Below are 125675 nucleotides of genomic sequence, written 5' to 3'. Positions count from 1 at the left end.
GAATATCTAAAAACCTAAACACACGTAATATATTGAGAAAAATAAACTAAAGTTGAAATTAGAAAAACTAAACATTTTAAGTTGGTTTGAATAGTTTTTTTTGGGTTAACTTCCAAAAGATTAAACTTATTTATTTTTATAAATAATAGTTTACATCTTAATAAGAAAATAGTAGAACTTTTAGTTTAACTTTTTTTTAAAACCACTTTTTGAAGTTTTCAATTTTAAATTTAGTTTAGATAACATTTTGAAACGAGGTTTTTTTCTTTAAATGGAGAAAATTGAGAAACTATTTATAAATCTAATAATAAAATGACAAAATTCAGATTAAATAAAATGTTCTAATTTTTATAATTTTCTTTGAAAAAAGTGGTAAATTGTGTAATATATGGACCTAAGATATTTAAAGAAAAAGAGAAATTGTCAATACCATTTTTACCCTCTGGTTTCTTCATTTCCAGTTCTCGCGAACTTCCCCCTTCATCAATCTCTCTCCTCGAAATCCGCTTCTCTTCTGTTCCTTCCACTTTCTCCGATCAATCCCTTCCCCCAATTTTCTTTTGCTTCGCTGCTTCAAGGTTTGTTCGTGATTTTCTTTTCCTTTGAAATTCTATTTTGTTAGAATTGCGGTGATCACAAATAGATGTTCGTTTTTGTATTATTAATCCCTATCTCTCTCTCACGGTTCCCCGAAATGTTGTTCAATTGCAACATGCCATAGAGTAACTAGCATTGGAGGATGTTATCGTTCTTTCAGCATGATCATCTAATGAACATTTGATTGTTAATTGTCACATTTATGAAAACCTGGTGTTTATCACTCTATTCTTGGTTGAATCTGGTGGATTTAGCTAATGGAGTCTGGTGGATATATATTATTAGGGTTTAGCAGGTTATTTTTTCTTTTCATTCTTCAAGTTCACGCCGCCTCCCACGCCCAGACCACAAATTCACGCCTCACCTCATGACTCTCAGTCTCTCGCTCTCTCTCATTTTCGATCGTCTCCGGCCACACCAGTCATAGATTTGGTTTTCTCCACTCCGGCCACGCCATTATCTCTACCGTGAGCGCAAAACCGTGAAACCGAACCTGACCATACCGTGAACGCCCCTACGTGTGGCCTAAGTTCTAATTTTGTGATGATTATGGCTTATGAGTAACGTTTGTGGTATTTTGAGTTTTGAGGGAGAGGTTGACATTGATTTGTTTTGGATCTTTAATAACGTAGATATGGCTTGGTTTGTGAATGTCAATTACCGTAAACCTGAATCCATTTTTTCATTTCTGCTATGGTTAGATGGTGCTGAACCGGTTCTCAGTAACTTCAGCACCAACACTGAATCAAAATTGTGGTCTAAGTTGATTCTCCAATACTTATAGGGCTTTGATTTTGCTATAGAGATAGACAGAAAATGACACTGAATTTGTGGTACCATTTAAGATAGAAATTACAATACTGTATCCCAAGCACTTCATGAGGCTTGGACTCTCCCATAGGCTTTTTACAGACTTTGGCATGGATTCTTTTTTGGTTTATAACAAAATGTGCTACTTACTTGAAGTGTCAATTTATTACACTAAAATGGTTTGGTTTGTGCTATGCAACAAAATGGAATTTCATAGGTATTATCATATCTATGGTGATTTTGTTTCGACTCCACTTGGCCTAGAGAGTTCATTGAGGTTGCTGTCCACACACACAGACCAGATCCTAAGTAAATCACTTGGCATTGTCCCTTTGAGCGCCAAAGGAAACCTTTAAATATCCGGCTGACCTATGCAGTGGTGCAAAAATGACCATGAGGTTGGTAGGAAAATATCTTAACCTGTCGTCAATTCATAAGAATTTTCTGACCTGCAGTAAAATTGGTTTCCACCCTCGAGTTTTGCATAATGGCCCTGACACTGTAGAAGAACTCTTAGACAGACATGTGGTTAAGAAAGAAAAGTTCTTTGATGATGAAGATGATAAATTGATAACACAGCGACGTCTCACCACCACTCGACGTGAGGCTCTAAGCCTCTATAGAGATATTCTACGGGCAACTCGATTCTTTATGTGGCCAGATTCTAGAGGTGTCTTGTGGCGAGATGTTCTCAGGGAGAATGCACGGAAGGAGTTTGAGGATGCACGCTTGGAGTCTGATCCAGAAATGGTGACCCGACTTCTGATTGGTGGGCGCGATGCAGTGCAGTCGGCTCTTGACAAGCTTGCTGAGAAACAGAGGGAGGAGATTGATAAGAAGCAAGGTGGTCGAGATCAACTCTGATTTATAATATGGTAAATTCTTATCTCATCTGCTATTGCAATTGAAAATGAAGTTTGGGCTAACACTTTGTTTTGCTGTATTTGGTTCTAATTCAGTAAGAGAGTCTTTTAGATTTAAAATTATATTGAATTTGTGATTATTTTCCAGGATGACGATTGGGCTACATCAAAAAGGAATTGGATCAGTTGCTAACATATGAAGGTAAAAAGGAACGGCAATAATTGAATTAATTTTTTTCTTTTATTGGGTTGCTTGAAGTCTTTTAGACACCTGGATATTGAGTGTGCTTCACTAGACTTCACTCACAATGCTAGGGGTTAGGGGTTGATAAGATATAAAATTGATGTTTACTTAACCGTGAGATTCACAAATACGTTGGGTCAAACAATGTAAGTAGTAAGGACATGATTACAACTGCAGTCATATTTATTTGGGGATCTGTCTATTGTTTGAAAATTCATCAGCTTGATGCTTGTATTTTGTTGGAAATTGTGTTCCTACCACCCATCTTCTTTTCACCATCGCAAGAGCAAGAGGGAGAGCTAAATCTTGAAGAAGACAAAAGTGATCATAATAACAACAAAAAGTTTAGGAGCTTAAAAGATTAGAGAGCAAATAGTCAAAAGTGAACAAAATGTATATGATGGGAAACTTGTAACTAAGAAATTGTAAGTAAGTAGACCAAGGCGGTGGAAGTTGCGAATTTCTACCAATTTCTGGTACACACACCTTTGTACTTTTTTTTAGTTCACAAAACTCAGAGAATCTACTTTACCTACTAATTTTCGGCATAGTATCACAAATTTTACAAAATGAAGTTTGTAAATATCTCCTATCATGAAATTGGAGAGGATTTTGACGTAGGAAAATGCTAATTTAAATATTGAAGAATGTGATGTTTGTTTGACCTTCCAATTAAGAAAATTTTATCACACCTTAACTGTAATTCTTGACTAATATTTTTGGGTAAAAGCTAAAACCTAATTTTTTTTCTTGAAAGGTTTTTTAACTTGAATTTGAAAAGATCTTTTTAAGTATTTGGAGATGAAGGATTGAATCCAAACTTCATACCATATTTTTCAATTTGTTTTATCAAAACGCAAATGGTTTCAAATTGTATTTTAATTCAACTTTGATTAAGACATTTTCAAACCCTCACACAAAAGTTAAATAAATCAAAAAAATACATAAAATAATAATGTTATTTTAAGTAACGATGTAATTTTCATAACCAAGTTGAGATCATTTCTGTGTAATTATTTTAATATTTTAAAAATAATAGCGAAAACATAAACAAAGTCGTTCTCATATGGCCGTTCATCAACTTTACCTTTGTCGAAAAAGTTAAACATGAAAATTGTGAATATAAACATTAATCGCTAATTTCTTATTAGAGGTTCTTTGAGTGATGTGACATCAATCATAAATTAAATCTAAAAGTATACTTAGACAGTCATCAGTATCGATTCAAAGGTGGTGATCCAGAAGGACGCCGTAGATGCATGGTACACTAGCCTAATAGTTAAAACCTAACATGAACATAACATGGAAACATCATCCAACAAATTTCATAATTACATTATTTCAATCAACACAGTTTCAGTCAAACTCTCACATAATCCAGTCAATCCATTTAGTAAAAATGAATCTAAAAAAATCAATCAAATTCAAATTCAATCCATTTTAATCCAATCAATCAATCAAATTCATAATCCTATCAATGGCTTTTCGAAAAAGAAGAGCTTGTCAGACTTCTTCACCATCATAAACTTGTAATGTCCCAAACTCCCAACTTGAACTCACTCAAGGGAGTTTCTACTGCAATCGAATGTTTAATTGCAATGGTGGCTTACCATCAATATTAAGTTGAATATGAGGCTCCATTGCACATGGGGAGTAGGCATATGTTTCACACAAGCAACTAACGATAAGGTAGACTTAAGGTCCGGGTATTAGTATTGTATTAGTAAGGGCATAAGTGTAGTTAGCTAGGAAATTAGCATATAGTTGGTTACAAATAGGAGGAGAATAGGGGAATTGAGGGAAAGTATGCACCCCTCCCTCTATTTATAACCAACTACGCAAACTTCTAACTAACCCTTACAAATACCATACTATTACTAATATCCCTAACTAGATACCTTACATGATGGTTTGGATAGAAGAAACACCCCTCCTGACCTTATGCTATTGTTGCATGCTGCTCCATCTCAATTTCAATATCGAGTTATTGGGCAATCGGAGCATTTCCTGTGTATATTATTGTAAGCAAATTTAGAGAGTTGAATTTTCAAAGGAAAGTCACAGAGCAAAACACACCAACCCAAACATCAACATATTCTTATTATGAATTGAAGCGAAAAGAAGGGGAAAGGTCGCTGAAGTTGGAAATGAAATAAAAGGAGCGGTGGCAAGAAGAAAAATTCAACTATGTCTCTTCGTCTAAATTTTAAGAAATGTATTAGAATTAAGTGTACATAGTTAACTACCTAGTAACTACCCGTATATACAATATTGATTCTAAATGGTTTCAATAATCGAAGTTAATGGCAGAGATTAACAATACGTGGAATTCAACGTCTGGGAATGTGTGACAAAATACTTTAAATTTCAACAATTAAATGAATCTAATAAACAAGATATGTAAGTTACCCAGAACTTAAATTTGTGCTTCAGACATCACAACTTAAATGGCTGTATGTCCTAATGTACCTTCTTGATATCTCATTTTCGAGTCATTTGACGAGTCTACTTGCCAGATACTGGAGGCTCCCAGCTAAGATTTGGTAACCTGCCACTTTTATGACAACACTCTATTATAGGTTAACTGGGGCACCGTAAAAACCACATCTCACCTAGATTCTATGGTAGTAACCATTGTTCAACATCTAATATATTTTGTGAAGCTCAAAATTATTTCAAATTTGCCCTATCTACCATCAGACCGGCATAAGATTAATCCACAAGATATGATGCGAAATTTCCACATGATATAGAGTTCAAAATTGTTCAGGGAATTTATCCCCATTATGTCATTTGTATAGATAGAACAAACGTCCCTATTCGTTACTATTTATAAGAGAAGCAAGTAAAAGGAGAGCTTCTATGCTTGTTTGTCTGCTATTTAGTTATTATGTTATATCTATCATGTCTCCAATGTTTTCATGTATAAAACCATCGTTTAAATAATAAGAAAATATATTTTATGTATTGCTAAATTTTCACCCATCATTAAACAACTTATTTTTGTGTTAAGTTTAGTAGAATAAGTTAGCGATGAAGTACAAAAGGAAACTAAACCAACAAATAGTCACTCCAAACACAAGAACCAGGTGAAAAATAGCTAGTAAATAGAGAAGACCCGGTATTAGCTATAACATGGCAAGGGGGCGCCCAGAAAATAGGCATAAAGGTGACACGTATTAACTACCTAGGTTGCTACGAATGAGGTTGGTTGTGTCAATTGTATCCCTCGGGACATTTTTTATATTGTTCTTCATGATGATGGATGGATATTAAATCTGTAAAATAACCGATTACCAAGCAAAAAGCTTGGCTCAACTTATAAAATGAAAGAAATCAAAATAAGGGATACCTTTTGTGTGCCAATTTCGCGAAGCTGACTCAAAATTTCAGTAAAATCTGTTGGGGGTGGGCATGAAAAACGTATGTTCTTCCCTGTGTGAGGATGTACAAACCTACAAAATATTCAGTGATCTTGAATTAGTTGTTTACGGAAGGAATGAACAAGTAAAGATTCATTAGTCTCTTTTATTGTAAAAAGTGAAAACATGTTTCTATACCATTTCTTGCTTTTCTCCATTTTTATTAAAAAAGAACAAAAATGTGGTTAGCAGTTGTTATCATTTATTTTTCTCTACAACGTTTCTTTTTCAAAAAGTGGAAATTTAAACGAAAAATTGGAATTGAATAGTCAAATTAATGTTTTGATATTTTGCATACAATTATTATTAGAGGAAAATAATACAAATATAAATTCCATTTAGTTTCAAAACATTAGAAATAAGAGATGAAAGTTATAAACTATTTTAGAAAAGAATAAATAAAATAAAATAAAGAAGAAAGGTCAAAATCACATATTTCTCAAAAAATGGATAGTAAATGAAATAAGAACGGACTAAATGAGCTCTTAAAGATTTGTTTTCTAACCCAAGAGTCAGAGCATGAAGACAGGGCCTCTCTAATGAAGAAACAAGCTGCATGAGCTGGCCGTGACAATTAGATGATGCTCTAGTTCGAAGCAGCGACATGGCCATGCTCTTGGTACCTCCATAGACCTCGTCTCCAAGTAATGGTATTCCCATATACTTCGCGTGTGCACGTATCTACTTCACAAATATTCAATCCTAAGACCGAGTAAAATAAAACTGCATTTCAATTTTTTTTAAAAAAAGATAAGAACTGAAATTGCAGTGGATGTGGAATGGTAAATGTGGCTGCTTGTATGCTCGAGGTGCAACTCTGACTCGTTATATTGAAATTTTATTTTACATATGCACATATGAAGACTGGAAAACAGTAGCAGTATCATAGAGAAATCTTTTACAAACAAAAGAAATGTATGTCTTTGCACATATGCGTGGTGTTAGGGAATATAATTTATGTTCTAAACTGACTATTGATAGATTGTAATATAATTTTTTTTTTGGTCATTTGAAACAGCCTAAGGAGAAAGACATTTAGACTACGCACCTGATGTGTGCGGCCTGTTTCTAATCTCCACTCAACCAATGAAGAACCTCCTTGGGCTAAAATTTCCATAACATTGTATCTGCGAAACATTCGGTGTTTCAACTTTGCGTTAGGAACGCCCAAAATCAGTGATATTTAAATATTTTCTATCACTGAAAAATAATTATGTACATAAATAAAATAAAAGATGCAGAAAAACTAATTACCTACTAGCAGCGTACTTTGCATGTGGATTGTTTTTTGTTCCATCTATTGCAGTCATGCGGATACGATTGTTTGGATCACGGCAAATTGGCATCTCAATACGCCCAGCAGTTGAAGGTGGAACTCCACATGTGAGACTAATATAAACTCTCTCAATAGAATGTTGCTTAAATTGAGCAGATAAGTGAGCATGGGAATGTTCATCCTGTAGTTCCAATGAAAAAAACTTAGAAGTTAAACATGATATTACAAGTGTTTGAGTAGCAAACTTTTGAAGCACCAAACTTGAATTGTCTGCTTTAATCTTCAGATGAGCAGTAACAAGGAAGCTTAAAAAGGGAGAGCAAATCACCTTGGCAACAACAAGCAATCCACTAGTTCCTTTATCTAACCTATGCACAATACCAGGACGAATAGGCGCCTCAGAAACTCTAGAAAAAACTCCAATTGAACTGAACTCATCATCGGAAACATCTGAATCCGACTCATTTTCCCCAGTTGATGTTGCAACCATCGGGAGACTGCAGTGGTTAAGAATGGCATTTACTAGTGTTCCTGTCGCATTTCCAGGTGCTGGATGAACAACCTGAATCATGAAGAAAACCGCTAACACAGATACGTGCAAATTTCAATCTTACTAAAAACTTCAGGCGTGGGAGGGGAGAGCGTTTAATTTTATCCACAAGTATCGATATCTTGCATCCACAAATAACTTCAAATAGTATTGATAATAACAATATTAAACTTTTTTGAATCATTACCATGTGAGCAGGTTTGTTTACGACTAAAACATGTTCATCTTCATAAACTATATCCAAATCAATATCTTCAGGTTCAGCTCTCAATGGTTGCAACTCGGATATGGTACAATTGATCACATCCCCAGCTTTTACATTGTGAGAAACCTGCTTGAGTATTTAAAAAATATATAGAAGTTGCAAATGAACACACAAATTAAGAACTCAAATATGGAACAAAAACAGTAAATATAGGCTGAACATAATTCACCACTCCGATTACAGACCACTAGATAATCATACTAAAATAGCTGAAAGAAGCTAAATAGAAAGAAAAAAAAAAAGGTTAGCAAATGTAGCTTCTCTATGGAAAATGACGCTACCTTATCGATAACTCGGCCATTAACTGAAACTAATCCCGCTCTAATACTGGACTGAACTCGAGCCCTACTGATGCCGTTAATGCGGCAAGAAATCCAAGAATCGAGACGAACTTTACCGGGATTGACGTCCACGGTCTCTTCCAGTCTGGTTCCGGCGTAATTGGCTATCCGTTCGGATTGAGCTTCACTATATTCATCGTAATCGGAGGAGCATCTAGTGGAGAAATTGGAGGAAATTCGAAGAACATTCGAACCGATTCTTCTACGATTTGGAGGGAAAAAGAAGTGAATAGGAGAAGGTGAAGCTTGAATTGTTCTAGCGGAGCAAACGGAAATCATTCTCCCGTCTTCGATAGTTTCGTTTCTGGGTTTTCACTAATCGGCTGTCTGTTTTCTTACCGGGAAAATTGGGTTTTTCTTTTGTTTTTCATTTTTATTTATTTTTAAATAAATTTAAACAACCAGTATGGAGAATTGCAATAACAACCTCCAATTTTTACTATATTTGACCATGTCATCACAACAAATTACGATAATTATAAATTGATTGACTTTCGATAATTAAGTTTTATCGTACATTAACTCATATCCTAAATATAAAAAAGGTTTTTAACTCATATAACCTAAAATTAGACCTTAAATTTTTAAATTTTTCATTCATAAATGTCCTAAATTGACTAATATTTTATGCAAATATAAGCCCAAATGACTAATTTATTCATATTCATTGTTAATGATATATTAAAAAAAGAAAAAATAAAAGAAAAATAAAAGTAGACTACGATAAATATTTGTATTTATTAGATATTCTATGTAAATATTGTTAAATCAATAATTCTATTATAATAAAAAAATTCCTTAATTATTTTTATTTTGGTTATTTTGTTCCAATAATCTTCCGTACATCTCTCATTTTCTAATTTTTCACTCCGTCCATTCTTTATTTCATTTTGCATTGTTTTTCATATATTCCACCTAAGTATACTGTAAATACGGTGTATATTTTATAAATGAAAGGTTCTTATATCAATTTGTTTATAGAAGGTGAACCAGCAAGAAGAGCAAACAATGATGTAGGTTACGGTTTAAAAGCTAAAAGTTTCATTTTTCGAATACATTGAATATTGATTCCATTTTCTTTATAAAAGACGTTGAATAATAGAAGATTGGTGATTATTAACGGTGAATAAGAAGAACATCGGTGGCTGACTAGTACAATGATCTTTCGAAAAAATTTGTCAAAAATTTAAGAGCAGTAAGAATTTATATTTCATATTCGAAATACATTAAGATATATTGAGTATATTGAAAATAACATCATTTATGTATTATTGAATATATGAAGTAGTATATATGTAACAAATCACATAAAATAATAGTATATACGTAAAAAAATCACAAAACATAAATGAATTATTCAGTAGCATATGTGTAATAAATAAAAAAAAATACTTAATGGATATATAATATGTGTATATATAATATGTGTATATATATACGCAATAAGAAAAAATCACAAAACATAACAAAGAACATGTGTATGTATTATTAAATATATACAGTAGTATATATGTGACAAATCACTAAACCGATATTTCTAAGATTCTTAATAAGGTGATGAAAATAGTTATATAAGTTTATGTTTAATTATGACATTATTCCATATTAGAAAAGGTTTTATTTTATGTTAAAAATAAACTATTTTCAAAATAAAATCATACATTAATTAGTAGCCTAAATAAAGAAATTATCATTTATTTAATAAATTTGTGCTTAACATTAATAAGGAAATAATTTGAAATTGATTTCGAAAATCATATATAATATATAATGAAAATAAGGTTAAAATTGTCCTAAAAATATACGAAATCCTGATTAAGAAAATAAAATTTAGTTTATGACATTCGTGAAATTTCGTATTAATTTTATGTATTTTTTTCTAACTCTTTCATATAAAAATTGTACCAAAAGGATGGGCTTGAATTCAAATCCAACAAACATATAGACCCGAGTCTAAGCCTAATAATCAAATGGACACAAGCCAAAATCCACCAAACAAATAGGTTTAAGCACAAACACACCAAATAAATAGGTCTAAGCTCAAGTACAACAAGCAATGGATTCAAACATGGGAAATCAAAATGCCCTTACCTAATATTTTTAAATTGGTGTAATATAAAAACAGGAAAATTTGAAAAATAAATAAATAAATAAAACAATATCTCAAAATGTCCTTATCCAATATGAAAAATACAATTGTTCACCTAAAATCTCAAATATTCTGTAATTAAAGAAGATATGTTACATACAATTAAAACTTATGAAAAAATATTTTTTCCTAAAAACATAAAAATTAGAACAATTGCTATTAATGGGAAGCTCCAAATCTTGCAACATTTTAAATCTATGCAAATGGTCATTTTTTTCTTGGATTTCGGCTGCTTAGTACCCTTCTTTCCTTCGAAACCCTAACGAAAGTTTGAAACCATATGTTCATCTTCCTCGACTGTTCCAAATCTCTCCCTCTTCTTTAGCCACTTTACTTTTGCACCGTGGACTATTAAGTATAATTGGTATAATTAAATAATTTTTTCAAAAAAGAAATCACCCTATTATCATTGTTTTCATGAGATTAGAGACGTGCTGGGTAAATAGGGATTCGAGAAAGAACATTACAATGAATGGTATGTCAATACATGTATGGCTTGCACATGAACCCTTCAATCGATGTAGCACTTTTTTTGTTCCTGAACCTGAGTAGTTGCTGTAATCTTCCTATTCGTTTTAATAATTTGAGAGAATTGATACATGATTATTCATAGTTCATCTTTATTGGCGATGATTGCATAATACAAACTGTTTAACTCTAAGAATTACAAATTGTCGTACATGTATTGTCGTAGGCTGTTTTGTTCTAAGGACTAGGAACAACCCAAGAAGTTGTTCAATTTGCAGTGGCCATTTGGTTGGACGTTCTTCTTCTCCTTGATCTCTTTCTCCTCTTCTTAGGAACTTCATTTTCATTATCAGATTTGAAGAGGGACCACCATGAGTGGGGTAGTAAAATGAATAGAGAATTGGAGAGTGAGCTGGGTATGTTTTTGGTATGTGTATTCTAGAGAGAAAGAGTAGCAGTATGTTTTTGTTTGCTGTGTTTGCCTAATATAGTCCTCATGGTCTTCTCTTTTCATTTCATGGAATCAAGTGTTGAAGTTCTTGTTTGTGTTCTGTATTTTGTTGAGACGTTGATTTAGTTATTCATTGACTGTACGTATGTGTTATGGATTCTTTGTAGGTTCAACTGGAGTCGACAAGTTCATGAGTTTTGTTTCAAATATCATTTCCAGAAACGAACATTCTCGGTTGGTCCAGTCAAATATATTCGAATGCTATTTAAGATATTTTTTGATTAAGGGTTAGTATTTCGTACATGTGGATTACTGAAACTTGTATTAAGATGTACAAATATTATAAATCGTATTATAGTGTATATATATTAAAGTGTTGGCTATTTTCTTGTACATTGGTGTGAAACTTGTATAATTTCAAATTTGTCATTCTCAGCTACATTATTGTCATTCTAATGGTTCGTGTAATGGTGGAGCTGCATGGAGAACATGATAAAACTATAGGAAATTGAGAAATGTGATAGTTATTAGTTGTTGTAAATTGGAGAACGATGACAGTTATTTAACAAAATAAATTGTCACGATTGCTCTATATGTGACAGGAATAACATGTCGTCAATAGGTAAACAATGACAATTTTTTTTCAAAAAAATCTGTCACGATTGCAATATATTTGACTGCAAAAAAATGTCGTCAATGGCAAAACAATGACATTTAATGTTATCGAAAAACTGTCACGATTGCACAATCGTTGACTGGAAAAAAATGTCGTCAATACCTAAACAATGACATTTTTACAAAAAAAAAAACTGTCGCGAATAACATATTCATGACAATTAATACATGTCACAATAAATGAATTCGTGACATTTATTTAACTGTCGTTAATAAAGAAATGATGATAGTTATTGAATGTCATAAAATAAATTATGACAGTTATTGAATGTCGTTGAATGTTGATTAACGACATTTATTTCATGTCATAAAATAACCTATTGCGACAGTTTTCAAAAATTGTCGTCGAAGGCCTTTCCATGACTCCCGCTTCTATGACTGAAAATAATTGTCGCGAAATCCGTTCGCGACAGTAAATAACTGTCGTCGTAGACCACTTTTGTACTAGTGATTACTTAATACCCACTCTAATTGCTTTATGCATTCAACAGGTTTAGGATCATCATGAATGAGATCAACTTCTTTCATTGCACATAAAGCTCCAGTTTCTCTAGAAAGTATGAAAATAACTACGAGGAAGACTTCATTAAACACCTAATTAAGATATAAAAGTAATGCTAAGCTTGGATGTCATTCATACCTGTTGGTTTCAAGATAAACACTTCCAAACGTAGTTTTCCTTTTTTCCACACCTTTCATCGACGAAATATATGGCTTCTCAATAACATGATGAACATTTGACGGAATAGACTATGTAAACGTTTGTGAATAGGCCATTAGCATAACTTTTTTCCACTGACCTTTCATAGAGTTAATACGTTGAAATAAGAAAGGTAGTGTTTGAGTGTATATTTGAAAGATGGATTTACTCAACAAAAATTGCAAGAAATAAAAATAATAATAAACTTCTCAGAAAATGTGCAACACTGTTGAAATAAGTAGAGTTTAGTTATTTAATACCAATTGTAGCTACTTAATTTTATCTTATATCTTTTTATTATTTTCTTTTAAAAAAAGAATATTGATATAACTCAGATTTTTTTCTTATAACATACACATACATACGTGTATACTCATTTTAGGAACACAAAATTTAATTAGTTTTAAATAAAATATTTGTCTGACTTATTTATAGTCAGTTCTAGGAAAATAAAATTAATAAAAAATTTTAACTTATTTCTACTTTTTTTTAAACATATTTTTATTTATTTTATTAAAAAAATTATTTTATTTTTTACAAAATTTCATAATATCTCATTTCTACTATTTTAGAAAAAAATAAAATCTATTTGATTATAATATTCAATTTTAATTTTGTTCTCATTAACTTTTTCTTATAATATACTTTGGATTTAGGACATTTATCATTTTAAAAAGGATAAAGTTTCTTAAAGAAGAAAAAAATTAGAGAAAGTTTGTAGAGAAAAAAAAAATTATTGTTATTATACTTATATTTATGCTTATTTTTGTATAACTGTTTTTTTTCTCCTTTTTCTTAACTTATTATTATTACTGTATTTATTATTTCTATTAATATTTTTTATATTACTGTTTCTTTTCTCTTTTTTAACTTATTATTATTATTACTTTTTTATATTACTGTTTCTTATCACTTTCAATTTTTTTTATTACTTTACATATATATATATATATATTTAAAACTTATCATTATTAATCTGGTCTTTTTTTTTTCTTTTCTCGTTTTTTCCTTTCTTTCTTCTTTCCTATTTTTTTTGTCTACTGTTTTTATATTTTGTTTCTTTTCGTTATTTTAACTTATTTTTCTCACAAACATAATAATTATTATAATGTGATCTTAAATTTATGAATACAATTTCTTTTACATTTTGCATTGGATTTATCTTAACAACATTATCATGTTATTTAATATTAGTTAATTTATTAATTTTTTTCCTTACATCATACTTATCTTTCTTAAAAAACTCCAAGATGAAATTAAATATTTAATGTATATGATTTCCTTTTTATTTTAAGGTTTTATTTCCAATATTTTTATAAATGTTTTAATATTTAAGTTGAGATGTTAAATTTGTCAAATTTGGAAATAAAAGCATAAATTTAGAGTTGAAAAATATTTAAAAACATTAATTGAAATTTTTTTCCTCCATGAGAAACCCATTCCACGAATTTTGTGTGAGAAATCTCAGCCTCCATCCCACGAAAAGTTTCGCCAAGATGGGAAATAAAGTAAGGGGCAAGAATGGGGACGGAAAACCTGAACCTCCCTCCCAATTGTGAACATCTCATAAGTTATACTCAACCACAACGAGTTCAATAGTTCAATAATAGATTTCTTTTAATGGAGGGAAAAATAACTGTGAAAGTGTGAAAATCTTTTTAAAATATTGATCTAATTCCATCAATTTAAATTTATGATTCTGTCTATCCAAAGCCGTGTAAATTAATATTTCAGCTAAATTAAACTTTTAAAATTATATTAGTCAATCAGTTTAGAAAATCTACTTCAGTTATCTATAAAAACAATCAATCTAGTACTTCTTGTATAGTCTTTTTTAATTGTCGATTTTACAACACGAACAATCATAAGTCAGTTTTTTCTTTCATACAAAATGTAATAGATGTTATAATTGATACATTTACAAAAGTTGTTTAAGTTGGTACGATTATTAATTCATGATTTAAATTGACACAACTCATAAAACAATGATAATTGTAATTTTATTCTCCAACTTTTAACTAATTGTAACTGTTGGTTTGTTAAAGTTTTGGTATTCAATTTCATTTAATTACATCTGGAGAGAAAAAAATATTCATTATTTCAATATTTTGACAAAAGAAAAAACTTAATTAAAGTTGGAATTCTTTTAAATTTAACGACGGTGTAAAATGGATAAAGCGAATTTAGTTAAAGACGGATAATAATCTAATTTAGATGGGACAGCTAATTTGTAATATATAACATCATATAATCAACACATTAATTACAATTTAAAAAGTTAATGATTATTCCATCTCCACTCCATTTATTATGGAATTTAATAGGATAATAACATGGATTTCTCTTTGATTTTATCACCATTTATTTCTTTTTAATCAACTTATAACCCAATCATATTTTGAACTTAGCATGTGTTTAATTTTATTTTCTATAAACTTTGGAAAAATAATCTTAAGGGTTATAGCGTTATCAAATTCTTTCTTTCTTTTTTTAGCTTTTCTTCTTAAAATAACACACATGTATAGATCACTAACATAAATGACGCAAAATAAAAAATAAAAAAAATCATCATCTACAACAACCATTAATTTACAAGCTTTTTCTCTAATTTCTTAAATTAAAAGTTATCACATATAACAGCCTACTAGTTAAGTTGTTATCATTGATAGCTACTATAAGTTATAACTTTATATATTTTTCGTCGTTTCACAAGTGCTTTTCGTTGGTTTTCTCAACTTGAAAGCTATTATTGGTTGCAGTAATCAATATAACAATCGATAGTTATTATAAGTTGTTAATGTTATCAATAATAACTTTCTGTATGAAAAATATGCTATTAGTGATATTGGTTATGTAGCTTATCAATGATAGTCATTGAAGTTCAAACTTGACATTATAAAAAGAAATTACCAGTTCAACATTTGCTATTTTTACAAATATCGTTGTGGTATGAGTCTAAAATTAGGCGAATCATTATTTAAGTAGAGAAAATGAATGTACTCTTGCTTTTTTATTGTAAATCTATCTCCATAGGTCATTTCAAGCCCTGGCTATATAGTTTTATCAAATAATTTTGAGTAGCTCTCAATTCATCCACATGGCAGGTGACATTATCATTGGGTCACATCAATTTTCTGCCCATTATTTACCAAAAAAGTTATACTTAATAAATAAAGCCAATCTTGAGCCTATTATTATTACATTAATTAACTTCAAATTAATGTGTTAGTGTTTCATCGCCGGTTACGTACCATTTTTAGTGTTTATTACTTTGGATATCAATTCCAATTACTTCCGGTAATGTTTTTTCAAAAGTGTTGAATATATATCCATAGTTATGCGTACCATGCATTTTAAGAAACAAAAACTGATTAGGGTTTAGATTGTTAATACTTCCATTTTTACACTGTTTTAAAGAGGTTGTTAAGTATTTGATCTTCTTGTTTCCCATCTACAAAATTTATGCTTTTAACTAAACAATTAATCTCATCATTCTACTGGCTGTATATTTATAAGTTATGTTATCCACTTTTGACTAATTTATAGGCTTTAATTTGTAATTGTTTTATATTTTTAGTTTATAAACTTTTGTTATTTGATTCACTTTTTTTTTTGCCCATATTATATTACAAAGTTAATATTAATAAATTTAATTTTTTAAAGGAAATTTTAAAAAGTAGTAAAATGAACAAATTATTTAAACTAAAGTCAAGTGTAATAAATTTTTGTTTTTTAGGGATTTTTTTTGTCTAACTATTTGTATTTTTTTATTATTCTTGAAAAAACCTTATTTTTTAAATTAACTCGTTGAGTTTCAAGTTAGTAAAAAGATAAAGAAATGCATTTTTTTTTAAAAAAAAGATTAAGCACTTTTATAACTATTTGTTTTTGGGTTTTTAGTTTTTAAACATCAAGATATATATTATACAACCCGATATTGGCTATAAATTATTCTCCTTTATTATCTACTTTTCAATATTTTAAAAAATAAAGTCCATTTTTAATAAATAATAATTTGTATTAAAATTAGGTGTCAACCTATATTTAATTTAATTTTAATTTAATGATGCTATTCATACTGTTTTTAAGCCAAAACAAAACATGAGGTTTCTCTTTAACACGATGTCATAAAGTGAGTACAATTGAAAATAGGAAATAGTTAGAAATAATAATGCAAAACACTAATCATAATAAGAGAAACTATTTAAATTATCGTAACATTGTTTAAAATATTATAGAATCTGAAATTTTACTGGATTCTGTAAATATATTTGAAATTTTACCTCATCTTTTTAATTTTTTAAAAGTTTTTTACAATAAAAAATTATTTATCTTAATTATTTCTTATTTATTTCATTGCTTTCTTTTTTACTCAAGCATTTGTTTTTTGTCTTATTAACTTAAAGGGTTGTCACCTTAATTCTTTAAAATTTTCTGTTGTTCATTCAATTAGTTTAAAATGATAGAATATGTTATTTGTGTACTTTCCTAACGAGAATATATAATACTTCACTCGCTTTTAAAAACACGATAGTTTATTTAACCTAACTCAATTAGAAGTTTGAATTTTTACTTTCATTTAAATCATATTTATATTTAAATATGAGTATTCAAAATATATGAAATCAATTGTATCATATAGATGAACTCAATTATGTATCACAAAATGGATGAAATTGATTTTTACTCATGTAAATATGAGTAGTCAAAATATATAAAATCAATTGTATCACAAAATGGATGTCAACTTGATCACAGTTCAATTAGATGTTAAGATCGAAAAGTTAGACACTTTGTTGAATTTAGAAAGACAATTAATAAGGATAAGTATACTTGGACAATTTTGGGCTGTATATTTATGGTCATTCAATGTGGTGGTTGATATAGCAAAATATTGTTTGGACTTTGGAGCAGAACAAAAATTTATATAACTTAATAGAATATATAGATGATACAATACGATATAAATTATACAATAATGAACTTGAATGTAACACAAATCTCCCCAACCTACTCTTTCAATGAAGATCAAAAATAATTTAACGTTAATTTACCATCCATATTAAACTGAGATCAAAGTGTATGTTTAACGATCTAACGTAATAGATGAACTATGCCAATCAGAGCAATATACTAGGTGGTGTTTTGATAATAAAGTATTTAATCTATAATGATCAATGACATAAAGTATGATGATAGTTCTAACTACACCCTCAAACTTATATAAGTGAACATAAACATAAAAGTCGACTTCCTAAATTTTTAGTGTTAGAATTCGACCATGAAGTTTATTATAATAACCGTAGAAATGGGACCCATAAATGATAAAAATGAACCATCAAACTTATAGAAATGTTATAATTTAATTATATAATTGTGTAAGTTTTATAGTCCAATTTAACCCAAACTTACCACTTATACTAGTTTGAAGGTTGATTTTTTAAATTTAAAAGTTTAATGGTATAATTACGACCTTTATCCTACTTTAAAAATGATTTTTTCAATTTGATAATTAATTGAATGTATGGTATTAAATGTATAATATATATGAGGTTCTTTTTTCTATAAGTTTTTATTTTTTTATCATTATATATATTTTAAAATTAATATTATTTTTATAAATTAAAAGTTGTTTGGATATATTATTGACAATTCAATAGTTTGTTAATAAACTAATGGATTGATTGAAAATATTAGTATATATAATAATATTTTTAAAGAATTGTAAATATAAAAAAAATATGTAAAAATATATTAACGATATAAGTTTATAATTGATAAACTATGTTACAAACACATTGATTTATCAGTAATGAAAGTCTATCGTAGATAAACGTTTTGCTATATTTGTAATTTTAGAAAAATGTTGTCATATACTTAATTATTATTCTTAAAATTGTCCATTTTAACTATAACTATATAAATATTGATAACACACTTCTAAAATTATAGCTTTTTATCATCTATTTTTTACAAATGCTTCAAAAATTTACATAAAATGAAAACAGGAAAGTGTGGTTTAAAAAAAATGTGTTAAGCTAACTTTGCCATTTGATTAATAATTCATCTGGAGTACTTACAAAACATGCAAAACATTATAATAAATTAAGAATAAGTAAATTAAATTATGAATAAATATTATATTAATCGAAACAATAAATGACAAATACATTTAGTTTTTCTTTTAAAAAAAACATTTTTCTCTATGTAACTAATGTGTTAGTTATCAAACAAGGTTTCTTTAATTTTATGGAAACGTCAATGAATATTTTTGAAAGAAGATTATGAAAAATAAATTCAAATTAGTAAATAAAGTTTTAAAACAAGTTAACTAGCTTGTATACTATTTATATTTTATTCATACTATATATGTTTTGTGAATTTTTTTTAGTATAATAGAAATATGGAATGAATCCTTACGTGTCAATATATCCAACTTTGAAAACGTAGAAATATCAAATGAAAACATTGAGATGGACGAATGAAATTTAATACAAAAATTTTAGCATTGTGTAGTTATCTCTCTGTCGCAACACAAATAGAAGCAGTAGGGCCTCCAAAAGGAACCCTCCTTCTGCCCCCATGAGAGTGCCACCCGGCACCGGCTCTTCACTGTCTGCATTTAATTTGAAGCACCAAACTCAAAACCCACAAATCCTCTTTCGACATATCTACAGATATAAATACCATCACAAATTAATACAATCTCACACATATAATTTAACATCAAACTAATTTACAATGTCTTTACTCCATCTGACAAAACCTCCTCCTCCTCCTTCTTCACTGAAAGTACTCAAGCTCATTTTTCAATGTCTCCTTCTAATTCCTTTGCTTCTCCAACCTCTTCGTGCTGCTACAGACATTATCCCTCCCGGTTACTCCGTCCCTGCTGTTTTTATATTCGGGGATTCAATTGTCGATACTGGCAACAACAACAATCTCATTACTCAAGCTAAATGCAACTATCCCCCTTACGGTCGGGATTTCCCTGACGGACGCCCAACCGGCCGATTTTCCAACGGCAGGGTCCCCTCCGATCTAGTAGGTATATAAATCATGATAATTTTTTTAAAACTGAAGATATATATATTACACCTTTTAATTGTAAAAGACTCAAAACTTTTTTGTTTTTATTTTATTTTAGTTGATGTGCTTGGTATCAAACCACTCTTGCCACCGTATGCTGACCCGAATCTTCAACTTGAGGACCTACTCACCGGTGTCAACTTTGCTTCTGGTGGAGCTGGATTCGATCCTCTAACCTCTAAAACAGCGGTATATAACTACACTCTTTCTTTTCATCTTATAATTACTATGAAGTCGTTGGGAGTACCTCCTAACTTTAAGTAGGTGTAGCACACTCCATATATTTGAAATGCTAGCTCTAAACCAACGTGTTATAGATAAATTTCAAAGTCTATTTGTCTATTATAATCAAGGTCACAATCATCATAACTTTTTTTGTCTGTCTAACAATTATTTAACTAATTGAGGACAAATTTTAATTTTTTTTATTACTGTCTCAAAACCAATTTTTGTTAGGTGTTAAAAATAACTCTAATAAGATCCAACGTCCATTTGGGTTTCATGAATTTAATTTAATGTCATATTAGATAATATATATAGTTTCATCCTAAAGTCAATTGATTATAATTATATAATTAAAAAAAAAAACAAGTAGTATATCCATTTTTTCAACTAATCAAATTGTACAAATTTTGAGTTTTACAGCCAGCAATATCACTTGATGCTCAATTAGCAATGTTTAGAGAATACAGAAAGAAGATAGAAGGACTAGTAGGAGAAGAAAAGGCAAAATTCATAATAGACAATAGTCTTTTCTTGGTGGTGGCTGGAAGCAATGACATTGGAAATACATTTTATCTAGCACGATTTAGACAAGGTCAATACAACATCGATACCTACACCGATTTTATGATCCAACATGCTTCGGCTTACGTCAAGGTATCCAACTTTAATTTAATAAATACCCGTTTAAAATGATAAGTTTCATCTCTAAACTTTTATGTTTTATATATAGGACTTGTATGCAGCCGGTGCACGGAGGATCGGGTTTTTCGCGACTCCACCGCTCGGATGCTTGCCGTCGCAAAGAACTTTGGCAGGAGGGATTGAAAGGGGATGTGTGAATGAGTATAACAACGCTGCAAAGCTTTTCAATGGGAAGTTGCAAACCACCTTGGGTTACCTTCAAACTATACTGCCTGATAGTAGAGTGGTTTATGTGGATATTTACAACCCTCTACTTGATGTCATCCAAAACTATGCCAAATATGGTATTTATTTCTCTCTTTCTCTCCTTTTCATTCACATGCTTTGGTCGGATTAAATTATTTTTACACTATTTTTTTCTAAAATAACTATAGGTTACACGTTTCGAAATGTCATTCATATAGTCACATGATGAACATTTTTTTTATTAAAGGGAATGAGACTGAAAATTACTCATATATATACCCTATTGTATGATTATAATAACTTAATTATTTCTTGTCTCAAGACGTCTTCTGGTAGTTTTTTTATGTGACCATTTCTTTGGTTCTTTTTCTTGAAATGGTTAGAGTTTTTGTGTCGTAAAATACATCGTGATATGTTTAAAAATGGAAATAATTTGCAGGATTTGAAGTAGTAGATAAAGGATGTTGTGGAACGGGAACGATTGAGGTGACATTTCTTTGTAATAAATTTGTGAAGACTTGCCCTGATACCACAAAATATGTGTTTTGGGACAGTTTTCATCCTTCGGAAGCTACTTACAACTTGCTTGTTTCTCCAATCATCAAAAGATACATTTCTAGCTTCCTATAGTTTTCCATTTATTCCTCAAACTCTTAATTTCCTTAAAGTGTAAACATAAATCACCTTTCATATTTCCAATCTCAGCCATTCATATGTCACACTTCATTTCAGTAAAATAAGACTCTATTTATATCTAAAATATTATTCGGTTGAATTATATGTTTAGTAGGTCTTTCAACGTTTTCATGTTTGTCTCAAGAGTCTATACTTTCAATTTTATATACACAATATGTTTATTATATATGTTCTTATAATTTTTAAAAAGTAAAACGTTACATTATATATAAAATTAAATTTTATATTTAATTAATAAAACACTAAACTTTCAACCTTATGTTCGGTGGATTTGTGATTTTTGTAAAGTGTCGAATAGGCAACACTTTTTTATAATAATAATCATGTGTAACAACATTTAAAAAAATTATAATATAACAAAATCTACTCGTTATTGGCTTTTCCGTTGATACACTTATGAACAATAAGTAATATAAAGTGATATAGTCTATAATTAATATACTTTAAGAGCTGAATTTAAATTTTGATATATTAGTAAATTTTTTTTACGATGGTGTTATATCCTACTTATATTTTGGATTTGATTTCTATATTTTCACATGTTTCAAATTGATCCAAAATATAATTAATTGGATACAAATTTAAAATTGTTTTGAAAATCATATTAGATAATTTTAAAGTTCAATAACGATCGAATATAAACCTAAATTTGAAATTTTAAAGACCTAACTACCAAATGGATAAAAACCAAGACGTAAATGGTTGAAATTTAATATGTTTTATATCAATATTTTTAATTAAGTAAAATTATTATACTGTTAGAAATATTTACAAAATATAGTCAAATTTAAACTAATAGTCTATCCATTTTTGACGTAAATCACTATCGTAACTATCCTCCAAACACACCATATAAATGAAGGAACATTATTGAAGATTACTTTTTTTAGGAAGCTTTGATATTTTAAAAGTTTGTTATTTCATGGACTTCAAAACTATAGTGTATTAAATACACATATTTAAATAATTTATTTTTACCTAAAACCTTCTGCTTTCAACTATAATAATAATTATTAATGAGGAAGTACTTTTCTACTTTTTTTCTTCTTCTTATAATTCAAAAAGCACTTATAAATGGTGTCAAAAGTATAATTCAAGTTTTTCTTCTTCTTTTTTTGAATTTTTCAAAAAAGAAGTATTATTGAAGTTGTTAAAAGCAATAATAATATCACACCTCCATCAAGATGTTAGGTTTAAAATCTCTATCATTGAGTTTTAAATTTGATGATCTTCTTCTTAAATGTCCAATTATAATTAAGTTTTTTTATAATTATCAAATATTGTACCAATCATCATTAAATTTCTTCCCTAACTCTCTTTTATATTCACTAAACGTGATTGAATTAAAAAATATATATTTTTTTAAAAAAATATTTTCGTTTAGTTTTTTTTTTAAATCTAAACAGCTGTTTAAAATATACTTAAAAATCTAGTTTGACGGTCTTCCAAACACTTTATTTACGGTCTTCCAAACACTTTATTTTTTTCAAAATTAATTATCGAAATTAGATACTTAAAAATGTAATCCAACCTTTGTTTCTGTTTTAAATTTTACATTTGATAGCTATTTTATTTTACGTTTTTAAATTTTAAAGATTAATTGTCAATAACTAATATAAATATATATTACTTCCATCATACAAAACAGTAAACCCATGTAAGAAGTTGTAAAACAAAAAAACAAATACATTTTTTTTCAATCATACATAATTTCTAGAACTAAACTTCGAATAGAGTCGTTTTAAGATTAAACAATTCCGTAGATAAATTATTAAATAAGATTGTGGAATAACTCGTCTATCTTATGAATATTACGAAGTCTCTTAATTTTTTCAACGTTCGAATCCTCAACAAATCCTCTTAGATTAAACCTCTTTAAATCCAACGTTTTTTTTTATGAGATCTCATTTTTCATAACAGAATACTCGTTTGGGCTTCGTGAGCTCTAATACCATTAATACATCTTCATTATGGAAGCACTTTATAAATCAATGTTAAATAACTCAAAAATTTTATATTGTTGTTTATCATTGATGTTTGCTATATTGAAATCAGTCGTTGGCCTGACGGGAAGACTAGTTACATTTTTGTAAATGATTAGAGGAAAAGAAAATAAAGTTTGTTGGAACTACTTTGAAAAGATGACAGTTAAGTAATTGATGTAATCTATACTGCCCAACTGTATGCCAAATTGGAATTGATTCATATGCATGTTTAATTGGGCATCAATTATGGTAGCTAGTTGGCAGGTAAACGTTCATTTGTTGTCTCCCTTTACATCTTGTTCTAAATTATATACGGTTTTATATTCGTTTATAAAAATTAAGTCTAAGAAGTTTGCAAAAACTATTTACAATAAATCAATGAATCGTGTCCATTATTGCACCGTTGCAAATTATAGACGTATTTTTTTTTTCCTTTTTTGCATTCGACTTAACATATCACATGGAAATTCAAACTCTATTGCTATGCTTACCAGTTGACCACTTTATTTATTATTGTAATTTTTTAATATATAATATACTAGTTTTAAATAGGAGTGGTCTCGGGTTGAGTATGAGTTGGATTAGATTCATGAACTTATTACATCCAATCCAATTCAAATGTTTGTGTGTTAAAGGTTCGTGACTCGAATAAATTTTATATAAAAATGAACTCAATCTAATATAAACCATAAATATTATTTAGATTATGTTAGCCTGAGTTACACGAATTATTTATTTACATTCGTATTCTAAAAATAAATAAAATGTTAATACATATAAGATTTGATTAAATTAAAATTATCAACTTAATTTCAATTTACATTATTAAAAAATTCTTTAGAAAGATTTAAAGGATAATTTCCAAGGTATTGGAAAATAAATTATTCAAAAATTAATTTCAAAAAATAAAACTAAAGATGAATATATGTATATATATCTAAATGTATCCTAAGTAAATAAAAGAATATCAATTTTAAAGTTAATAATAATTTATTTGGTTGAGGTGAATGTAGGTGAACCAACCCAATTCATAAATTTTCTATTTATTTGATAAATGCGGACCTACGGTCTTGATGAATAATTAATTAAACACGGATAATTACTTTCATAAAAAAGTTAAGTAATAAACTATTTTTTAAAAAATAGTCATCGGTGAAACTAAGAGATCTTACTGTCCATTAAATTTATAATTGAGTTTTCATGTGCTCACCAGCAATGACAAAGTTATTCTATCACCAACAACATACTTTGTTTTTCACTTAAATTCTTTAGTATTTATGTCATTCACCTTTTCTAAGTCATTGAAGGTGCAACAAAAAAAAGAAAAATCTCACATCTTTTCTTATAGGTTTAGGCCGAGCCCACAAGTCATTTCTATATGTATTCACTTAAACCCTCCAAATTAAACTTAATGAATGGTTTAAATTGATATATTTATATAAATTAAATATCTGAACTGATACACTTGTACAAATTTAGATTTTAGATTGAAAGAATTATTAGTTTAAAGTTTAAATGGAGAAGGATAAAAATTAAAATTTTTCCAAAATTGCGATAAAAAGGGAAATGGATTAAATCTGAAAAAACAAAAAAGGAAAGCGAATGGTTTAAGGACGATGATTAGGTGCGTTGTTATTAGAATTGTTATTTAAATTATTGATTAGATGACATCTTATAGCAGCCTAATTGATCGCTAAAATTGCCACTCACCTTTCAAATTCCCAGTTGCTAAAATTCGCATGATGAAATCGAATTCAATAGTCTGAAGATTACAAAGAAAACCCTAGAAATTCACTTCTGGTAGGTCCAAGCGACTTGGTCTTCAGATTCCACCAATCATGGAGCCTGTAACATTCGTTGTCGACAAATTAAAAGGTTTCGGGACCGCAACCCAGAATTTTTTTGATGGCTTAGTTCATCGCCGCGAAAAATCAGCTCGCCGGAGTCCGGTAATGGGTTTTCTTTTTTTCTCTTTATGATGTAATGTCATAATATGCGCTTCTTCACGTCTTAATATTGCCAGTTCTCGTTGTTCTTGTAGTGCTTTTTTCTTTTTTGGTATTTAGATCATCAAGACTTCGATTTTAATGCCTCGTTTTCTATAGCATGTTCTAAATCTCCAAAACTTGATGGTTATGTGTTAACATTGTTGCTGGATTCCCCATTCTAGATGAACCTTTTGGCTGATATTTTAATGAACATTTATAATTTGGCTTTGGAAAATGATATATTAGTGTAAATGACCTGTTTATGTCTTTTTATGTCAGTCAACTAGTAAATACTGGGTGGTTGAGGAGAAATTATTTGCTGATACAGACACATTGTGTCTGATAGTTTTCCGCTGTTGGATGTATTGGAGAGAAATATCTCAAATTTATATGTAGGGGTTATCAAGGACGATTTTTAATTTACGTCTAACAATAATAATTAGTGGTTGTTGCCCATTGAATGATGAAGATATATGATCATACCATCCTTTTGCAAAATAATTATTTTCTGGCCCATGGATACCATCTAAAGTGAATTCTTGTTTCCTCTTGCCATTCATTTTTAGCTGACGACATATTTCAGTGATCTGATTTATTTTCAAGCAGTCAGTCTCAATCATGAATTTCTGTAACTTGATGATTTCATTGGTACCATAAATGTTTGTGGCATGTTACTTAAGATTTCTCGCTGGTCTATTATTTCAGATTGAAATTCTGAAGCGGCTACAAAGGGAAGCATTTTCGGATTTAATGAGACTTAGGGACAGACAAGACAAGGTTGAGAAGGTACTATCCCTTTATAATACACAGAGGAGTAGCCCATTCCAAGAAAATGTCACCCATGTAAAAGGAGAGGTTAATGTATTGGGTGCATTGCTATTTATGAGTGTTATTGATAACCATAGCTTCAAAGCACTTCATAGAGCAGGAATCTCAACAGGAATTCACTCAAGATTGACTTTTGAAACCACTGTAAGAGAGAGCGATTCTCTTGTTGCAGAGTTTGTAGCCAATCAGAAAGCGAAAGTGGATTTTGGTGTTGATTCTGGAAGTGAACTTACTCTATCTAAAGTTCTTTACAAGGCTAGTGTGGGAGATTGGATGTCTGCCACTGTAGTTCCTGTTGGAGCTCGATGTAGGGATGTTTCTATAATTGCAAATCCTTCTCATCAGGTATGTGCTGTGTGCTTATGAAGTTCTTTGTGAGTTTTTTGGAGTAGTATTTAATTTGTTTTTAACTTAATAGGTTGAGGTAATTCTGTAATTAGGATGAGGTAAGCCAATCCATTAAATGCATACCCAACTGGATTGTTTTGGAGCATATGTTCAAATATTTTGTAAAACATTACATTTTTTAGATCTTTTTGGCTACCAATTAGGGTTGAGTGGTTGTCTAGTAGGATCAATCGAGTTTGCATGAATAGTTTCCAACACCCACAACTCACAAGTATGAAAATCTAGTGAGTGTATTGAGTGCTAGTGTTAGATGGGTGGCAAACCTCTCTCTTTAGAGTTATTGGAGTAGGGGACAAGGACATGTAAGAGTTGTTTCAGGGAGTAAAAGAGTGTGAAGTATATTATGTCTATGTGAGATATATTATATGATTTTTAAAAAATATTCACGAGTGTCTGGACGAGCTTACACTACCGTTGTTTCAAGGAGTAAAAGAGTGTGAAGTATATTATGTCTATGTGAGATATATTATATGATTTTTTAAAAATATTCACGAGTGTCTGGACGAGCTTACACTACCTCAACCAATATCACGAGACAGGCAACTTTACCACACAACATTTACATGTCAAAGAAATCTGTAGGATATCAAATCCTAGGTAGGTGGCCACCGTGGAGATATATTATATGATTCTCTTGTAATATTTCTTGGAATGGGCTACTCATCTATGTATTATAAAAGTTAGTATAACTCAAAATTGCATTGTCTTTTTCTTTAATGCATATTCCTTTCAAATTAATATTATAAGTCAATATTAATCCAACTCTTTACAGTTGGAATGAAAGGTGCTTTCAATAAAAAAAAACAGTATTTGCAACTTAAAATTGCATTGTCTTTTTCTTTAATGCATATTCCTTTCAAATTCATATTATAGGGCAATATTAATCCACCTCTTTGCAGTTGTATTGTATGATACGATGGTATAAGAGTGCTTGTTCTATATTTAATATCATTGATGATTTCAACCTCAAATTATTTGGTGGTTGATTGTGTAAAATATTTCCTTAGCCCAGTTATGAGGTATGTATTTAATATTAATACCAATTCCAACCAACTAGTTGTGCTTGTGGATGCTCCCTGGTATTTTTATCTTAGAAGAGTGTATTATCTATTTGATTTATAAATTATGAAGCTAATGTGAATGGTGCGTGCTTATATGTTGTAGGAAAAGGGTCTAACTGATGCTTCATCTTTTGGACCACCCCTTTTGGATCAGCCTAATGGTGGTGCCATAGGGTTAACAGTGAGAAAATCCAACCTCACTGCTTCCTTAGCTCAATTTATTTCTACAGAGAGAATTCAACCAAGTTTTGATAGGATTCAACATCACCTTGGTACTTTTGGGCAATTGGTGTGTCAACTTCCAAGAGGAATGAAATTATCGCTTCTGGGTCTTCTCCAAGTACCAAAATTATCTTCTAATCAACATGTCAATCTTGGAGCTCTTACAATTCCAGTGTGTCTTAGTCGACGTAAATCTCCTGAAACAGTTGATGGACCTGATCCACGTTTGTTAACAGTTTCAGGGGAAGAAGCTATTTCAAGGAGATCTATTGCTTTACTACTTGAGTCAGAACTTGATGAAGAAACTAGAATTGCAGGTTGGGTTGAGCTGAGCCAATCAAACTCCAAATATTTGCGATGGGCGGTGTCAGTGTCTGATAACAACAGTGAAGATGCCTTAGGTTGGGGAATGAGTTTAAGTGGGATTCTTGGAAGCGCAATAGATAGAGATCACTTTCAGGTTGAATCTTATGTCAAACTGAACGTGAGTAAGAAATTCAACTTAAAACCAGGAATTGCGTATGTGACAGATGGCAATGCCAAAATGATGGCCTTCCTAGTTCGGTCTAAGTGGTCTCTCTGATTGATCTTATGAAATATGTCCTTTTCCTTTTGTAAGACGGTTCTGGTTTGCCTGAAAGGTCCATATGTGCCTTCAGCGATTGGATGTCTTTCAGAACTCTTCCAGGAGGAAAAGTGTATTGTGCTGCTTCCAGCACCGTACACAAAATAGGAGGAGCATCAGCAAGAGTCCTCTTTTGCAAGTTTCCTGGTATTCAATGAAAAGAGAAGTTACATAAATGGTTATCTTAAATATTTGACTAACAAAGTGAGAAATTTTCTCTTCAAGTGGCAAATGGACTAAACGAATTCCTAATTAGTAAGTGAAAGAAGGTTAAGGTATTTTCTTCCACACTCCATTTGCCACATCAAAGGGATCATTTGATTTTGTTAAATACATTCACCAACTGCTTGATACGATTGAAATTAGCTAGTATTTCAGAGAATTTATAAATTAGTATTTTCTTTCCTTAAATCTTCAGGAAAGCTTCTTGTCCTTGTTACCATCCAGATGGTATCATATTCAATTTGATGAATGTCATCAAAGGTAATTTTAGAAGAGCTTAGGAATTTCTGCTACAAGGGAAAATGTGGTGAGGGTGTAAAAGTCATTAGGTTTATTGGTCTAACAAATTCTAAAATCTGATTGTAGTCTCCGGTTTACCTAAGGACGAGGACTCTGCCAGTTTGGTCCATTGCAGATTTTCATATTTGCCTTATTTCACCATAGCATCGGTACTTGTTGGAAAATATATGGTAAAGTATTAAATAAATGTTTTTTGTTAAAGCTGTTAGAAACTTGTTACCTTTTTTAAATAAGGAATGTATTTGGCTGCATTTGTTATTTGCTGATCTCGCACGTATTCTTCTTTTAGCGTATATTGAAGCATTCTTGCATTCTTTTTGAGAAGGTTTTTTTTTTTCTTTTCAATTATTCTTGACATTTTTATCATATCTTTGAAGTGATTTTCCATTCTTAAGGAAAATATTTTATCTGTTTTGTTCAGGAATTGTCTACCATATGTGGAAATAATGGAGTTTTGATGGGATATAATGATTAGATTCAAGAAAAGGACTCTTGTTTTCAACTTAGAAAGACAGCAATTTTCTTAAACAAAGCAGTTTGTTGATCGAAGAAAAAAAATTGTATTTAAATTCCGAATTTGGTTATTTAAAAAGTTTAAATTGTTGGATCAACTAAGTTGGTTCGTGACATCGCAAATATAAAAAGAACAAAGTGGTTAACTGTGTCTATTTGACGTCCTTGAACTGAAATTACACTAACATTAAATATTTAGTTTTGAACGACATAATCTAAATTTTTATTATAGATCTATAAGTTAACATATATAAATGAATGCTAAATTATGGGCAGTTTAAAAAAATAGCCATATTCTTTCGATATTACCTTGAAGAACAAAGTATAAAAGTGGGTAGAATTTTGAACAAAAGTAGATATTGAAAAGTGTGTAGGTAATATTGTAAAGTATTAGAAGTAAGAGAGCAGAGAGTGGTAGGATTTTTATTATATTGTTTTATTAAATAATGATAACAACAAATATATTTATTAATAAAAAGAAAATTGGGCAATCGGTGGAGTTTGATCTTAAAAGCCATATTTTTGTGGTCAGTTTCATACATATTTGGTTTCTCTCTTTCTCAAATCGCAAAACGCTTCTCTCTGTGTTTTCGAACCTCACCGAATCCCAAACACGCCACCATGTCTTCTGGCCGGAAAATCACCTTGAAGAGCTCCGACGGCGAGATCTTCGAGGTCGACGAAGCGGTCGCCTTGGAGTCACAAACGATCAAGCACATGATCGAAGACGACTGCGCCGATAGTGGAATCCCCCTTCCTAATGTCAACAGCAAGATCTTGTCCAAGGTTATCGAGTACTGCAAAAAGCACGTCGAGTCCCCTAAGCCCGAGGATCGTACTGGCTCCGTCGACGACGACCTCAAGACTTGGGACAGCGAATTCGTCAAAGTCGACCAGGCCACCTTATTCGATCTCATTCTGGTTTGTTCATCCTACCTCTTTTGAGTTCTTTCGCCTTTTTCTTTGTGGGTTTTTCTTTTTTGCTTCTTTCTATCTTTGCCCTCTCTTTGACTGCGTATGTATTCGATTGTTTGGTTAAATTTGGGGGTCTAGGGTTTCGGTGCTTCGTAAGATTGGGGTTAGGGTTTTCGTACTTACTCTATGTTTGCATAAACCGTTTTCTGTTTTGGTTTGATGCCTGAATGAGATATAACAAATTGTTAAATGGGATATTGCAAAATTACCGAAGCGTGAATGCCTCCTCCAGTTTTGTTGTCGAATTGGAGTCGATAGAGGAGCTCATTTATTGATTTATAAGGACTATAAAGATTTTCTCATTGGGAACCCTTGATACAAGGCGTTTGGCTGCAATCTTCTTTAGAATTTTGGTAGTATCCCCGTTTATTTTAGATATTCTTAAACTACCAGCAAAATAACCACACGGGTGCCCATTATTCTTACATGTTTCGTTTTTGAAAAGGCTTCACTGGATGCAATCCATAGCTATTGTAGTTATCATCAAGTAGGACATGTTCAATTCAATCCTTTTAAGTTTTGGGTGGACGTGGAAGAAATATCCATTTAGTTTAGTTGAGGTAATTCGATGTAAATTGATTATTTGTGGACGGGATATGGGTGAATCATTGTTTTCTTAATACCCATTGAACTTGACCTCCCTGCCTTCTTCGGGTTATAATGAGTTTATTTCTACTTTTGATCCATCATTATTAGACTTAAATGAAATTGCAAGTTTGTTTGCACATTCGTTATTCTGAAGTCCTTCCTTTTTATAATCTTGTTGATCATCTCATGTTATTCATTCACACGCGTGTGTGTTTTTGATTATGGTTCATCTAAAATTTATTGGTTCTCTTCATCATTACGTTAAACTGCCATTTATTGACAAACGAGTAGCCAAGAAGAACCATCATTCATTATTCTCATCTGAAAAAGTAGAACCATCGTGTTGTTGGTTACTGTTGAGACCTCTGTTCATATTTCTCAAATTGACGTGTGATAGAGATAAACAATTTTGAGAATCTTTTTTTTTTTTTGCAGGCTGCAAACTATCTCAACATCAAAAGCTTGCTTGATTTGACTTGTCAGACGGTGGCTGACATGATCAAAGGGAAGACTCCAGAGGAGATCAGGAAGACATTTAACATCAAGAATGACTTTACACCCGAGGAAGAGGAAGAGGTCCGTAGGGAGAACCAATGGGCATTTGAATGAAAAAAGAATAAAAGAGATGGAATCACTTATATGTTATTAACTTTTTCTCTTGTTGCATGGTGATGTTTGATGCTTGTGTTATCTGTTGTGTTGAACTCTCGTGATGTTCGTTGGGTGTTAACTATCCTACAATGTTATCTTTCATCCAACGTACCTGACTTCGACTTCAACATTTTTTATTAATATCGTAGATTGCCTGCTATTATGAATGGTTTGATTTCACTGTTGTCAACTCTTAAGCGTCAAGCAAAGAGAGGACGTGTGAGTTCTTGGACTCGAGATGTAATAATCCTAATAAGTTAATAGGTCCTTTTGAAGTTTGGACATCCATTCAAATGGATGACACTTTCACTATCAAAACAGGTTTGAACTTAACTTTGATTGGTGCATTTACATTATATGCTGTAGTTTGGGGAAATAGGGGTGGGATGTGGGTAGCTTATAAATCTAAGATAAGATGCATACCCATGCCCTTGCTACTAATAATAGTACCACACAAGGCCATTCAATTATGATGAGGGAAGAATTTTTTAATAGAACTTCCATCGCATTTTGTGACATTCTTCTTAACGTTTTACCTTAATTGTTGGACTGGTGGTTGAAAATAAAAACGCATCATTTTACATTCTCAATCACAACGCTTTCAAATGAACATTAAAATAGTTGAATGGAAGAGATGATCGCAAAACCTCCGGCTATAGCTATGTGGAAACAAATTACCAATATTTTCACATCATAGCAAGGAAATGAAATGGAACATCATAAGGAAAGAGAAATGCCTCCAGTTAACTGAACATCACATAAATTTGAATGACCAAAAGTTCCAACATTGTAAATGTGGATATCCTCCCAATCAGAACTTATTGCTCAAGGAAAGGAGAACATTTAATCTGAGCTACTTACTCAATGATGAAATATGATTTAATGAACAGGAGAGAAACAAAGCGATATCCCTGTAATAATGAGCCATCTTTTATGTGATGGCAAGCATATATCGAACCGAGGCTAATTTATTGCACTCAGGAAGTTACAAAGAGGCATTAGGCTAGGCTAATTTGTGTATCAAACTTTTTGGTTCAGCCCTAGTGAAAGAATACGTCCGCTGCTCTGCCACGACTTCCTATATCCAATTCTTAAAAGTGAAACGAGGAGAGACTGAAGAAAACTCTGGGAGAAGAGAAGAGCTCCAAAACTCGTTTGTAAATGAGGAAAGAACATTGTTCTGGTAAAGCCTTCATGCTTTGCCAAGATATGATCTCACTGTTTAATATCCGCGGGATCGTTGATCTCCTGGATAAAAACCAAAGGGCATTCCACATTTAACTTGGAAACAATGAATGTTGATGAACATTGAGAACTTTCATACTTTTACTTACCTGATTCTCAATCACTACACCATCTGGAATTTCCAACTTCACCCCAGGTTTTGCGACGACACTAACTTTCCCCTTCAAAACCAAACAAATAATGAAGCTAAGTAATGTTAACAAGAGAAGAGAAATTATTCTTTATGATGAAGGGTAATGGATGGTAGAATAGGTTGAATCTTTAGATCATACATACACAGACATTCCATTCTGGTTATATGTACAGGTCCATTTTATATAGTCGTCTCCGCAGGAGGGAGCATGACAAAATAAAGGCCACGTCGATGTATATAGCATATATAGATGGAATGCATACAATACCTTGAGAGTGACACCCGATCCAAACCATACGTCTCCTCTTACTGTCAAGCTATCCAGCTCAACAATGCTGGGGATTGACTTGAATCGACTTTGGAAATCATAAATCTGGGAAAGAAGGAATAAGCACGAGGAGAATAATATTTAATCACAAATACATGTACTAGCAGAATTTACAAATTTTACCTTTTCAAATTCAGGACCTAAGTCAATTGATGGATTTACAGGACTAGCTCTAGCTGCATTTCGAACTACTAAGCCTTTATTAAATGAGTATAGGTCTGACTGCAATAGTGTAAAAGAAACATTAGTTTCACCAGATGTGGTTTTCTTGTCTCATTCGGTATTACACCGTAAGCTCATATTTACACACTTACTTGTAAAAGAAGTAAATCTGAAGTTGAACTCAGTTGTAGTGAACGAGAATGTGGGACATTAACACCAACAGCTCGATCAAACAACTGTCAAAAAAGTTCAAAGTATGTCATGAAAAGAATATTCACTTATATGACAGAATAAAGTATACAATTTAAACAAACCTTAATCATTGAGCGTACTGCAGTATTTTGCCTCAGCATTTGATCGCTGCTTCCAACCTAATGTGACAAGTAACTTCATCAGTATCTTCTACAAGGATTAAAAATATAAAGGTGTCTTTGTAAAATGCCTTTGACCTCTGAAAATGAATTCCCGATTTTTAGTGTATTTGTATCGACTAGTCTCTTAACGGCAGTCAAATTCAGCCACCTGAATGATATAACACAAAACTGATATGAAGTCCATATGCAATGGCTAGGAGGAAAAAAAAGATAAAGGAAGTTCGTACTCACAAGTTTCTTGTATCAGAAAATTTGTATTTGTCCATTTGCTTGAGTTGGTTAACATAAAGAGAAACTTCAAACAATTAGATAGAGAACTATCCACTACACAAACAAGCTAACTAACAGCACCACAAAAACATAAATCTAAAAGGAAAAAAATGGATGAGTAATTCAACAAAAAATTTGAAAAGAAGATATAATGACGATCTCTTACCTGACTTGAATCTAAAGCAATATCCGCAAGCTGCATTGAGAAACAATGTGCATCAAACCCATTGTCAAGAACCGAAAACACACTAGTTTTAAGAACTAAACCTTAGGACTCAAAGGACACAATTGTACAACCTATACAACAAATCCTGTTCAAGTAAGATTGTTAGGTTCAAGAACAATGTCACAACTATTTTCTTCTTTTTATAGGTAAGAAAAAACTATATAAAAATACAATTAACAAATGAACAGCCAAAGGGCAAGGGCCCAAAAGAAGCGCTTCTAGTTGCAAAGGATCCTAGTACGACAATAATTACAAAAGAAATTCTGGTGACCACAACACCACCCAGAGGTAGTGAGCCATAAACTATCACAAAGAATTCAGTCAATTTAATACCCAAGTTTCAAACTCACATCAGTACTCCATCTCTCATATGTATACAAATACAAGAATGTGCAATAACAAAGCGAAAAAGTCAAAACAGGAATGGAAGTCCAACAGATACCGGTGAAAGATTGAAATGTTTCATGACAATACCAACCTGACACCTCTCTGGAGTTGAATTAGAGAGGCTACTAGACTCCAATGCTACTGTAGGTGTTACCTATAAGAATGAAAGCTATAAGAGTTGAACTCAGGAAGCAAGTATAGAGCAACTTTGTTGCATACCTCCATGCAGATTTCGGTCTTATTTTGGATCAAATAATTTAAGATTTCTAAATCATTCAGTCAAGAAAATCATAATTCAAAGAAAAAAGCATTGCATTATGATTAAAAAAGATCAGATCACAAGAAAGGATACGTGGGTCAATAACAGCAGCCACATTATCTGAGCCAACAATGAGAGCAAACTCCTTACCCTGGAAAATGAGTCAAAAGGAAATATTAGATTGATGTTGGAATCTCTTTCTTGTCTTCTTCCCTATTCCTCCAGCTTTCCAAACGTTTATATATAATATATGTATGTATTCTCACCCATCTCCCATAATATAATATATTGTCAGTTGGCTAACATTAAGCATAAAAGTCCAACCTTTGATAATAGTACATCGAGAGTTCCACCAGTCAGTAAGGAAAGGAGCAGCGGGCCATGATCAGAAGTGTACCTGCACATGAAATAAAAAGAGGTGAACTCTAATTCTTGACAGATCAAATAGTCACAGAACAAACATGAAGTTTCTCCATTTTTCCTGTCCAAATATAAATCATTACACGAGGCCATTGGTCTACGGTATTATTTACAAAAGATGTAAGAATATAACTGACAGAAGAAATCTGCATTTATTTGCATAAAAGGAAAGAAAATTTTGCAGAGCACCCATGCATGCCTATCACTTTCAGAATCAATCTAATTAAAGACCATAATAGGCTATCAAACCAATTATTTATCTAAAAAAGGTGGACAAGTGGTACCTCACAGTGCATATCTCATTTTATGCCTTTTATGATCAATGTGAGGTTTCGTTTTTGGTGAGTTACCCTGGAAACTGGAAAGGGTATCAAGGGTGTAAATTAAAGAAAAACTAGTTCCTAAAGCATGGGAGTTAACACAGGACAAGTGGAAAATAACTCAAAACAGTGTGCACCACAGTTTAATTGAACGAACCAATATCAAGAGCCCACACGGCCACACCCTTATTATCTTTCCTTCTCTTGTACCTACTTTCCCTTAATGGAAAGCTGTAATGCAGAAAAATATGCTGCTTGAAAAATAGAGAATATGCAAATTCTCTAAATTATTAAGAGAGCAAGTATACAGCATATTGAAGATTGGTTTTCAGAAGAAGATTGTTGTTCAGAAGAGAAGCATATGCAGTTGATGGAAGAAGATTATTGGTCAAACTATGACTTCAATATGACAAGTAACTTACAAAAATTACACATAAATCATTGTCTCATACAAGAAATAACTACTGGTTTGCCTATCATCAAGTTGGCTTCTCTCTCTTTTTTTTCCTGATGAAGTTTACTCCAAATCCGAGAGGAATAAGAACAGTAGGAAAAGACATGCTCTGAAGTATAACTAGTACTGATATGGTGTACTTCCATTTCTTAGTCTTAGAAAGAGGAAAAAGTTGCAATAACTTTACCAAACTCTTGTATCTTGTCTAACAAAAAATTCATGACTTTCTATCAATGAGTACTACTTACAAATCATCATGTTCCTGTGGTTTTTGAGATAAATCCTGCTGCAGCTTTTGTTCCTGATATATAAACAGAATTTTAAGCGCAAGCTCAAATGTGGCTTTATATGTCTTATATTCATATATAATATAAAGCTGAGAAATAAGCTCTAGATTCGTAAACCTGAATTAAAGAATGAACATCAATTCTAGACTTCTTATACTGTTCCACGGCCTACAGATTACAAATAACAATCAGAACACTGAAGGTATATCCAAGTGAAGATAATTATAAGGTATAGTATCAGATTTCACCTTCAATGTCTCATCATGAGTTTCGACAGAATTCAAGAGAAACAGTGGAACTTTGCATCCATACTTTGCATTTAGTAACTGAAGAATTAGAATGGTAGCTGCAATTAGTTGTAAGTAGATACAATGAGAATCACTGACTAAGTTATCAAGAGGAATAATTAAGAAACTGACCTCAATTTGCTCAACAAATAAGTCAAGGGGAGTTGAATCACCACAAACTTTGAGTGCAGATCTGCAAAATAGATCATATGCCAGGCCTAGTATTAACTTTCCAACGTTGAGATGATGAAAGAAAACATAAGGCAGACATTTTTTGAAGTACAAGAATAGCAAACTACTCATCCTTCAAAATTCGACATCAAAAAGGCCTAGTGATTATGGGAAGCATCATAAAAATGGAAAATTAAAAAGAACAAGAAGAGCTGGTAGAAATACCGATGGAGAATGATAACTAACTAATAGGATGTCATACAGAAAGAAAGATGTTACAGCATTCTTAATCCCAGAGTTGATTTAATGGAGAAAAAACAAAAGCGTGATTCATAAATTTTATCCTCCTTGCAATCTAAGCAAAATTTATTGATGGCACAAAAGATAATTTGAAAGAGACAAAAAGACAGAGTACCCTTGCACAGTCGCAGACAACCAGAATATATTTACCAGAGTTCACATTTGTATTGTCCACTACTTTTAGGGGGTGTTTGTGGGGAGCTGGAATGTAATCCAGATTACTGAGAGTTAGAGGAGTGTTGAAATGTGTGTCAAATTGAGTGCGCAACAAAAATGAAATCGTAAAAAGTGAAAACGATGAAGAATAGAGTGTAAGTGAAAACTTCATGGAACAAAATGAGTTTAATATTACAGTCCGGATTCAAAAAGCTCCATCCAGACATGAATTTTGGATTACATTACAATGCATTCCAATCCCATTACGGATATTCAAGCACCCCTTAATTGCTTAAAACATGCAAGTTCGAGTCTTGACATTATTTCTATGTAAAGGAGATACTTCACAACAACTATTATACACTACAACCACTAAATCACGAGAACTGGGATTAAGCCATTGAATGAATAATGCAATCATAGATTCATAGTGAGCTTCATCTCTGTAAAACGTACAGAATAACTACATAAGCTAAGATATGCATTCTTCAAATTCGAATCACAAAAACCCACAAACTTTAAAATGTCCTCTGTACTGTATTTGGTTTGGGAAATAAGAATGACGCTTACTTGGACCCATTAAAACCCATAGTTGTGCCCAAAGCTCCATTGAACTTCAAAACAACGAGCTTGTCCAAAAGATTTTTAGTATCTGCTATGTCTACAACATCAAGTCATATAGAACTATTAGACGTTAAATTTATTTCCATAATGTAACTTTTTTTCCTTAATCGAGAAGCAGAAGCAACAGGGTACCATCTGGCAGAGGCGCTAGACTTTCATAGGGAACAAGAAGCACTTCTTTCTTCGAAACATCATCGATTTTCATCTGCTCCTCTCTGCGATCCAATCCCTCTCTTAAAAATGACGAACAAAAAATCTCAATTTCATAAATAAACAACTAAAAAAGAGTTCTAAAACAACTGAAAATGGTACCTTGGTTGAGCTTTGGGAAGTTCCTCTTCGACAGCAACTGCTTTAGCAGAAGACAGTCGCTTCTGTTCGTAAAGGAAGGTCTTCGTTATCAAGTTACAGAACAAATAGATAAATTGAACAGAATCATTGGCCGGAATAGGATAAGCAATCTTCTTATAGATCTCCAATGGCATGCTCGAGTTAACAAGACCCACAATCGGAATCTGCAATCTGTCTGCCTCCAAAATCACTGACGATTTTCTCTCCGTATCAATAACCACCAAACAGTCGGGCGGTTGAGTTGGTCCAAAAAAGAGCTTCTTACGCCTCGACCTGAACTTCTTAGGACTTCCACTATTAGTGAGAATTCCACTCATCTTCCAAAGTGCATTGTCGCTAGGCCTGTAACACCCAATCTTCTTCGTCATTTCTTCAATGATCTCATCGAAAAGCCAATTGGTGTTAACGAACATGAAACGACCTTTCAGGCGGACCAATGAGCCAATGAAGTTCAAGGCATGGCGCATGCAAATTAGGGTTTTATCGGAGTCAATGATGGCCATTCGATTGCGGAACCCATAAGTATATAGCTTGAAATGGTGAGTGGCAACTCGACGACCAACATGGGCGTTGGTGCACAATAGCTTCTGAATCAAAATGGAGTGAAGAGTCATCTTAGCTACCGCGTGGTTCTTGAGAATATGAAAATTTCTTCTTCCTCCTTGCGTTGCCCGCTCCGACAACTTCACACCGCCGTCACCAGCTTCCCATCATCGGAATTCTGCGATAAATTGGCGCTGAAATAGCTGAATCCCAATTTCTTGTACTTTAGGGTTTAGGACACAAACCTTTTTAAAAAATTAAATAATAAGGTCTATTCTTTTTACTTCTAAATCTATTTTTTCTTTTTTATATACAATACATTTGCTACTCAAATCTAATATCATCAAAATTTTAGTGTTGTTTAGTTAATTACTGTAGTCGTGGATTAATAATAATGGTTAGTGTTGGAGGTGCAAAGTATTGTAATCTTTCTTAGTTTGTATTTACAATGTAAGTTATTTGTGTTTAGATAAAAAGTAAGGAAAAATGTAACAAAAAAAAAAAGAATGAATAATGACACTATATCAATAAAGGTTTGAAGTCGTATTTATAAATAGTTATACACTCCAAGGTCGGTGTCCTAATTCTGAAAATATTGTGGGTAATAAGAACTCCACGACTATAGAAGTTGGCCGGTGTCTCAAAACAACTCCTAATGTCGTAGTTAGATTTCTAAGAAAAAATACTTATTTCAAATTGCTTGCTTATGAGTTGTTTAAGTAAATATATACTAAATAGCTTGTGAAAATAAATCATAAACTAAAGAATATAAATTTATGAGAGTGAGGTTGTTAGTAAGAAGACATACAACAACTATGTTTCACACATACGTCACATCTTTATTTCTTTTCCAATGTGTACGTTTAGAGTTTTCCTCATAAACTTACGCAAATTGATGTAAAAAAACCAGTGTGATTGATTCGGTTTTAAAATATGCTTAGAAAGTGATTTTCAAGTGAAAACACATATCCTTCCAGTATTATTTACCAAAATTGCTTGTAGAGTTCAAATTTCAAACTATGTGTTTTCATCCGTAAAAGAGTTGGAGGGTAATTTATACTAGTGAAAGTCATTGTTAATAAAAAAGAAATATATTTGATTTAGTTAAGCATGAATTCTTCAAACAATAAACTCGTAAATATTTGGCTCCATTTATCTTATCAATAAAAACTTCTATCCATAGTTGATTTCAAGCACAAAAATCTAAGTAATTAACTCTATTTTTCTATTGGCAATTGTAATTTAATTTAATTCGACACACATTCTCTAGTTTTATGATGTGTCTTATATCTAAGTTCACTTGACATTGTATGTTTAGGCTTGGAGTCTAACATTATCTAAACCTTTTGATATTTCATTAGTATATTAACTTAACAGTTAAAAAGTGATCAATTTTACATCACTAAAATCACAATATGCTTGTAACTATAAAAGTAAAAGCAACCTCCATTAAAAATGATTTTTCAAACATAAATGATTTTGAGTTTGAATGAAACATAAAATGAATTAAAAGACAACCACCTATCAAATTTGGGAAAACAATATTTTTTTCTTCAATTTCTTGTAATAGTCATCCATATTAGATTAACTTACCTTTTTGAGGATTACCTTACTTACAACCCTATCTCGAATTTTGATTCAAAAGTCTTAATTTTAGATAAATTTATGATTTTGAAGTGTTTTAATCTTAAAGCCGTAAAATTACGTTAAAATTCATATAATTATCTTGAAAACAATGTCAATACAGTAAGAATTATACATCGTACTCAAATAAATTTCAATTATTCTCTTAAAAGCGGATAAAAAAAAAAGTGAAAATCTCACATCCATCAGAAAAAAAATGTGGAGAAGTATAACACAAACAAATTAATAAATAGAGATTGAATAGTTTTGAATGGTTGAAAATTAAGAGTTATTTTATTGGATGGATTTAATTATTTTTTACAAGTATTATATGTTTGAAACATATGGATGAAATTAAATTTAATTGAGGAAATAAAGAGAATAAAAAAGAAAAGAAGAGGGTGTGTATAAGAGGCGGAGGGTGGTGCGTGTGAGGGAGGATAACGTGTAGAGAAAGTGATAAAATAAAAGCAATGGTGCAGCCTCAACAGCCACCTGCCACGTGCCCTTCCTTCTCCGTTTCTTATGGACTCCTCCTATCTATAATTAACAAACACATTACATTACATTACACCAAATTAATTCAATCAAAACCCTTTCTCTTCTTTTATATAAAGAAAGAAATAAAAACAGAGATCAACTATTCTCTTCTTTCTTTGTTTCTGTTATCTTATGTTATGTGTTCCCTTAGATGAAAACTTCTTCTGTATGGACATCCCTCAGATCTGCCATCTCTATTCTTAAAGGTCAGCTAAAACCTTATAATATATATATTCATATATCCACCCTATTTTAGTTCCTCTTTTATTTTTCATTTTTATGTTTTTGAAAACAAACCACTAATCACAAAAACAATCCTTCGAGTACTGATTTTTCTCAATGACAATGAACTCTCTCGTCTTTTTGTTATTGGGTACTTTTGTTTCTATAGACTATATAAACAAGAAAGAAAATTAGTTTTTGTAATTTTATATTCAATCCTTTTGTTTTCTAAAATAATCTTTGAATTACAATCCAAACATAAAATAGAAAAGGTTTTTTAGTAGTATTTCTTTTGGATGACATTATAAAAAAAGAATATTTTTAAAAGAAATATTAAAACTATTTACAAAGTATTTAAAATAGCAAAATATTGAAATTATTTATAAAGAAAACATACTAAAATTTATCAAACTTATCTTTTTCTTTTTTGTTATAACCTATTAAATTAACCAAAATTATTTTAGATAATGCCAAATGGGTTTAGAAATATTTCCGGTGGACGTCGTCGTCCACCGAACAATATGCCAAAAACCTTGGATAAGAAAAGAATATATTTTAAACATATTGGTGAAATATAATTCACTAAAAAAAAGTTTAAGAAACTATTATACAAAATTAAAATTTTAGTCACATTAAACATAAAATTCAATTGTATATCAATCTTGATCCAAAAAACTATTACACGTAAAATTCAAAATTAAAAACAAACAAACAAACAAATCTAAAAGTTTCAAATATAATTTAATTAATGTTAAGTATATTAGATTTTGCTTGTGGGTTTTGATCTTGATATGTGTGTGGATATATATATAATACAATGTGTATTTTAATTTGATTTTATTAATTTTGGTCACACACAGGTAGAGAGAGATCATCATCAAAAAAGAACAAGGCTAATGCAAATGCCTTATCCAACAAGTTAAACCTTAACGAAGAATACCAAGCAGCCTTTAGAACAAACTCTTACGTTGAATTCACAGCAATAACCAACAACACATCATCACCATCGTCATTAATATCATGTCTTCTCGAGCCAGATCAAGATATGCTTCTTCACAACATCACCTCCAATGGCGGCCATGTCCACGACCATGATCTTTTAATTCAATATTTCCAAGCTAGCTTTGAAGCTTTCGAAACTTGCCAACTTCTTCTTCAAGCTTTGAATCAAACTAAAATCAATCACCACATTCTTGTCAATGCTACTGTCAAGCTTACTACAATGGCTTTAAGGGCGGGCGATGACGACAATGGTAATCATGGCCGTGTTTATGGGGAGGATGATCCGTTAATATTGTCTTCTTTTTTCTCTCGTTTGAAAAACCCTAATTTCTCCATTCTTAATCAAATTGGGAGTCGGTTTCTTGCGTTGCATGAATCTCATTCTGAGTTGTTGCAGAAACTTGCAAGCAAGCAGAATGAAACTCGAAGAAAGTTGAGGTAAGTTTAAATTGTAAATTTTAATTAGGTCCTACCGGTTGAAGAGTTTTGTTTTTTATCGATCTTGAACTTTTAAATTTGCATGTCAAATATAATTATGGACTTTAGTGTTTTAAAAAAAATTCAACAAGTTCTTAAATTTTTTTAGTGTTTTTTTAAAAAAATACAAGTTCTTAAACTTTTAATGGTAAAAAATTCTTACTTTTTAATTTTGATTTCGATCTTGAACTTTTAACTTCTAATGGTTGTGTCTTGTGAGGTAAACTAAAAATTCATTTTACGTTAATCAAAATAGATAAAACATCGATTACTATTTTAAATATTGATAGTTGAATAATGGCCGTAGCCTTGACAGCACATGCAATTGTTTGAACTAGAAGTACGTAAAAAGAAACTACTACCCAATTTGCGCAACCTTGCATTGTTTTAAATCTTTTGGATCAAAGTAAATATTAAACAACATATATTGATCATAATATATTCTAAACCAGGTTGAAAAGAATAAGGAAGAGAGTAGCCAAAGGTTGTTTATTGATATCAAACGCGGCGGTTCTGGTGGCTCTACTACTTCTGGCTTTGCACAGTCTCGTGGGCATCGTGGCAGCGCCCGGGTTATTGATTGCTTGCTTTGTGGGCTTATTGAAGAAGAAGGTTAAGAGAGATTATAAGCTCCCTTTTACGCCGGAGACGTCTCTCCAGCAAATGGAGATTGCAGCGAGAGGGACGTATATTACGATGAATGATTTGGACACGTTGAGTCGGATGGCTGCCAGGCTTGACGTGGAGGTGGAGCATTTGAGAGCAGTGGGAGAGATGTGGATGAGAAGCAGCAGATCAAGGTGTGAGATATTGAAGGAGTTTGTCGTAGAAGATGAAGCCATTGTTGAGCAAATGAAGGAGCTTCAACAACATATATATTTGTGTTTTCATACAATAAATAGGTCTAGAAGGCTTGTTATGGATGAAACTATGGGAGATATGGATCAAAGTTGTTGATGAATTTTAGGGAGATATTGTACCAATAGAATATTTATTAACAATTAATTAATTTGATTTTCAATAGTGTGAGAGGACCTTAAAGTTATTGTTTGGCTCAGCAAGTATATTCAATTTCTTTTTTGAGATAAACATAAATCCAATAGGTTGGCGTGATCAAATCTCATTTGTGTTGAATCATGTTGCATGCGTCTCTCCAAGGTTTGATCTATCAACTCGTTCTCTTATTTGAATTATTCTAATTGACTTGCATATAAGTTATATTCTTACAATGTTGTGGTATGTTGAATGTATATCACACTATGATATTTAAATCACTACAAAATAATAGAATTTATAGTTTAATTAAACATGCTAGAAGTAAGGTTAATTAAGAGTTTAGTAAGGTTAATTAAGAGTTTTTCACATGCTACATGCTCGTTTCATTTGGAATTCTCATATGACTATTTATAAACCATTCTTTAATTATTATTTTTAAATTATATGCAACACTAATGACTTTGATTATATATGTAATATCGACATTGTTCTCATAACTCGAAATTGCAAGGTACTAAGTGGTACTAAAATGATTTTTCATTTAGTATAATAATTTTTTTAAATATATATTGCTATTAGTTTCTTGTAATTCTATTAGACACAAAATTCTTTTTGTTTTTATACATAAACTTGAGATAGTTTATTGAAATTAGTCCTCATAATCTATTAAATACTTAGAAAGTTCACTAGAGATATTATATAAATATAAAAGCTAAGGTTGATGATGAGTATGTTACATTTACATATTTGATAAAATTTAGAAATCTATTAAATATCCACCTCTCAAACCTAAGTATTCAAGGTTAGAACTTCTATTGCTATTTTTATTCAACTGGTTGTTTACAAATTGATAAGTCACAAAAATAATTTGTGGTAAATAACAATATAAACATCATAATCAACTTTGTTGGTTTTAAAAAAATAGTCCTTCCAAACAATATGACATAATAAATTTATATTATAAATAGATGTTCATCTTTTATATGTGTCAAAATATAACTATCTATTTAGTTGTCTATGTGTCTTAAGACAACACACCATAATTATTGTTCATTTAATTCACCATCTACCTAGGTCTTTCACAGATCTCCTAATTTCACACAAAAAATTTCAAATACTTTTGGGGATAATGGAAAAAGTTAAGAGGTTTTTTTTTTTTTAAAGAATTTTATTTTAGTAATTTATTTATTTATTATTATTGTTATATTATATTTTTCTTTCTATCCAAAATTCTGTTGTGTGCTTCTGATCAATATCACAACAATTTTTACGTATTATTTATCATTTGATGGGAAAGAGTGACAACTTGCTCCTGCCCACAATTTTAATTCATTTATGGTGAAAGAAACAGAGTCAAAAAAAAAAAAAAAAAATCAATATCCTTAATTTACGTTTGAAATTTCAACTCTATTTCCTCACATTTCATTAAAATTTAATATAATGTATTTCTCTTAGATATCTATTTATATGTTAAACCCCAAATCTCCATATCATTGAGTATAACAAACAGCATGATCCAAAAATTTCCAACATAACTTTTATGAATATTTAACTACATAATAAAGATATATATAAAAATCTAACTAGATAAGCTATATTTTCTAAAACTCAATTTATGTGTTATGATATCTCTATTATTAATTTAACATCGTTTAATGACACGTTCCCCATGTTTATTCAACTAATAGTATAGCTTTTTTAATAAGACAATTTTTTAAATATTTATCTAATAGTTAAAACATATTTAACAATTATATAGCATATATTCAAACTGTTATAAAATATAAATTATAAATGATCGATTTAAGGTCAGGTATTTAAATTGGGTTATGATGAAAATGGGAAAATGTGTATTTTTTAAAATTTTTTATTAATGGAGTTTTATTTATAAATTGATGGTAATAAAAAAGTATGAAACACGTGAATAATAATAAATAATAATGGTTAAGATGAAGAAGTGCGAAACTTAGGTGAGAGAGGGAAAAGAGACGTCTCCGCTTCCACAAAACTATTATTATTATTACTCAATTTATTCTTATTATTACCCCTAAAATAATCCTACTTTCCTTCTTGAGAAAAATAAATACATTGTATTGTTTCTATTAAAGTAAATGAGCCTATTTGTTTTAGAATTATTAAATGATTACTTCTTTTTTGTTATATTCAAATATTTAAATTTTATGTTCAAACTAAAAGGTTAGACAATGCGTTATTTCATAATTTTGTTAGTTTTATTTCCCTTAGCTCCTTGTAATATTTGATAAATTTTCAACTCCATGTAACTATTAGGATTTTGTATAGGCTTAATAATCTTTCAATTTTAAATTTTGAATAATAGATTCTGTTTTTAAAAAAATTAAAAGTTTGGCACATGTTAAACATTTCAAATGTTGGAAAGTTAAATGTTAAGTTATGGAAGGTTTTATTAAATAAAAGATTAGAGACATCTATAAGTTATGTTAAAATTAAATATCATTTTAGTTTGCATAATTAAACTATGTTTTTAAAATTATAAAGGAAACTATTTAATACAATAGTTCGATATTTAAAACTAGAATATTATAATTGAAGGAAATGTTAATTTACACATCAAAAGTATATATTGTAACATATAGTTTATATTATATATTGTTATTTAATTTGGTAATCACCATTCTTATCACAAGATTCATTGGAACTTCCACATAAAAAGACTCACATGACCCTTGATGATACGTGTCAGACCACTGACAGCCACCATTCTTTAAAAGAAATTTCATCCTCATTTCTAATTTATAAATATTTTATGAACTAATTAGTACTTACCAATTTCTATTTGTTTTCTAAAATTTTAGTTTTTGATTATACAAAATATCATCTCTCAATAACAAAATTTCAAATCTACCAAGTGAAATCACTTAATTGGTTAACGGGTTGTGGTATCATATTACAAATTTGAAAACATTTAATAAAAGAAACATACTCCAATGGTTTTATTAAAGAAAAAATTAACATTAAAATATTATTGAAAATGTTCGACATGTTCATAAAAGTGTAATAATATGTATATATATATATATAGTGAAAAAATTAATAATATGGTCTTAGTGCCAATAGTTTTGTGGTGCAAAAAAAAAAAGAATAAAAAACGTATAAAAACAAATTCTATATTGATAATAAGAGAAAGTAGATGAATGAATGTAATGTGGAGTTGATTAACTATTGGTGTCCCCTTTCTCGAGAAAAAGGATAAAGTCATGAAAGCAACCAAAAGTAGCGGAAATTAAAACCAAACCACCAATGTCCTTTTCCAATTCTCCTAACCCAACAAACAAAGTAATAAAATGTAAAAACCAATATTAAATTACAACCATTATACTTTCAAAACTAAAAATTAAAATTTAAACTTACTTAAATTTTAAAATCAAACTCGTAAAATCACTAATATAATTTCAAGAATTCAATTTTTATCATATATGAATTCAATTTTTGTAGTTACGGTACGTTTGAACGCTCAATTTTATCACATTTTAAAGTTTAAAAGTCTAGTTGTTATTATTGAAATTTTGAAAGAATATAATTACGGTTACTACATTACTTTATAAATGGTTTTTACAACTTGTCCAAAATAAATATTTCAATTTTTAAAGAGAAAGTATGCAGTATTTTTTAATAGTAATTATAAGAGGTTGGAAGATAAATTTCTTTTTTGTTTTTTTAAGTGTTAAAAATTAAAATAGTAATCATAACAATAGTTTGGATAAAATATACACCCTTGGATATATCATTTGACAACGACTTATTGAAATGAATTATTGATTATTTATTAGGGTATTCAATTATGAAAATAAACATAATAAAAGAATCACACAAAAGTATAATATAGTAATTGGCATGAATTGAACGATTCACATTCTTGTCTTATATGAAAAGAAGAAAATACAATTCTTCAAATTACAAGTATCAATATTTCCCACACACACACAAACAAAACAAAAACTTCAACCCCCTCTTTTTTTCCTATTAAAATAAATAGTATCACATTTTTTCCACACAAACCAAAGCTTTCCAAAACCCACCCCCATTAATTATCACCCCCCAAAAAAAATTTTAAATGAAAATTTATCCATACACATACATTAAATTTCATCTGATCAGCCTGCAGTTCAGCCGAACCTCTTGCCCGGCGCCGGCTATCTGACTCATCTTCACCATGGACTTAACAAAAGCTTTCTCAAACAGATGTTGTTCGTTGGCAAATTTTGAAACCAAAGCCTTTGTTTTTGGTGTTGAAAGCAAAGATTGATCTGATGAAAATATGCTCTTCCCTTCAAGAAGAAGCTTGTAATATGCATTGTCAAATACTGTTGAACTCGAATCCATGGTTGACCCTGCGTTTTTCACCTTGTTTCTCGCTGGACATACCCTACGTAGACTGGCTGCAAAGCTTGAATCCAATGATGGGTCGACATCGAGGCTCGAGTTGAAGTTGTGGATTCGGTTTTGAAATGACGAGCAATGGGCAAATCCAAGAGTGTGGCCTCCTGAAATTTAAATACATTTTTAGTTTATCAACTACTTAAGATTTTAATTAAAACAAACTGAATGATTGAGTTTAGCGGTAATTTAAACATGATGGCAGGATAACGACGACGATCAACCTGAAAGAGCGACAAGATCATGTAAAGAAAGGCCTCTCTGGGAGAAGCTTTGTTGGAGTTGAGAGAAGTTGAATGTGGGAGCTGGTAATTGTCTTGTTTCACTAGCTTTTGAGATTCTTCCATCTTTTCTTCCTTTTGGGACTTCCCAGTGAGGACCTCCCGACTGACACAACATGTTTTCAAAGGTAAAAATCATTCATTCAAATTAAAGAATTATTTTAAAACGATTCTCAATAATTTGATTAGAATAATATAATTACCACAACAACAGCATCTCGAGCAGCAAGAGCTAAGATATCAGCACAAGAAACTACGCCCGGACAAGTAGATTCAATTGCTTTCTTGGCGTTGTCAATGACATAAAAAGCATGGAGAGAGATATTAGGAGGGCCATCTTTTTCAGCCGTGTTCTTCCCCTTGGAGTCGAGAAGTACAGAGCCATCGCAACCCTTCAAAAACGAAAAAAACAAACATCTCATAGTCAATACTTATTACAAAGCCATTCTAAACGAACTCTATAAAGTATTGCTTTGTTTATAATGATTTGGTTTTTACTCTGATGAAACAATCATGGAAGTGCATTCTCAGCAACGCAGCAGGAACGGTCTTGTCGTTTGCAGTGGCTAAGCGAACTTCTCGAGCGACGATGGACTCGAGATTAGGGCATGTGTGGTCATAGTAATGGTGGCTCAAGGCATTGAGAGAAGGAAGAAGCAAGGAAAAAAAGAGGAGAAGAAAGGTGAAGAAGAGACTAGACATGATTTTGAGTAGAGGGTTATTTGAAGTAATGGAATAAAAAATGTTGAGTGGTGGTGATTCGAAAATAAGGAGTGTGAGAGTATTTATATGTATGGAAAAGGGAAGTAAGAGAGTGGTTATGGATGGGAAGATAGTTGTTGGAATGTTTGGTGATCCAAAACCACTGTTTTGGGTGGAGTTGTGATGTTAAAGTTAACTATTTTTAAGGGCCCAACATTAAAAAATGATTGGAATGAGATTGCTTCATAATATAACATATAGTACCAAATTATATACATGCAACATTGGACAAAATTTAACTTAACCATGTTGGCAAGAGTATATCTTTAAACGTCAACAAGTTCAATTATTCCATATGCGTTTGTTGTATTAAAAAAAGGTTAACATTTACAAGCATTTAAATGTAAACCTGAGATACTCTTATAGTTTTATCTCTTTAGTATATATAGATATAAAAGTGTTAGCTATATTGTAATAGACTCTTTTTAAATAATTTTTTATTTTTGTTAAAATTTTAGATCTATTGTATTAAGTTCTACCACACTTTTCAATGCAATTTTTCAGATCGTGAAAATTAATTTCTCTTTTTATAGAGATTTAAAAAATATCAAAATCTCTTAAACTTACACTTGAAATTTAATATTAAACTATTAATTTCATTCTATCTTATTGGATTATAAATTTTCTAAAAAAAAAAAAATGTTGATATGTAATCATAAAATTAAGAATTAGGATATAATTTGATAAAAACAAGAAGAAAAAGTCAAAGTGACTTTCCATGATTTGCGTAAATCAACCCTTGATGTAAAAGCAACCAATCTATACTATTGGATGAGCTATTTTAGTCTAAATATATTTGGCTTAATTCATGTAATTTTAATTATTTAGTTTTAGTATCTTAAAGTTAAAGTAACGTTAATATTTATAATATTATTTAAAAATTCTATATTTTAAGACCGATAACTAAATAGTTATCAAACACGACCGAAATCAAAATAGAACAAATAGAATACTTTAAAATAAAACAATTAAACTAAAATGAAAGGAAAAGGAAGGGGGTAGTTAAGCAGTCAAATAATCACTTTTATAACGACTCCTCAATGTCCACAAACTCCAAACTTCATTATTCATAACAACTAATTATCAATTATTAATTATTGGATTTGATAAAACTTAGACAACATTACATTATTACTCCATATCTTCTTCTTTTTTTTTTTTCTTCTCTCCCCTGTATTATATTATACACCAAACTATATAAATTATTAAAGTTGCGTTTACTTTTTTCCCTCCTTTCTAAAAAATGATTGACCACATTCATGTCATTATATATATATATTGAAATTTAAATGTGTCATAATATATATAAGGAAAGAAGTTAGATACCAATTAATTTAGTAGAGAAAGTTCCTTCAACTTTATACTTTTTTTTATGTTGAATACGTAAGAAATGAAATAATGCTAATATTAGAAGTTAATAACTTAATGGTAAAACGATCCCTAAGTTCAAATCCTACTTTTGTATTATTTTCTATTTTATTTTGACTGAACTATAATGTTTCTCTCTATATGTATATAGTGATTAGTACACATTGCTAATGATTAGATTAAGTGGTTGTTTGGGATTTCAAAACTCTCAATTTTATATTTACTATTTGCTACACTTTTTTTCTATTTTTGTTAATTTAAAATATAAAGAAAAGAAATAACACTAGAATATCTAAAGAAATGTACTGTAAAATTATAATATTGGTGTGTTTCTTGTGAGTGGGATTTACTTGATTTGACGTTGTCGATATGATTTATAGCATTTTGTTAGATTATAAACAAAGACTATCTTGTATTGTACAAGAGTTACGATAAATAAGGTTAGATTTTTGTGACTATGACTACTACAAATAGTTTTATGATATAATCATAATATGATAAGGAAAATAAATGGGAAGAGAATCGAAACTTGAGTTTGCACATGTAGTTGAATTCCAAATATATACACTAACCAGATGATCAAACTTTTGGTTGATTGATATAAATGAATAAATTCTAAGATATAATAATCTTCCAAAAGGAAGCGAGAAGAAGAACAAGCAAACAAAACAAGAGATACAGACCCGCTAACCAAAGAGAACAACAATCTTTCTCTCTTGTAAATGTAAGAGAAACCCGGCCCCAATCATCAATGATACCGATCTTTAAAATTAAGCATCATAACTACTTACTTCTCTTGGCGCAGTCTCATGCCAAGTTGGTACATTCCTAAAAGATCAAAATGCTATAACTATCATATGATGTCGGTTATCAGCAAATCACAGTTCTAAGATCAAGCTTTGCACACAAACCTACAGCCTCTGATCTCTCACAAAGTGCCATCTTCTTCTTCTCTTGGTACATCTCTAATAGATTGGGATCTTCTGAAAGATACTTCATCACAAACTTCTCTAAGAACTTATGCTCGGGACTATTCAATGCACTGCCAACACTCTTCCTCTTGATAAAACCTTTTGATATCAGGTGCTGAAGGATAGACGACCTCGGTATCAGCCTCTTTTCAAGACTAAAATTGAGCAAAAGTGAGTACTTGGAAATATCTTCCCATGTCCAGTCCCATTTGATCACAAAGAAATCCAATGCCCTCTTTAAATGCTCCTCGGACGAATTCATGACAAAGGGTTTCTTGAGAAACATAGATTGAAACTGCTCGTCTGACCACCCAAAACTTCTAAAAAGATGCAATTTCGATAACCATTTGTCCTTGCTCATCGATGAAAGTGTACACAGCCCATGAATAAACATCAAACTCGAAGGATTGAACCCCCTTTCCCTTGTCTTCTCGACAATGTCAGTAAACCATTCCACATCCCTGGAGAGTGCAATCGGGCGCATCCAAAGCAGTTTAGCAATGTTGGAATCGAGCACTCCATTAGCTCTCAATACTTCGATATTAGGAGCCACGAATTCAGAAAATGTGTGCAAAACACGAGTCCTATGTGCAGTAGAAAATAGCGAAACAATACAATCAGTAGACCCAAAGAAATTTATGAGAAAATCAATACATGGAACAATCTGCTTGTCCAGGCTCCTACAGAGAATCAATGGGTCCCTATCGATTACGTCGGCGAGAAAGTTGCCAGATATGCCGTTTCTGGAGAGAAACTCGAACTTGGGCTTGAGTGTTGTGTCGGGATTGGCAAGGAGGAGACTGGGTCGTCTGCTAAAGATGCTGGCAATGTGGGAGGGTGTGAATCCATAGGCGTTAAAGAGTGCAAGAACGGAGTCGGGATGCGCGGTTGGTTTGAGACGGATTTGCTTGGCAGCGGCGAGAGCTGAAGCCTTGGAGAGGCCGATGGTGTGGATGAGGTAATCGACAGTGGGATCGTTGGTTGATTGAGGGGTTTGAGAGAGAGAAGAAAGGAATTTGAGGCCAATTGTGGTGTTGTTGTGTGTGAAATCCCGGAGATCTTGAGCAAAGAGACGTAGTAGAGAAGGTTTGAGTAGAAAATTGGTCATAAAGAGGTTTGGGTGGGCATGTATCCACCGACTGCCGAGTGCTACTTGTGACGATTGGGGTTCTGTTGAACACAGTAGTTCCTACAACCCTAAACTTATTTTAACCATAAAAACAAACAAGTGAAGTGTTAATAACTATTACACCCTAATAAATATTTGAAGCAAATAGACCAACTATTTGGGCTTAACTTTGCTCGACTTTGGCCCAATTTCTTAGGCATCTACTTGTTTGGGCTTAAAAGCCCATTAGTTGCAAAACCACTCATTATACTTGATAACCATTTACCAATAATAATCAAACATAAAACTAACATTTAAAAAGTTTACAAATATAGCAAACTGTCGCTGATGGACTTGTATCTTTAATAGATTTGTATGATCTATCTATGATAGACTGATATTTATAACATTGTCTATTGGTGATAGACTTCTATTATTGATAAAATTTGACAAATTTTGCTATATTTGCAATTTTTTAAAATGTTGTTATATACTTAATTATTTTGCATCTAATAGTTAAATTTGTAACTATCCCTAGTTTCAAACGAGAGATAAGAATTATAATGTCAAAAAAAAAAAAAAAAAAGAGAACAAACTCAAAAATTAACCGATTATATCCTTTGTATACAAAAATTCTTTTTCGTGAAATACACTATATTTGCATAGATAAAAATTGATACATAATTTCAAAGAGTATTTGTAAAAATCCTCAATTTTGAAAAATATTAAATAATTTTTTATTTTCAAAGTAAATAATATTACACTAACATCACCTAGATTTATATATGCAAATTATACACCATTTTAGACTTTTAGGTTTAAATCAATTAATTAACTATGCATTTCTATAATTCATAATATATATAGTAATAACTATTTGAATTCAATTTTTTTCTGTCATCCTAAAATATTGGCTAATATAATTTCATAATTTTACCATTTTTCCTTTCATAATTTTTTTTAATATTTATTAATATTTCATTATACAATACATATTTTTCATATTTATAATAACAAGGTGGAGTTAGATTTTATAACCTCCACTAAAATTATTAATTTGAATTCTTTTAAATGATCATATTCCTAAAATAATGACAAACATAAATTCAACATCTTCGAAATATTTATATTTCAAAATATTTATAAAATAAATTTGAATTTAAATACCTCCAAAATATATATGGTTTATAACAATTTGAATTTAAAATTTTATCATTCCCTAAAATCGTGTTAATTACCATTACCATTTATTTTATTAAAATAAATTCATTCCTAAAATAGTGATATTTAGTTCCGTTGATATCTCTCAAATAATGCAAACATAAATTCAACCTAACTACGATTATCTACATATCTTATTAAAAATTATATCATCCCTAAAATCATATCATGTTATTTGGTTGACATCTTCAAATAATGGCAAACATAAATTCAAGATTTTGGATTATTTACAAAATATTTATAAAAAATTTAAATTTAAATAGCTCCAAAATATGTATGGTTAATAACAAATTAAAGTTAAAGTTTTATCTTATCTAAAATCATGCTAATTTGTTGATTTTTATTTTTTTTTAAATTATTTTATTGTGCCAATTGTATTGAATAATTATTTTGAGACATGTTTTTAAATTATGTTTATATTAACGTGTGATCCACAATTTTTAAAATCTTATAGTCACTCATTATACAAACATATTCCAATCACTCATTATACAAACATATTCAAATCATTTAGTACTATATCACTTCTTCTTTTTTCTTTATTTCATCATATATAATTTTCTCATCGATTGACTTGATCAATCTATTTATTTCCTCATCAGCAACTTATGTGCCCTATTACAATTATGTACACAATTCAGTTTCAAATATATATTCTAAATAGTTTCAACAGGTTATACTCTTCTAAACAGTTTCAACAGGTTGTGTCTTAATCTATATCATGATCATATGTTCAAATACTAATTTTTATTTGCTCATATAATCATATACGTTATCAATCCAAAAACCTTAACATTAAGATGAATTTGTTACAAAACCAACAATAATAAGAATGATTGCTTAAATAGTGTCATTGAATCATAATCACAGTTGTTTAACTAACCAAACTTCATAATAACCAATAGAATTAAGATTTTCCAAACATAGCATATGTCGAGTATGAATGATGTTATAAACAACAAATTTGGGACATACACAAAAAGGTAAAAAATTTGGTCATCAAGATGTAGTATCATTCCCATAGGTATATGATAATTCACATATTCCAAATACAACAGATTTGAATAGACCAAAAAATGAGACATGATATTGAAAATAACACAAATATACTGTATTTTGTAAACAACATTCAAATTTAGTAAATCTTAACTAAATCTGCTATTTTGTTGCGGGACAAAATTGCACCAACATCCCTTATAATAATGACAAATATATATACAATTTTTTTTGTTTTTTTGTTTTATATTTTAAATAATTTATTAAATAATGCATAATATAGTTTTAATAACAATTTGAATTTAAAATTTAGACCATCTCGTAAAATAATGTCAAATATAAATACAACATTTTTCACTTTTTTATATTTTAAAAAATTTACTAAATAATATATATTATATTTTTAATAACAATTTGAATTTAAATTTTAGAATTGTAATTATGCCTCAATGATATTTTTGCAATTATTTGAATCTTCTTCTTTTAGGTTTTATTTGAGAAAAGAAAAGAAAACCTAAAAGAAGGAGATTGAGAAAGAGGAGGCAACCGACGTATGAGACAAACAAAGTGAGGGAGAGTTTTTCTTGCAAACAAGAGAGGGGAAAAGTTTCGACATGAGCAGCAAAAACCATGGGTCTTGTGCCATACCTACAAAAAAGCGCTTTTATCATGTTCTTAAATCCTCTCATGTCCATAACGTTGCAAGATTCCATTTTGAAATTAGAACACATCAACGCTTCATTGATATTTTTTACCCTACTGCCCAAACGATTGATTCTTTGATGCAAATCGACCTTCCAACTGGTGTTGACGTTGGAGGAAGAAATTGAAGGTTTTCAAGGTTTTGAAGCTGATTTGAAGAAGTTGAAGGTTTTCAATGGAACAAATTCTGAAGATAGCAAACATAATATTTTGGAGATTTGGAACTTAAGCGAATGAAAGACCTTTCAAAATTTTCTAGGGTTTCAAAACGTAAAATTAATGGAAAGTTTTCAATGCCTGCACGATTTGAAGGAGATGTGGAACATTTGCAGAGCTTAAGTGAAGCTTCTATCGTGATATGTGTTATTTTTTAGTTTTTGTGGGAAAATTAGATTTTTCATTGGTTTAATTGTGTGTGTGACCTTTTATTTAATTATAATGTAGTTGGGGTTTATTGAACCATTATATTTAGGATTCAAGTTTTTCATCTATTTTTTTTTTTACAGATTTTTCTATTTTGCTATTCTAACAATTTAAAAGTAAATTTTTGCTATTTATAAGTAAACCTCCTAATTTGTCATTTTTCTTATCAACCCTTCAAATCATTTAAAATATTTTTTCCTTCTAATGAACTTGAATTAGTCTAGGAGTTAAGAGTCCCACGACCGAAAGAGAAGGAAGAGGTAACTGCGACTGCAGAATGACCGATAAGGTGAACTAAAAGGAGATATGAGGACTAGAGGAGGACGGAAAAAGTTTTTATCTCTGTATTATGTGATTACTTAGTTACGCTGTAGATTGAGGGACCAAAATTAAACATCTATGAAATATTGGAATTTTAACGTTCAAGTGTGAGACTTGAACTAACTTGACTCAAAACTCAAAACTCAAACTTCAAGTATTAAAATTATAATTAATTAACCAGTGGAAATAGATTAGAGACAAACATAAGATACGAAACACAGTTTAACAAACAAAATAAAGTTGTTGATATATATATATATTATATAGCTTGTTACAAACCAACCTTACAAATTGACTTTAAGAGATAAAAGAAAAAGAAAAACTTTATATGAGTAATTGAAGATACCTATATTTTGAAGCCACAAAAGTAATTTCCTTTAGCTTCTTATTACTTTCCTCACACAAATTCAAACTTCCATCAGTTAGGAATAATGTCGTGGATCTTTTTCATAAAAACGGTAACCAGATAGCTGAAATTAAGATGGCGGGCTGCTTCCGTAGATTAAAAAAAACCACTTGGGCACGCCTCTGCCAATCCGATCACCCCTAAACCCACGATCCTAGACCCGAGCGGGGTCTTAATTTCCTCAGCTGAATTGGACCTTGCTGGCAAATGTTTGGCCAAATCTCCAAGATGAAGGCACAACATTGTTGAAAACTTGGACTTGCCCATCACTTGTGGTGACCTTGAAGGACAAAGATTGGCCATTTAGATAGGAATTGGATTGCCAATTGGCCCCCCAATTCCTTGACATTGGGGTCCAATTGCTTGATTTAGAGCCTTTAATAGACACTGACTTGATGTCACCCGCTCCTCCCACGTTGGTTATTAGAACAAGTTCAAAATAATCTCTTCCATTCACTGTGAATCTTACACCTCCTCTCTTTTTGCAAGGAACCCTGTATCATCATCAACCACATTCAAACTCATTTATGTTACAACTATATACAATATATTGTTTTTTGTTGGAGTATGTTCTTATTTTGGTCCATAAACTATGAAGTTTGTTTTATTAATTTTTGTGGGCTAAGCTTTCAGGTGTGTAATTTTTTTTTCAATTATTTTGAGAGTGTTGTTATTATATTAATATTTAAAATATAGAGAACCAATAATACCCACCACAATTCATTTTAGGTGAATCCAATTAAAATTCCCATGGTTAAAATTCATAAACTTGTATGTTTTTAAAAAAAGAACATCTAAAAAGTTTACTAATACAAAATTGAAATTTAAAGACGAAATTTGGCTCCTTGTATTCACCATATTTTAAAAATTAGATTCCAATTGTTTTAGATTGAATTCTGATTTAGGTCACATGGCTGATGGAGCATCTTACGTTGAAAACTCACATTAAATGTTTAAGAATCTTTTAACAATTAAAACAAAAACACCAAAGTGAAAAGACCAAATCGACCCAAGTTAAAAAGTTAAAAGTTAATAATATACCTTTGGTAGAGGACAGGGATGATTCCGCCCCTGTAAATGCCGATCTTCTGCCAAGCAGGCTGAGCCATGTCGAAATGCTTAAGCGGAGGGTTACACCACCCTCCATTGTTGTTTGGTAGAGCGTAGTTTGGTGGGCAGAAATTTGTTGCTGTTATCGTCACTGATGCTCCTTTAATGCACCACCGTGGATCTGTCTTGTAATCGCATATGATCTTGAAACACTGACCGCACGATGCTCCGTCGTTGAACAATGCTGTGCTCAGCGCTGCTGTCCTCGTCCCGTAACCCGTCTGGTATAAGTTTCCATACCCACAAGCTCCACCTACATATTCACATATGTAAACACAATGAAAGTTTAATTAATATTGTGCTTTTCTACATAGAAAAGACAATGGTATTAATCTAAAGTGCACTTTCCCGTAAGGGTCGTTTTTTAATTTTAAATTACAAAATTTAAGATTTTTATTTCTTACCAACAAAATTGTAAATGTAGCAAAAATATATAAATATTATATATTATCTCATACCATTGTTATTGTCTTTATATAACAAGTTATAATATATCTTAAGAAAATTAAATTAAATATGACTAAATACATTTGATTGTTCACCTTTTAGAAAACCAATGTTCATGATTTTTTTTTCTTTTACTTTAAATTTTGACGATTAGAAAATATGTAGACTTGAGTATGGAAACACGAAAGAGAAACTTTATTGTAAATGATATATAATATTGTGTACTTACCCATTGTTCCAGAGGCATCGCTCTCGCCATAGAAGGTAGCATGGGCGGGAGCCCATCCCGAGGCGGTAAATGCATTGACAAAAAGGAAGAAGAAGTTGGATAGAGCAAGAAAGAAGGCAAATGCGAAAGGAAGTTTCTCCATTATTAATTGCCAGAAAGAGAGAGATAGAGTTTTTGAAGAAGAAGAAGATGATGAAGAAGAAAGGATGGTTTAGGAATTGAGAAGCAAATGAATGTCTTAAATAAGAACCCTAAATCCCCCAATCCAACAACCTCACATGTGACCTCTGGCAACTGCAAGCAAATTGTTGTCTCTTTTCTTTTCTTTCTGAAATATATTACAAAAATATATGACTATCCTTTTCAAATTTGTTGAGAATTTTAAATCATGTATTTTTGTTTAAAAGGAATGGTAAAATGATGGGTTCACCCTTCATTAGTTAAATCTTATAATAATATATAGTTTGAACGATCAAACATCGATAACAAATTTTAGAAAAATTGTATGGATTTATTTTTATACGTGTGGAATAACCTTATTATTATTATTTTATTTTTTTTTGTCATTTTCACAAATAATTCTCTTTCTCATTTTTATAAGTGTTTCAATATTTTAATTACCTAAAATTTTATCCTTTGTATATCAACTAATAGTTAACTCCATTTGAATATTGTTTAGAAAGTAATATCAGTTGTGGAAATTATGATTATGATGATCATAATTGGAAAAAAAATAAAATGTAATATAAATTGGGAAAATGTATAAATTGAAAAGGGAAAATATGATTTGAATCATTCCCACGTTGTGTTAAGGTGTTGAGAGAGGAAACTCACATGGCCTCACCAGCAGGAAAGCCGTGAATAAATCAAACTCTCCACCTCACTATTTATTTTCATTCTAATTTTTTAATCAATTTTCTTTTCTTTTCTTTTTTATTAATAATATTGAAGTTTGGAACTCTTTTAAATTTTCTTATCATACATATATAATAATATTTCATAGACAATCCCACATGAACATTGATAAATGAACGTGATATTATAACCCTAATCATTCAAAACATATAAATATGTATATCATATTCACATGCCAAATTTTGACATATATACCAATTCACATACCCACTAATGATTTTTAAATTTTGTAATTGGATATGATGAATTGATGATCACATTCATTAACAATTTTTTTTGTAATTATTTTCAATGATTTTATGTCAAATATAATTTTTCTCATTTTAGCTTGTGATCAGTTTATTCAAAAGGTAATAGTGTTATTTAGCTAAATTAATAATATATATATATATAGTGGAAATTTGATAAGATATACATGATAATTTAGAGTAGGGCACTATGATTTTTAAAGTATTTATCAATCAAGTTGATATAGTTGAAAACAAAAAAATAAATAAATTAGTGACTTGTGTTGTATTCATTCCTAAAATAAGCTACCTTAAGTTTTTTTTTTTTTTTTTTGTTAATGCAAAAGTAAGTATAGTTGACTAAGATGAAGTTTGAATAAAAGTCTATGATTCTTTCAACTCTAATTGTTTGATTTTTACAATTGAAACCATCTATTAGATTTTATTATTGAATGATTAGTATTAACCTTGTTAATTTAGCAAAAATGAAAATGGTTGAATTGAAGAGAAATTCTCCTTTTTATCCTCAAATTTAGAATTGAGATTGCACTCTAGCATATGGAATTTTGAGTTTAATTTTGATTTGCTCTATTAGTTTTAAGTTCTTATGCTTTTACTCTCAAGTTTTAAATTCAATATTCATTTGGTTAAATGGTCGGTTTCACTATCTTACAATTTTACTTTATAGTTTTTACTAAGGCTCACTTCAATATTTTACTTTATGATTTGAAATTCGACAAATACTAACGATTGAAAGTGAATTTTAAGTTGTAAAAGTAGTAGAAGTCTCTCAAACCAAATTAAAAGGTAACATTTTGAAATTTAAGATTTTTTTTTTTAAAAAAAGTAAATGATATATCTTCAACCTCATCAAAAAAAAAAAAAAAAAAAAAACTATAGTACCCACAATAAGTACATATTAAATACATGTATCTATATGTTACGAAATTAATCATAGTTATATTGATCAGATAGATGGTTGATTATATATACATATGTATTATATATTTGATTGTTTTCTATATATATATATAATATCCACCGACCAGAAATTCGTCAGAAATTTGTGAGGGTAGATTTGGAAGTATATGTATATGAATCATAACATTCAAAGGAAAAATAAATAAATAAAAAGGGAATTAAGTTAGTGATGGAATGAAAGGGGAGATGGGTAGAAAGTTAAGTTAATTAATGAAGTTTAGCATGTGATTATTAGATAATCCAAGATCCAAGGAGGACCATATAAGCAAAAAGGGACAAATACTATATATATAAAATTACTCATTACATATGCCCAAACTACACATAATTTGATGCCTTCTTTGATTCATACACGTTAACTTCCAATTGTCGGTTAAAATATATTTTCGTTCATATAGTCACCATATATTTTCAAGAAATTATCTTAAATCAAGTTTCTACACATACTAATTTTTTCAAATTATTTTGTTGTTTATTAGCATTTTCAATAACTATTCATATTTCGTCACTTTTGATGGACTAAATTTAAAATAATTTATCAAAAGAAAACACTTCAAATATATTAAACCATAATCTAAATTACATTTTTTCTTCAAATCTATAATTCCATGTTAAGGTTATGTGTAACTAAACATCATAATTTGCTACAACGCACTTTCTGTTTTTATTATTACCGTCTTACTTACTAAACATTTTTTCCTTATTATTAAAGTACTTATAATCTAAACATCTATTAGAGACTGCCAAACTTATTTCTTTTCATATTTCATTTACTCTAATTATAAAATGGGTTTTTTTTGTTCTTTCTAAAATTTGTTATTCATTTAATGTTGTTATTATTTAATATGGTAAGAATTTAAATGCACTTCCCATTTGAATAGGTCAACAATGACACCTCCAAAAATAATAAAAATAACAACAACAACAACATTTTAAAGATATATAAAAATATCAAATAGAACTAACTACGAAAATTCAACGACCGAAATACAATTCAAAGCAAATTATTATATAAATCCATATGATATAATAACGATAACAATAATAATAATAATAATAATAATAATAATAATAATAAAAGATTTGTGTATAATTTAAGTAAGAAATTTAAGATGGGAGTAATAAAGAAAAAAGAGAAAATGATTGAAACAGTGGCAATGCACATGGCAAAGGAATATCAGATGGGTTTTTGGAATTGTTTAATTATAATTAAAATAATAATTAATATTATAAAATAAATAATAAATTGAAATCAATAAACTTAAAGGTTGAAAATGGGATCTCCATATAATAAGGGTTATTTTTAAATTGTATTTTTTTGGTGAAAATGTCAATGGTAGTTAACACTTAACATGGTTTGCTAATTAAATTAGAACCATTGCTTGTAATAACAATTTATATATGTGGTTTTAAGTCGAGGATGCACATGGCCTTCTTCCTTAAAATCATCTAAATATCAAATTACACATTAATTTCAGAGCTTGACTTCCCTTTTATTTATTTATTTATTTATTTATTATTATTATTAATTGAACTTATTAAAAAAATAATTAGGTAAACAAGTATGAAATCAATATATCGGGACGAAAACTAGTCGTCTTACTTTACGGATCGTACATGATAGAATAATTAAATGTAATTTAATTCGATAATAAGTACATGTTAGGACACTTAGATCTAACTTGATCTAGAAGAACTTTTTGTACTTTTAACGAACATCTACTTGCTAATAACTTAACCATGGTTTAATTGATTAAGATATATATGTTCTTATAATGATCGTTTTTCATATTCTCGTAACGAGCACGATATTAATTTGGTTAAGTTCTAATGATTGTAATTTTTCTTATCGATTTTAACTTAAAATATCGCGTATCGATAGACTATACATTTCAAATTACATTTTTGTAGTAAGGAATAATGATTTTTCTTTGTTCTAGCTAACGTTAGAAGTAGAACATACTACTATCTTTGACGCCCTTGAATTAATAGTTCAATATCGTTAAGTTGACATGATTGGTTTTGACTTTTAATCTCCTCAGATTTCCTCCCATGTTAACATGTTTGAGTTTACTTGGATTCTACCTTTTAAAAATCACGTACAAATTGGAATATTAGTTTTATTTATATATCCAAGAACTTTCTTACTTTTAATTGAAAAAATATTCGTAGCAAGCATAGATTAATTGAAATGGAGAGGTTTGTGGTTTAAATTATCTTCTACCACATTTTTTAAATGAAAAGACGAAAACTACAAAGTTAAGCTAGATGACTATATAACTCAACTGATGTAAAACATGTCCAAAAGGTAGGAATTGTGGAACTTCGTTTTCACGTGAGGGTGAGAGAGTGAATGAGTAGAAGGAAGAGAGGACAAAAAGGAAAGTGAAAGTAAGAATGAGAAACAAAAGCCAAAAAGTAGATGAGGATGGTTGCTTGGTGGTACACATTTACATGTGTGCCAATACTTGCCTGTTTGGATAAGACCATTGGTAACATCAAGGGGAAACCCTTAATTAATTTTTTAAAGAAAGGGGTGCAATTGAAAGACAGTGAAGTTGAAAAGGTTGTGGGTTCTGTGTCAGAACTCACACATGTTTCCTAAAGTATTCACTCTCCTTCTAAGTTCTACTTACTTGTAGGCATGTGCCCAATGTCTTCTTCTCTTCTTCAAATCACATTTTAATTTACTCTTTCTTCTCCTACTTTTTTTTAAGTTTGTTTTATGTTCCATTTCCATTTAGTCTATAAGAGAGTGTTTGAAGGCAAAGAGTTGATTAGATTATTATCTTATAATAGTATGTATTTAAGGTATAAACTATTTTAATTCGAGAAAGTAGATGTAAACATTGTAACAAATAATAAAAAATGATAAATATAAAATAGTAAAGACGTTAATCGATTGAGTTTTGAAATAGCGTTGGACTCTAGTTAATTGAAGAGTATAAAATAGATTTATTGTAGTGAAAGGTGATTATTATAGTTATGGGTTATGGGTTACCCTTGCCCCAAACGCACTTTCCAAGTTCTAAAATTACTAAGATTTTACAAGTGTTGTTTTAGTTTATCCTTAAGTTTAACTGACGATCAGTCAATCCGACCCTAAAATGTAAAAGCTAAAGTGGAAGGGCCTAATAAAAGTTTTACTTTTTTTTTTTTGTTGTACAGAGAACAAAAGCATTTCCCCCTTAAAATTATGAACCCCTTTCAATAGGAGGAAAGAATTTCAGCTAACTTCCATAATTCTTCAAGCAACTTCAATCATGTAAATTAAATATTGTCCATGATTTTTGTTCTTACTCTTTTGTCATTTCTTTATTCCTAAACACCTTTATCTTCACTATAGGCCAAAGCATGTTTGTGGCATTGCTTCCTCAAATGCAACTTAGAAAGCCAACAAGATGATGCTCAAACATTAAACCATTTCCTTTAATGATAACTTCCTCCCCTCCCCCTACCAAAAATGTCCTCGAAGAACCTCTCTAACAACCTCCTATGCCTCATAGGGAACAAGACCCGAAACTAAGACCAACAACTGCATTCCACACCACAATGGGTGATAAAAAGGCATATATATATAAGCTTACAATGGATATAGTTAACAGTGTCCAAACCACGAGCAGCCTCCAAATAAACCTTCAACCACATCCTTAAATCAATTATTAGATAGATGTTTTATGGATACATCTTAGAATGATTTAAATTGGATTCAGCTCCATGCGAATGTATAATGCTTACCTTAACTAGTTAAGAGATTCACACACTCAATGAAACACAAAACATTATTCCACGATGATTATCTAATTTTGTAATGGGTTTTGACGTAACATGATAAGATGAATTTATTCGTACTCATATGATAGAGTGTGGTGGAAAGCCAACACCATGTCCTAGTCTTACTCTTAAAACGCAACGTAAGGCATTGCCACAAAATATTTTATCCTCGGATATTTTGATTCGTTTGACTATAATATTGATTTGTTTCCATGTGGCTGTTGATGGTCCCATGGTCCATAGTTTTCCTGTATCCAAGTGGTAGAGCGTCCACCTAAAGATTAGGTAAGCTTGATCCAAAACTCAAGACTTAAAAGTTGAATAATTGCAATGTGAGAGTACTTTTAAGGTTGATAAACCAAGTATAGTAACATTTTTAAGAAAGTAAAATCTATCAACAAGTGATAGAATCTATTGTTAGTTTATCACTTTAAGTATTTGATCTAAATCTTGATATATCTGCAATTTTTTATTGTGTTACATCCAATACTTTAGATCTAATTATAGTATATTTTTGATCAACCAATCAGATCTCATGTTGATAAAAAATCATCTTTTAAAATGAACACCAAACACATGAAGTTAATAATCCCGTGCCTAATAGACCTAATCTTTCAAAAGCTCGAAGCTATAGTTAAATTTTTGTGGTTCAATTTTAACGTTTGTAAATATTTTTTTAAAATAATAAACTGAGAGGGGGCCTAATTACATTTCTAAATTTTGGAATTTACAAAATCAAAACGATACATGACATTAACAAAATTTCGACTTAGTTGGCGTGATGGGTATAAGAGCTAGATAAGCCCTAATCGCATCAAGGGTTCGTTGGTTTTTAACTAGCCATTGACTATATTCTATGGTTAAGAGCCTAAGACCCAAGTTAAAAAGTTAAGAAGTTGTGAGATACAATAGAATTGTTAGTAGAATATTTGTATGGTTACTAGAAGGAGCATATTAGTAAATAGGTACTAAGTTTACCATAGAACTTTCTTTGGGCGAAGAGGGTTGAGAGAAAGATGTGAAGAATTTTGGAGAAACCAACCCTCCCAAAAGGCCAGATTATATGGTTACTTCTCTCATAATATTATTATAAGTCAGATTATCTTGTTACTTTTCTAATATTAATACATAATATTTCCATATAATATTTGAGTGTTCTTGAGCTTTTCTGGGTGTTGTTCTGGTGGTATCTTAACAAAATGAATATAACTCAAAAACTACATCTCTTACCCAGCAGACATGCCGTTTCAAGGCTATATCTCATCTCATTCTCACTCGCATTCAATCGAAACCAATAAATCACCTAAGTATTTGAACATACAACCTCTAGTAGGTATCACTCAGAGACTTGGGTCTTAGGCTCTTAACCAGTGGTAAGTCTTCTTGAGGTTTATGTCATCTCACAACTCAATCTCATCTAACTGAAGGGCAAAAATCAATAAACTAACTGGACATTCGCTTCGATGAACTCGGTAATGAAAGAAAGCTCAAGTTACCTTGATTTTGATTTTCTATATTGAAGGTCTGCATAACAATGTGGCGGAGATTGGAAGAAGAAGAAAAAGCAGCTGGGTGAGTAGTAAAGCCCCATATGAAATAACTAAGCCAGTGAGATATATATTGCTTCAAAACAAATAGAGAAAGCCACTGAAAGCATCCTTGGAATACTTCAAACACAATCTATGTCCATCTTACACATTACTAGACAACTGCATAACAATGAATATTTCACTAGCAAGAGTCGTTTTTTCACATAACCAATCAAGACTGGCTAACCTTTACCTGGGAGAATGGGTTATCACATAAAAGCCAAGTCCGTATACCTTCCAAGATTAGATGCTCTCCATCTACAAACCATATAGATATTTATATAGTAATTAAAGATGTGTGGCCGTGGAGACTATAGAGATTTTTGTCGACCAAATACTTCATAGTGACAGATGCTGAGACCCCGATCTCTTATTTTTCTTGATCAAAGGGTCGATCAAGTTTCTCCATTCAGTATAATTTAGGGGAGACCCTTTATCAGGAGCTAGAAATCCATTTATAAAGAAAAAAGGTGTTCCATAGACTCCTCTTGAGGTGCTAAACTGCAAGATGTAAGAGAGTTCAAAATGAATGACACATGCAGAGAGATCAATTAACAATCTCACAATATTATCGCATTACTTGTCTGTTATAACATGAGTCTACATATCTTTATAACAACCAAGAAAATTAGAAATTGAAGTGTGATGCCATAATACCTTGAAAGAAACACGTGTCAAAAGATCGGTCTCCCTGTCATTGAAACCAGTTACTAGAGTGTTTTTGTAGGAGTCCCCAAGTACTTCAACTCCAAACTTCACCATGCTATCCACGATAGCAGCCCTTGACAAGTAACGAGTTTCAGCATTGTAAAACTGCTTCTGTTTATTAGAAACACAATCATTCAGTTTTTATAATAGTGAGAGTCAGAGTGAGACTACATAAAATACAAAGTTCTTCTAGTCATTTTGATCGTTCAACTCAACATTTCGCATTCAGAAACCGTCACTACTAATGATGCAACAAAATACGTCCAATTTCAGTGAAAACATGATTCATCAGTTGTTTGCTAGTTGTTTTTAAAACATTAAGAAAAAACAGAAATCAATGAAAACAACTTTGGGTTACTGTTTTTTAAACCATTTTCTGTTATTTTTCTTCGTTTTGTTTTCATGGACCACCTATAATTCTTAACAACCAAAATTGTTCTTCCCATAAAAGGATGTGTATTACTAGTTCAACAGTTTCTAATACAAAAGCTCTAAAACATACCACCAAACAAGCCTATGTTAATGCTGCTAAACATTTCAAATGCGAAACCCAGAGAACTTACATACAGCAGGAAAGTGCCATTTATTTGATAATTTCCAAAAAAAAAACATTAGCTCTAAAAAAAGAGCTTGGAGAGAAGTGATTGAAAACCTAAACTCGTACAGCTAGGAAAACCATTTATCAAATGAAATTCAGCTATATTGTTAAATGATAAATTACGAATTATTGTAGTTTGTTAAAGTTATTCGTCTGGTTATTATTCTCACAATCGCCAGTTGGTACTCATACATACCACTCCCCCTTTCGGACAAAATTATTGAATAAAATGTCAACCCCTTTTGTGTTCAAACTCTGTTTTCTTCTTTCTCCATAATTCTAATACGATCACACATTCATTCTCGATTATACATCACCAGATCAATAGTTCTCTACATTCAAAATATATGCATGTAATAAATTGAACAAAAAAATAACCTGATCCCCGAAGAACGCTTCCAACAATTTAAATGTATCCGAGGGATTCACCAAATCCACAATATGTAAAGCACGAGATGCTGCATATGCATTGTCATGATAACTGCAATCCAAGAAAATATAAACTATCAGAAAATTTTCGCGCATGAATCCATGAGAAAGGATAAAATACGAACAATTTTAAATAATTAAAGAATCACCTCAGGGATTTTTTTTTTCTTTTTTTTAATTTACTTACAATACCAACCTGAGCACACTACTACTACGCAAATTTAACATAACTTCTGTCTCTTCCATAGAAATCCAACACAAACAACCAAGTTTCAGTAAAGTGACGACGTGAAGACATAACAATTAATTCCAGCTAAGTATCGACCCTTCGGATTGAGATGATCATCCATTTTCCAATTTCTAAACTAGAATAAAAAAAGCTCTGTGCTATAAAACAGAGCAGTCAGCAGAAATCATAAAGCAGAAACACATAAGAGAAGGAGCGAGTGTACTCACGGTAGAGGGAGGAGGTGAATGACAAGACGAACGCGAGAGCCGTAATGATCGAGGGCTTTCTTGAGAGGTGGCCAGGAGTCTCTGCTATCGGGGCAAACAGGATCGAAAAAGGCCTCGATGTGGATGGTATTAAAGTCCAGTGAGTGGTTTCCGTATACGAAACCGTCGAATTTTGGCGGGGGAAGACTCTGAGCATGAGCAGTGAGATGAAAGAGGGCGAGGAAGGAGAAGGAGAAAGCAAGTAGTGATTGAAGGTGTGAGGAAGTGGAATTTGTTTTCTCCATTTTTGGTTTGACGATGGAGGTTTGTTTGTTATCCTCCGGAAAGAGAGCGGTTTCTCTTCGTTGGGAGAAAAAAGAGGAAAAAAGAAAAAAGGAAAAGTAGTCGAGGACTTGACTTGCAAGTCACTTTTGGGAAAGCTTCCAATGTTTTGCCTCTCATTTTCCTTTAATGTTTTTCACTCTTTATTAAATGCTATTTATAAAATATGACTGTGATAGACAATATACACAACTATATCATTATAGATTATTATATTTTTGTATCTAAAGCTAGGCTGTCAAATCTCGCAAAGATGTAATCTAGCTCTGAAGAAATCATTACACGAGTAAAATGTTAGTTTAAGTTAAGAGGTGGTTTAGATGGTTTTTGGAATTGAGAGAGATCCACAAGTTTGATTCAATTTCAAGCGAGAGAGAAACTTAAAAAATATTGAATCAACCTCAGATCAAAGTAAGTTTATCTAAGTGTGCACTAATTGATGTATTGAAAGTATGTGTAAGTTTATCTAAGTGTGCACTAATTGATATATTGAAAGTATGTGTAAGTTTATCTAAGTGTGCACTAATTGATGTATTGAAAGTATGTGTAAGCTTATCTAAGTGTGCACTAATTGATGTATTGAAAGTATGTGTAAGTTTTTCCTTGCACAAAAAATTTGTTTGTAGCGGTTGGGCCAAAATAGCTTCTTAAGAATTCTGCCCAATCTTTTATGAGTTTTAAGATTGTAAATTTTCAACTAGTCCAGCGTTCAAAATCACAAAATTTTTTTATAGTAATTTTCTATTCTTAATTAAGGATACAATGGTCGATAATTGCCTCAATAAGAGTAATTTGTAGTTACAAAATCTAAATTATTCTCTCTATACTAATAACTATTAGTATATTAAATACACATTTAAAGTACATTTAAGTTTCCATCACATATAAATTTACGTGTCACTTGTGCTATCGAATTAACTCAACTTAGCATCTATAGATGCTATCAAAAATATGTATTAAAAAAGAAAGTGGGCAGATTTTTAAAATGGAGATTTTTACAATTATACTTTTTAAAAGAATGATATCTTAATTTACAAATGGAAAATATTGATATTTTTCTATACTTCACTTCTGAGAAAAGAAGTACAGGTCCTATCCATCTATATTGTGTGGAGAGATTGGAGGAGCTCTTGAACTCTTTTCCTTCAGCTTGATCAAACAACACAAACTTGAATTATTTCAATAACATCAAATGATCTTTCAAATTGGTCGAGACTCTTCAATTTAAAGGATCGGATTGGATCGCCAACAAGGGCATTCTAATGCATGGTAGATTCTTATCCAAGACTTAGTTAGAAACATGTGAAGTGGCAGTTTAATGGGAAAACTCCAGGTGACTACGGTGCAAGTGAAGAGAAATTTAGGGTGGATTTCAACCTGAATTTTCTAGCCAATATATTCCAACACTGGAACATTCCCTACCTCATTGGTTCTTCTTTAAGACTGTTGGACTTGATATTTCACTCCATTTCGACCTAAATAGCAGCCTAATTTAGTAGTCATGACTCAAAACTGAGAGGGGGAATACTTCCGAGCCAGAACACAGCACACCATTCTATCAAGCTTTTTGTGACCAACAACACAAATGAACAAGAGAGGATCATTTCTAAGGTTGTGATAACACCCTACCTTGTGGAAATATGATAACCTTCTCCTCCATGCGTCATGTTATCAATGAAAAGTTGGAGTTGAATGGGCAGAAACTTAGAGGTACGGGGAATATTAAAGTGGGGAGTAAAGGCATATCAATCAGGGACTTAGAAATACTAAAGCTGTTCTAAACTGTATGGCTTTTGTTACTGGGAATTCTTGTAGGGCGTGCCTATGTTTTATCTATACTCTTTGTCAACATTTAGGCTGTTCTCAAACCTAAGCGTTATGCTTTTTAGCCCTTACGAAAACAGATTCATTGTAACAGTCTAGTCCTGCTTTAAGGAAAAGGATCAAAAATGATATTGAACCTGTAAAGAGATTAAGTTTTATCACAACTCTCCTTGATCCTGTAAGGTTGTTGCACCAAAATCAATACAGCTACAATGAGCCAACACCACCTTTAAGTACAAATTCACAGGGTCCGAAAGAACGAGAAATTGCTATTTGCAACATGGATCTATCAGATTATTCTCACAGATGCTTTTGTGATCTAATGTTCTAAATGTTCGGATATTTTTCTATAACCTGGCAAGACATGATGTAGTATTGAGTAACAAAAACTGTAGATTGTACTAACTTCAGCCATTGATCCTTGCAGACTTTCCCACCGCCTTCTCCATTCTAGTATACCATTCACCAACTCTTGTATGCTCAACCATATCTTTTCCAGATTGAAGGTGTCGGATTGGTCTCAAGACACCAAAGACAGCAAGATCAGCTAAGTTAGGATTTGCTCCACCTATCCAGAGACAGACATATTGTAAAATAGAACTGTTCTTCACAAATATCTTAAACTTTTTTGTAGCTGAGCAGGATCATGAATGAAGTTAAGCATACCAAGAAACTGACGGTCTTTCAGTGCATCCACCCATGTTTCTGCAGCTCCATATAAGGCTTTGCGCTCATCAGTGATGTTATGTTTCTCTTTCAATTTCTTGGAAACAAAATACATGGCTGTAGCCCCGCCATACTTTGCTATTATCCTTTGAGCAAAACTAAAATTTCCTGCACCATATTAAGATTATACAAAGAAGTTAGGCACTCAAGAATATATTATATATTCCATTACTTCAAAAAAAAAAAAAGAAAAGCAAACAAATAAATAAACTGCTGAAGATGCTTTCTTCTGAATATAATAATAGGATAAAGTAAAGGGAGTTACAAAGTGAATAATAATGTACAGCATTAAGATTGGATTTGAAGAAATATAAACTTAGCAGTTAGCACAGTTAACACCTTGAGGCTACTTCAACTCTGCCTCAAAAGCATTCACGCATCTTAGCATATGTGATCACATTTTGAGAAAATTCTAACTTTATGCATATCCTATATACATTTCTATTAAGCCACATCAACCTGTTGCTAAACATAGCATTTTAGAGACCGTTGCTCATCCATCCTTATATTGACTCATTTCAAATCTAGCTCTAGTTCTCTCGCTTTAACTCTGCAACTGATGAACACAAATAAATAGAATACATTTTGCTGATTTTACATCTAAATGAGCATAAATATTAAATTCCCACTATCAAGAATCACGAGCCATGCAAACAACTCTTCATGAGTTGAGATTTGTCTATTTCAGTGTAATAAGATAGTGAATGCTACTTTATAATTTAGAGTTAATACATAATTAAATGTGACAAGACAAGATAATGAAGCCGGAAAACAAAGAACAAAAAAAAAAGTAGAACATGATAAAACTATGCGATAAAGCCAGCTAAAATAGTTCATAGCTATAATACCATGTAAAATAGTTCATAGCTATCATACCATGTGTGGTTATGTAGTTGAAAGACTCAAGAGCCTCTTTGTAATTTCTGTATATGTTTGGCGATAAAACATGCACTAGGTGATTGTCCACCCACCTACACAACAAGACATCCTCATCCATCAGTCACAAATGCTACATAAAAATTTTGAAAGACAAATTAGACGTTCAGATTCTATAGCAGGAAAGACGTTGTTTGCCTCTAAAATTCAATAGCTCCATAGAAAAACTGCTTGAGAAAAAAGTACCGAAGCTTGATGTGTTAAAAGAGTATACCCAAGCCACTTCTTCTCTTCTTCCAAGTTCGACGCAGAGTTCTCAGGATGAATTCTTTGGTACAAGTTATGAATTATATCTGTACAAGCAAAACAGGACAATTATCTAGAACTACTCTAATTGAAAACATTAGAACATGATAATATAAATAATACACACACGCACAGAATCCACTTTTCCTAGTGCTTTCAGATTAGAATGAACCTGTAGAATCCACCATCTGTACACCATCAACCATCAGAATTGGCACCTTCTTGTACTCAGACCACTTAATCTCCTTTTTGAATATAGGATTTACCTCCACTACTTTATACGGGACGTTGTAATAGTCCAGAAATGCTGAGGGAAAAAGAAATTTAACAGAAACTTCAAAAACCGAGAAGGAAATGAAGCAATAGATTGCAACTTCACATCAAGAGTTCTAGTTTGCTTCATTCAATGGAAAATTATGTTTCTCATTAATTCTCCTTAATTGTAATCCACCTTCCTAAAGTTGACAAAAATTTCACACTCTACTAATTCCTATACGACGTTAGGTTAAATACCTTTAACTTTATTGCAGAACGGGCAAGCTTCGTACTGATAGAGAACCACATCCTTGGGTACGAACGACGGACGCGGTGAGCCATTAACCAAATCTTCAGCCAAAGATGAAGAAGCCACAGAGACAAACCGAGCATTTCCAGCAACTTTCCGAACAGAAGAAGGATCATACGAACCAAAAGGATTCGCTACTTGAGAGAAACACCGAATATTCGATCCAGTGCACGTTCTTAGCACCGCCGATTGACGGAGGAGCTGGCGGTAAGTGGTGGTGGTGGTGGCATCAGCACTTACAAGTCGGCTGAGTAAATGAACTCCGTTAATCTTTCTCATGGCGACAAAAATCACGGAGGAAGTGGGAACTTTCTTGTAAGGTTTTGTAAGGGTTTTTGGGTAAAGAGGGAAATGCTATGCTACCAGCCGTTGATGTAAAAGACGGAGCACGGTATTGCGATGGTCTGCGAATCCGTAGATGAAAACTCTTCGGAACTTTCCTACTTGTGTATGGGAACGCGTCAAACAAACCCGCTCCATGAAATTATATTTCCCAAAAAGCCCTTTAAAAAAGTTCAAATTCTCCTCCTTTTTTATAATTAAGAGAAAAATAATTATTTCAATGACACTAATGGTTTGCATCATTATTTCTTTTAATTTATAATTTCCTTAACTTTATTATAATAAATTTTATATTAAAAAGTAAACTATACCATCAAATATTTAAATATATAGTGTTTAAATTATAACTATATTAAATAAATCTATTTACTTTTTACATAACTGGAAAATTTCAATATCATTTTATTATTATAAGATAAGAATTGAATATTATTAATTAAAACATTACTAACAGCGTAAAAGCTACGAATTTCCGCACCGAACGAAGAATGGGAAGGGTAAAATAGGTATTTCGAGTTTCAAGTCGGTAGAACGCCGTTATAAATAGAGGGCCTCCCCCCATTGAGCGACGCGTAAGAGGCGAATTAGGTTTTCCAATTATCCGCCTCAACGAAGAATCCTTCGTTTGTTCTGCGCTAGGGTTTTCATCGCTAACTCGTTTCCTCTTCTGTTTTCGCAAATCTCGATCTCTCCTCTCTTTTTTCTTTCAAATCTTCGCCGCGAATCCCTTTCCATAGTAGACACACGATGTCTCGTTGCTTTCCTTACCCACCTCCTGGTTACGTGAGGAAGGTGGCTAGCACCGAGGCGGCCTTGATCGAATCGATTAAGGTTTGTTTCAGCTATTTGGTTGGTTTTCATAAATGTATGCTGGATTCAATTGTGTTATGATTCCAATTGATTGCGAGATCTTCTTGGGATTGTAACTTTTTGGATGGGGGTATATGTAATCCGTAGTCGGGAAACGGCTTTTCTTGAAAAAAAAATTTCGACGATTGGGGAAATTTTACATGTGGGTTTTTCTTGTATCGATGGAGACTGAGCGCTGTAAGTTGTGTACCATGATGATTATTTGGACTGTAGTTTCCAGTTTAGATCTTTGAGAGTTCAAGTGTATAGGTTAGTGGATTAGGGTTCTGCTAGTTGCATGTCGTACTCTTCGTTCATGGATCTTGTATGGATGTATTCCTTGTTTCAAAATCAAAATAATTTAATAAAAGTTTGTTTCTATATCAAAATAATTTAATGAAAGTTTAAACTTGAAACTTTTTATGGATCGTTTATTCATCAATCTTTATGGATTTCTAATGCTTTTAAAAACCCTGGTTTAAATGCTTTCTAAATAGTTTTCTGCAAGTTTTAAATAGAAGCGACTTAGGGTTTCTTTAAGTTTGTTATTATGAACGCTCTTGTAGCAAGTTTTCATCGAGGCCTTTTTTTCTTTAATATCTTCAGGCATATGAATACATGATATGAATGTATGAGTTTGCTTGTTGGAATATATGATTATCTGAATCCAGATACAATTTCTCCTTTAGAATATAGATAGCTACCCGTTTTGAAGGGTTGAATTATATTAGTTAGGGAATGGTTGATCTGTTTGGTGCTTCTGTCGTCTGCTCTTTTTGAACTGGTTATTCTGGTTCGTTATAGCTCCAATCTGAAAGACAGAGCAAGAATGATAGAAAGAATGAGAAACGTAGGCACAAGAAAGAGAAGAAAGAGAAGTCCAAGAACAAGAAAGAGAGAAGTAAGGACAAAAAACACAAAAGCAAAGAACGTAAAGAACATAAGGGGAAATCCTCCCGTAGCCAGGGCTTGAATGATCAAAAACACGACAAATGCTTTAAAGAAGTCAAGGACCTAGATGGATCCAAAGTTGAAGCAGAACAATTAGAAAGGAGTGGTCTCACTGAAGAGCATGGACAACCTGTATGGCCTCAAAGCCCTGCCTACTTGTCTGATGGAACTCAGATCGACCACAAGAGAAAAAGGGAAGCTGCAACACAGCCTGATGAAGGTTGTAAGCCTGGTGGGTGTTCTCTTTATGAGTAATAGGCTGTTTTATGAAATAAGTTATAATGGCCACTTGTACAAACGCTAATGTATTATCAATTAACAGGTAAAATCATCCGAATCAAACTTGCCTCGGCCTCTTCACTTAGCCAGCAAGAGGATTCATCAGCTGGCAGTGAACAGATGTGTTCTACATCTGGTCGCTATAATTCTGTTGATCAAAAGACAGATGGAGACAGTCATGGATCCATAGCCAATGCTGAAACAGCTGTCACTGTTTTTCCCACTTTGTCCAACCCAAAGACTCCTTTACATCCCATCAGGGACAGTAATTCTACCGATAAGGTTGCGTCGGTACCTTCTCGCAAAAGAAGTTCGGCTGAATCTGCTTATGAGGCATTGTTTGAGAAGTGGGTAGCACCACCACTTCTGTTGGAGCAACAAACTGATGACGAGGAATGGCTCTTCGGAACAACAAGAAAACAAGATGGACGAAGTAGTACCATGGCCAACAACAATGCTCTCAGTACTGTTTCCAGCTGTGGTAGAAGTTCAAATCTGTGGCCGAGAGGACAATATCTTGTCGATGCTGATGTTTATTCATTGCCTTATACGATCCCATTTTGATTTTGGATTCTTACTTTGCAGAGTTATATGTACAGTACGCCAGTGGGAATAATAGTCTTCCTAGGTGTTATAATCGGTTTTAGAATCAATATATTTGACATTCAATTTTGTTCTCTGGTGGGTGCCTATTATCCCCGTCGGATTGGTTGATTATTGAACAAACAACGAACATGTTGGAGATATGATGTAAATGTTCAGCGCTAAGTGATATCTTTTATGACAGAGTATAATAGTAGCTTTTTCCTCGAAGATCTTGTCTCTCAAACATCAAGCTTAGTTGAAGTTTTCTCAATTTCATTTACACTTGAATATTTTCAATATGATTGAATTTGTTTTCACTGAATGTTGATTTAACATTTAATTAAAGAGGTTCAATAGGAATCATAAGTAGTTTTAGGGAATTCATTAAGTACTTAAATCACTTGAAGACGTATGATCTTAATTGTACTGATTTGTTAAAAACGAAGTTAAAAAAGCAATCCAATGTTTCGTTCGAGTGTGGTTGAAAAACAAGGTAAAGCAATTAGGAGTCGTAGACTTGATCATCATCATGTGAATGGAATTAGACAAAATATGTTACCAGTACTAACCATGTTCATGCCCAGGGAGCAGTTCGTTTTAGGTATCTCATTAATACATGAACAATTCAAACAGACAAATTAGGGTTAGCAATGTTGGTCATCACTAACAAACTGATTGCAAAATAAGAAACAAACATCATCACTGTTCTATTTGCATCTTGGAATGTCAGCTTGGGGGGATATGATATGGTCCATCATTTGCCACTTCCTTGGGATGACATGGGATTGAAGATATGCTGAGAAAAAGGTGAGTACATATGAAGTCGTCGTTCCTTTGGCACGAGCAAAAGCATCATCCTTCTGCAATCATAAGATGGAACAGACATTCTGTGACTTCTTCTTCTTCTTCTTAGACTTTGGCGGCTGGAGCACCACTTTAATGGCTGCGTCGAACACTCCTTTCACATTCTGCAACAATCCATACCAACGAGTTCCATGAATAAAACATATGCATAGATACAAGAAACAGGGGCCGAGCAAAACAAAATCAGATAGGTGCCATGCCTGCTGGGTTTTTGAACTACACTCGATGTATGCCGGAGCTCCAATAACTTTTCTCAACTCCTCTCCCTACAGTTAAGAACAGGAAAATCAACCAAAAATGTCTTTGTACATACACCAACGAATGTTTAGAAACAAATGCAGGTATAAAGCCCTTACCTGAACAGTGGAGATGGGCACTGCACCAGGGTGGTCTACAAAGAACTGCTTGTCATCCCGAAGATCTGAGAATGAAATATAATGAGATGATTGCATCCTTGGAATTGCGATAATATCCTCATGATAAACACGAGAATGATTTGATTGTCATTCTTTTATTGATCAAGAATATTACATCACATATAAGGTGGAGGATCAAACCTACGATATAAGGAAGTAGTGATAGGTCTTGACTAAGTAATGCTTATATTGGCAAATGCCAAGATTGATTCTTGTTGACAACGATATAAAAGGGAAAGGTAGAAAAAACTTGAAGATGATGCAACAGTAACTAGAAACTACATGCTATGAACTACTACTTTAAACAAACCTGGGAAACTAAACGGACAACTAAAAAACAATTGAATTACTCGCGCGTTTCAAAAAGTGGAGAAAATGACATGTCTATTTTTCTAAGATTAACCCATTACTGCTACACTGAAGATCAGAATCGACTCCCTACACATCCATTGCTCTACTAAAGCACCAGATTAACCACTTAACTTTAAGCCCTAAGTGAAAATACAAAGCTGACTTCAAAATAAATAAATAACTCTTACCAAGTTTGGTTCCAACAAGGACTATTGGAACACCAGGTGCATAATGTCTCAATTCAGGAATCCACTGCAGGAAAATGTAAAAAAAAAAAAAGGTCATCAGCAGGAATAATTTTTCCATGTACAGTGCATATCCAGCGAGTTAGCAGAATAGTGGACTTCATCTACAGCTTGCTACCTTCTTGGCAACATTTTCATAGCTGGCCTTGCTTATGAGAGAGAAAGCAAGAATAAAAACATCAGCACCTCTATAGCTCAGTGGTCTTAATCTATTGTAATCCTCTTGACCTGTTCAAAAGAGCAATTTTTAAGTTCCTTCTATACACAAAACGAAACTGACCAAGCTGGTTATTGGGTGGAGAAATTAGAACTCTCATCATTTGGTTACCAGCAGTATCCCATAGTCCTAGGTTGACCGTGCTTCCATCAACCACCACATTGGCACTGAAATTGTCGAAAACGGTAGGCACGTAGTCCTGCAAATTAGAAAGGTACATATATGCTGAGAATGGAAGTGCTTATGGAAGGTTAAAAGAGATCAAAAGTTCCATTCATGGAGTAAAAGCTAAAAAGATTCCGAAGCTCAATATATACTTTTGTTCAATATTTTGAAAAAATATACACTTAAAACTAAGCAAAGGTAAAGAAAACCATCAAACAAGAACTCAGAACCTCAATATAACATATATAAGCATAAAAGTGTTGAAGTATTCAATCAAACATGTAGTCTTGAACAAATAAAGGGAAAACGATTCAAGTTCAAAGTTAAGGTCAAAGAAGAAGAAAGGAATTGATCTCTTCGAGGATGGTCAGAGGATTCCAATTGATGAGATTGTTTCCTGGAGTGTGGCTTTAAAGGGTGCATTATTATTATTATTTATCCAGAAGCGAACATCTCGATTAGAAATTCAACTACACAGGTAAGAACACGCCGAAAAAATTTCACATTCCAAATGATTGGAGTAAAATAACATTTCATCACCATCATCCAATCTCCCTCAAACATTTCGAAATGTATACACACAAAACAATTAAAAAAAAAAAAAAAGAATCCATAAATTGAACCCTTCGTTTTGCTCCCATTAAAAACATTTCATGGAAAACTAGAAAAAAAAAAAAAGGAAAGGCGGTTGTTCTTGATAGCAAGCCATCATTATCTCCTTCTTCCCATGATTCTTCCACAAGATCCATTAAAACCCTCAAACAAAAAGCAAAAAAGAAGGATATTTATCGAAAATAAAAACAAACCCAGAACCCCAAAATGGAAGAAAAACAAAAGAAACTCACCGTGGGAAAGGTGTTACTCGTATATGAAATCAACATACAGGTTTTACCCACAGCCCCATCACCAACCGTTACGCACTTTATAAACCTGGACGCACTCATGTCGAAGCACCAGATCTGAACCCCAGAAACAACAATGCGTAATAACTCGAAATGGGTATTGTTTAGAATAGATTGTTCATGAGGGACAGCAAGAGAGAGAAAAGAAAGAAAGAGGAAATAAGAAAATCAAGAGAAACCCATGAAATGGTAATGGTGAGGGATCTGACTTGTTGGAAGTGGAGAGAGATCCCAAATTGCAGGAGCAGAGATGGAAAGAGAGAGGGAAAGAGAGAGGTTAGAAAGAGAAAGAAGAGAGAGATGAAAAATGGGGTTAATTTTGAAAAGAAGGAAAGAAATGAAATGCGGTTGAAGCGCTCGCCGGCCTTCCCCACCTTCTGCCAGCTATACCACTTCTTCTTCTTCGTTCTACCACAAAATACTCACTCCTTTTTCCTTTTTTCTTTTTTTATTTCATCTTACAAAATTAATTACTCCCATTTTCATTTTGATTCATACAGTTTAACCACAGACATACATACCTATCAAATCAAATTCAACCTTTACTTATTATCTATCTCATCTTGTTTCTATCTTCTAAATGTTCGCAAATATCGCTGTTTATTTCATTCACAATTTTACAATATTGTTTTTCCATCAAGTCACTTGTTTTAAATTGATGTCGCTTTATATCTAACTTTATTATATAATATTTGTAAATGTTGTAGTTGTAACATACTAGAACGAGACTAAATACACATCTTCCACTTGAAAAAGGAAAACAATATAAAAAGATTGAGTGGTAGAAAGAGAGAGGTTTAAGTAGATGAAAAGCATATGAATGATTAAATTACCAAATTGGATGGTTGGTGACAACAAAAAAAAGTAAAAAAGATAAGAGTTTAGACCCTTATTAGAAAACGCTAGTTTAAATTAAAGTGATTCAAACAAAAGTTGGGTATGTATAGAAGTATTGTAGATTTATAGCGTAGTAGATTTTGACTGGATTATATTGTACCATAAAATTACTTGTAGAATGCTATTTTTTAAAAGTAGTTATTCATAGAGTTGAGGTTATTGATGAATTTTGTATGATGCAATGTATTATTATTGTGGTGTGATAGTTATTTAGTATTGTTATTTTTGTTGTTGTGAAATGAATGGGAACGTGGGCAGCAACATTCTCGAGGTGGTAGAACACAGACGTGCCTAACTCTATCTCTATTCTATACTTTTCATTCTTTTTTTATTTTCTATCCAATCCTTAAACCCCCTTTGTTTTTCACTTTTAAAAATAGAAATCATTCATTATTTCTTCCCCTCAATAATTAAAATTATCTTACAATTTTGGTGAAATAGTTTTTGTTTATTCTAACGTTAAAACTTCCTCTCAAGTAAAATACAGCATATCTAAAGTATTTTATATAAACAGAGTTTCAAGTATATATTTTAGTGGCCATGTGTTCAAATAAGTCCATATATATATACATGGAATGATGGGAAAGAGGGAAATTATATATAGAAGAAAAGAAGAGTTGGGTTTTTGGAAATAGGGATAGAGATATGGATGAATAAAATAATATAGGAATAAAGATGGAAAGGATAAGAAAACAAAAGGGTATCATGTGAATATAGAGAGAGAGAAATGCGTAAATCCCACTGATTGCGGGAATGACTCACGAGATTCACTAACGCCGCTTCCAAATTCAAAATCCCTTATTCATTCATTCCCCTCCACATCTCTATTTATATATTATTATCTCTCTCTTTTTTTTACAAAAAAAAAAAAAATACATTAGTTTTCTTTTCTTTTTAATTTCTATTTTGAGTCTTTACATTTCCCTTTTCTAATATTTTTCTCTTTTAAATGTTGCCTTTTTTCTTCTTGTTTTTTTGTTTTTAACGTCTATGTAAACCCAAACACAAATGGACCTTTTTATTACAATATTCTTATTTTCAATTTCATTCCAAATATTGTTGTTTTACTTTCACCTAACCAACCTCTCCTTTCTTCGTTTTTTTATTTTTTTGTTTTCTTTTTCCAATAAAAAAAATGCATTTTTTGGCACTACAATTTTAATTTAGTTTTCACTATCTTCTTCCCTTTTCAAAACTCACTAACAATATGGTATTTCTTTGGGTTCATAGTCTTAAACAAAAAATTTGTTTGGATTCAGTGGACTCCGTTATTAAATTTGAACCTATGGAGTGGAATAGTCTATTTATCTTACAAGAAGGAGTGTGAAACCCCTTGATTTCTCCAATGTATGATTCTCAACATCTTGACACTTTCAAAATATTATACACTTGTTTCTTTAGCTTTGAATTTTATTGTCGATGTAGTCGATGAGTTCTATAATTTTATATATGAGATTTGAGTTTTGTTTCAATTTGTTTTTAGGTATGTGATTTGCACTTTTAACCTATATTTTTAAATGAATCCTCACCGCTAGCCTTTAGTAGATTGATTTTTAATCATTATTACAGTAAACTTTAAATTAAATTATTGATAGTTATGAAAAGTGAATGTTTAATAGAAAATAAGTGAGCTTAAAAGTGTGGTCTTAAAATATATATAAACAAAAGCTCAATTTCAATAACAAATATGTAACATTTTGAAACATGTTTACTAAATTAGAAAACAATCTTAAACCCAAAAGGGCAACAATTTGAACTAAATGATCAAATAAAAACTAAACCCAAATTCTACAGAGAAAAATAGTATTTTCTTTGACCAATTTTCATAATTAACTTCTTATTGTAGAGACTAGGCCAACTCAAATTTAAACAGTTGTTATCTAAAGAAAAAAAAACTTATTGTCCCTTAAATGAAGAGAATCGTAACCAAGTCGAACATTTGTTGGTATTAGATAAAGCATCAATCACTATTTCACCAGTACTAAACATATATTCACAAAATATTGAGACTAAATTTTGTAAAAAGTAGATATTTTTACCTACAAATATTTTAGAAAATTGGACCCACAAATAACAAAGTTGAACTTTCGAACTCGGTACTATAGTTTGATAACTCAATTTGATTTAATTTTAACACAAGTAATTATAATTAGTGCCAATTTTAGGAATAATAATGAATTGTGTAACAATATAGCAAATTCGACTCTTATACTCAATCAGTGAACGACGATATCTATTATCAACAAAATGTTGTTATATGTTAATGTCTTAAATCTAATTGCAATATTGGAAGCTGAAACAATTTTTAAAATTGAAAAATAAAGAGCATAATTGCAACTCATATAGTATCTTTTAGTAGAACAATTGGAGGTAGAAATTTTGCTCCTTTCTACTTTTAAGATGTGAGGTTGAACCAATTAGTGCGGAACTAAGCTCGCTTTCACCAAACTCGTATCGGATTGTTTATATAAGAATTGCCAAAATAATAAAAGTAATTATAAGTCTAAAGTATTTATGTGCTACGGTTTCCTATGGTTTCGTTAGGCCCAACCCTATGTAATGGCGTATGGGAAAATAATGGAAAACCAAATTCTCTTGAAGGAAAAAGGAAAAGCAAAACCCTATTTTCTCACCTTCTAGCCCCAGGCCTTCGTGATTTTTCAGACTTTTACCTTTCTTGCTGGTTCGTCACCCGCCTCCGCCGCTCGTTACTGGATCTCGCCCCGACAAGTCGTCTCTAGGTAAAACAGTAAACCATATTCATCGTTTCTCTTCCATCAATGATCCACCGACCTTGGTGGCGATCATTTTGAATGAAATCGAAATTCTGATATCCGACTGTTGGCTTCCGTCCGCTTCCAATTTCCGCGCGGTTCGATGAATATCCACACATTCTAGAGGTCGGTTCGGTCCAGATTTCTTTTTCGAACCGGACCGACTTTGCAGTGCTGCTCCTTGGCCTCGAGGGTTCTAGCTTCCAAAACTCAAAACCCAGGATGATACCATCATGTTTTCACTCTTCTGCTTTAGCAAGTTTTCTCTAAGGTCGATCATTGATCCATATCTCCGACCATCTCTGCTTTCCTTGGCTAACTTTTCGACAAGAACTCTGTAAAAGCTCTTTCTCGAGCTTCATTCATTTTAGCAGAAATATTGAACTATAGAGGATATCTGGGCTAGTTCGAGGTTATCAAACCGATCAAATTGAGCTTTCTACTTGTTATCTTTCGGATATTTGAATGACCCATCTTAAGTTGTTATTTTGATACATTATGTTCGTTTTAATCTATTGTGGGTATGAGTTTCTTCATGCTTTTCCATTGAGGTTTTAGTTTATTGACTGGTTCTAGGTTTTTTGAAATGGAAACAAATTTTGAGAATTGACTGGTTCTAGGTGAAGCTCCAATTGTTTACCCAAATCCCCTTTTTGCTATTACGATTCTACCACCCTTTTTAGTCTCAAATTTCCTGTCTTTTAGAGTGTTAGCAATTTTCTACTCTTACTTGCTGTACTTGAACTTCTTATGGTTATTCTAACTCTCTTTTTTTTCTTTTTTTTACTATGGACATTGTTAGGTAGGAAGCTATCGGGGAACCGGCAAGCACCACTCATGGCTTATTCTCGTGGACATGACTTCTTGTTTTGCAATTTGTGCGGAACCATGTTGTCGTTCTGCTCAACGAAATATGTTGAGTGTCCTTCGTGCAAGTCTAGGCGAAGTGCAAAAGGTGGCCATAAACATTGGACTTAAGCTTATTGCATTGTAGTGATTTACTTTTATTCTTTTGTTTTGGATAATTTAAACATTCCAACACCCATTACGTATATGAATAAGTTTTTAGTCTGGTATGTCTTGCTACACGTAAACTCTGTTTTTATCTGATTAAATTGTGGTTTAGTTTATTTTCCCTTCATATTTATACGAGTAAAATGTGAACTATCGCCTATTTTTCCATTTCCTATCTTGAGTTTCTGTATTTCTTTTTAATACTTTTACTAGAATAGACTGTGTCTGGGTTGTGCAGGTTGGTTGTTCTTAATCTATCAACTTCAATTTTTTTAAAAAAACTTATTGTAGTTAGGAGAGTAAGAGTTTCTATATGGGAATTTGCAGCATCTTCTGCTTTGAGTGTTCAGCTTTGAAAACATGGTTTCTTACGCAACATCAGTGTTCATCTGTTTAACAGGAGTAGTAGTTTTTTGTTTGAGAAGGTTATTGCTGCGCTGATTGCTTATGCATTTTGGTTTGAATCAAAGCATAGATAAGTTGACTATCATTATTTTGATGAAAAGCTAGCTTCCATTAGGATGGATGATTGTAAAAAAAAAAAAAAAAAAAAAAAAAACTATCTCAAATAGGACACAAAGAATCTTCCACTTAGAGTAAGCAGTTGAAGCCATCTGCGGATAAAAAAAGGGTGAAAGATAATCCCTTGATGTGGCCAAACCTTTCATTTAGTTTTTCTATTCAGAAAAGAACCAAGAAGTCCACAGACGAGAGTCATTCTTTAATTCATATTATCATTCTCTGCCAACACATTACCCCTGAGGATTGAATATAATTTGGAACGATACAGCAAAAGCCAGAGGAATTTTTGAGATGATTTTAGAGAGGATAGTTTTGAACCTATTTTCAAACATTTATCAAGAATTTTGTAAGAGCCCATGGCTAGGGAGGCTTGTGGGTCGGTTGCCTTTCACTGGTCATCCGTAGCCATAAAGGCAGTATAAATCTTGGAAAATTCACACCAAGAATTCCTTTCTTAAAGAAGCCTAGATGTTGACATGGTATCATGCTAGAGAGTATCCCACAGGAGTAGAAATAGCCGTTGGAACTTTATGCTAAATAAAAGCCTACAGGAGTAGAGAACCGGCTGTAAAAATAGAATTCCAACAGACCATTGAAGATTATGTCGTCCTCTCTGCTTAGTACAGTAGACTGCTGGGGCTTCGACTATTGGAGCCTTTGATTTCTTCTGAAACCTATTTTACTACTATGGATGACTTTTATAACTTTTCCATTAAAAATGCTAAAGGGAAAAAGAGATACCCTGAGAAGGTTAAATTCTCTGTTTGGGACGTTGATCTTTCAGATGTCCTCCCTCTCTCTGACTCAGTTATTTAACTAATCAGTTAGCTTCCTTTTACAAATAAGAACTGAACCTGTATCGTAGGTATAGAAATTAACATAAATACTGCTTAATAAGACTTCTACTCATCTCCTCATACACTATCGTTCTTGGTAGTATTGCACCCAAGATGTGTGACAACTCATTTAAAATTTTCAGGCTGGTTACTCGTCTTATACAAGGGCCCAAGTGCCATCATGATTTCCCTTAATGTTATTCAATTATACATCTTGAAATTGGTGTTCTGAAGGGCGTATACCAAATTATTTTAGAAGTTGATGCTATGTTTTCGTGATTGGAGATATTGAAGTTGAGAAAATGCAATTGAGAAACTACTGTTGTAATATTTTAAGCACTCTTGTATTTGACATCTCTAACCGAATTTTTGTGGCTTATTTCAGAGATCGTCGGTAGAGAAATAAGTTACACAGTAACTGCTGAGGTATGTCTTTTAAATCATACACATTAATATGTTATCCCCATGCTTTCTAGGTCTAAGGCACAGTATCCTCTCTGCAACACGACCTTAGCTTTTAAACTTGAGCATTCTCTTATAATTTCTGCTACTTTTATGATGCTTTCTAGGATTGTTTCTGGATGAATTATTTGTAGATTGTGAGAAGGGCTTAAACAACTGTATAATGTTCTCTAGGTCCAGGCAAATCAATAAACCAGACCCTGGAAATTCTTATTCGGTCAACATCTGGAACTGTGAAAATTTTTAGTATTAGCAAACGTTCATAATGATCTATTATTGATACGATGCTCCCTTATGAGTTGTCTGATATCAAAGAAATGTTTCATTTTGAAATCCTCGTGTGGCAATTTGCAGGAAATTAGAAAGCAGTTGGGAATTTCATTAATTGATGAAGAGAAAATGCAGTTAGCAAAGGTAGTAGGAGAAAGTAAGGTGTATGTATGGTATTCAATTTTGCTTGAGATACAGTCCACTAATATGAAGCTTTGTGATGTTTGGCAGGAAAGGAGAAGATGTGAAAAATGTGGAAATGATGAAGCTTGGTTTGAGAGCAGACAGGTACACTTTACAAACATTAACAAAATTAGAATTGTGGGTTATTTAGGGTTTATTTCTGTCTTTTCTTCCATTAGAAAGAGTAATAAGTTTGAGTGTGGTTTGAATAAAAATGCAGATGAGATCGGCTGATGAAGGCCAGACCACATTTTATACCTGCACTAAATGTCATCATCAGACTAGAGAGAATTGATCTTCCATATAACTTTTTTTAGGATGTCACATTTATTCATCCTTGAATTAGTTGGGTGGTTCCATTGGAATCCAAAAGCTTTAACATGATGAGTTATGTTCTTAAACAATTGAACTTGATCTGTATGGAATGATTAATCTGAGAATATGACAGAAGTGGCAAAATTTGTTGATTGATTTGATTTGGTAGTAATATCTAAGAATATGACGAGATTCACTCCATCGGCCTTTTTTGTTTTAGACCAATTTATTTTGTGTGTAGATTTGAATTTGAGGACATAATTTATTTTAAACTAGTCCAAGAGGCCCCCTAAAGATCCAATTCATGTAGGGAAAAAGAGACTTTAGAAGCCCTATCTTCTAATTTGTCCTTGAAAATATGTATTAGGTATGGTTTTTCTAAAAAACAAAAATCAAAATTTTTAATTGTCTTTGAGAGAGGTCATGTTTTTTTTCTATAAAACATCATAATCTTCGTAATATTAGGCTTTAAAAAGGTGTGCATTGTGTTTGTTTATATTGGTTTTGTAAGCCATTTTTTCAAATTACAAATTTAGACTTAGGGTGTGTTTGACACCAAAGGATTTTGAGAGTAAGAACAAGGACGTATATAGTTATGAACTAAATAGGTTTCACCATAAAAAAAACATCAATTTTATATGAAAAACACATACTTACAAATCAAAGTTGAGAGAGCACCATGACCATTTTTAACCATCTTCTTTGTTGAATTACAACAAGCCATAATGTACTTTAAACCCTAATGTGTGTACTTTAAAGGTAAGTAGAGATTTTCAGATTTTGGTTTGTTCACCTCCCCATTTCAAAAAAACCCAGGTGGTGATCACAAAAACCACACACAAACAAATACCTTTCCAAAAAATCAAACCCTAAAGCTTCTTCCTTCATCGGATGCGCAATAGTCGCCTCAGATTGTCTGTGGCGCCGGCGTCTACTCCGGAGGCCTCCACGTTACAACCAACCACCTTCCGTCTCAGAGAGAATTTCGGAAGCGGAACGCTACTCGGTGGCGGCGATTGGCTGTATGCCGACCCCGAAAACTCAATTTCCGCCGCCGTCTCCCAACTCCGGGTACTTTCGCAAAGCGGCACCGACGGCCGTAATCCTAAAAGTGTCAACAAATCTTTAGGAACGTGGCTCGGCTCCGGCCCCAATCGATTCGTGGAATCAACGATCACTAATTCCACCGTCGATTTCGCCGCCGGTGGACCTCTACTTCGTTTTATTGGTTTTGATTTCTTTGGGGTAAGAGATTGGTCTCTGAATTCCATACACTTTGGGCGGGAGGACACTGTGGCCCCGATTTCCGAAGGGGGAAGTGGACGGCGGGGCAAAGGGAGAAGTGGCGGCTGCTGGTGTTGACGGCAACTGTTATATGAGATTCCCGGCAGAGGGAAGTTAAGAAAACCGCCGTGAACGTTGGCCGGAGAGAAATTTTGAGGATTAAAACCGCGAGATTGATCAGCAGAAAATGGAATAAAAACTACCTCCATTGCTGCAGTTTACAAAGATCTAAACCTGAAAAAATCAAACAAAAATCAAAACGCTAACGTTAAAAGGGAAAAAGAAAACAGAGGCCCAATCGAAACAAAAAGATAGAAGATCGTGAAGAAGAAATTCGTATGAATTTGAACCACAAAAGAAGAAAAAAGGAAGGGTTTCTCTTTTTTTGCAAAACAGAAACTAATAGAACCCAGAATGTAAAAAAAGTTAGAAAATGTATATGTTTGATTGACTCAAAGAATGGATAATGGGATTTTTCAGCAACCCATCTACAGAGGAAACGTTAGCGATTAAAATTGTAAGAGAAGACTTTTCAATTGGTCTTTGGGTTTGGATTGATCACTTTATAGAGCTTAGTTTTGATGAATGGTAACGGCTACTTTCTTTTTAATAGTTTTAATTTGGAGATATTTTGAGTTGTGTTTTAGAAAATGGGAAAATGGGGAATTTACCCACAAGAGCCACCGTCCTTCTTGTTTTGACCGTTGCTTATAGCCGTTGGACCCAATCCGACCCTTCATTTCATCTCTTCATCATACTCTTTTTTCTTTTTTCTTTTTTGTATTTCCTTTTAATTATATTTTATATAATTCTTTTTAACATTTAAAACAAATACATTTTGTTCAACTATATGAGACCATTAATTCTAAGTTTTCTAGTTTGATTTAACACTATACTATGTCAACAAGTCAAATCTTTGTTTGATGTGAGTATTCAAGTAAGAATTGTATGCAAAGGAACTAAATAAAATTTTACTACATAGACTAATTGAATCTACTCTAATCATCTTCATAGCTCATGGAAAATGTGTAGCTAGTCATGTTCTTGTGCGAGGGATTAAGTAGATGAATATTGTAGTTTTGTTAAACAAAATTTGTAAAAAGAGAAATATTTTAGAACTATGTAACAAAATAGTGATGCTGAGACACACTAAGGAAAAGCAACATAATGTAAAATAATGCAGTGGAGGAAAGAGTTGATACAAATTATAACTCAACACTAATATGTATGACATCCTCATCATTCGGTTTGGCCCAACTTAAGTGGTTTTGAAGGCATGAGGTCAATTAATGTGTGTAATATTTGAAGAAAATAGTAGAATAGAATATGAGTATGTGTATCCTCTCGGATCTGAATGGAGAGAAAAATGATTTCAAGAATTTTAAAAAAAGGATGCTCTAGTTTTCAGGGTAGGGACGAAATTAGTATCAAAACCTAAATAAAAAAGAAAAGTAGAGAAAGTAAACTCGAAATTGATTTTAAAAGCAAGGACCATTCGTAAATTTTAGTTAAAGTTAAGGGCTTTCGAAGAAATACACAAAAATGGTTAGAATCTCATTCTTCCACCAGAGACCTAGTTGAGGTTCAGCTCTGAATCCGCCGCCGTTGTTGTTGTTGCTGGTCACCACTCTCTCCATCGCCGAATCCCATTACCTGCAGTGTGAAAAATGTCGCACTTTGGAAGATCCGGTCCTCCCGATATCAGAGATACCTACTCTCTCCTCGTCCTCAACATCACTTTCCGTATCTCCAACCCCGTTTCTTCTCTTATCTTCAAACTTCATCTCTTTTTCTCTCTCTTTTTCTTTTACTTATTCCCCCCCTTTCTTGCTTCTCAGGTACTACCGCCGATGATCTTTACCCCCTTTTCGATAAGTACGGAAAGGTCGTCGATGTCTTCATCCCCAGAGACCGCAGGTTTGCGTTTTAATATTCTTTTTCACGGGTTCTCGTGAATTGGAGTGTGTACTTTGGTTGATGGGTGTTTCTTTTTAGGACTGGGGATTCGCGAGGATTTGCGTTTGTTCGATATAAGTACGCGGATGAAGCACAGAAGGCAATTGATAAGCTTGATGGTCAGCTTCAGTTCGAACAAAAACTCACATTAAGCTTGAGCTTTTTCAATTTAACTTTGCTGCTGTTTTTATGGGAAATCAATTTGGGTTTCTACTTTGCTATCTAGGACGAATGTTGGATGGCAGAGAAATTATGGTTCAATTTGCTAAGTATGGTCCTAATGCTGAGAAAATGTGAGTTTATGAGAAATTGTTTTAAATGGTTTTGTATGTAATTTGTCACACATGTTTTGATTTTTTACTTTTGGGTTTTATCAGTCGTAAAGGGAGAGTAATGGAATCATCTTCGAAGACAAGGGGAAGGTCAAGAAGCCGCAGTCCACGTTCAAGGTGAGAGTTCTTGTCTAAATGCATATGAACTCGTATCAGAGTTCTGGTGAAGAATTTTATATGTTCTTGAGGTAATTGAATTACCCTCATGTAATTGTGAATCCAAACAAAAATTCAATGTACTCTTTTGCACAGTCATTTAGAGAGAGAGAGGCAATGCTATCCTCTCTGGTTATGGATTCTATTTCCTTGGTAGTTCATTTAGGATGGTGACTTGCCTCGTTTTTTCTGCTTTAGATTTAGCTATGCGTATTGATTTTAAGGCAAGGATATGGTTTCTCTTGATATTGCATAAACAATATGAATTTTTAGAAACAGATGCATTTTGCAAAATGTACAAACTATAAGGATATGATTTGTAACCATTCCTTCATTTAACGTCTGATGCATGAAGGAGTTCTGAAATACCAATGCTGCAATACTGTATGTTGCATCATGCAATTAAGTTATTCTAGAAAGTCTTTTTCTTTTTTTCATGAGTTGGTTCATAAATGTAATTGCTTCTGGCCTCGCCTTGTTATTTGACCAGCTTAGTGGTTATACAACGTTTGGTCATTAGTTTCTTGAATCCATGCCTTAGATTTTGTGGATTGCAGATAAGATATAAACAAAAGGAGTGATGAAATTAAGATGGTCTGTTGCTTGAAGCAATATATTGCAAATACGAAGTCATGCTGCTTATTTTTCTTTTTTCTTTTTTTTTTTTTTTTTGTGGGATCACCAATTCTTATATGAAGCTACCTTGGATTTTTTCCTGAACTTGTATTTGACTAATTGGTTATGACAAAAAAATTATGGGATAAGGAACAAGTGGTTAATAAGACTTGTCTTAAATGGAATTTCTTATCATTACAGGCAGTTGATTGTAATCTCATTGTTGCAAGCTGGTTATTCTACCCTTCTCTTATGGATTGCAAAAACATTTCAGGCACCGTGATGACCATAGGGATAGGGATTACAGGAGAAGAAGCCGCAGTAGAAGCCGTGAGAGATATGATCGTGATAGACCCCACAGAAGTGAGAGAGAGCGCTATCGCAGTAGGAGTCGTAGTGCTAGTCCTGACCGTAGTAAAGATCGTAGGAGGGGAAGAGATGATGATGAACGACGTAGTGCTAGCCACTCTGATAGAAGGTACACAAATACATTCATAATTTTGTTACTCTTTTGTGGGATAGTCTTAAGCCCTTGCAACGCTGGCGTGGGTAATGTTTGCCAAACTATTAGTTGTTTCGGGTGGCTAAATATCTGTCCATAATTTTCCTAAGAATAACAACATTAGTTCTTCGAAGTAGGCTTGTGAGACTAAAACTAAGTAAATGCCATCTTATTCCGCAAGTATTTGTTTAGAGCTTAAGGAAACACTTTTGAATTTTTGGTCCCTGAACTTCCATAGAAGTAATGATTTAGTCTTTGAAATTTAATTTGAATGATAATGATTTAGTCCACGTGCTTTCAATTTTGTAGCAATATATTCCTTGAACTTTTAGCATATAACAAGTTAGTCTCATTTGGAAAAATTGGCAACAAAATTATGTTAACTTTTATTGCACGACGACCATAGATGACAAATTTGATCACTAATCAGTTTTAAATTTCATTAAATCTGTATAATGTTTTTATTCTGGGTAGGGACAGAAGCTTAACCAACTGTAAGGTACACAGGGACTAAATTGTTACTTGTCATATAGTTCAAGGACTAAAGGTTACAAATTTGAATATACGTAAACTAAACAAAAAATGGGGACTAAATGCTTGGCTGAAAAATAAAAACCGTTTCCGAAAATATTTTTCATTTAACTTCACAGAAATCTCACACTGCCATGAACCCAGGAAGGTCCTCATAACTTCACATAAATCTCATATTTATCATATTTCATGTTTTTAGCAATCACTTTTTTCATTTAACTTCACAAAAATCTCACATTGCCACAAACCTAGCCAGTATCCAGGTTCTCCTAATCATCCATTGTTATTTTATTTTATTTTTCTGGTGGGTCTGTATTCTAATTGGAAATAGATTCTATACTGATTTCAGCATGTCGCCCACCCGACATTCCCCTGATACTCGGAGAAGCATATCTCCACGTAAGACACCGCCATCTAGGGCTAGAAGCGACGATGAACACTCACCAAAGGGAGATAATGGCTCACCAGATGATAAACCAGTTGATTCTCGTAGTCCATCTCCTGCTAGATCCGATGCTGATGTGAGTTAAACCTACCATGCTTATATTATTATTACTTGCTGCCAGTGATTTTATTATAAAAATATTTCTGTTCTGTCTAGTGACAAGCAAAAATATACCTGCAGGAGTGATATACATGCCATTAGAGATAATTTATGGAGCTAAGACATTGGATGTTAGAAATTGTCTAAGCATATTTATAATGGGAACAAGCATGGCATCCCATGGAGGGATATTTTGCACAATTGTATCTGCCTTTTTGTACTACAAGGACTGATTGGATATCAAGATAGACATGTAGGATCCTTCTCCTAATTAGTTTATGAGTTTTTTTTCTTCTTTTTCTTCTTTTTCTTTTTTAGAATTCAAAGTAGTATCTTTGTACTATTTTACATGCAAAATATGAGTCTTCCCAGTGTTTGATTTTTACCTCCTTAGATGTATACTGATTATGAATTGATTCTGCATTGGATCTTGTCCTTTTGGAACCCTATTCTATTCATCCCTTATTTTGTAGTTTTTTTTTCCTTTTTACCATGGTGGTTTAGATACAATGATACTGACTGAAGTTGGTATATTTCTGTTTTGTTCGTAGTAATTTCTCCCCTGTAGACACGTAATGAAAAGGCATCTTAGGTATCTTTTCTTTTAATCATTTTCATATCATAAATTACACGTTATTTCAAACTTTTAAACTAATCAACTTTGTTCAGTGTGTTTGGGTGTTTGAAATATAGCAAAGTGAATCAAAATAATTATGAATATAGTAAGATTTTACTATCTATCAATAGTAAATTACTATCGGTGTCTGTTGGATTACTGATGGACACATAATCTATCCTGATCTATTGCAATCCATCATAATAATTAGTGATATTTTGTTATATTTGTAATTATTTTTTAGTAGTTGTCTGTTTATTCTTCTATAATACATATAATATATTATCTATTAGATTTCTACTATTAAAATTAAAAAAATTAAAAACATAACAGCTGGGTATGAAATGAATAGTTTCTTAAAATCATCATGGTGACATCGAGTTTCTTTAACATTATTAGTTGAGGTCTGTTTAATAAATCAATATCAATTATTTTTGGGTAAATGCTCACAAATTGTTGCTTTTATTTGATTTATTTCGGCCTTAAAGAACAACCAACCAATTTAGTATTTAGAATGTGAAGCAGCTAAAGGCCCAAGATTGCTACTGCTGGTGCGAGGCCATCATCATTTCATATTTTGATACTTTGAAATCTTCTTTTTGTTTCTCTTTTAACACCAATTTGTTTCCTCCTCTATTGTTTTGCTCCCAATACACCTTTTTTTTTTTATTATTATTATTATGGTGCAATCTTTGGTTGACTATTGATCTCACCTAGTGTCTATGCCTAGAGCTTTTCACTTATCAAATCACTTTCAATTCAATATGATTAGATATAAGAAATGTGTATTTAGTAGTAATATATAACGTCCGATCTCATTTCTAGTTCGTCGCTTACAACTCAATTTATGATTAATGCACCTTTCTGACCAGACGTTGGGTTGTCATCATAAATTATTTGTCTAAGAACTCCTTGATGTCTATGGTTTTCTTTTACATGTTTTCACCTACATCCATTTTCTCTAGCGTTATTCATCCTCACTTTAATCCAGCATGTATAAACAAGATCATTAACGTATATATACTTTGACGGTTGCATTTTATGCCATTCTTGCCGTTTAGGTAAAAGTAATTGGGAGCCTTACTATTCTTTTTTCTTTTCAAATTATTAGTTGGAAGTTAGAAGGGGTTTTGTTGTTCATTTTAACATTAACTTTAGAGAATAAAAATAGGAGTAAATTTAGGGTTTCATAATTAAATTGAATTGAATTGAATAGTTAGACATAATTTTGGGAAACTGCTTAAAATTTGGTGGACATGTAAATCCCATGGATTTGTTTAGTAAAACAACTGAATTAGCAAAACCACACATACTTTTATCCGTTTAATTAGGCGGATTTTAATCTTAAAAATCTTAATCAAATAAAAAAAAAAAGGTAGATTTTAGCTATTTTATTATTTCAAAACGTCGCCGTCTTGCCCCCTGCCGACATTGCTCCTATTGCTCCTTTACATTAACAAATAACTATTTTTCTTTTTCTCCCATACTTTCATTTTCTTCTCCCACTTCTTGTTGGTTACTGCAAAATTGATGTTTAGTTTCTAATAATAATAATATTGATGTGTGTCCAGATAACTTCCTAAATTTTTAGATGAGATATCAAACTTTAGACTTCAACAATAATGGTGTAAATTTTCATCAGTTGAGTCATGTTAATATTAGAACCATATTACTTGATTTAGAGATCATATTTCAAACAGAGTAATAATTAGGATTATTTTCCATGTCAAGTTCAAATGAATTGCTTATTTTTAAAATATCTTTTCTTTTCTTATTTGGTGTGAGTCGATTTTTATTTCTCCTAAATCAAATTAGTTTCATCATCACTCATCTACTATGTTCACTCATTTGAACTCATTACTAACTTGAGTGTTGAAGTGTTGGTAGTGTGATAATTCACCGTATCTATTTGTGTTGTTTGTTTAGGAGGGATATTTGAATTATTTCTTTACTAAATTAAGTATTCATAAGTTAATATATAATTTATATTTTGACAAGAATAAGCTTGAGGATGAGTGTGTACATGTGTTGACTATATGGTGTGGTTCTTGTAAGTTTCTTGGTGTTTGATGCACCATATGTGTTTGTGGTCCATAACGATTACTTATCACTCGTTGAAAAATATAAATTTAAAATATGGTTCAAATTGTTACACCAACAACATGGAACATGGTCAATAATTTTTATTATTGTACGTAGTTTGTCAAGTTGGATTTAATAGTTTTTAATTTCTTTCCTTATGTTCAATAATGTGGAGTAAAGATTTAGATACGTCCACAGTACTTTAGTTAGTTAAATTATTCTTATGTTGGGTTTAGAAGTGTTAGGTTTAAATTAGACTATATGGGGGAAAAAACATCTCCATACTTCTACATAATGAGCAAAAAAAATAAGAGAGAAATTAAGATAAGAAACAAATAAAACTAGAAACACAACAATAAATGCGGACAAAATTCAATAAAAAACATAAATCTATCTCCTAACTTCATTATTCTAAGTTTAAAATGTTTCTAATTAGGACGGATTGACAAGCAACGTCATATGTTTTTTTACGGTGCAACTTGAGTCTATCACTTTCTTCAACTTTTCAAATGTAAACAATAATAACATTTCTAATATTTTGTTAAAAGAATTGAATAGAATACAAAGAATAATAATATCACTCATTTTTAATTAAAGTTTAAACCACATGGACATAATTGATGTGCATCGTGGTCAAATTAACAATTCGTTCAACCATAAAAAGAGATGGTAAGAAGTAATTTTGGAAAATAAATTATTTGAATATGTAAACAATTAATTTAGCATTAGTATTTGATGCATTGAGGTATCACATGTTGTTTGTTGCAATATACAAGGATGAATCCGAACATGGAAGATGAACTCTTTTGGTGATCATTTTAATTACCAACCCTTGTAATAGTTCACTCTTAGGCACCCAATTGGGGCCAATGACCATGTCCTTGTATATTATTCCCCTGTAGAACAGAAGCTTCTTATTTAAAACCTAAAGCTGCACCTATGATTAGTTAAACAATAGCCTTCCCTTTGTAATAAATTATTATAAAACTACTCGAACATAATAGGGTGGGTATCCACATCCAAAATAAGTACATTATTATATACTATTGAAGGACGGACTCTCCATCTCACCAAAAGGTCAAATAAGCTTCAATAGTATTGGTCTGTATCTTTAATAATAAGAAGAAAAATGAACGGGTAGCAAATTGTCACAAACAACAAGGATAGATTATCAACACAAGTCATTCAAATATTACGACCATGGAAAATATGAACTTCCCCTATATGACCTACAAAGTTTCAGTGTGTAGTAGGTACAATCCAGTTCCATGACAATAACGTCATTTAAAGAAAGAATAAGACAAGTATATGTAACGAAAAAAGATAAACATTTGATAAAGCAACCTTGTTTGTTCTACCAAGAGAATAATTTTAATCAATACATTGATCCAATCAAGTTGAAAATTTTGTAAAATAAAAAATTTTAGCCATAAATTTGTATTAAATGATTTCTAGCGTGGTTAAAATTTAGGTTGAAATTTTGTAAATAGATATCACAATTGTTAATTTATGAAAAATAAAAAAGATAGAGAATTGAGATTTTAATTTATGAGTGTAAGGATAAAAATAAAGTAAAATTTAAATTAACAATGATAAAAGTAAGTAATTTGAAAATACTAAAAAAAAAAGATTGAAGCAAAAATTGACCTCAAAATTGGACAAATAAAGGCCTACTGCTAGTAGATTAGTTAAAGTTAAAGTTGTTATAATTGAAGCCAAAATGATGAAAATGAAAATAAAGAATTGACAATTATTTACCTAATCGATTCTAACTATTATTTTAAACTAAAACTTTAATTATAATAACAATTTTTTACTCACCATTTACTACAATATTCATATTCACTTGTATTATATTCATATTCACTTGTTTCCATGTTATTGGCTGTTTACAATATATAATATGTGGTGGCCTTCTTTTAATATTTATTATATATATAATTTGTAAATTTTATATTATAAAATTCATTATTAACATAAAAAGAGTTTGGTGCAAATAAAATTGAGTTATGTGTTAAAAGTTTTTTATATAAGTATTATATTTCAATTGAATTTCATTTTCACATGTTTTCAACAAACAATATGTGGGGGAAAAAAATTCAACTTTCCTTTACCCTTTCCTTTCCTTTTTTTTTTAGTTTTAAAATATTAATTTAACTTAAATTAATAGTCTATAAACAAATTTTGATATATTTGTAAATAAATTGATTAATTTTTGTATATTTGAAAATAACTCATAAAACACGTCTATTTTGGTATAATAAGTTTCAAAATAACCCTATTTTTTAAATAAAAATTTAAAACATACAAAAGATAACTTGAAATATCGTTTTCTTTTATAGAAGGTTGTTTTTTCTTTTTTTTTCTTTTTTTACTTTATAATAATATTTTAAATAGGAGATTTGAACATTTGAATGGTTAGTAAACTAAATTTATGTTGGTTTTTAATTATAGCTTAATAGATTACATTAACGAATTAAAACAAGATGTCACATTATACAAACTTACTTCAACACATCTTAAATAACTTAAAATGGACAATTTCAATTATCTTCCTTTGATTATCGGTCGATAAAATATAAAAGATACTTTTACGAAATAAAATAGTTTAGTAGGTGAGGTATGGAAAGGATGGATGGAAATAAAACTTAAAAAGGCATACCTACAAATACTCAAAGGTAAGGTTAAATATAGAAGCTACTAAAATTGTAATTCAATTAAGTTCTAATAACTTTATTTTTTTTTCTTTTGGTTGAAAAAACAATGAAGGGTGGAAATATAGAAATACATTTTTTTAAGTATATAGAATATAATAGAAAACAATAAATAAAGAAAAGGAAAAAAGTAAGAATAGATGAGAGAAATGAGTGCATGTGAAACTTTATAGCTAAGATTCACTGCTCAATCCAAATGCTTACATCACATGCCATTTCCCAACCTTTTCAATTAATTAATTATGCTATTTTTCCACTACCTTCTTCACAATTTTTTCTTCTAATTTGTATTTCCTAATTCACTATTTTTTAAAAAAAAATTGGAAAAAATAGTTTCAAATTTTGTTCCATTATTGTAACCTTTGCACTTTTAATTCATGAAAGAGAAAAAAAAGAAGAAGAGAGAATTGTCAGAGCAGAGGCATATATATATATATATATGATTTGGGGTACCCCTTCTAAAGTCACAAGTTTGGTTGGCAGCTTTGACTTTTGTGTGTGTTTCCCCATAAATTCTTATTCCATTCTATTGTAAGTGCTAAATTACTAGTTTGGTATTCCATTCTATTGTGTTTATTTTATATTATGTGTGTACATGAATTTTAAAAAATGTTTAATGTATCAATAAGCATTAGACATTCAGTTATTGTTGGAAATATACGGGTGTAAACTCAACAAGTTTGTGGAATTAATAGATGCATTTTATAATGTAAATGCTAAATAAACACAAAATTGAACTAAACTTGTAATTTCACCTTAACGTTTGTTTTTCAAATGCAAAATTATTTAAGAAAATGTATGAACAAATGTAAATGTATCACAGTAGATAAATGATGAATAAATTTACTTAGAAAATATTTCTTTCATTTTATAAAAGAAAACTTTCAGATAGGGATTAATAATATGACTAGTTTTTCAAGTAAAGGAATGAAAAACATTTCAATCACATTACTTTCAAACAGGAATAATAAAAAAGAAAGGGACAAACTTTTTATTTAGAGAATTTTTAAAATCAAACAAAATTAATGAAATCAAAGAGAATTGCAAATTATTGGTATGTGGTGAGCATAAAAAAGCAAATAGTGGTGGATGCAAAAATTTTATGAGAATTTGAATATGGATTAAGAAGAATTGAAAGACTAATTTATAATTGGAGTAACTGATAATAGTACAATTTTTTTTAAAAAAATTTGTTTGAGGAATGATAATAATACAAAGTGTTTGGAGTGGTTAGTATAGGAAAGCAAATGCAACCAACCATATCCAAACAAATAAACAAATATATATAAGAGAATTATAAGAGAGATTGATGGCTTTATCTCTCCACCTAACTTGTTTCCTTCTTTGGTACATAGAGTAATTTAAAGGTTGAATTGAGTCATACACCAATGAATTAATTTTCAATAATCATCATATTCAATTATAAAATTAGTCCCTAATCTTATCAATTTTGTCTACAAAACCATTAATAACTCTATAAGCTTTTAAGTTCTGCCAATTTAATTCATATATTTTAAGAAGATTCTATCACACCCCATACCAAAACACATCCATCTATTTATATATACCTTTTTAAACGATTTCCATGGATTTTATTTATTTTTACTTTTTACTTTTAATTTTCAATAAGACAGAGATCTTGACTAGGTAAGCATTAAAAACGTAATCACTATCCTATCTAACTCAATTACACTCGAATTGATGAATTGAATATAATTAAACTTTTCATTATTATTGAGGACATCGAATGTGAGAAATGCACTTGATGAGATCGGTGTTTTGATGAGGCGTTTGAGAATTATCTCTTTTTTTTTTCGTCTCGTGTTTGAGAATCAAATTGCTCACTATATTGCTCATTACGTCACAGTTTTTTTAAATATTTTTTTTGTTTCTCTTAGCTTGAAAGATTAAGGTAGAAGTCATGTTTCTAATTTTGCTTCATAAAAGAAACACAAATAATTGAGAGTCCTAAAATGTGAAATTATAAGAGAGTGTTTAATTAAGGTTGGAGAGAAAGTAGAGAGAGTGAGAGAAATGAAGCCTCTAATCATAGGATTAATCTTGTAGTTTAAAAAATTGTAAAAAAAAGGAACAGTCATTTTGATGGCACGTGCGGACCACTTGACATTTTACGTTTCACATTATAAATTAATGAAAATGAAAATGGCGCTTCAAAATTCAAATATCTCTAAACGCTTTTTTATTTATTAAATATAGCTTTTTATTATTAGACTTTAAATAAAGAAAGAGTAGAAAATACTATTCTACTGATTTCACTTCCAATCTACTCTCCCTTCCCTTCCCAACGGCACCAAAAATTAAAGAAAGAAAGAAAGAAAGAAAGAAAAAGAAACTTCCAGATCCCCAGGGTATTTTGGTCATTTCAGTTAACACAACATCTCTCTCTCTCTCTCTCTCTCTCTCTCTCTCTGCTTCCACAGCACATTCCCACTGTATCTCTCTGCTTCCTTCTTCTTCTTCTTCTTCTTCTTCTTCTCCTCCTCCTCCTTCCTTCCTCTTCTCCTCTGAGTGAAGAAGAAGCCATTAACAAAAAATACACACCAAATCAAAGCTTCGGAGTGCTTTCCAAGCAAACCACCCCAAACCCTTAATTCTCAACTCCCATTTCTTCATTTCTTCATTTTTTCATTTCTTCTTCTTCATCTTCCTTCCTCTCTTTCTTCTCCAATGGACAGAACCACTCCTGTTCGGAAACCTCATACCTCCACTGCTGATCTCCTCACCTGGCCTGAACTTCCTCCCGCTGATTCCCCTGCTCTTCCCTCTTCTGCTTCTCGCTCAGCTCCCCGCTCTCATCAGGTAAAACTTTCTACATTTCTATCTTTTTCTTTCTTTTCTTTTCTTCTTCCCTTTGCCTTATTCTCTTCTCTTTTAGCCCTCCGATGGGATTAGTAAGGTCGTCTTTGGAGGCCAGGTTACGGATGAAGAGGTCGAGAGCTTGAACAAAAGGTGAGATCTAACGCTCCTTCTCTTTCCTTCAATCTTTATTCATTTCATTCCATTCTATTTTCCTTTTTGTTTCTTTTTACCTTCTTACCCAATTCCATACTAACAGAATTCTCTTATTCTTCTCTTTGGCTTTTCTACGCTTTGTTTTATTTTATGCCACCGATCTGCTTGTTTACACTCTTACTTTGGTCAACTCATTCAAATTTAACATCTCTTTCTTGTTCTAATGTCTCGTGATTGGATCTCAAATTTTCAATGCTCTCTATTTTTCAATATATTATACGTCAGATCTCCAATTTTTTTGTGGAGTCTATTAGTTTGAATTTTTAAACGAGCTGCTTCAATTGTTTTATTTTCAAACTGCAGGAAGCCCTGTTCTGGATATAAAATGAAGGAGATGACTGGGAGTGGAATTTTTGTTGGTAATGAAGGAGATGAAGAACTAGAATCTGGAAGCGCCAACCCTTCACAGAATAAAACAGGAATACGTATGTACCAGGTATCCATCGAACGAGATCAATTATTTTAGTTTTGAATGTGAACTGTGAGCGAATTTGTGGTTTGGGTTCTGAGGCAATTCTTATCTAACTCATAATCTTGATTGATTGATCAAACTGCAGCAAACATTGGCTGGAATTAGTCATATTTCATTTGGTGAAGAAGGTAGTGTTTCTCCTAAAAAGCCTACTACGGTACCTGAGGTTGCGAAGCAGCGTGAGTTGAGTGGGAACTTAGAAAGTGATGCCGATGCAAAGTTGAAGAAGCAGCTCTCTGATGCCAAATGCAAGGAGCTTAGTGGACATGACATATTTGCTCCTCCTCCTGAGATTTTGCCTCGACCAACAACAGCTCGCACTTTGGATCTAAAAGGAAGCATAGAGATTGGGGAGCCTGACAGTGTAAGTAGTACTCCACTAAAAATCTCTTGTTAAGTAGTTTTCTGGATGAAATTCTAGACACTCTCATTCACGCATAACCATTTAGAAGGCAATCCCACAAATGCCATTCACTCATTTTGCTTAGAACTATAGAATTTAAGTTTGGTACGTTTGATAACCGTTTGGTTTTGAAAATCAAGCCTACTTCTGTTCATTGGTTTATTTGTTTCTTCTGCACGAACTTTTACAAGTGTTTTTTAAATATATAAGCCGAGTTTTGAAAATTGAAGATGTAGTTTCTAAGAACTCTTTTTTTGGAATTTGAAGTTTGGTTCAGAATTCAATTGTATTTCTGAAGAAACGGTGAAAAAACCAACACAATTTTCAGAAATTGAAAGCCATGGAGTGAGTATCTTTACCATATTCCTCTTGCCTCTTGGTTCGTTCTTTGGGAAACATGGATAGTAGGGTGGCGCATTGTGTTATTGATATATTAAAAGCAACCCATCTGCTTTCGTTTTCTAACTTAGTAGTGAATTTACCGTGGTATTAGAGTGGGAGATGTTGTGTTCAAACTCTTATAATAAATGTTACTTGGTTTGCTTCATATTTTCCTCGATGGGGTCAATCTCACAATGATGAAATCCTAGGATTTAGTTGGTTAATCTACGTGCAACTAATCCATCACAAGGGCGGTTCATCCCTAATTTCTCTAGTTTAATCGTTTCTTTGCACCATATTTTCATGGATGGGGCCAAAAGCTCACAATGATGAAATCCTAGGATTCCAGTTGGTTTAATATGCGTGCACAATCATCACAAATCTTTCTATGTGGGGCTGCTTTTTCTGAATAATCAAGCATGTCCCTATTTGATAAGCTGATATGGCTTCGGTTAGACGGTAGTTGTTTGTTGCCTTTTATGCTTAGTTTTTTAGTTTACTTTTCTTCTAAGTTTTTTCTTCAAGACATATGATATCATTTAATTAATTACCCAATTACCTCCTTTCCATTCCTAAACAGAGAGGCATAATCCCCGGAGAAGAACCTTCAGTAAAGACAGCAAAGAAGATTTACGACAAGAAGTTTTCAGAATTATCAGGAAATGACATCTTCAAAGGTGACGTTCCTCCATCGTCTACAGAGAAACCATTGAGTGTTGCAAAGTTGCGAGAGATGAGTGGCAACGACATATTTGCAGACGGAAAGGTAGAGACCCGAGACTACTTAGGCGGGGTACGCAAACCACCAGGTGGTGAGAGCAGCATTGCCTTGGTTTAAATCATCTAGGTTTCTAACAAAACTCAATACTTTCACTTGGTGGGGTGGTGGGGGGTGGATGATATGCATATGGTGTTATTGGGAATTGTCATCTGGTTTGGGTAAAATTATGTTGTTAGGTTTTAACTTTTGGTTAGTCAACAACTATGGAAGTCTCTGCTAATTGGGTTGTGTTCCATAATGTTTTCTTTTGTACTTGGTTGTGTTGTGTGTCTTGTGTCTAGTAGTTCAGTTTTTTTTTTTTTTTTGGTTGTCTTCTGGCTATTTTACTTCCATTACTTGGGGTTTTCATTTTTATTTATCATTATTATATTGATTAATTGATTTGGCTATGATGCTGAAAAGATCAAACTATAATTCTCATTTCCATTCTTAACAATCATTTTATTCTCACTTCATTCCATTATATTACTATGGTTCTGAAATCTATTTTATCATCTTTTTTCTTTTTTTTTTCATGGAATCATTGCTTCAAACTTTTGAAGACTTCTAGGTTTTATCTTATGATAGAGATTTGAATTGTTTCACACCTCATCATCTGATGAGCTAACAAATTATGCAGATACATTATTTACTGCTTTTGAAGTCCATGCATTCTACTGATCATTGAGTTGGAAGTCTAGGGTTTTATAGGTGTAATTGTCATTATTTTATTTAATATTATCAACTAAGTCTTTTTAAGGTCTCAAATATGTCAAACTTGTTCAATTTATATTCAAAGTTGTTAAATATTTTTTTAAAAATGATAGTGTGGTGAATTATCAGATAAATCTAATGATTTAAACTGACAAGTTTGAAAATTTAGAGATAATCACTAATTTAACCTTGTAATTGTAAACCAAGAACACTATATCCTTTTGTTGATGATTCAAATTTTTAAAATTTTAGTATTCCAATGTATATTAATATTAATGTCCTCATAACATTGAAATATGTTTTATTTTGACTTTATCAATTTGATTTTTTTTTCCCTGAATGAGATTAAGTGAAGATTTTTGCAAGGACAAAGTGAAGAGATTAAAGGCTAATTAAAAGTGATAATGATTATGAGTGGTCGTAATGGAAGTGGGCATAATCATAATCCCATGCCTCATTATTAACTCCAAAAGCCTTTTTCTTTTTTTATAAATAATAATAATGATAATAATTTTATTATTTATCATCTTCTTTTCTTGGTTTAGTTTCACCCTCTTAACTAATTAATTCAATCATCAAATAATTTATTTGTTAAAAGTCATAAATATCATGCAATGCAACGTTAAAATTACTTTTACCTTTTCAAATATTAATAGATAAATAAATATTTTAATTTTTTTAATTGACTCTATTTGTTACCATTATGGAGTCAAAAAAAATTTACCCCCAGTTTTCTTTAATAGATTTATGGATTTAAAATCTCAAAGACTAATTATATATTATTTTTTACAGTATAAATTTGCAATCTAAAACCAATGTCTAATTACAAATTATAACTAAACTCCTTACAAAAAAGGTTTATGATTTACCATAAAAACAATACGTTTTCATTTTAGAGGTGTTTTATTTATTTATCATTGGTAAAAAGATATTTGTGTTTAGTATAGAAATATATATATGTAAGAATTCATGTGTTATGATTACATGTATTTATATAATTAATAAAAGTATTTTTAATCTGTGTTTGTAGTCATCATTAATACACAACATTTCTAATTTGGAAGCCATCACCAAGTTTTTCTCTTAAACCATAGTTTCATTTGTTCATTTATTTTAATAATTCGCCTCTTATCTTCGTATTAGTTAAATTGTATATAATTTCCTCGCTATAAAATTTATGACATGAAATAATTCTCTTTTTCAATTTCAATTACACAAACCCTCTTTCAAAACTTTTATACTAATCACACCATTTAATCTTGCTCTAGTTAGGAACATATCTTGCTCTAGTTAGGAACATTTAGGGTTAAAGAGGTAGACTCTTTTTATAGTGCTTCTACCTAACATTCAATTTTTTTTTTTTAAAAAATGTATATAAAATAGTAAAGTTGAAAACAAATGAATGCATAAAATCACCATTGAATAAACATAATAACAAAAAGTGATCGGACATTGTATTGTCACAATAAGAGCCGACCATGTATATTTTGAAGTCTAAAACACAATAGATGAAGTTAAGAATTTAGAACAAAAATAGTCAGTTGCTGTGAAGGGTAGAGATTCAAAGAATTCTCTTCTTATTTAAAGTAAAAAGAAAAAAAGTTATAAAGGACGAGAGGAAAAACGAATAAGGATTTGATTGACATAAAGTGCATTTGGGATTATACTATGCTATATCTAATCGTCTAATCTCGATCTTCGAACAATTTATCTAATTGGATCTCAAGTATTTGTATTTGGTAGTGAGATTCATTTAAAATTAGAAAGATAGAGATGTAGATTAAGATTCCTCAATGCCCAAATTTCCAAAACAAAAAAGAACAAAGAAAATTTGGTCAGATTTATGAACACTGTCAGAACTTAAGTCAATGAAAGCTTTGAAGCTGAAAATTAAGATAATCGTAAAATTTCACTGTACATCATGTTCATATTAATCTATTACAGATTCAAAGAAAGTAAACAAAACCCATATCAGATCTTCAAAAATCTCATGTGGGGTTTTCAAGTTCTTGGCAGAAATTTCATGGAAATTAGAAAACAAGGGAAGCAGAGCACAAGAGTTTTTTCTTTTAATTTTTTATTGATTTGAGTTGTTCGATCTTCATCATCTCTTCCAGCTTCGACTTCTCAACAATGGATCGTCATTACATCTACTACTACTACTACTGGTACTTGATCCACTCACAACCCATGTTTCTTTAGCAATGTCTGATGAAAGTTTGTAAAAATCAGCATCATAATCCATTACCATCAAGCTTTTCTTCTTCGCAGTCACCATTTCTTTCTCTTCCTCCATTAACAACTTCAAGCTGATTTTCGATTTCTCTTCTTCTTCTTCTTCTTCTTCTTCTTCTAATTCTTTTTCTTCTTGTTGTTTTGGTTTTCGTAAAAGAGAATTTGGGGCTGACCTGCAACGCATAAGTAAGAGAGCATTTGGGGGAGGAACAGAAACAGAGGAAGGTTGGAATTCGAGTGAAGAAACGGCGTCGTTGTTTATGGGTTTGGTTTCTTCTTCGCCTTCCTGTAAAACCATGAACCATTCTGAGAACATCGTTCTTCCTCTTGTGGGTTCTTCTTCTGATTCTGATTGGGATTCGGATTCGGGTTCGTGTTGTTCGAATACTTCTTCTTCATCATCCTCATCATCTGTTGTAATGTCGGATTGAGGGAAGCCTCTGAAACAACGGAAATCAAAACGGAATCCCCGTAAACACGAGAGGAAATTAACAATTTCTCTCTTGAAACCGAAAGGATTTTGATTTCGAATTGGATTTTTCTTTTTGTTGTGAATTCGCTCGATTTCTTCCATAACCGATTGCCAATTCTTGGTTGATCGATGAGAATGAGGTCTGATTTTGATCTGGCCGGCGCAGGTGACCTTGGGGGAAGTGGGCTCCGACGACATCTCCTTAGCCCATGGAAGAGGACTTGGTTGAGCTTTCCGGTAGTGACGACGATGGGGTTCGGCGGGAGGTCTGGCGGGACTTGGGAGAAGAGTGAGATGAGCACGTGCAGGAAAACAGACGAGAAGATCGGCCGGTGGAGCAGTGGGTTTTGATTTGGAGTGATTTCTTCTCTTCATGGATCTCATAATTTGTGAATTTGTGATAGACAGAATGAATGAATGAATGAATTTGGGGTTTAAGAGATTTAAAAAGAAAAGAAAAGAAAAGAAAGAAATATTAAAGGACAGCTTATGCTTCACTTTTTCTTCTTTTATCATCACATCTCTCTCTCTCTCTCTTTTCCTTTAGTTTATTTAATTTCTTAAACCATTCTTTACTTCTTTATCCCTTTTTTGATCTTTCTGTAATGGGGTGTCTTACAATGTCTTTGCTTTTCTTATTCACCGTTCACTTTTCTTTTCTTTCTCTTTCGAACTATTTCGAGTTTGGACTACATCCGACATTTTCAAAGTTTGGATTAAGTTTTCTTCGTCCAGGATATAATGTTTTAACAAGTTGAGTGTTAGGTTTAGATCCATGAGTTTGAGTGCTACTATAGTGTTTAATACATACATGTGTGTGTCACACTTTTTTTTGTAGATTTGGATTAGATAGATTAGATTTATGTCACCCTCTACTAACACAATAAACACATGGGTTGGGTTTTATTCAATACTTGAATTTTCTTCTTTGTTTTGAGAATCTTTTCTTCTCTTCTCTTTTTTTTTTTTTTAAAAAAATTTACTATATTACTTGTGTCATTTAATACACATTTTCTAGTAAAATAATTGGAGTCAACAGATTCAACCCTCTCAACTTTAGGATAGATGGTCACCATAATTACTCCAACTAAACTCGTTTAGTCTATTTAATAAACATTTTTTAAAACTATTTTTGATATAGAAACTAATAGTGATATAGAATGACAATTGCGACCTACTTTAAGTTACGTTTACGAATAATTCTACATTGTTACATCGTCTATTGCTACATCGTATATTGCTACATTCTATACTTTAAAAATTTCATACTTGTGTCATTTAATACACAAATTGCGACCTACTTTAAATCATATATTGCTACATCGTCTATAGGTCACACAATTGTTTTGAGTAGTCATAGTTTTTAATGAACTTATACTTTAAGTTACGTTTACGAATAATTCTTAAATAGTAAAAGTCACTTTTATCGTTTTCAAAATCACTCTGAAAATGTCTTTAATAATTTAAAACTTGATAATATGAAATTTTCATTCCAATTAAAAGCATAATATCAAATATGGAATTAAGATTCAATGATTAAAGTCGTGTTTTAAAATGATTTAAACAATTTTCAAACTATTTTCAAGCATACACACCAAAAGTTACGCCTTAAACACACATGTATAAATAAATAAATAAATAAATAAAAAGAAAGGTGAAGGATAAGCATTTCTTAAAAGGAAAATTTAAGGAGATTTTTGTAATTTTAACCTAAATACAAAATGGGATATAAAATGCTAATATTATTATTATGAATATATACTTAATTATTATTAGAACATAAAAGAATGGAAAAGTGAAAGGCGATGCCCCCACGAGTAATGTTTAGTGATCCAATAATTCTATCAACTAGTTTTGGTTTAGGCTATGCTACAATACTCATTCTTCCTAAGAGTTTAATCATCAATAATCCCATTATTATATTCTTATTCTCCATACCAAAACATATAAAATCTACTTCTTTAATATATTCTACAAAATATCAAAAGTTTTTTATGCACTTGAAATGAGTTCAATTATTACGACAATATTAATCATAAGAAAAAATAATTAAGTTCGAGAAAAAAGTTCCAAAGATTCTTTAAAAGCAAAGCAAATGGTGGTTGCCATTGAAACTATTTTATGTGTTATGTTATAAAATATTAAAGATACTAAAGATTTGAACCTACCTTATAAACTATAAACTATGTTGCTATAAATGAATAAATATAATGCACCCCAAGTCAACAAAGCCTAAACTTTAGGCTTTGAGAAAACAGAGGGTAAGAATTTTTGGTGGAGCAAAAACAAAAGGAAGAAAAAGAGGGAAGTTTGGTTTCCATTAGGTTAATTATTAGAAAATATCACGATAAAATAAAGTTGAGTGTTAATAGTTTTCTTTTCCACGTGCTTATTTTTGTCTGAATTTCAACACTCATATACATGTATGTATATATATATATATATATATAAGTTACGTGGTAAAATTTTAGTTATAGGTAGAATTAGAGACCTATAAGTTCACTATCAGGAGGTTCCTTAAGGCAGGTTATGAACAAATGAATAATGACAAGCCTTGTTATAAAGACTTTTCAAGAAGTACTTGAGCTAAGGAGTAGTGTCACACATGGAAGGAGCTATTGTCTTATATTAAGTTGTGTGCTTAGTTAGATGAGACATGTGTACATATTCATCATACTTTTCATTGTTACTATGTATGACTTTAATATAGAATAATATAAATAGAATGAGCTCGTTGGATTTAAGAGAAATACAATGATAGTATCTTAATGTAATTTGAAATGACTATAATTTAAGTATAAACTTGAAGTATTATAATGCGTTGGACATAGTACCACGTCAGTGTTAATTCTTTTGCACGTTCAAGTTTAGATGAAGCTTACGTAATTGAAACACCACTTCATCCTATACGGATCCAAATCTCACATCAACATGATTATTCCTCCCCATGAATATCTTTAGTTGTGTAGGTTGATCCAAAAAAAGAGGCCTACTACAATTAAATTGAAATGACATCAAAGAAAAACGGACCAACCTAACAACCTTTCTCTTTCTCTTTCTCTTCTAAGGGGCCTTGCCCTTCCGCCAAGTGTCCACCTTTATTTTTATTCTCCCCCTTCCCTTTTTATTATTATTGAAATTTCAATTTTTAATTAGTCTTGACATTTTAAAATTTACGCATCAAGTCAAAATTCTAGGTTAGATTATTGAACCCATCAAAATTTTTAAATTTTGAGAAGAAGCTTAAGTTCATAAGTTTATATATAGATTAACTCAAAATTATGTGAGGTGGATACGTGGGAATAGAGGAAAAGAGTTGATAATATTAAAGTCAAAATAAAGCTTCATTCAATTTTTAGATGGTTAAATGTAGAGGCCAATAATATAAGAAAAATCATATGGGATGCATAAAAGTAGGGGACAAATAATTCAATGAAGTGAAGTTTTAGCATAAAGAGTGGAATGTGCCCAACATATATATGATGCAGTGTTCCCCCACCTCTCTTCATTAATGGGATGAATATATAATCACATAATTTTTTATTCTATTTAAGGATCAACTTAAAATGTTTTAAATCAAATAAACAAAAGAAGCGGTTTTGGTGAGGAAGTTCTTGCATAATTTGGAAGTTGTTCCAAACATGAACATGCCCCATCACTTTATATTGTGATAATAGTGGGGCATATTACTAATCCATTTACAAAGACTCTCATGGCTAAAGTGTTCGAGGGTCTTCTAGAAAGTCTAGATCTGCGAGTTATGTACATTAGGTAATCTAGGAAAAGTGGCAGATGTGTAATGGGTATGAGGATGCCCTAGTTTATTGTATTTGTATATACACATTCTATGTAATACACTTGTACATTTTACCATTTTCAATGTTAGAGGATTACTTTATTATGAACATCCCAAAGAGACAAGAGTTTTAGTCCAAGTGGGAGTTTGTTGGAATTTATGTCCTAAAACTCGTAGATTGTAAATATAATCCATTGACCATTGTTAATAAAGTGTTATTATTGTAATAATTGTTATTGATTATATTATTAGTTTTGTCTTAATAACTCAAATCCAATAAACTAACATCCTAAACTGTTTAATAAGTATTGAATAGTATGTAGAGACATACAGGGATCAATGTTCGAGATCAGCTTAAAGGGTCTATAGTATACGGATAAGACTGGGTACCTTTATCCTTGTAACATTATGAATACGACTCACCTTGTATTTGATACAAATACAATGATCCAATGTGTTCATGTAGTTGACATGCGAGTGAAGGTATCCTATGCAATGAGATTGCAATAGACCAGACCGTGAAATAGTAACCACTTGGTGTTACTACATTAACTAGTTAGGTTTCTATTTCACTAGGATGACCTAGATAACTTAGTCTTAATCTTGAGTGTATTATGAACTCTTGTTCACGAGAGATTGTCCTTTGATTTGTACGAGTGAGAGTGGCTAGATCGCCGACTCAATAAGCTTATCATTCACTACTACAAAAATAGACTCTCTTGACGTTTTTAAACTGTCAAGAATCACTATTCTTGACGGTTTTAAAACCGTCGTTGAAGCCAGCGTCAAGAAAGTCAAAGTTCTTGATGGTTAATAAAACGACAAGAATAGCGATTCTTAACAGTTTATAAACGTCAAGTATACAAATATTCATGACAGTTAAAAATCGTCAAGTGAATGAGTATTCATGACATTTAAAAACTATCAAGAATGTAATTTATGACATTTAAAAACGGTCAAGAACACAATTGTTTATGACGTTTAAAAAACGTCAAGAATTTACTTGTTAATGACATTGAAAAACCGTCAAGAATGTATTTGTTTATGACATTTAAAAAACATGAAGCTTGTTTCATTTTTTTTCTAAATTATAATTTATTTATATTTTTGTTCCTGTATTGTCTCTATAATTCTTGTAGTGTGGCCCAACAATCTCATAAATATGCACGAATACAATTCCAAAACTTTAACATATATTAACATTTAATCATATATGTATGAACATTTCGAAAACTTTACATGTTTGTTTGATATTGTCATATACAAAACACTACTTCAGTCAACCCCAACCTAATATGATAATCCCAAAATTACAAAACCAATCCAACTATGCTATTCCAAAAATCACAAGACTACAATTCTAGTTCAAGAAACAAAATCTTAATTAAAGAAGCTTTGAAACTCAATGATCTTGGATGAATTTGACTTCAAATACAAACTTGGATTCCACAACCTAAACCAAAATAAAATAATATATCAAGTTAAGATGGATTCACATAGCAACATTTTATCAAATGGTTGCAATGTTTCAAATAAGCAACAATTAAAATTCACATATCGATTTGGCATCTATAAATATAACAAACTAAAAAGTACCTAAATGTCAATTATTTACCCAATAAGGCTAACTAAGTAACACACCTCTAATATGTTTTGCAATGAAAAAGGTTGCCATATTGTTAATTTGGCCATATTGTGAAGGCAACCTCTTAGATGTGTTGAGAAAGGAAAGAAATACCAAAATAAGTATGAACTAAGATAGTATCAAATAAAGTTGAAGTTGAATTTTAAAGCTCTATTTTTTTCAAGATAGAGAAATTTCAGCTAAAGAGGAAAACACTAAGGACAACCAAGCAAAAAAGTCTAACAAATATCAAAAGAGAACATGCAGGAAAGAAAGAATGTAAATAAGGTTTTATCCGCACCAAGCAAAAAAGTCTAACAAGTATCAAAAGCTTCATAAGTTGTACTAGAATTCAAAGCTCTAAACTCTAAAGAATGTAAATTTCTTTGAAGAAATTTGTGTATAAAGGTCACACAGTTGAAAATTCAATACCTTTTCAAGAATGTTGTTGAGAAAGACTATTGTGATGAATCTTTGAATCCAAATTATGGAGACAAGATAAATAAATGAGTTCTGATTCTAACTGACTGAATGAGAGTTAAGAAAATAAGAACATTGGAGTTGAATTATCAGCATTTATTTAATTCAAACTTACGATAGCAAAGCCAAATTATAGAGAGAGATCAAAATTATAGGATAAAGGAATAGTCTTACATTTGGTGAGTTCCCAAATGTTGTGGTAGTCAACGAGAGTTATTCCACTCGAATTGTCTTAGACAAGAGGCTTCCATTCAGCAAGTACTGGTGAGAATTAAAGTGGAATGACAAACTTAAAAACACTTAATCTTTAACAAACTTTTCTGACTTTTTGCAATTACTTTTTAACACAAGATATCAAAACACACTTAAAAACCATAACAACCAATTACCATAAAACGGTGTCCAATAACAATAATTGGGTCAACCCAAACATCATTAAATTCTTGGGAAAGGTTGTGGACTAGACCTTCACCATCTTGCCCCTAAAGCAAGTTAAAGCTTAAGGAAAAAACACAATAGAAACAAAAATCATAAACTCATCAGTTAGATAGTATTGGTGGTTAAAACCTCAAGGTCTCACTTCTTCCATTTTATATTACCAAATTTGAAAATGATTTTTAATATATGAACATTAATTGAAACATGTTGGTGTACAAGTGTGGATGAAACTAAATCAAGTTTGTGTTTTATGTTATTGTTTTTTATATTATATTTATGTGATATGCAATCCATGAGAGTATATTTATGTGCTATGCAATCCAGAAGGGGGAATGCAACTATACCCAATTCATAATTGTATTTGGAACACTAATGATTTTAGCACAAATTCCATCTTTCCATTCTCTAAGACATATAAACCTTATCTCCCTCACTCTATACCTTGGCTATAGTGCTCTTTGTCTACATCTATCCCTAGGATTAAAACGCAACATATTAAAATGCTCGTAATTAAAAATTCATACACAATTTAAATTAAATTAAACATCAAGACCCCTCACGAAGATGAATCTCTGTTCATTTTTCTTTTTATTAACAAACAAAAGTTTTTAGGTCCACTTCTTTCAACAACCTCCTCAAGGATCCTTAATTAGCTCTTTCCAAGTTCATAACCACTCTAGTCATGCAAAGATTAAGGTTCATGGCCAATCAACAATTAATCTGTGATTAAGATATTATGAACATTATTCACATAAAAACATGAAAAGATTAAGAGCAGATAATCAGATGCATTACAAAGAATAATTCATAAACTTTGTCTACATCTATCCTTAGGATTAAGAGTTTAGCTACCCCATACTTCACAATCTAAAACACAAAACTCAAATACAATACCCATAACAAAAATTCAAGGAGAAGAAAAAGAAAACGAAGAAGAAAATCTAGTGATTCGTATTATTATAATATTGTGTATAACAGTATGTGTTTTTTAATATTCTCTGTTTCCAGCTCCAGTGTACCAAAATATTATCACAAACTCCACAATCCTTCACTTTCCAATCCCTAAACTAACCAATGAATCATATTCGCACGCTTGGTAGCCTTGTTCAAAATATTATATATTACAATTATAATAACTTGTATCCCCCTTTTCAAGCCTAAAATGCAAAACCTTTCTTCCATTCTCTAAGGCATATTTCCTCTTCTTTAATTTTGCATTCCAATTTTAAAATTCCAAATTACAAATTTTAATCACAAAGGAAAAAAGGAAAATTATTACCTTTAGAAAGGGAAGAAAATGAATGAGTAACCATGAAGGATTTTGGAAACGAATAGAGGTTTAGCTAAAGTGGAATGCGACAGAAGGACGGTGAATGTGTTTACTCGTTTTCGAATAGAGAATGTGTTTACACATTTCAAACGGTGAACAGACGGACGCAAATCAACGAAGGTGAAGGGAACGCAAAGCAGACGAACGGTGACGGACGATGAAGGAAAATGAATGAAGGTGAACGCTGGTGAACGCGAAGGGAAGTCTTTTTCGGCGATGAACGCAGATGAATGCACAGATGAACGTGAAGGGAAGGTTAGGTGAACGACGCTTTTGATTTCGGGTGGAGAAGGGACAAAGTCGCGGCGAATTAGGTTTAATTAAGAAAAGGGGAAGTGATCTAATTGAAACATTGCGTTTTGTAAAAGAAAATTAACACAATAATTTTTTTGAAAATTTCTTGACGTTTTTAAAACATCAAAAACAAATTAAAATTTCTTGAAGTTTTTAAAAACATCAATGATTTTTTAGAATTATCTTGACGTTTTAAAAACGTCAAGAATTTTTTTATAAATTTCTTGACGTTTTTTAAAACGTCAAAAAATTATTAGATATTTCTTGATGTTTAAAAAACGTCAAGAAAAAGTACATCTTACTTGACGTTTAATAAACGTCAAGAAAGTTGAAAATTGGCCTTTCATAAAAATTCTTGACGTTTTTTTATTTGAAATCACATCTTTCTTGACGTTTTTGGGAAAAAACGTCAAGAAAGGAAAACTACAACCGTCAAGAGAGCCTGTTTTTGTAGTAGTGATTTTGGGGACAAGACTGAGTGGGGAGTTGGGATTATAATTGCACAAAATGGACTAACTTACTATTATTGGTCTATATCCATGGACACATAAATATATTTTTAGTGAGAAGAGTTCAGTTGTGAGTCTTTAGTGGAGTGTACACAAAGCTAACAAATATTGATTAATGAGTTTAGCCAATTAATCTTAGATCGTTGTAGCTTCTGATCTGTAGGTCCATTAGGTCCCTTTCCTAGCTCGTAAAGGGTAATGAGATTTATTTGTATTGGTTGTAATTTAAAATGTTTAAATTTAACTTGGGAATTAGTATAATGTATAGTGATACATTATAATATAAAGTTTATCAAACTTTACTATATAAATTTAACTTTGGGGATGATTCAAAATTAATTTATGAGAGATAAAATATTTGAATGAGTTCAAATATTAATTTAATGTAAATTGGATTCATATTAAAATTATTGAGAGAAACTTATATTTGAATATGATTCAAATTTAATTTAAGTTAAATATAAGATAAATAATTTAGTGTTATTAGTTAATTGGAGAATTAATTAATAGTTTAGTTTAATATTATTTAATTAAATTCGATTTCATTAATTATTAACTAATTGATTAATTTCAGTAGATTTGAAATATATATTAATTTAATTATTTATAAATTAATAGAATCTCATGATTCTCTTCTACTTCATTTTCTATTCCTAGAAGGAAAGAGAGTTATAATATCTAGAAGAAAACACTTTTCTTAAAAACGACACTAATGGTACTCTTTGCAATTTAAGCTCTCTTTGCAATGGACAGTCTTCAAAGTTTTTTTTAACGATGTTTCCAATGCTTTCCTTTCTCTCTCATGTTTAATAAAACCAATTTCTCTTAAAACCTATAGGGAGGCTACATCGTATCGAATTTCATACAACTGACGTGTTCATCGAGTTACAACAAGTGTCGCACAATAGTCTGTTCCGTGTTTGAAAAGTTGTGATTGTGACACGCTGCACATGAGGTTAGAACGAGACATGGCAAGGCAAGCCCTACGCGCACCTGCCAACTTCTGCCACAATATTTTGTACGCAAGCTAATGTCTTTGGGCTGTTTTTGTGGTTTTTGGAAATTTTAAGCAAAGTTTTGATATTTTTATGATCAATGGGAATTAAATGGAATTATTTCCCATTATTTTTCATTATTTTAGATCTGAAGGAGATCGAACAAGTTTATAAGCCAAGGGTCCAAGCTACTCTCTATAAGTGACAAAAATGAGTTTAAAGTTGATTTCTAAACATGAATTTACTATCAAATGTTTCAAGCATGCTTTGATGTTTGAATATTTGAGGATACTGACTTATAAAGTATTTCCAAAGCATGAATTTAGAAACATTTTGGTAAACATGTTTTTATTGATGAATTTACTAATGAAAATTATAAGCAATCATGATTGTGCTAAGTTTTCAAAATGTTTAAGCTTGAAAATAATATTAGCATGTTTTAGTCTATACCTAAAATATTCTAAGATATATAGCAACCCTTCGGGAGAGATTTTCTTGTGCATAGAGGTCATTTGATTTGGATATTCAGTAAATACCTAGCTTTCCATCATTGGTATTAGATAAGAGATGAAGACTTCTAAAGATGCTTAGTTTCCCATCTCAAGGGACGAGACCCTGTACGAATGCCTAGTTTTCCATCTCATTGTAGTTATAACGAGATAGGGCACAATTGATGCCTAGAGTTTCATCTCGTAAGTATCGTATCACGGGATAGGGCTTCTATGCCTAGTTTATTGTTTTTCGTCTCGACGATTCTAGGTATAGCAACTGAAAGGGAAAGTTTGAGATAAGTTGTTTGAGTTTGATTTCATTTATGTTAAGAGTTAATTGTTAAATACTTATTATTTCAAAACGATGTTTTATAAAACAATCACTCATTGGGCTATTTAGCTCACTCTTTGGATAAATATCCCCATATGGATTACGTTGTTTGGAAAATTAAACCGTGCTTTAGTACTTCAAAGAAAACTTCCCTCCCATGTCCTCTCACCTCATGTCTGCCCCATTTGTGTTGATAACATGAAAAATATTTAGCACCTTTTAATTGACTATGTCTTTGTATCGAAATGTTGGTTCCGTCTTCTCCAAACATTCAATATTTGTTGGGATTTTTTGCTCAATCAAGGCTTATTCTTCTTTGTTCTCGACCTGCTACCTATGATTTATGATTTTGTTTTGGACATATTATTTTATCATTTTGTTTGGTTTTATATTTGTGGCTTTTGTTTTGTTTTGTTTTGTTTTTTTTTTTTTTTTGAAAAGGAGACAACCCTCTTTATTTAATATTAAAATAATAATAATAATTAGACAAAAGCTCATAGTACAAGAGAGTTATACAATGAACATGTAACCATGGATCAGGGGGTGCACCTTGGCATTCTCAACTAGGTTGACACCCCCATAGCACCCTCATCATATCCAACCAAGCTAAAACCCATAACAAAGGAGTAATGTCCAAAGGCAAAACAAACACAAAAAAAGCCTTCTATTTGTGGCTTTTGGTTTTGATCTTGTGTTGTCGCTTTTTGGATGTGATGAGGGCGCTAAGGGGGTGTCAACCTAGTTGAGATGTCCAGGTGCGCTCTGTTGATCCTCCATCCTATTGCTCTTTGTATAATCCTCATGACATTGAGCTTTGTCTCTTCATTTTTCAATATTAATAATAGTGAGACTCATATCCTCTTTTTTTTTAAAAAAAAATATGGGTTAATTTGATAAAAGTGTTGCTAGCAGAGATTATGGTTTGAGCACAACCAACACGATTTTCCATGATAACAAAAGGGATTTGCGTGGTGAAAATAGATCTATTAGATCTCTTGGAGCAACAAAAAAGAAATAAGATCTTTATGTGAAAGTCGAACTTTTTTTTTATGGAGCATTGTGAAGAAAGGCCTTTACTTTTGGGCAACATTGGAATTGGGGCATGGTTGTGCGCCTTATTATCAAACAGTTGTCCCCTAACGATCAAACTGGTTCACTGTTGCGAAATGGTGGGTTAGTTTAGGACATGTCGATTATTCTCGAACCTTCAGATAAATCTCCTTATCTTAGGGAATTAAAAGTTGTTCAACACAGGCTTGAAACAGACATGTATAGGGCCTTCTGTATTTTCCCATAAGGAGCCAATGATTGATTATATATTGGTCTGTTTTGCAAAGGGAAAGATTTCCCTAACACGTATTGTAAAAATATATGTAGTTGGCTAGTAGTGAAAAGTTAGCAAGGCTATTCATGTTTCTCTTGGTGTTCCCTCTCACTCATCTTGAAGCTTATTGTGGGCATTTTGTCAACTTACTTTGGGTTTCTTTTGTCTTCTGTTTTAATTAATTACTTCGTACTTATTTTACATTTTAGTTTTCATTAGTGCGTCCTGGATAGAGGATTTCGTTTAGCTCGTTGTTATTGTTGATAAAATTAAAATGCCAACGATTACAATTCTTGAGAACGGACTCATCTGTTTCCAATTCAGATGCCCAAAACTTGTTGAATGGATCCTATCTCGTTGTATCGCGACATCTTGCTGGCAAAAGTATGCTCCTCTGTAAATGGACTCCAGGTATTGTCCCTAAATCCTTTGTTTTTTTATTATGTTCCTATATGGATTAAACTAGGTAGGATTCCAATGGAGTTATGGACAGATGTCAGATTGACTGTTGTGGCTAGTGCTATAGGAAAACCTCTATCTTTAGATCTAGCTACTAAGGAAAGACGAAGGTTGTCACATGCTTGAGTATGTGTTGAATCAAATGTGGACTCTCCTATGCTTGCTGAATTTACAATTCACCTTAGGGGAGAGGATTTCGTTATGACTGTGAATTATGAGTGGAAGCCTCGAAGGTGTAATTTGTGCCGGTCTTTTTGGGCATTCTAGTGGTAAGTGTCCTAAGATTGTGGAAAACAAAGTTCATCGAGAGGAGGATGTGAGCAAGGTGGTTTCAAACAAAGAGGAGGAACGGACAATTGTGTCTTGTGGATTGTGGTGTTAGACTTTAAATAGTTGGAGGAAAGTAAGACTAATAGCTCCCCATTAGGCATATTAAGGAAAAGGAGGTAGGTAATCGGATGAAATTACTCGTTATTAGGAAGAAAAGAGAGTTGGTTTATGTTCGAGAGAAGGGTAAACGTGTGGATGTGATTATGCCTAACTCTTTTGGCAGCCTTATGAAGTTGGGTGAGGGAGACAAGTGGACCTTATCTATAGTGGATGACTCCCCTCCCCCTTACAAGTGGATGATACCGCTATTGTTCTTAGGCGTATGTTATTAATCACCTTAAGATAATTTCAAAATATAAATATATTTTTAGTATAAGTCCTCACGTTGACTCTAGACTCACCAAGAAACCTTATTTGGATATTACGAATATGACAAAATTAGTGATATTAGATGACTATCAAACGATAATCATAGGGTTATCAACTTTTAAATTTACTACTTTTAAAATTTAGAAAATGTAGTGACATGAGTCATGTGATTATAAATGTTTTTGTTATTTTTGCAGGGTTCCAAAGAAAAAAGAAAAAAGTAAGATGTGATTGATAATATGTGAAAAAAGGAAAAAAATTAAAGAAATATAACTCGATATATCTAATTTGTTTAAAAACGACCCCATTTGTAATTTTTCTTTTCAAAAGTCACACAACATCTTTTTGGAAAGTTTTTTTAGAGAAGCATGCCAATACCTTCATCCTACGTATGTAGATGTATTTTGATATAATTTAAAAGTTCAAAACAATTTTTTTTAACATTTCAAAGTTTAAGGTAATTTTTTACACAAACTACAAAATTCAAAAGAATTTTTTTTGTAATTTAACTAAAACTGTTGTATGTATATATATATATATATATATATATATATATATATATATATATAAATTAGTTATCTTTTTTAGTCCTATATTGTAAAAAATATGATTATCGATTTATCGAAATCTAATTTGTAAATGGCTTAAAACATTTAGTTTGTTGAAAAAAAAGGACAAAACAATGGACCAATGGACAGCTAATACGAGTCGGTGAACCGAATACACAAAATTCTCTAAATCCAATTAAGCAAGATTTCAAAAAAAAAAAAAATCTAATAAAAACCCTACATGTACAGTCTCTCTCATTTAAAGTTTCTTTCTCCTCTTCTCTAACGGCCAAGTCTCCCTCTTCCCCTCTTCTCCCCTTCTCTCTTGCTCTCTTGTCTTCTTTGGCCTATCTCTCAATTTCCGTTTCTGTAAGGAAGAAACCCTATCATACCCATTTCGCGGATCCATCTCCATCTTCTTCTCTTAGTCGCGGATCCAATCTCCATCTTCTTCTCTTAGTGCGTCCTTTCCATTTCTTCGTACACTCCATTTTTCCTTTCTCTTCTCAAAACCCTAAGGCCTATCTCTCAATTTCCGTTTCTTTAAGGAAGAAACCCTATCATACCCATTTCACCGATCCATCTCCATCTTCTTCTCTTAGCGCGTCCTTTCCATTTCTTCTTCTTTTTCTTTGTTCGTACACTCCATTTTCCCTTTCTCTTCTCAAACCCTAATTCTCTTTAATTAATTAATTCCCTCTCCTTTCTCTCTCACTTCCTCCCTCTTCCATTAATGGCAGGTTCTCCTCATCTTACTCCTTTCTCCAGTGTTGATTCCTCCTCTACTTCGACTTGTGATGCTCTTTTCTTCTTCCCTCGCAATTTCGATTCCACCATCGTCACCGATTTTGGTTGCAATTTCTACTCTCTTCAACCTCAACCTTCTGGATTCCCTCAGTCTCACCGGATTGACTTCAATGTCCTTGGAACCTCCACTACTACTACTAGTACTCCACTCATCAAAGAATCCGCTGGATTATCAGACGCTCCTCTTCCTTTCCTTTCTAATCCTTGTCTCTCTTCCAACTCCAGTGGTGAGCCCCCGAACAAATCGCATTACTCCGTGAGTTCCCAATTAATTCCATCTTTATTTAATATTCAATTATCCTCTTTCCATTTGTTTCAATTATTGAATAGAAAGTTAATTGAATGAACTATGTTCCAATAATTTCATGTGGTTCTGGTAAAGCACAGTGCATCCGGTCGAACTTCCCCATTATGTAATTTTATGGAGGTAGTTTTGTAAATTGGATTGAAACAGGGGCTATTCAATGTGTATGCATTAAAATATAGGGATTGTTTTTCAATTAAATATAAATTGATTGAGCCTCTGATGTGCTAGAAAGCATCAGATCTCCTCTGTGTATATATAGTTAGGTACTCTTCTTTTTTTTATAGGTTCCATCATATATATCACGGTCTGAAGTTGTAGCTAAACTTGCTTTCATCTTCAGTTTCTATCATTATTTAAAGGTCAGATTTTGTTCGATTAGAAGAATGTAAATTTGTCAAGGACAATAGCATGCTTAGTTTAATTGTACTCAAATATTGTTACTAAAACAATTGCTTTATTTGTGTTGATACCAGTATTTGTGTGGTAGATCTCTTGATTCATTTTGATGTTTGTATTTTGAAGACATACAAAGGTCATAATACTAGTTGCTATTCTTTTTATCTTGGTACGTTTCATTTTTGTTTTAATGTTTCACTGTCTCTATAATTGATTGTACAAACATATCTCATCATTCAATCACTTTTCAAGTTTTAGATTATGAAATTTGTACATATTGGGGTTTTCCTTTTTCTTTATTTTGGATTATTTCAAATCTCCAAAGATCTTTCTTGTAACATTTGCATATTTTAGTTTGTTAAAATCTTCGAAAGTAGAGGAGAAGGCTCCAAAAGCATTCTGTCTCTCATTGCCTTGCCCTAACATTATCATCTGTGTAAGATGTGCCAATGAGTAGACCATTTTCTTTTACTTTTTTTTCCATAGCTTTTGAACCACTTTCCCTTTCTCTCCTTCTCTTTCATTCTTCTTTTATGTTAATTGGAAGAAGCTTTGAGGCCTCTCTTGAAAATAATGAGGTTTTGAAGGGGATAGAAAGAGAGTGATGGTGGGATCCATCAAAGGTTTGGGATTTCACACAATGTTCGCATCACTCTTTTAAATGTAATTAGAGGTTGAGGAGTTGATCGCCGATCATAGATAAGGAGGGGCTGGTTAGTGGCTTGGAAAAGAATTCAGACAACATTAATTTTTTAAAAAATAAACCAACCTTCCGACGGTTGGTTAACACTCCTCGACAGTCGAGATAGGGTAAGACTTGTATTCTGGTTCTGTTGATACCTATATTTGTGCTTCATCACTTTATAATTGTACTTTTATTTATCCCCTTTGTATATTTCCATGTGTTTCATGTTTGTCTTTTATGTTTCTTCTATTTATATATTTCTTCATGTTCTTCTCCATTCGGGTTTGCTCTTGCGGAGGTTACACATTCATTGTTGTGCTGGTACTTTAGTTAATGATGTCTAGTAATTTTTGTTTTGCAAATTTTTTGTTAGTGCTCAAGTTTGATTTCATACTGCCTTTAGCATAGCTTTACGACTGCAGAATTCAATTGCACATTGCCCTTTTTTATTTTGTTATTACTGATGGACTTATTTGTGATACCTTTAAAGAAGAAAATTTATGGCTATTTGTGTTGAAGTTTATTTGTTGATTATTGGTTGGTTTTTTCCCTCCACTTTTCTTAATATTTTGAAGTGTGTAATAAGGTAAACAACTTTTTAGTCCCCTAAATTTGTTTTATTGATGAATTGTTTCTTTTTTTTTCGGTTTTGTTTTCAGGTTTTCATCATTATTCATTTGGTGGCTAAATATTACTCATGGGTATTTGTTCGATCTTATTTTGTTGTGATCAATTGATATACATAATATGCACTATAAATTTGTTAAATTGTTGGATTATTTGCTTTTTTAATAAGGTTGGAGGAACCTCAAGGTACGTTTTGTTAAAGCATATTTTATATTGATAAATTTGAAGTTGTCAAGTCTATAACAATGATAATGTTAATACGAGTAAATTTATAGCAAATTTAGTTGACTTAACTTATTTACATGCTAGTTGCTCGGACTCTTGGAAAAACCTTACGTGCATTTTAACCCACGATAAGAAGACTTAAGGTTGTTATGACTTACATATTAGTTTTTGAGATTTTCCTTTGTAACTTTTTCATAGACCTTATTGTAGTTTTTTGTTCTTCATTTTTGTTTGTAGGACGTTTCTAGAGAATGCAAGACCATGTTTGAGTGAGAAATTGGTCTCGATGAAATTGAGAGTTCAATGAACAGCACATACAATGCAAGTAAATCTACCTACTCAAACCCATCTTCTATTTCTAAAGCAGAAGGGCTTTCAGTGGCTGAAACAAGTGAGTGATTAAGTTTTTTATCACCCGTATTATTTGTTATCACTAGGGAAAGAAAGCTGAGTAGAAAAAGTAGAATGCCAAATGGAAAAAAAAAAGATTAGTAAGCAGCGTTATTATTTTAAAATAGAAAACAAAAATTAACATTATTGTTAAACCGAGCCATTCTCGAGAACATGAAATAGAATTGGATAGCTGCCATGCATCGTGTTTATGAATGTTAAGAATGAAACTATCGGTAGGGTTATAGAATAATCATTCTATCAGCCTCAATTATGATACAGGGTTTATGAAATAGAATTTTCTTATGTATTGTAATAGTAGAAGATTCTTCGTCAGGAAGCAAAGCTTATAGCTTTGAAGAGTATCTAAAGGTTTTAGAAGAGCAACCGAAAGCTTACGATTAGCTCCAAACCAATTTTCCAGCACAAAGCCAGAGTGGATCCCAAGTACAACGGGAAGGTTGTTAAAATCAAATCTCTTATGTCTTATTTCATAATTATTTAGTTTTGATCTTAACTACAACAATTTTCATTTTTTTCTAGGTGAGCATTGTATGTGCTTAGAAATTAAGTGTTTTGAAAATTAGAGGTGAGCAATCACACTTAGAAACTAAGTGTAGAACCATAGAAATGTTACCCCATCGGTTCTAGCAATGCCTAGTTACCGCAGTTCATAACAAAGAAAGAAAAGAGGCTCGTAAATGCAGACCATAAAAAAGTGAGACAATCAACAATTATAAAAAAAAACATATGCAATATGCATTAAAAAAAGCTCATAAAAAATACAGACTCAAGTCGGTTAGGTCAAGTAGAACATGTTGAGTTCCCTAGCTATTAGAGCTTTTGGGGGAAAACATCGCTTTTGGCCTAACCAAAACTAGACCATCTATTTTTAGTGTTTTAAACATAACGTCAAGTTTGATTGAGGGCTTTGAAAAGAGGAGGAATCCTCCTCGATCCACAGTAGGGCAAAAACAAGGCTTGTTGTCACTTCGAAGGGAGCAGTCAAACTTAGCATTGAGTTTGATTTTTTTTTTTGAAAAGGTAATGATAATATTATACAACAACAAGGTGGACCTCACAGCCTAAGGTCAAGACAAAAGAGCGAACAACACTCATAGAACAAGTAGTTAGACAAAACAACCCATAAGTACCCAAAACAACCCCACATCTCGGGAACAAGAACTAAAACCAAAAGAAACCAACTAGTGTTCCAAACATTAAAAGGAAAAGAAGAAGAGAGAAAGACAACAAAGTTAATAAAGAGAAGAGAAACCCCACAGCCCGGGGACAAGCAAACGAAAAGAACATTAAACAAGACCATGAACACCATCCGACCAAGAAGCAGCACGCGCTTTAATACACGACCGAATGAGCTGGAATACAACCATAGGCTCCCGAATAGCAACTCCATGAAGACGATGATTTCGCTCCTGCCAAATGAAATAAATTGTAGCACACCAGAGAAGGCGCCACAGTTTTCTCCTCACACTCTTCCCAATAACCGATTCTATGAGAAGATGACATAAGCAAAAGGATCCTCGACCAAACCTCCCACCCAAAATGACAAGAAAAAAACAAATGATCACGAGACTCATAGTTCCCTCCACAAAGCAAACGCGATAAAGGAATCGACCTATCCCACCGACTTAACCTATCTCTAGTACCCAACCTATCCCTGATGGCCAACCAAGCACAAAAGGAGTGCTTAGGAATATTTCCCCCACCCCATAGTAAACCCGACCAACCAACCCTACTACTATGAGGACGAATAGTCTCCCACGCACTGGTGATAAAAAACTATCATGACTCCCCGGCACCCAGACCCACCTATCCTCAACACTCGGACTCGGCCTCACTCCCTGAACCCTATCCCAAATGTCCATCAAATCCAAAGAAACAAGCGGCCACCTTCAATCACCATCCCGACCCATGAAATCCACCAGCCTCGCATCCCACCGACTACCTGCATCATAGATCACCCTCTCCCCAAACTGCTGGATAATCGGCCCACCCTGAATCCATGGAACCAACCACACTCTACACTTCCTTCCATTGCCCACCTCCATCTTAACATGATCTTTAAGGATATCCCGCTTACGCAAGATTTCCCTAAAGCACCAAGATCGACTCACCCCAGCATCGATCTCCAAGAGCGATCTCCCTTTAAGGATATAAGATTCCACCCAAGCAACCCATAAACTACCAGATTTAACAAGTAGCAACCATAATATCTTCAACGTGCTTGCTATATTCCAAGAAGATCCATCGCGAATATCAAGACCTCCTTCATCAAAAGGAAGACAAACCTCATCCCAGGCAACTTTAGCACCACCTCTTCCCTCCTCGTTACCTCTCCACAAATAAGCCCTCAAGATCTTATCAACGTCT

General features: G+C 31.9%; 18 protein-coding genes across 31 annotated transcripts; 9 read left to right on the top strand and 9 right to left on the bottom strand.

The window, feature by feature from the left end:
- Positions 1 to 418: 418 nt before the first annotated feature.
- Positions 419 to 2760, top strand: LOC101214249. The gene is made up of 3 exons (XM_031880764.1): positions 419 to 578; positions 1625 to 2282; positions 2419 to 2760. Exon 2 carries the CDS (start codon positions 1795 to 1797, stop codon positions 2269 to 2271), a length of 477 nt encoding a protein of 158 aa, XP_031736624.1. The 5' UTR covers positions 419 to 578; positions 1625 to 1794; the 3' UTR covers positions 2272 to 2282; positions 2419 to 2760.
- A 1065-nt stretch (positions 2761 to 3825) lies between these two features.
- On the bottom strand, positions 3826 to 8735 carry LOC101213921 (RNA pseudouridine synthase 2, chloroplastic). Of its 3 annotated transcripts, none has more exons than XR_004214401.1 (9): positions 8309 to 8734; positions 7950 to 8093; positions 7541 to 7774; positions 7191 to 7393; positions 6985 to 7063; positions 6442 to 6617; positions 5867 to 5969; positions 4984 to 5068; positions 3826 to 4521 (listed from the first exon to the last, which is right to left on the bottom strand). XR_004214401.1 is itself a non-coding variant. In XM_031880763.1 (8 exons), exons 1-8 carry the CDS (start codon positions 8645 to 8647, stop codon positions 4459 to 4461), a joined length of 1341 nt encoding a protein of 446 aa, XP_031736623.1. In that variant the 5' UTR covers positions 8648 to 8735; the 3' UTR covers positions 3826 to 4458. The 3 variants fall into 3 exon arrangements, 1 of the variants encoding a protein (XP_031736623.1); XR_004214402.1 differs by having other exon boundaries at positions 4984 to 5062; XM_031880763.1 differs by lacking the exon at positions 4984 to 5068 and having other exon boundaries at positions 8309 to 8735.
- Positions 8736 to 19500: 10765 nt separating this feature from the next.
- LOC101214486 (GDSL esterase/lipase EXL3) lies at positions 19501 to 21799 on the top strand. Its single transcript, XM_004142946.3, has 5 exons — positions 19501 to 19859; positions 19959 to 20089; positions 20546 to 20779; positions 20856 to 21111; positions 21453 to 21799. The coding sequence occupies exons 1-5, from the start codon at positions 19553 to 19555 to the stop codon at positions 21641 to 21643; spliced, it is 1119 nt and encodes a 372-aa protein (XP_004142994.1). The 5' UTR covers positions 19501 to 19552; the 3' UTR covers positions 21644 to 21799.
- Positions 21800 to 25317: 3518 nt separating this feature from the next.
- LOC101215602 lies at positions 25318 to 29606 on the top strand. 2 transcript variants are annotated; one of them, XR_004214570.1, is made up of 4 exons: positions 25318 to 25643; positions 26388 to 26855; positions 28083 to 29309; positions 29415 to 29606. XR_004214570.1 is itself a non-coding variant. In XM_031881246.1 (3 exons), exons 1-3 carry the CDS (start codon positions 25533 to 25535, stop codon positions 28782 to 28784), a joined length of 1281 nt encoding a protein of 426 aa, XP_031737106.1. In that variant the 5' UTR covers positions 25318 to 25532; the 3' UTR covers positions 28785 to 29606. The 2 variants fall into 2 exon arrangements, 1 of the variants encoding a protein (XP_031737106.1); XM_031881246.1 differs by having other exon boundaries at positions 28083 to 29606.
- Positions 29607 to 30335: 729 nt separating this feature from the next.
- LOC101217906 (SKP1-like protein 1B) lies at positions 30336 to 32265 on the top strand. The gene is made up of 2 exons (XM_004142962.3): positions 30336 to 30782; positions 31860 to 32265. Exons 1-2 carry the CDS (start codon positions 30483 to 30485, stop codon positions 32031 to 32033), a joined length of 474 nt encoding a protein of 157 aa, XP_004143010.1. The 5' UTR covers positions 30336 to 30482; the 3' UTR covers positions 32034 to 32265.
- Positions 32266 to 32795: 530 nt separating this feature from the next.
- LOC101214883 (ribosomal protein S2, mitochondrial) lies at positions 32796 to 39638 on the bottom strand. 6 transcript variants are annotated; one of them, XM_004142948.3, is made up of 20 exons: positions 38791 to 39627; positions 38611 to 38711; positions 38425 to 38515; positions 37360 to 37420; positions 37189 to 37266; positions 37058 to 37108; positions 36902 to 36954; positions 35784 to 35856; positions 35553 to 35610; positions 35420 to 35466; positions 35292 to 35354; positions 34754 to 34783; positions 34549 to 34586; positions 34393 to 34465; positions 34258 to 34314; positions 34096 to 34179; positions 33905 to 34003; positions 33722 to 33826; positions 33410 to 33481; positions 32796 to 33323 (listed from the first exon to the last, which is right to left on the bottom strand). In XM_004142948.3, exons 1-20 carry the CDS (start codon positions 39441 to 39443, stop codon positions 33291 to 33293), a joined length of 1920 nt encoding a protein of 639 aa, XP_004142996.1. In that variant the 5' UTR covers positions 39444 to 39627; the 3' UTR covers positions 32796 to 33290. The 6 variants fall into 6 exon arrangements, 4 of the variants coding, with proteins under 4 accessions (XP_004142996.1, XP_011649460.1, XP_031737103.1 ...); XM_011651158.2 differs by having other exon boundaries at positions 38611 to 38693; XM_031881243.1 differs by lacking the exon at positions 35292 to 35354.
- Positions 39639 to 41578: 1940 nt separating this feature from the next.
- Positions 41579 to 44259, top strand: LOC101214163 (UPF0496 protein At1g20180). Its single transcript, XM_031880752.1, has 3 exons — positions 41579 to 41741; positions 42618 to 43197; positions 43689 to 44259. Exons 1-3 carry the CDS (start codon positions 41687 to 41689, stop codon positions 44191 to 44193), a joined length of 1140 nt encoding a protein of 379 aa, XP_031736612.1. The 5' UTR covers positions 41579 to 41686; the 3' UTR covers positions 44194 to 44259.
- Positions 44260 to 48083: 3824 nt separating this feature from the next.
- On the bottom strand, positions 48084 to 49707 carry LOC101214403 (peroxidase 64). The gene is made up of 4 exons (XM_004143031.3): positions 49428 to 49707; positions 49133 to 49321; positions 48873 to 49035; positions 48084 to 48755 (listed from the first exon to the last, which is right to left on the bottom strand). Exons 1-4 carry the CDS (start codon positions 49629 to 49631, stop codon positions 48358 to 48360), a joined length of 954 nt encoding a protein of 317 aa, XP_004143079.1. The 5' UTR covers positions 49632 to 49707; the 3' UTR covers positions 48084 to 48357.
- A 1896-nt stretch (positions 49708 to 51603) lies between these two features.
- On the bottom strand, positions 51604 to 53244 carry LOC101214641. Its single transcript, XM_004143032.3, has one exon. The coding sequence runs from the start codon at positions 53136 to 53138 to the stop codon at positions 51930 to 51932; it is 1209 nt and encodes a 402-aa protein (XP_004143080.2). The 5' UTR covers positions 53139 to 53244; the 3' UTR covers positions 51604 to 51929.
- A 3810-nt stretch (positions 53245 to 57054) lies between these two features.
- Positions 57055 to 81033, bottom strand: CS-EXPA2 (expansin-A11-like; the record flags this gene model as incomplete). Its single annotated transcript, NM_001280662.1, is given in 4 exon segments — positions 57055 to 57701; positions 58249 to 58570; positions 58994 to 59202; positions 81000 to 81033. Coding segments are annotated over 3 exon segments (777 nt in total).
- LOC101216804 (hypothetical protein) lies at positions 66483 to 69106 on the bottom strand. The gene is made up of 4 exons (XM_004142956.3): positions 68671 to 69106; positions 68164 to 68266; positions 67137 to 67298; positions 66483 to 66980 (listed from the first exon to the last, which is right to left on the bottom strand). Exons 1-4 carry the CDS (start codon positions 68952 to 68954, stop codon positions 66819 to 66821), a joined length of 711 nt encoding a protein of 236 aa, XP_004143004.1. The 5' UTR covers positions 68955 to 69106; the 3' UTR covers positions 66483 to 66818.
- On the bottom strand, positions 70921 to 73684 carry LOC101215364 (prostaglandin E synthase 2). Its single transcript, XM_004142950.3, has 6 exons — positions 73237 to 73684; positions 72896 to 73030; positions 72692 to 72770; positions 72418 to 72512; positions 71482 to 71649; positions 70921 to 71383 (listed from the first exon to the last, which is right to left on the bottom strand). Exons 1-6 carry the CDS (start codon positions 73565 to 73567, stop codon positions 71223 to 71225), a joined length of 969 nt encoding a protein of 322 aa, XP_004142998.1. The 5' UTR covers positions 73568 to 73684; the 3' UTR covers positions 70921 to 71222.
- Positions 74181 to 76522, top strand: LOC101215840. Its single transcript, XM_004142952.3, has 3 exons — positions 74181 to 74461; positions 75284 to 75662; positions 75753 to 76522. The coding sequence occupies exons 1-3, from the start codon at positions 74378 to 74380 to the stop codon at positions 76271 to 76273; spliced, it is 984 nt and encodes a 327-aa protein (XP_004143000.1). The 5' UTR covers positions 74181 to 74377; the 3' UTR covers positions 76274 to 76522.
- Positions 76804 to 79935, bottom strand: LOC101216083 (rac-like GTP-binding protein 5). The gene is made up of 7 exons (XM_004142953.3): positions 79398 to 79935; positions 78499 to 78586; positions 78289 to 78398; positions 78114 to 78177; positions 77515 to 77579; positions 77359 to 77424; positions 76804 to 77262 (listed from the first exon to the last, which is right to left on the bottom strand). The coding sequence occupies exons 1-7, from the start codon at positions 79494 to 79496 to the stop codon at positions 77161 to 77163; spliced, it is 594 nt and encodes a 197-aa protein (XP_004143001.1). The 5' UTR covers positions 79497 to 79935; the 3' UTR covers positions 76804 to 77160.
- Positions 81034 to 82876: 1843 nt separating the features above from the next.
- On the top strand, positions 82877 to 86928 carry LOC101217365 (DNA-directed RNA polymerase I subunit RPA12). Of its 5 annotated transcripts, XM_031880465.1 has the most exons (7): positions 82877 to 83092; positions 83250 to 83396; positions 83928 to 84080; positions 85883 to 85923; positions 86314 to 86373; positions 86461 to 86517; positions 86633 to 86928. In XM_031880465.1, exons 3-7 carry the CDS (start codon positions 83963 to 83965, stop codon positions 86705 to 86707), a joined length of 351 nt encoding a protein of 116 aa, XP_031736325.1. In that variant the 5' UTR covers positions 82877 to 83092; positions 83250 to 83396; positions 83928 to 83962; the 3' UTR covers positions 86708 to 86928.
- A 2558-nt stretch (positions 86929 to 89486) lies between these two features.
- Positions 89487 to 93132, top strand: LOC101216322 (serine/arginine-rich splicing factor SC35). Of its 2 annotated transcripts, none has more exons than XM_031880701.1 (8): positions 89487 to 89754; positions 89850 to 89928; positions 90007 to 90086; positions 90194 to 90260; positions 90345 to 90416; positions 91345 to 91548; positions 92435 to 92624; positions 92729 to 93132. In XM_031880701.1, exons 1-8 carry the CDS (start codon positions 89679 to 89681, stop codon positions 92732 to 92734), a joined length of 774 nt encoding a protein of 257 aa, XP_031736561.1. In that variant the 5' UTR covers positions 89487 to 89678; the 3' UTR covers positions 92735 to 93132. The 2 variants fall into 2 exon arrangements, with proteins under 2 accessions (XP_031736561.1, XP_011649457.1); XM_011651155.2 differs by having other exon boundaries at positions 89511 to 89754; positions 92453 to 92624.
- A 7349-nt stretch (positions 93133 to 100481) lies between these two features.
- LOC101215119 lies at positions 100482 to 103565 on the top strand. Its single transcript, XM_004142949.3, has 5 exons — positions 100482 to 100879; positions 100956 to 101029; positions 101396 to 101528; positions 101650 to 101928; positions 102929 to 103565. Exons 1-5 carry the CDS (start codon positions 100748 to 100750, stop codon positions 103184 to 103186), a joined length of 876 nt encoding a protein of 291 aa, XP_004142997.1. The 5' UTR covers positions 100482 to 100747; the 3' UTR covers positions 103187 to 103565.
- Positions 103566 to 105602: 2037 nt separating this feature from the next.
- Positions 105603 to 106904, bottom strand: LOC101218308. The gene is made up of 2 exons (XM_004142963.3): positions 106231 to 106904; positions 105603 to 105705 (listed from the first exon to the last, which is right to left on the bottom strand). Exons 1-2 carry the CDS (start codon positions 106902 to 106904, stop codon positions 105603 to 105605), a joined length of 777 nt encoding a protein of 258 aa, XP_004143011.3.
- Between the last annotated feature and the right edge of the window lie 18771 nt (positions 106905 to 125675).

The sequence above is a fragment of the Cucumis sativus genome, chromosome 2 (genome assembly GCF_000004075.3).
Source record: "Cucumis sativus cultivar 9930 chromosome 2, Cucumber_9930_V3, whole genome shotgun sequence".
Lineage (NCBI taxonomy): Eukaryota > Viridiplantae > Streptophyta > Magnoliopsida > Cucurbitales > Cucurbitaceae > Cucumis > Cucumis sativus.
This window is presented reverse-complemented; position numbering and strand designations above follow the sequence as displayed.

Excerpts from the sequence above, each read along its gene's own strand:
- LOC101214249 (XM_031880764.1), top strand. The coding sequence starts at position 1,795 with ATGACCATGAGGTTGGTAGGAAAATATCTTAACCTGTCGTCAATTCAT.
- LOC101213921 (XM_031880763.1), bottom strand. The coding sequence starts at position 8,647 with ATGATTTCCGTTTGCTCCGCTAGAACAATTCAAGCTTCACCTTCTCCT. Across the intron at positions 8,094-8,308 it reads ATGGCCGAGTTATCGATAAG|GTTTCTCACAATGTAAAAGC; the intron begins GTAGCGTCATTT and ends ATACTCAAGCAG. Across the intron at positions 7,775-7,949 it reads TAAACAAACCTGCTCACATG|GTTGTTCATCCAGCACCTGG; the intron begins GTAATGATTCAA and ends TTCATGATTCAG.
- LOC101214486 (XM_004142946.3), top strand. The coding sequence starts at position 19,553 with ATGTCTTTACTCCATCTGACAAAACCTCCTCCTCCTCCTTCTTCACTG. Across the intron at positions 19,860-19,958 it reads GGTCCCCTCCGATCTAGTAG|TTGATGTGCTTGGTATCAAA; the intron begins GTATATAAATCA and ends ATTTTATTTTAG. Across the intron at positions 20,090-20,545 it reads CTCTAACCTCTAAAACAGCG|CCAGCAATATCACTTGATGC; the intron begins GTATATAACTAC and ends TGAGTTTTACAG.
- LOC101215602 (XM_031881246.1), top strand. The coding sequence starts at position 25,533 with ATGGAGCCTGTAACATTCGTTGTCGACAAATTAAAAGGTTTCGGGACC. Across the intron at positions 25,644-26,387 it reads AATCAGCTCGCCGGAGTCCG|ATTGAAATTCTGAAGCGGCT; the intron begins GTAATGGGTTTT and ends CTATTATTTCAG. Across the intron at positions 26,856-28,082 it reads TTGCAAATCCTTCTCATCAG|GAAAAGGGTCTAACTGATGC; the intron begins GTATGTGCTGTG and ends TATATGTTGTAG.
- LOC101217906 (XM_004142962.3), top strand. The coding sequence starts at position 30,483 with ATGTCTTCTGGCCGGAAAATCACCTTGAAGAGCTCCGACGGCGAGATC. Across the intron at positions 30,783-31,859 it reads CCTTATTCGATCTCATTCTG|GCTGCAAACTATCTCAACAT; the intron begins GTTTGTTCATCC and ends TTTTTTTTGCAG.
- LOC101214883 (XM_004142948.3), bottom strand. The coding sequence starts at position 39,443 with ATGACTCTTCACTCCATTTTGATTCAGAAGCTATTGTGCACCAACGCC. Across the intron at positions 38,712-38,790 it reads CTTCCCAAAGCTCAACCAAG|AGAGGGATTGGATCGCAGAG; the intron begins GTACCATTTTCA and ends GTCATTTTTAAG. Across the intron at positions 34,315-34,392 it reads TCGGGAATTCATTTTCAGAG|GTTGGAAGCAGCGATCAAAT; the intron begins GTCAAAGGCATT and ends TTGTCACATTAG.
- LOC101214163 (XM_031880752.1), top strand. The coding sequence starts at position 41,687 with ATGAAAACTTCTTCTGTATGGACATCCCTCAGATCTGCCATCTCTATT. Across the intron at positions 41,742-42,617 it reads TGCCATCTCTATTCTTAAAG|GTAGAGAGAGATCATCATCA; the intron begins GTCAGCTAAAAC and ends GGTCACACACAG. Across the intron at positions 43,198-43,688 it reads GAAACTCGAAGAAAGTTGAG|GTTGAAAAGAATAAGGAAGA; the intron begins GTAAGTTTAAAT and ends ATTCTAAACCAG.
- LOC101214403 (XM_004143031.3), bottom strand. The coding sequence starts at position 49,631 with ATGTCTAGTCTCTTCTTCACCTTTCTTCTCCTCTTTTTTTCCTTGCTT. Across the intron at positions 49,322-49,427 it reads TCCATGATTGTTTCATCAGA|GGTTGCGATGGCTCTGTACT; the intron begins GTAAAAACCAAA and ends TCGTTTTTGAAG. Across the intron at positions 48,756-48,872 it reads TGATCTTGTCGCTCTTTCAG|GAGGCCACACTCTTGGATTT; the intron begins GTTGATCGTCGT and ends TTTAAATTTCAG.
- LOC101214641 (XM_004143032.3), bottom strand. The coding sequence starts at position 53,138 with ATGACCAATTTTCTACTCAAACCTTCTCTACTACGTCTCTTTGCTCAA.
- LOC101216804 (XM_004142956.3), bottom strand. The coding sequence starts at position 68,954 with ATGGAGAAAACAAATTCCACTTCCTCACACCTTCAATCACTACTTGCT. Across the intron at positions 68,267-68,670 it reads ATTCACCTCCTCCCTCTACC|TTATCATGACAATGCATATG; the intron begins GTGAGTACACTC and ends CTTGGATTGCAG. Across the intron at positions 66,981-67,136 it reads TGACACGTGTTTCTTTCAAG|TTTAGCACCTCAAGAGGAGT; the intron begins GTATTATGGCAT and ends TACATCTTGCAG.
- LOC101215364 (XM_004142950.3), bottom strand. The coding sequence starts at position 73,567 with ATGAGAAAGATTAACGGAGTTCATTTACTCAGCCGACTTGTAAGTGCT. Across the intron at positions 73,031-73,236 it reads GTTCTGCAATAAAGTTAAAG|CATTTCTGGACTATTACAAC; the intron begins GTATTTAACCTA and ends TTTTTCCCTCAG. Across the intron at positions 71,650-72,417 it reads CAACTACATAACCACACATG|GAAATTTTAGTTTTGCTCAA; the intron begins GTATGATAGCTA and ends AATATGGTGCAG.
- LOC101215840 (XM_004142952.3), top strand. The coding sequence starts at position 74,378 with ATGTCTCGTTGCTTTCCTTACCCACCTCCTGGTTACGTGAGGAAGGTG. Across the intron at positions 74,462-75,283 it reads CCTTGATCGAATCGATTAAG|CTCCAATCTGAAAGACAGAG; the intron begins GTTTGTTTCAGC and ends GGTTCGTTATAG. Across the intron at positions 75,663-75,752 it reads TGATGAAGGTTGTAAGCCTG|GTAAAATCATCCGAATCAAA; the intron begins GTGGGTGTTCTC and ends ATCAATTAACAG.
- LOC101216083 (XM_004142953.3), bottom strand. The coding sequence starts at position 79,496 with ATGAGTGCGTCCAGGTTTATAAAGTGCGTAACGGTTGGTGATGGGGCT. Across the intron at positions 78,178-78,288 it reads ATGAAAATGTTGCCAAGAAG|TGGATTCCTGAATTGAGACA; the intron begins GTAGCAAGCTGT and ends ATTTTCCTGCAG. Across the intron at positions 77,425-77,514 it reads TGCCCATCTCCACTGTTCAG|GGAGAGGAGTTGAGAAAAGT; the intron begins GTAAGGGCTTTA and ends TCTTAACTGTAG.
- LOC101217365 (XM_031880465.1), top strand. The coding sequence starts at position 83,963 with ATGGCTTATTCTCGTGGACATGACTTCTTGTTTTGCAATTTGTGCGGA. Across the intron at positions 84,081-85,882 it reads GTCTAGGCGAAGTGCAAAAG|AGATCGTCGGTAGAGAAATA; the intron begins GTGGCCATAAAC and ends GGCTTATTTCAG. Across the intron at positions 86,374-86,460 it reads AGAAAATGCAGTTAGCAAAG|GAAAGGAGAAGATGTGAAAA; the intron begins GTAGTAGGAGAA and ends GATGTTTGGCAG.
- LOC101216322 (XM_031880701.1), top strand. The coding sequence starts at position 89,679 with ATGTCGCACTTTGGAAGATCCGGTCCTCCCGATATCAGAGATACCTAC. Across the intron at positions 90,261-90,344 it reads GGTCCTAATGCTGAGAAAAT|TCGTAAAGGGAGAGTAATGG; the intron begins GTGAGTTTATGA and ends GGGTTTTATCAG. Across the intron at positions 91,549-92,434 it reads GCTAGCCACTCTGATAGAAG|ATTCTATACTGATTTCAGCA; the intron begins GTACACAAATAC and ends AATTGGAAATAG.
- LOC101215119 (XM_004142949.3), top strand. The coding sequence starts at position 100,748 with ATGGACAGAACCACTCCTGTTCGGAAACCTCATACCTCCACTGCTGAT. Across the intron at positions 101,030-101,395 it reads GTCGAGAGCTTGAACAAAAG|GAAGCCCTGTTCTGGATATA; the intron begins GTGAGATCTAAC and ends TTCAAACTGCAG. Across the intron at positions 101,529-101,649 it reads CAGGAATACGTATGTACCAG|CAAACATTGGCTGGAATTAG; the intron begins GTATCCATCGAA and ends ATCAAACTGCAG.
- LOC101218308 (XM_004142963.3), bottom strand. The coding sequence starts at position 106,904 with ATGAAGAGAAGAAATCACTCCAAATCAAAACCCACTGCTCCACCGGCC. Across the intron at positions 105,706-106,230 it reads CTCTTACTTATGCGTTGCAG|CTTCAAAGCTTTCATTGACT; the intron begins GTCAGCCCCAAA and ends CTTAATTTTCAG.